A 121896-nucleotide genomic window follows, 5' to 3' on the forward strand; every position below is an offset into this window, starting at 1 on the left:
CAGTGAAAACACAACACATCATAAGTATGTGCTGAGTACTGCTAAAATCAAAGTTATTTAGTTTTACATAGACCAAACGGACCCAAAGTGCTATAAAACGAAGGGACACATAGTCTCGAAAATGGCCACGTTATTGCAGTTCTCTGTATGTAATTGGTCTCGAGCCTAGCAAGTATTGGACAGCCAAGCAAAGATAGCCAATGTTGTTCAAATGTGATTCAGCCGTTGAGTCAACCGGAATAGGTTGCGCTATACATAGTACACTAAAAGGAAATTGGACAATTACAAATCACGCATTATTGATAAATAATGCATGTGCCAGATGTTTCTATTTGGCGTACAAATAACTGAGGATAAAATATCAACTGCCGGCATCCTATGCATCTGCAATAGGCAGCATGGTGACAATGGGGCTGGGTTAAATACAATCCTGCTTTCATGCAAGTAGGCACTTCTTTCTCTCACGGCTAAACATCCTACAAGGCTTGTGTCATAAAATACCCACCATTTGGTATTCGTTGGGTGGATTGGTATGTTTCTTTTGAATAATTCGAACCAGATAATACTGGAAAAGAATTCTTAGGCCTTATGTTTTTGCAAAATGAAAAATAAAATGTTCATTGGACATGCAGGATGTCTTGATATATGAGTTGTGGCTTTGAAGACAACATGTAAATCCCTACACGTCCTCCAGTTCTAATATTGTTAATGGACGGGGCATTTGACAAATGTGAATAAAAAATAGACATGTTATGACATTTTGTTTTAGTTAGGTGAAACGATTTCTGTAATTATATACATTGCATGTGAGTTTGTCTGGGCCAGGCTCGATTTTTTAATTTGAAGGCCGCCGTGACGTAGTTGGAGTATTGCTGACAACATGCACTTACTCCCTCACTCACAACGGAAACCTTTTCTCGTCAAGTGCGCGAGTGTAGTTTAATGCAACCTTTGGCATTTTAAGCCATATTGCTGCACGGAGAAGGGACTTTGTAGTCGTGTAGTCGAACCCGGGTCATTGGTGTGTCGATCAAACACTGTAACCGCTAGGCTACGCAACCGCCCTGCAAGGGAACAAAATATTGTAAAAGTTATGATCATACCTCGTTTCAACACTTCTTTTCATAGTATTCGTATTCGTATGAATTTTCGCAAGTCGGTGACCCAAGATGAACGTTTTAGCATGAGTTTGTTATGTGTTTATGTACATTTATGAAAATCAACTATGTCAAAGACTAGCTCATGTTGAAATATTAGCAACAGTTCTTTCTAAAATTCACTATAATCAGCCTTTTTGACACAGTTTATCCTTTAATTACTTGTGTATTTAGCTTTGTTGTTGTTCTAGTTATCATTCACATTAACACATCCGAGAACTTTCATAACAATATATATCAGTTTTCTCAATTCATGAATTATGCAAAGCGCATGGGCCCCAAAACCGCCCCAAAACCTTTCTCGTCCTGTGTGAGTTTCTTTATCTTTTATCCTATTGTATCTTCTCTCCGAATGGATGACCATTGCTCATGTACATTCACGAGTGTACCTACTGATGGAGAAGCTTGGCACAAAGGTACTCCCATTGACCTTCACATGTACCACAAACCGACTGCCTGTACAACTTGTTCTAGTCAACAGTGGGTGCATATATGTACTTGAGACAGCTGTTCCCCGGGATGTCATTCGTGCAAATATGAACGTAGATAGTGATTTCGCTTCTAGCGGCGCTCTTTTATGTAAGTGCCTGATTGATTCAGTAGGCTTCAGATCGGGTTATAACCCTATTTGACGACGTCATAATGTTACTATTACTTATTCGTATAGCTGTAAGAGGGTGAGAGGGGAGGTCATACATGTGTACCATGAAAATAATCGAGCTTGATACTTGTACACACTAGGTACTCTTTTGAGAGGGGACGTAAGACAATAAAATACAGAAAGATGGTAAAGTAAACTTGTCCTTTGGACTGAAAGAAGCATCTTTGATCTGTAGATCAATGTACGTTTGTTTAGTTTGAGTGGCCTTATCTACAATTTTGATAGAAATGTTAAAAACAAAACATTATGTTCAGTTTGGGTGGAAGTTGTTAGGAAAACGTTTACATTTCGTAAAAGGGCTAACAGCTTTATCATATTAACTTTAATTTTATATGTGGTTATTGCATGTAGACTTATTTATTTTTGATGCGTTAACTACAAATCTTTCCACATAGTTGCTGGCATTAGGGTTAATGTACTGTCTAAATCTATGTACCAAACCCATTGGGATCCTCAGTAACAAAGTCAATAAACTGAAAAGGCTGATTTTTATTAACTAATAAAATACAAAACAATATACACTGACACAGTGTTCAGAAAATACAATCCTAATCATGGTTTATAGTTCATATTTAGGCCAAACATATTCATGCATTTTGGGATCTAAATCGCCATTTTGACAGAGGATTGTTGTAATTGTTTTATGAAAGACACTTTTCCAAACCCGGGGCTATTCCTGTGTAGAAATGGCCTCAATGCCATCAACTAATGTCTGTCATACGAGTCGACGTGATTGGATTCCGTTTACCGTCCTTCATCCGAGACTTCATGATCAAGTGGACCTCAGCTTATTGCTGACATGTGTAACTTGAAGTGGGTTTCTGTTTACTGTTAATATGTGTAGCTTCAAGAGCGCGTCAGTCTCTTGCTGATATGTGTAGCTTCAAGTGTGCGTCGGGGGCACGGGTGGCCCAGTCGTCTAAGGCGCCGCGATTCGCTGTGCAGAGTTGCGTCCCTTGGGCACGCCAGAAACCTATGATTGTGGGTTCGAATCCCGGTTCGCCCCGATTATGTTTCTAGGTTTGTCAGCACCATACCCGTGCTCGTGGGTTTCACCGAAGTGGTAAACGTCTGAGACCTGCATCACTTCGGGCTTTCCTCCCACATTAAGCTGACACGCCGTGATATAACTGTATTACTGTTAAAAGCGGCGTTAAACCCAACTCACTCGCTCAAGTGGGCGTCAGTCTATTGCTGATGTATGTACCCCCATGAGGGCTTCAGTTTACTGTTGATATGTGAAGCTTCAAGCAGCTTCTGTTTACTTTTGATAAGTTTATATGTGTAGCTACAAGATGGCTTCTGTTTTATGTTGATATGTGCAGCTTCAAGTGGGTTTCTGTTTACTGTTGATATGTGTAGATTCGAGAGGGTTTCTGTTTACTGTTGATATGTGTAGATTCGAGAGGGCTTCTGTTTACTGTTGATATACGTGGCTTCAAGAGGCTTTCTGTTTACTTTTGCTATGTGTAGCTTCAAGAAGGTTTCTGTTCACTGTTGATATGTGTAGCTTCAAGAGGGCATTTGTTTGCTGTTAATATGTGTATCTTCAAGAAGGTATTTTACTCTTGATAGATTCAAGAGGCTTTCTGTTTACTGTTATGTGTATATGTGTAGCTTCAAGGGGGCTTCTGTTTACTGTTGATATGTTTATATGTGTAGCTTCAAGTGGCTTTCTGTTCACTGTTGATATGTGTATATGTGTAGCCTCGAGGGGGCTTCTGTTTACTGTTGATATGTGTATATGTTTAGCATCAAGGGGGCTTCTGTTTACTGTTGATATGTGTATATGTGTAGCTTCAAGGGGGCTTCTGTTTACTGTTGATATGTGTGTATGGGTAACTTCAAGAGGGTTTTTGTTTTATGTTGATATGTGTAGCTTTTAAGTGGTCTACCTTTTACTGTTGACATGTGTAGCTTTAAGTGGGCGTTGGTTTACTGCTGACATGTATAGCTTTCAAGTAGGCTTCTGTTTACTGTTGATATATGTAGCTTCAAGAGCCTTTCTGTTTACTGTTGATGTGTGAAGCTTCAAGGGGGCTTCTGTTTTATGTTGATATTTGTAGCTTTTAAGTGATCTACATTTTACTGTTGGCATGTGTAGCTTTAAGTGGGCCTCGGTTTACTGCTGGCATGTTTTGATCTTCAAATGGGCTTCAGTTTACTGCAGATGTATGCAGCTTCAAGTGTGCTTCAGTTTCCTGCTGATATGTGTAGGTTCAGGTGGGCTTCAGTTTAATGCTGCCGTGTGTAGCTCTAAGTAGGTGTATGTTTGCTGCTGGCTTGTGAAGCTTCTAGTGGCCTTCACTTTCCCTCCCCGAATTATCACTTTGGTTAACTTTTTGGCTCTGTCTAGGTTGTCTTATAACAGTAGCTGCTTTAATGTCAGAGAGGATACTAATGTGACTATCTGGACAGACTTTCAGAAGGCATTAATCCATCGATGCAGATTAATCTTTGCTTAAAATGATACAATTATTGTAGCTTGCTTTTGAATTTGAAAATGAACTTTCGAATATCTATTCTGTAAGAGGTTCGGGAATTAGAATGTATGATGTGAGTATATATTACACTACAGCAATTACAGAATAAGAGTTTTTCTTACTTAATGTTTTTAAGTGTTCCAGCGTCCCAAGCGAGTATTAAAGATGGCGCGTGTGAATCCCAGAATTGAAATAATCTCAATATGCGGCTATAGGATATAAGATCAAATTGGCTAAAGAAAACCCGTCATCCGGGTTGGAATGTTGAAAGGCGCCTCGAGTCAACGCCTGATTGCCCATGATACCGCCGTCATTCTCAGGCGGAATTCAATATCAGTACAAAAGCAAAGTGATGCACATGGAGGACAAGTTATGTTTTGAGGGAAATTGTTGAAGCATTTCAAAAAACGTTCACTCCACTTTGACGTCGTCACGACGACACAAAACTTCTCTTGACGTTACAACGACGTCATTACGACTTCTTTTGATATCATGACAACGTTACTGGACCTCTACGGACAGATGTTGTTTTGCTGAAAAGTTTCGTGTATTCGCTTGCGTGTTACACGTTTTCATGTTGTGTGCCCGTGCCCCTTATTTACGAGGTTGTAGTTCAATTAAATCGATTTTCACGACTAGAGACGTTGGTATATATACTTCTGTATCTGTGATTTGGGGTGGGTGCTGCGTAATTAATTAATTAATCGACAGACGGCAGAATCAGGCTTTTTGCGACGTAAGGTTAATGATGGAATTACCCTTCAACCCAAATGTTATGCGTTGCGTCTGAGTCATGTGTGAAAAGTACTTTACTGTGAAACGTTAGCCACGGACGAGGTACGATACGGGCCCGTTTCCATTTTGGCTCACTGGAAAAGAGATTTTACAATTTAGGAACTTTGACAAATTTGCTGTGACAATTATCAGGCATTTTCAAGTGGCTGACATCTAGCATATCTGTTTTGTCTAACACTTTTTATCTTCTGGCATCATAAAATGCAATATGTCTGAAGTGATGCAGACCGATTTTCAGAGAGAAAGTCTAAGCATGAACAAATCTGTGTGACCTACGATGATGTTTCCATGTTTGTGCTGTATCTACATCTCCTGGGTCAAAGAATTGCTCATGTTCAAAATATTAGAAAAATACTTCCTTATAATTAAAACCTTAAAAATCAGCCTGTTGAAAACTGTTGCCGTACTTATGCACTGAATCTTTTGACATGCAATTGACATAAATATGAATCAAATCTGAATGAGTTTTCAGAATCGTTTCACTCATTTGCATATCCGGTTGACCCAAATTGGCAATACATCCCTTTTTGTCCTTCAGAATATGATGTGATCCGTTTTGTTGAACAAAGGGGGATGCACGGACTTTTTACGCATAAACTGTGAGGTCAAAGATGAAAACCACAGAACATTCTGTGTAAGACGTCATATTTTGCACGAGAAGTGAAGTCTTCCCCAGGTACACAATGTATGTGTCTCTTATGTAATTTCCTGTATATAATTGCACCATGCTAGTATGTTTCATTTTAAGATAAAAATATTGCATTTGTTTCAGTGTGTAAGTGTAAATACTATGCAACTTCGCCCATTCTATGTTCTGAAAAATCACAGTGCATTATGCATCGTGAAATAACGGTTGTTATGTGAATCAAATCGACGATCATTCAGTCGATGTTGCCTTTATGCAAATAGTCATGATGTTGTTTGTTGTTTAATGCCTCACTCAGCGATATTCCAGCTTTAAGACGGCTGTCTGTAAATAATCGAGTCTGGTCCAGACAATCAGGTGATTGATATGATGAGCATCGATCCTCGCAATTGTGATACGAGGACATGCATCAACCAAGTCAGCGAACCTGACAACCCTATCCAGTTAGTCGCCTCTTCCGACAAGTGTTGTCGTCTCCTACAGCAAGCATGGGTTGCTGAAGACCTACTCTCACCAGGATCTTCACAGGTCAGTCGTCATGTGTGTTATTGCATGATGTTGATCATCAAGGAGCAACCACACGCAGCGTATATAGTCAGTGATGTCAGAGATGCCTGATGACATGCCCAAAACATCACGACACATGACACCAACATTGTATTTTTCAAGTTTTCACATCTAGTGTGTGAGTCATGTGGTGTTTCATAGTCAAGCGGCTTAACCAAGTTATTGTTACAACACGAATAAAAGCACCACATTTGGCCGCCACATACAGCCACCCATACTGAGTTTTGAACAGAGCCACCTTGAAATATAATTTAAACTAAAATCCAATATGGCCGCCAAATCACTTTTTCGGCAATGTAAAAATAAGTAAAAATGTTAACTCACAACTATGACATGTTATATAGCAAATGAAAACTCTTTTCATACTTTGATAATGTGATTACAATGATAATTGGAAGAAAATAAAAATATCAAAAAAGACAAAATGTATTTAATTCTAAATGTACTGGAGACAGACGATGTCATTCAGTCAAGGGAGCACAAGCTTATGACAACTGTTCACAACATTTACATCTGCAAAGGTGTGCAGTACAAATGAGCTTTTAAACACATACAAATCACGCATTTTTATTTGCATGTATATTTGGTGAGTTCCATGGATGTCTTTGGACACCTCTGGGACTGCAATCCAAACTGGATTCCATGATGTATCAAATTTGGTCCACCCGAAACGTTCAGGGCTTGGAGATAAATTTTGTACATGTGTGCTGGCTGTCCAAATTCCTGCTTGATAAATGTCACGGCTGGTATGGTGTAGCAAGGCTTTCTAGAGTTGGAGTAAGCTTGTCCATCGGTCGATTTTTGTGGCGGAAGGGATCCATTCTCAGCTCATTGATTGATTGCAGAGGGCTTGTCTTGTCAAACATGACAACAGTAAAACGCTCAAGCATTTGGAAGTGACCAGAATCTATGTTCAGTACTTGCAATGGGTGGTGAGCTAGTTGCACAAAAGTTTCTTTGACGTCATCAAGAGCCTGCCAAGCTTGCCGGGCTGTCTTTTCACCTTTCCCAACAAATGCTGATGATGTGTCACAGCCCCAAAAGGCTTAAAAGACTGGTGAAGCACGAAAATGAAGCTTTCCCAAACGGTTACAAATGTTATTGATGTGAACATAGCCAAAGCTCTTTTTCATTCTGCTTGGAATCATGTCAAGATTTTTTTCCAGTAAGGAAGGCCAAAACATCTGTAGCCATTGTACGTGTCTGTAGTGAAGTCGCACCATTTGCCAAATCATGCAAAGTAAGAATGACCATCCTTGTATCTGCTTCCTCGTGTTTGCAACCTTTGAAGTAAGGAATTCAAATAATGCTTTCTTATTCTGAGCATTACGCAGGAACTCATTCACTGGACTGGCATCTATGCCTGATGGGATACCTTTCGACGCACACCTGTTCCTCTCTGAACAAGCTAAATGTAAGAATCCCACACAATGTTCAGTCTACTGGCAAACTGTTTCTGACCAGTGAGCTATGGAATGGAAACACTGTCACCAAAATCATCAAAGGTGCCAATTCCAATAGAAGGCAAAGGATGCAACTGATCCATCCAGAACATTGCAGTCATACGAAGCTGATGTTTCCTGTAGATTTGACTGTTCAAAGCATCGATGAAGGTCAGACTTTGCACCGGGTGAACGAAGTTTGCAAATCAGAGACGGAAAGTGGGAATACCCGGATAATTCCTTTATATTAAGTTCTTCTGACAATGTTTTTGACAATGTTTCATATAATTTTCATATGTTTCTTACTCAGACGAAATGTTATTAAAATGTACCAAAAACATATCAACCAGATAGTTGTGTTTCACATCAATTTGTGTTTCACGCTGTACAAATATCATCTATACGTAAAAGAACACAAAAGGAAGCTTTCATTTGATAAATCACATGATATAATACAATTAGATTTGAACATTTACACTTTGAACACAATCGGTTTGTCGCAATAAAAGATTTCGCGGCACAATACGTGCAGTGGAAAATATTTTGGATGGTGTTTTCCAAGATTCGTCCAAATAATAGTCATAGGTTTGTCAGCACTAAGCACTCTTTCTCCACCACCTTTCTATCCACCTTCTTTCTCCCCACCCTCTCTAAATCGCTTTCCACCACCTTTCTTTACACCCTCTTTCTCCCCACCCTTCTCTAAATCTCTTTCCGCCACCTTTCTTTTCACCCTCTTTCTCCCCACCCCCTTTCTAAATCTCTCTCCACCACCTTTCTATTCACCACCTTTCTATTCACCCTCTTTCTCCCCACCCCCTCTCTAAATCTCTCACCCCCACCTTTCTTTCCACCCTCTTTCTCCCCTCCCCTCTCTAAATCTCTCACCCCCCCCCCCACCTTTCTATCACCCCTCTTTCTCCTCTCTCCGCCACCTTTTCATTCACCCTCTTTCTCCCAACCCCCTCCCCCTACCACCTTTCTTTCCACCCTCTTTCTCCAAACCCCCTCTCAAAATCCCTCTCCACCACCTTTCTATCACCCCTTTAGTCCCGAACCCCTTTCTCCGCCACCTGTATTTCCACCCTCTTTCTCTCCACCCCCTCTCTAAATCTCTCTCCACCCTCTTTCTCCCCACTGCCTCTCTGAATCTCCCCATCCCATACCCCCACCACCTTTCTTTCCACCCTCTTTCTCCCCTTCCCTCTATAAATCTCTCTCCACCACCTTTCTATCACCCCTGTTTCTCCCCATCCCCTTTTTCCGCCACCTGTATTTCCACCCTCTTTCTCTCAACCCCCTCTCTAAATCTCTCTCCACCGTCTTTCTCCCCACTGCCTCACTGAATCTCCCCACCACCTTTCTTTCCACCCTCTTTCTCCCCTCCCCTCTTTAAATCCCTCTCCACCACCTTTCTTTCACCCCTGTTTCTCCCCACCATCTCTCTGAATCTCTCTCCACCCTCTTTCTCCCCACCGCCTCTCTGAATCTCTCCACCACCTTTCTAACCGCACTTTTTTCTGCATTCCTCTTTAAATCTCTCTCCACCTTACTATCCACCCTCCTTCTCTCCACCCTCTCTCTCAATGTCTCGACATGGCCTGTCTATCCACCCTCTTTCTCTCACCCTCTCTCTCAATCTCTCTCAACCTTACTATCAACCCTCTTTCTCTCCACCCGCTCTCTCAATCTCTCGCCATGGCCTGTCTGTCCATCATCTTTCTCTCCCTCCCTTTCCCTGAATCTCTCAGCCCCTTTTTTCTCAACAATCTTTCACTCCACCACCATCTACAAATGTCTCCCCCTCCACCTCTCTCTTCACTCCACCCATCTTTCCCATACGTTCTCTCTTGTCTCTTCTGTGGATGCCAGTATATCGTAACATTATAAAGAAGAGCAGTAAATTTCAGTCAGTTGTAACGTTTTATGATCACCAATACACACATTCGACTTCAGTGATGGCATATAATGAAGTGAATATAATAGTTTCTTGTAATCTTCGCCTCTTGCTTCATGGTTCCAGCCTACACCGTAGAGTTGCCCTGATAGCTAACCAAACACAGAAGACAACATCTCCAATCTGTTCGCCATGGCTAAGGAAGATAAATCTCAATGGGTCACCATGAATATTCGAATCCCCAGCCCTCTGATGTGAAAGCAATTGGCATGGACGGAATCTTATATGTCAGGGAAAACGATTTGTACCTGTTTTCAAAATCAATGGTCTTTATTCCCCAATTACGACTGGGGAAGAGACGGTCGTTTTGCTCTAAATCAGGCTCAGACAGTTTTTAGCTAAAAAGAACTGATATCAGGATGGGAGAGAACGCATTTTGAGAAAAACCTTAAACCCCTCACAGTCGAAATTGAAATTGATTTTCAGATTTTTTCAGCTGATTTAGTCGAAGACGATTACGCATAACATTAAATTCAAAACCGACCTACTAATGATGCGCTTTAAAGTGATTGTAAATATTGAAAGTATTGTTGGGATTTGGTCCAATCCTGCCTTTGATACTGTCTTTCCATTTTTGTTGAGTGAGTGAGTGAGTAAATAGGGGAAAATACAACAAAAGTGATGGGTGTTTACTTTACAACAAGCATGGGTATGAACCAAACTTGATCATAATGTTGAATTCGAAGCCACGACCAACGAACTGTGTACCTGTTATGGGACGCAACTCTACAGAGTGAATTGTGGCGCCATAGACCTATCAGTTAATCATGCTCAAGCCCTTTTTCCGGGCAATATTATTGAGTAGGTAATTTGGTTTTACGTCGCTTTTAGCAATATTCCAAAATCCAGGGGACACCAGAAATGGGCTTCACACATTGTACCAATATTGGGAATCGAACTCTGGTGTGACTTGGCCACGGCTTGTTAAACCTAGCCATCGTTGTAAGAGTTTAAAAAAGATTAAACATATTTACAAATCAATAGACAGCCAAACTATGTCCACTTTAAGGAGGGTTGGCGTGGCAGCCTAGTATTTACATTGTGCGAAGTCAATTCCTGGCTCATCTCTGCACTGACATAGTTGGAATATTGCTGCACCTAACTCACTCACTCACTCACTCACTCACTCACTCCGTAACTTTAAGCCTTTACTTGAGTGAAGGGTTTTTGAATATGAGTGTTTCAGTTTTATCACGGCGTGTCATTTAAATGTGGGAGGAAAGGCCAAAGTGATGCAGGTATTCGACGTTAACCACTTTAGTGGAACTCGCAGGTATGTTGCAGACAAACCTAGACACAACGAACCCGATTCTCAGTGTACAGCACATCCGCCCCCCTCACCTTAACTGAATGCATAGTGAAATGAAATAATCTCGCGATCAGTACCTGGCCATACGGTCAACTACATCGACCCATATTATGTTAATAGTCACGTCTTCTGTGGTAGGTAAAGGTATTAAGTGCATCACCGTGTAAATATAGAATTGAAAGAAGTGACAACATACTTCGAAGATCAAAAGGTGAATAGTTGTATCTAAAATCACCTATGATCACACAGCATTCACTATCAAATCCAAGTAAGGGAGAGAATGTTGTGATCAATATCACAGTTATTCAGCGACCTGTAAATGTTCAAGTCTGGACCAAGCACACCAGGATTAACCACGATCTCGGGGCATGAGTGAGTGAGTGAGTGAGTGAGTGAGTTGGGTTTAACGGCGCTTTTAACAGTATTCCAGTTATATCACGGCGTGTCAGCTTAATGTGGGAGGAAAGCCGGAAGTGATGCAGGTCGCAGACGTTTACCACTTCGGTTAAACCCACGAGCACGGGTATGGTGACTCGGTGCATGATTACACGCGCAATCAGGAATGTCCCAGAGCTTCATCCCACGATTCCAATTGTAGTCAGTTCTTATGACAAGCATGACCTATTCTCAAGTGAAACCCCTCAGTTCCATTGAATGAAAAGTAAATGAAGGGTCTAATCCTGCATATGCATCTATGCCAAATCCAATAGAGATGATGTCAATGTCAGTAATTAGGTACGTGTGCCTTTTCCTCATCTGTTAAGATGAAGGACCTGCCCTACTATTACAAATAAAAACAGCAATAATTATACCAGCTTTGGCAAAAGACCAGTGTTTTATTCCAAACCGTTGCACAGCTATTAAATCAATGACAAAGGACTGACAAAAGAAGCGATTTCAAGACAGTAATAAGTTTCTTTCAAATGGAGACAAAGCTTGCTGAAAATCACAGACATCATAATCCAATTACCAAAGGTTCGATTAAAAAGTGATGAATGGACATTGGTTCAAGTCTCTCTGATCACACTCTTGGGATGTATAAACCGCGAATGATTTATTTCTCATTTTGTTGCCTTTGCTATTAACACCTTTTCTGTTAGATTATTTTGTATTGAACAACTAACTGATTCGTGTATGTTTTATTTGGAATATGTTTCTAAACAGCCAGTCAAGGAGTGTCCCATTGCGATAGTGATGTGTCAATCGAGAACAGTGTCACAGACACATTTCATGTGGTTACATTATGGGTTTGTTTTACAGTTTGTCAAGTAGTGAAGACATAATGAAGAGGAAAATTAAATAAATCATCATAGGTTACTTCCGTCTGATTTCAAAAATGTTAATGCAATGTGCTGCTTCTTATGGAAAAATCAGATAAATCTCTAACGAGAACATCAAAACTTCAGTCTGAGCAACCCTGAGCAGTATGGTAGCCTTGTGGCTAAAGCGTTCATTCGTCACACCGAAGGCACGGAGTCGATTCCCAGTACACGCACAGTGGGTGAACACCATTGCTGGTGTTCCTCGCCGTGGTGTTTCTGGAATATGAATAAAAGCGGCGTAAAACCCACCTCACACACTCGAAGCAACCCTTAGTTATATTTATGGTCAAATGGTCACACTTTTTTTACCAGTGTTCTTATAATAAGGCACGAGATGACAAGGGCAACGCAATTTATATGATAGATTACAAAATAATTCACATTTCAAAATGTCTGCAATAATTACTCGACAACGTTGAACGCCACTCTCGCTGTCAGGCACTGATTTGAAGGCATGGGAATTGAACATTGAGTTTCTCTGTCTAAAACAAGAAGGAAATCTTTGCTTTGAAATGTGTATAGATCCTTCTCCTCCCGACCCGGAAAACGGACCAATTGTATCAAAGATGATGAAGTAGCTGAACGTGTACACGGGGCATCGTGGGCCGGCAATCAACATCATTTGCAATAGCCGGCGCTACAGTTGCACAACGATTTTGTCACTCGATATTTTGAGCTGAGACTTTCTGTACGGCTCTACACGTGTTCATGATTAAATCCCAATTAATAAATGTACGTGTCTTTAACAATGGAACTATATAAACTCATAACAATAGGGCAACTGGAACTTAATATAATAGGCTAGGGTTACCTAAAATTGATAAACTGCCGGGCAAACGAAAGTATACACCAATGCTAGATGGTGGCTTAAATGAAACAATCAATAAATGATGGTGGTGTATTTGATACGGGTATCGTAGTTGTGTTTTGGACCTTAGGTTTGCAGTGTTTTGGCGACGGTTCTCAACCGAGTGTCGTTATGATGACGTTTGTAACTTTTTGGTCAAATCCAATTTTCTGGTGTATGCTTTCTTTTGCCCGGCAGTTTATACACATACACGTACATGTACCTAAACAATAGCATATATGTGACAGACTAGATATACTTTGGTATTTTGCACGTAACACGTACAACATTCACCCGATATCCTGAGTGGTGGCAATTGGTTAAAATAATTGTAAAAGATGCGCTTTGATAATCTCAGCTTTTGGGTTAGAGACACTACAGTATGTTAAGGTAATGCGTATATGCACAAAATCGATTATTCTCCAAGATATAAAGGCCTTTGGCCCAAAGTACAAAATCTTTGGTGAAATATACAATATTGGTATAATTTGACTTAATTTGAGCAAGGTGAAGTTCATGTATATCTTAATAATTATTAATGTTCTAAGTTTAAAATCAAAGTAGATATATTTTGATAGGTCGGACAAACATTTAGTGTTTGTAGTAGACATGATAGATTCATACATTTCTAGACAGGGGTTGTTGTGATAAATCGGAACTATGCTCTGAGTATGCAGTGAAGAAATGCGAGAAGAAAGTGATATTCATTGTCAAAATAAATAATTCCATAACGTTCACAATAATTACAGATTCTGTTTTCAACATCTATCCCAGTGTTTCTCCCTCTTACTATTTCAAGATATTCCATTTAAGTTTGAGAGGAAAGGTAAAATATCAGAGGAATGATAATGTAATAAGAGTAATGTATTGACCTTGTTAAAAAGGGCCGACTACTTGATATATTTGGAGTGGGCTGCCAAAACGAGATAATTTTGTAATTAAAACTATAGGCCTAAATATTGTATATGAAAACCCCCCATCTCGCAACAATGTAAATTTTGTGGCAGACAATTTTTGTTTCAACAATATTAAGCAAATATGTTTATTTTGAAGAATTGTCAAGGACATATATATATTTTACACATATTATATTCACATCATGACTAGATGTAAAGGAATTGGTACAAATCACGACTCCCAAAGCCCGCCCCTAAACATATTTACAACAGTAACAAGATAGCCAAGTGCATGCTTGTACCTAGTTGTGCTTTGAGAAAAATACAATTTACATACTGCATAAGTGTGAATGAAATATATTCCGGTGACAAATAACACCGTAATCCTCTTGACGCATATGTGCCAAGTACGTTAATGATAGAATCAAACAGTACGGTAATTGAGTTGAGAGAATAGCTATAACTGATATAAAGACTCCAACGAACATACACATGAGAAATTACACTATCGGTATATTTTTCGGACAAGGGAACAAAGTAACACCTTCTTAGATACCCGTATGTACATAAAGACTGCTCGTGAAGTGTCTGTCGGTGAAACACATTATGCATGTTATTCGTGTTATTTGTGTTAAACAGGCTTTAGATCCTTGTTTTCGTGGTACATTTAGGTAAATTAGTCAATTCAAAACTATTCAAGTAATTTGTACACAGGTATTACAAAAACGATGATGACAAAATTGAAATTGTCTTTTCTATTGACACTTTAAGATTTAGTTATGTATATAAAATTAAAATATTGTTAATGTTGAGAAGTTCCATTGTGTATTTACATGATTGTGTATATTTATAAAATGCAAAGTAAGAGAGAGAGAGAGAGAGAGAGAGAGAGAGAGAGGGAGAGGGAGAGAGAGAGAGAGAGAGAGAGCGTCATCATATAACTGCTTACAGTGATGGTGCGAACTACACACAAAAAAGTTCTCCCAATTTTGCAATTGTAACAAACAAAACCCCAAAACACTTTCAGCGTAGGCGTGGATGTTTTGCGCATTTTCCTTATTAACCTATTTTTGTATTTAGAAACGAGACGATTCTTCACAGAAACACGGAGCATTAGACACAGATGCTCAGTTAACCCTCTGTTTTGCAAGAAACGTTGTAATCAAGATGTCGTGCTGCGGTCGGTTGCAGAATAGCAGTGTGACGTGTTTATACAGCTTGTTACAGCCTTCTAGTTTACCCGATGACAAATTCAGTTTGAAAATATTCTACAGTAGTATTTCAATAGATATGACCCAGTCGTCTAAGGGGCCACAACTCGCTGTGTATGATCGTGGGTGACCAGTTATGTTTCTAGCTTTGTCAATCTCATACTGGTTCTTGTCTGTTTCACGGCTTAAACGTCTGAGACCTGCATCACTTCGGCCTTTCCTCCATCAAGCTGACACACCGTGAGATGACTTGAATACTGGTCAAAGCGGCGTTAACACAATTAGCTCACTCACTAGCATTTTCATATTTTCACAAAATGACAATATTTTTATTTTCCTGAATATGTTTCGCTATAAATGTCATGACATACATTGTACGTTATAAGTTAGAATAGGTCTGTAGTAACCCATGCTTGCCCTAAAAGGAGACTATGCTTGGAAGAGGCGACTAACGGGATCGGGTGGTCAGGCTCGCTGAACTGGTTGATTGCATATCATCGTATCCAAATTGCATAGATCGTGATGTCAATCATTGGATTGTCTGGCCCAGACTCGATTAGTTACAGACCGCCGTCATTAAGCTGGGATATTGCTGAGTGCGGCGTTAAACAACAAACAAAACAAACCTATACTACACATAACTTGTTGCCTTACACATAATTGGCGAAAAACAATATTAAAATATTTTCATATATTCGGAAAGTTGAATTAATTTTAATGTTTAAACGGAGCGCCAGCTTGCCAGCTTGCCGGGACCTGGTTGACAATGATGAATACGCTTTAACATACATGAACATCGCGAAAAAACTCACAGCTGGGAGGAAAGTCATTATAACATATAGATGGATGGAGTAAAAAACTCACGTCTGTGAAATAAGGATTTACTCTGAAGGGAAAGTTGAAGGAAAAGAAACTGTTTCATAATTGTGTAATTGTTTGGAAAACCAGTCTATTTGAAATGGTGTTCTATAGCGCTTGACAGATGAAGGGTTTAAAACAGACAGGATTTTTAGAGTAATAATATTAGAAAATAGAAACGATTAACTACAGCGACCGGATAGGTTATAGATTTCAAGGACATTAATTCAAACCCATTAGCTTAAAGATCAGTGAATGAGTGAGTGAGGTTAGTTATACCAGAGTGGGTTTAGTAATTTTTTTTTTAATGGAACCAAAATTGCCTTCGTCGTAGGCGTTTACCACTCTGGTGATTCTCACAGCTGAGTTCCTGGCGAACTTAAGATAATAATCGGTAAATACCTGGCATTAGTTCCCGGGACGGCTAAGGGAAGTAACTCTGTGCAAGGAAATGCGGCGCCTTTGATCACGAGACCGCCAATGGATCCAGAAAATTGCAAAGATACATTGTAAGGATATTATCCACTCGCAGTAATTATAAAGTTACGGCCATAATTGTCCAAACCAGACTGATGGCTTGAACCGCGAAAGTACATGTAGGATACTTCACACGATTTCTGACAAACAAAATGTTTACATATATGCGTAATTGTCTTACCATTGACACACGTTATTTCAATGAGTGAGTGAATGGGGGAGTATAGTGTTACACCATTTGTAAGCAATATGTCAACAAAATACGAAAATTAGAAATAGGCTTTATCCAGTGCACCCATGTTGAGAATAGAACCCGGAACCTCGACGTGATCAACGTAACTCTTTGGCTACCTACACGCTATTTTAGACGAGAAGGGAGAGAGAATATATACCTTGATGCTGTGTCTGCGTGAGAGAGAGCTGTGCATATACGATTGACAGAAGATGCAACTAGAGCCGACGACTGGATCTGAGATTGCCGTATGTATTTGTATAACCTTGTTTGACACACTGGGAGGTGAGTGTTCTTTCTTAAATGATTGATTCAGCTAGTAACCCTAATCCTAGCTCAAATCATCAGAAAGATTGAATGCACGATGATTAGCCCTTATACAATGTTTCCCCCGGGTCCAGAAATTCAGCAGCGCTTCAACAGGGATGATTCACAACCAACCGTCCTCCATTCATAAAAGAGAATATTCAGTTCTACTGCATTCTTGGAGTCCTAAAGACAAAGATAGGTCACAGAGTTCAAATATTATCACTTGGTCCAGTGCGGCTAGACCATACTGACCACAAATCACAGCGGTAACTAATTGTTCCTTTGGACATTGGCTTTCTGCTTGACCGATCTAACTGATGGATTAATTCTCAAATCTGATAGGCCCAATGATCCATAGTTGATTAATATTCTTATTCTCCGTTGCGTACAGCAGGAACACATAATCCCAATGCTAAACACGTAAACACCAGAGCAATATCAATCACTGAGCCAGAGGAATGGGACCAAGCCTCACGTTGGGAACTTTTAGTCATAGGAAGTTGCAGCTAGGCAGTTCATGTACACGTCGTTTCAGATTGTGTATTGGTACCGTGAGATGAATACTGCCAACAAATGCGTTAACAAGTTTGGGAAAAAAGGCTAAATCTATAAAAACTCATAAAATATTTATCAATAAGATGACGGCTTGGCATTGAGACCCATCCCGCCAGTTGGAAGGACGTTGGAAATATTCCAGCGAAAGAATGGGACTAAAATGTCATATTACCTTGAGGCTGATCTTTGCCAAGCTGCAAACGGTTTCAAGGGATGAAAAAACGGTTTGGTTTTACGAGTATTAGTGAGTTCAAGACAAAACCAATTATAGCACTCTAGTATTTTATGACCGAGTAGATTTAGTTGTCTTATATCTAGGAGGCTTGGCTGCGTTCACCTGCGTCACACTGGTATCTTTCTAAATAAACCACTACCGCTATCAACGTCATGCGTTAATGATCATGAATTACTATCAAATAATAGCGACAGGTGTTTATGAAAAGGATAGGGTATGATGTTAGTTACAAACACATGCACAAAGTCACGAATGCTTGAATGAGAATGCCTCCAGAATATCCTAAGTGTCATGACATATGCAGGAAGAGGGAAGTAAACATATCTATTTTATATATTCATTTCCTCTATGTATGACACAGTTAGTTCTTTGGACAATGATAAAAATCGTATTTATTCCCGAACGAGACTTTATACAATACATCGTTTTATGTGATTCGTAGAATCTGATTTAAATTACAACACATGCACGTCAAAATGGAACAGACAGTGTATCCATGTATTTGCGATTAATAATACATATTCCATATCATTGTACATATATTCATAATTAGTCAGATGCATACACCTTCTACAGTTCTATCTAAACACGTATTCTGTTGTAAGTTTCCTTTGGCTGTTGGTAAGTCAATACATGATGTGGGATCGGCAGTCACTGCGGTGGCTCCAAAGGGAATATTACTGTTTCATTTGCCTGCGTTTAAAGCCATCATGAAACAGTGAGTTGTCGAAATGAATGAATTAGTCTCGAAGCATTAAGATCAAGCAGGATAGAAACAGCGCCGTAAATCTCGCAGAAAATGATATCCCTATTCAGCGCGCTGCGTTGAGTTTGGGCAGCGGAGGATTTTACCGAGACAAGCCATGGCTTGACGCTGTTAGGAGTTAGATGGAGACGTGACCGCCGATATCACCCGTTTTGTTCATTTCGGAAAATTCCGTTTTATATTGTTATGACTAATAGGGATTTTAAAGAAGAAACCAATTTGTTCGAAAGGCAAAGCAACAAATTTGTAAATAGAATGGTTTAGTGTGATTTCACCGGAAGTCAACACAATCTTACAACTGGAATCAGTTTCGTATTTTGAAAGCAGGTTATCGGTCATGAGCAATAGCTATGAGAATGAACTTCTGAATATTGGTATTTTTAAGAGCGAAATGAAACCAACAAAAATGCACGCAAACATCACGTAAAGGTCTAATCATTACTTTGATTTGTATTCTTTGATAAGAGGTGTTCCCTTCGAAGAAAACGATAAAGCTAGCTGCCCAGAGCGGAATATTTGGATTTATGCAGAATTATTATCAACAAAATATGAAAAGTATAAAATCCGTGATCACGTTTCTTTTAAGCATTAATTAATGACATATATAACTTCCAAGTGTGAATATTGCGTTTTTCCATTTTCAAAACTGCTGCAATGCCTTATAATCTCATTACCTATATTTACATGAACATTCCGAAATAAGTTCAATCCACGTGAGACATTTCAAGTAAGCCTTTCGCAGAAAAAGTAAAATAGTGATCGAAAACATACTATTTAAAAAAGTCGTAGAAACCAGTGTACTTTGCATTTTTAACGAGTTGGTTTATCCCAATCCGTTTGCAATACTTTTTAAATTGCCCCAGTCCTTTTTCAGATCCCAAAGTCAAGATTGTGATATTCCTCCATTTGCAATGATTACATTTTCTTGTTCTGCTGGCCGAACAATAGCCTTTGTGTTTGAGTGCGTCAGTAGCCAGCAATCTTTGGTCAATTTGAAAGAAGGCGCCAATTCCTGTCTCCGGTACCAGACATTAAAACTAGAAGCAGTAAAATCTCCCAGATAGAACCTGAGTCCACATGGTAGTTTTTTTCCCATGGTATTGCACATTTTGTTGAATTTCATCTAATTTTTCCGACATTCGATCTTTATATGCTTTAGATATTTGACAGGTTGGAACAAATTAGACCATATAATTCATCCCAACTGTTTGTGTCGCAGGAATCTGTCACTGGTTTTCTTTCGTCTTGTAACGGCTCGCGTTGTTATACGACCTATTATGCCTGTTAGCTGTCTGTTTTGGAATTAAGAACATTTCCCATCAACCTACTTAAATGAATACGTTGAAGAAGTCGGAGCTGAAATCATTGAATCAAAAGATGGCATAATCCTATAGGTTTTTCTCCTAATTTCGAACATTATTTGACAAGAGTACATTATGTACAAATAATATGTAACAAATAAATTGGAAATATATTTTGTTGGAGTATTATTATGATGTTAGGTACAACACTACTGAGGATTCCGGGTAAGAATGCCGGTCCCCAGAAGCCTATGCATGTTGTAAAAGGCGACAAGCTAGATACATGTTCATACGTAGTGACTTGGTTGATGGTATCTCAGACAGACAGACAGGCAGAAGGGTTTATCAGTATTATGGCCATATGACCTGAAGTACAATTGATTCTAACCCATAATATAATGTCACATGCATATACAGAAATTACATCTTCTTGAATCTGATAGAAAAAAAACATGCTTTATATAAATAGCCATGGAAAAGATAACAATTTTTGAAGATAACATGTTTATTTTGTGAGTTGGTAATATTGATCATTGACATTTCAGATTTATAGTCATGATTCAAGAAGGGGAGATATGAAGATCTTAACTTGGAATACTTGTTACACTTAGATAAGACATGGAATGCATCTTCAATTTCACCTCTATCACAACTGGTACAAACACTGTTAACAGCATCAATATCTTTCGATTTATGACACATATTTACATTAAATTACGAAATGAGATTCTAAATTTACAAAACGATCTTATTACTGACTTGTCTGGTAAGACAGATAAATACATTTCCTGTTGAAGATGTGTCTTTAGTTTACTATAAGTGCTAAGATAATGCGAAGACGAAACAGTTTAATTTCGTTCCAGTTTTGTGCAAATATATCTTTCACTCGCTGCTTAAATATTCCCATAAATATTTGAATGTTTCCAATATCCTGTGCAATCCACACAAAAGAAACATCACATGTAAATAATAGATTTCTTACTTCAGATACCCAGTTTTGTTTACCTTTATCATCCAACTGCTTTAATAATTTATAATATTGAAGAGGATATCTACATTCTTACATTATCAGTAACTTTATCCAGTATTTAACTACTCTTACTTCGCTATGCACAAACATATTGCAGCATCCAGTTTCACCAAGAATTGCTTAATTGAGGCATATTTACCAATACCCCAAAAACGTTTGAAGTATGAGGTATGTACTTTTTCGATGGCAGCATAATAACCAATAACGATGGTATCTCATCGTATCTCAATTACGTGGGACGATGCTCATGTTGTCAATCACTGGATTGTGTGGTCAAGGTTCGATTATTTACAAACGCCCTCATTTAAATGGATTGTAATGTATAATGTAGATGTATATACCTATCGACATACTTGTGATAGATTTTAAAGTATCTGCCGATTATTTATCGCACCATATATGGACAGGCTTTAGGAAAGATACTTTGTTTGAATGAATCCTTTTATAAGTAAAAGGATATAAAATGTTATCCCCATTGACACAAAGTCTATGTTATCATCCAACACCTATCGGTTCAACATCTTTGTCTTGCAAACATAGGTGGATAGAATCTGAAAGCATCTTGCTATAGATTAGAATCAGAACGTTTGAAAATTGTCAACTAAATCAACTGATTTGATTTGCACGTCGAACATATTGGTCCCTGCATCCCGTTCTCAGACTTCGCTGGAATTTTGCCCGGAGTCAAAATTTTAACCCTCAGCATCACAGACAAGAGCGGGAAATACCAATCTCTTGAAAACCCTTCATAATGAAAGTGTCCCAACAGTTGGTTTAAATTCACTTGGGAGTATTTGAACTAGGGGGCAACAAATCGCTTTATTGACCCCCTTGGCAGAATGTGGAGAGGGAGGGAAAACACAACGGGTCAACGCCAAAGAGAACAGGACGATATCAATCGATAAGCCCCCAAGCCTCGTCATCCCTACGACCAATTGAGTTGTGATCAAACCATACCCCTAATTTGTTCTCCTGTTTTATGTAGCCTCAGTCTCCGAATTCATGACATCAATGTGTTCGGCGGCGCCCTGGTAGTATCACGGGCACACCAGAAGGTAATAGTGGCCCGCGGACAAACAGGTTCAAAAAGGGAAAGGAAGAAGGAGCGTGCGAGATGAACGCGCTCTTGTCTGGAGTATATGTACTTATGGTGGCAACCCATGGAGAGTGTCCTCATCCTCAATCTGGTTTGACGTGCTCATTTTATGATTAAGCATGTCGTCTTATCTCGTAGCCAAATCATGCTAAATCAGTTGTCTAGGAAATCAATAATTCAGTTTCAAATATACTGTATAAGTAGCGGCGTATATGTTGATACTTTAAGCAGTCAGAAGCAATATGGTTTCCTTTGTCTCTGATTTAAAACGTGGATACAAATCACTTTCACCTCAGGAGCTTCTTACGCAACGGCGTGATTTTTTAAACAGATCCATACCAATATCTCATTGTCGTATCTATTGGCGTAAGGTTAATTTTCATCAGGACAAAACTTGTGAAACTAAATTTACCATTATCTGTTGGTTAAGAATGATAATGTTCCCTTGTTTGAGTAGTCCATTTCCACAACAGCTACAGTATATTTTAGGGACGGATCCACTTCAAACAGGTGAATTATCACAAAATGCGATGGACAAATTCGTATTGTTTGTGGATCAACAGTTAACATGTTGTGTATGGTTGTCATCAAGATGTACAGAACGACTAAATTGGATCATGAAGATCGATATCAACACTGCCAACACAAGTACACTCATGTCGGACGGTTTTCTTGGGCAAGGGTTGCCTCAAAATTGTGGCACCGTGTGTGCTTTCCAGAAATTATTTGTAGAATAGGATGATATTTTGTATCCTGGTGGTTCAGGAGTGACAGTATGCATAATAGGATCACGAGAGGTGGTGGGTGTGTAAGTTAAAAAGGAACATACAGACCCGAATTTGACAGTATTTACAACGGTCCACATCGCCAGGTCACACACATACTGTAATTATCTTATCTTATTTGACTATTAGCTCTCGGGGAGCTGATCTTTACTTAGAGGGAGATCCAGGAAGATAAAACTGTGAACACACTAACAAACAACGGATAACGTCTTGTAATAAATATCTTAGACATTCTAAATAATGATATAAACATCTTCGCCTCGCCTTGGCTACCAGCATAACTACTTTGACACATTGACATTTTTGTGTATTAAACTGCTTAACTAATGACGACAATTGTTTCCGTGCCTTGCACTGCCAGAAACCATCATAGGCTGTTCATAAATAGGTACCCATACAAACACCACCACGTAAGATAGAATGATAACATGCAAATGAAATCAAAGACAACCCAAATTGTCCAAAATGCCTATTATATGTTCAGCCAATGGCCTTCCTTCCGTGGCATAACAATGGAAACACGATCAAAGTGTCGCCTGTTAGGAAGCATCTGTGGTGCTCTAGTTCCCAATGGGGCTTTTTATTGCATTTCCAAAAAGAAATTGAATCTGGCTCTGTAATTTCTATATGTTACACTGAATGTTTGAATGCCACTGTTTTACAGCCTTTCGTGAAACGCTGCTTCTTTTACGGTTGGCCGTGTTCTGGTTACCGCAGTGTTGACGGAGTTTAGTGGCTAATCTCGTCTCCGCACGATTGCCACTTTTCAGTATCCTGGGTTTAAAGATTTGACGTTTGATAAAGATCGATGCATGGATTAGCAGATTCTGTGAAAGTTGTTCTAGGGAAAACAGTGAATGTTTTGTTCGTCTTGGGGCGCTGAAGAAAATCATCCTTTAACGTATTCAGAACTGGCGTAGACTTATTTTTCTTTACGACAGGGTAATTTATTTTTTAAGAAATATATATGCCACGACTGATTACATTTAAATTCTCATGAATTTCGAGTTTGTACATCGACTGAATTACACCTGGTACTGCTTTTGGGGAAAATACTGATTTTAAAACACATTTCCCTTCTGGCTCAACTGATGCCCTTGGTTTTTCTTTCGAATGACCTTAGTATTAACAATCCATTAAGTAAGTTTGACATATTGATTGGAAAGATAAATTTATACATATTTGATAGGTTCGTCATTTAAATGATTAAGATGGGTATTCGGTTTGAAAACGGTTGCAATCTTAATGTCATAGGATTTACGACAACAACACCCCCGTCCCACCCCCAGTGATCATTTAGTTAGGTAGTGACATATTTCGTTATTGCTATTTAAATATGCATGGTATGTATATGATAAACAAAAAAGATAGGGATCATGAATATTTTGGGGATATGTTTTGTAGTGAGGTCTGTGCACACAATTTCATAAAAAAATATCACAAAACATATTTACGGTTCCGAACCTTTTTTTCAGTATCGACACAAATAGTATATATATGAATATGTACGTGAACATCAATAGCTATTTCATTTGTGTTCGGAAATGATATAATTGTCAATGTGTATGCACAGCATCAATACACGTGGACCACATGTTAGGTGTTGCATTCACATTTACAGTTCAGCTAATGTTTGGTGTAATTTTATCACCAAGCGTCACTGTAATTGAGTCAAAAGGTTTAAACTCTTGTCGTTCAGACCATGTGGGAGTTGAAGTGGTAACAGGCGATACATTTATTTAGTGAATCATTCTAAGCGATCCTTAAACAAGTGGGAAATGTAATTATGACGGGGTCAAAGTTGAGGAAAGTGATAGAATTACATGGGTTGTTGTGACCATTCCGCCACGTCACGTGTCACCACCATGTGTGTAGGGTTGAAACTGCCGGTTTCGCAGAGACATTATTGAGTTGGCGAGATGAAGCAACCACTAGGCACTTTCTGCCCCACACTTGTCTGTCAAGTGCTTATAATATCGACTTCCTCGAGTTTGTGTAAAAGTGACCATGCTAGATGCTTGCGGCTATGTGGATCTCCTGAATGCGCATTCATCAACGTATTTATACTAAAGTGGGTACATTTCTTATGGTATACAATGGTTAGTAATATCGTCGCTGAGTTTTGAAGATAATGAAAAGCGGATTTGAGGGCAAATTAAGACTGACGTAATATAAACTCGTTGTGTCAATATACATACAGGTAAACCTATAACTGGCAACATAACAAAAATGGCTGAGTAGTTTTATAACGCATAAATTTTGTAAAATAATAATCGATCATAACGATGTTCAATATGAAAATAGATTACAATCAATGGACTCCCATTTCAATTGGAAACAAATGCTACTTATGATCAGATATGCCTTATTTTAATTTCATAATTCCAGTTTGCTTCAGTGGAGGAGTCAATCTATAGATTAATTGATGAGAAAGCATTGGTTCAAAAGGAAGCTAGAAGAATAAAACAATAGGTATAAATGTTATGATATGTATTAAAATGATATCAGTAGAAAAAGGTGAGTACATTGTAGTGGATGAAAATGATGTTTTAAATATGGTTGTTGTGATGGACATGTTTAAGTTTTGATCGGAATTATAACAGTGAGCAGAGATGTCTTGTCTGAAATCATATTCACAAAGTTTTAGCTTTGGCCCTGTCGATATTACCTTTTACATCATATTTCATAATTACACATGCAAATGTCAATGGGTAAAAGGCGAAATTGCATTCTTCAATGTTGAATATTCAACATAACGGTCCTGTCTATAATCTTATCCAAGGTTTGGGAGCAAGGTTGTTTTCAAGTGAATACAATAGACATGTTCATACAGCACATACTGACTGCATCTTAAGATATTTAGAGATACATTTATAAAAAGGAGACAACATTGTAGTTTGTAAAAAATGTCATTTTCAATTTAGCTGCCATGGAGATTCAGATCATATTTATAAAATCACATAGGATGTCTGTGACTGCTATTGTCGTAAGTGACATCAATGCAAAATGTTTAAATTGGGAAGTCCCTTTCGAAAAGTCGATATTATCTCATCAATACATGCAAAATATTGCTGTCATGTATAACGACCAACTCATAGAAACCACAATTGCTTCTGTGATAATCCATTCAATGTTGCGGCTACATACATGCACACGTGCGTCTTGTGGTGCCAGAGGTATGCTGACTACCTCTAGTCAAGTGAATAGGGCGTCGGTGAGCGGAAGGTTGGGAATATCAAACCAAAACATGTAATTGTACATGTTGTTTCCCATTAGAACAAGGACAGGTCGGCTCGGGGTATGCTTTGTCTGAGTGGGGCATCCGTGGTATTCAGTGGTCCGGACTAGTACAAGCAGACACACACGCAGACACACACGCACACGCACACACACACACACACACACACACACACACACAGAAGCATGCACGTGGATGATACAATCATGTTGTAATTGACAGATCTAGTAGTTGTCCAGAACACTTCTCTGAACGTTTGTCAACAAGAAGAACAATATCCAATCATTTAATGACAAATTATACGAAAAATTGTTCTCCACGTTTCAGTCAAATTTGGCAATGGTTGTGGCTCTATTTAGCTTTCATTTGATCAAATGTTCAGTGTTGCAACACTAGAAAACTCCATGTGTACTTCCTCACTAATTTCTTTAGGATTTATGTCTGGGTGTAATAATTCGTTACAATGTGCAGCCCACATCACATTCTACAGCCTAATGTCCTTATTGTGAAGAACAACACGGGTCGTGTCGTGATTCGTTTAAGATAAACATGAACAAAATTATGATTTCAACATTTTTTTGTGCCCTCGCGTTGAAAATGAATGATGAATGATCGACATTAGCACACCTCGCTTTTTCTCTTTCCTTTGGGACTGATTAGCGACATTGATCCGCTCTACTCTTGGCTTGTCAAGAAGTCGGTCACATTTTGGGAGTTATATGGGCATACCAAATCCATTCGAGATAAGGCCTCCGAAGAATGAAGGTAGAGTGGTAACAATGTGCGACCTTTCTTATTATGTGTCAACGTGGTAAAATGGTAAAGACTGGTCCAAACCAGTTTATTTACATGCTGCCCTGAAATAGTTTGATTATGACTGTATTCGGTGTTTCATAGTATTCACTCATTCACGAGGATGATTTCGACACAACTAAGAAGGTTATGGGACACCTCTTATTTGCGTGGTCCATGGGTGTCCAGACGTTACGAATTGCACTTGTGTTATGAGGCGATTTCCAAATCAAAACGCAAACGATGACCCAGTATTCGGTACATATAGAACAATATTGTATATTCGGAAAATGGTCATGCAAGAATAAATTATTAATCAATAAAATATATTGAAGCACAAAGTTGTAGGCTTACAATCACAAAATGTAATACAATGGGTCATATAATCGGAAACAGCAATAAGTAACAGGCCCAAGAATAATGTGAGCACATTCACGAATGTTGAAAATGTCGTTACTATTTGGATTGTCTTGAAACAGGCCTGTCTTCGAACTCGAATCTAGATTAGTGTTGGAAACTTGTAGGAAGTCAATGTTTCCGAATAGGTACTCTTGTATGCAACTCTCACTCTAATCGCCCTCTTAACGTTCATACACAGATACAATGAGCATATATAAAGAAACTGCATCATCCCGATACTTCTCGAACGATAATGTCTGCCATGTTTGAGTTGTTTTTACAAAGGCTGATAACTCCAGTGCCGCTGAAATCTGTCCGTGACAGCAGTCGACATTTTACTAGCCCTTCAATTACTTGCTGCCACTAACATTTACTACAAATATATTTACGACAGTCTCTACTGCCACATAAACCTTGTCATATCGAGAATCTGAGTTAGACCTTTCACGCGGCACAATTAAAGGTTGATTCTTGGTATTTTTGAAACATTTCTCCCTCATTCAGAAACATTTCTCCCTCATTCAGAATCTCCAATACAGACCCCAGAGCTTACATTTTACCGAATAATCATCCCATCTGAAAGTTATGCTCCTGTGACACTTGACGGTTCATTTGTAGACTTGTTTATTAAAACATTAATCTAATTAAAGTAGCCTATCTTACTCCCTAACTATTCGTGTAGACCTTGGTCGCGTTCCTCAATGCTATACCTATACCATTTCGCAGGACAATTCTGCACAAATAACCCTCTGTTAATTAACATCAGGTAACATGGTGTAGGTGGTGTTTTCTTTTCGACACAATATTTTCCAGTAGGTTTAAAACGGGAAATGGGTGAAATATACATTTTGTGATTAAGGAGTTTGTCGTCAGACCCTTTCACAAAAATATTTTACATAATTATAACAATTTCATTTGACTAACATCCGTTCTGATATGCAGATGGTGTACGCGTGTGGAAAGGGGTTTGTTGACGAACACTTAACCACAAGGGAGTAAGTCTCTTTCGGAATTGTGCCAGCCATGTTTGGGCACATGATACAACGGGTAGATTTCATTCAATTTTTGGTATCCTATTAGCTACCTTAACGTTCCAATGCAGACAGTATCATCTTCAAGCAAACGATGGTGTCATTATATCATATTCTGAAGTTATCATTTTAAGATCAATTCGTATTGAAAGCTGACGATTGTACATGTGGATGCTGTTTATCCTGACACAAAGACAAAATACAAATACCAATGACGTATATTTCAAGTTTATATCAGGTCGTGCATCAAATATCCTTTTCATAATTATGTCTGTTTTCACCAATACATGCAAGTTCAAATTTTCGACATGAATACTACATTTACGACTTTCAATGAATAAAAGCAAATTATTCAATAACATTATCATATTACCCTTTTTGAATCGGGATCAATTTCACAGAACACCAAGTCCACACTTTTGTGTCAACCGATGAAGTGTACATTTCAAGTCTTATTCCCGAACTTGTTCGCCAGGGGATCAAATTATCTCGCTTGATTTTGTGCCAAGAAAACATAAAGGAACTCTTCACACTGTTTGAAAGCACTAAAGCCCTTGGCTAAAATCTGCAAGTCTCTCGTCAGGTTTGTTGCGCAATTGCTAGAAACCTATGTAAATTGACCTTGGTATCACATTACACGAGTCAACGGTGGCCTCGAGGGTAAAGATTGATAAGCTAATTTCGATTTTCAATTATACCAATGGGGAAAATTGGTGAATCATTTAGAATGTGGTGCTGGAGTGGTGTTTCAGTTGTCACTACATGCTAGACGTTTCTACATTGAATGACGAAACAAGAGAGTCCGAATTAAATAAGATAAACGACAACGACGCATCGACGAGGTATAAGACTTTAAATACGCCAGGACGAATATGTATATTTTGCGACAAAATATTACCAATGTCCTACCTTCGCTGTAGCACAGCAAGACCTTCAGATATTGCATTGGCATTAAGTACTATTCACAAGTTCGAGATAACATGTACAATACATTATAGATCATACTGAACAGAACATACTCTGGTATAAACGGATTTGGGGGCGTTGGTTGCACTGGGGCATCCTCGACGCCTGTTCTGAGGCGTGCAAGAAAGCCATGATCAGCCCAGATCCCAGATGATGAATCCCAGATTTAATCTGACTGTGTTTCTGGGTTCGTCAGCACAATACCTTGTCCACCAAAGAGGTAACCCTCTAAGGCTGACACACTGAGACGCCGTGATATAACTGATATAGTTTAGCTTAATACCTCTTTGAACGCTAATTCAATCATTCTATAAACAAATTACTTATATCCTACGATAGGTACAAGTCTTGTAGTCGCTGTGTGGAAGTAAGTAATATTCACAAGTTAAAGTTTGAGAAAACATTATACTTTGGACATGTAGTAAGTGAGATTGGTTTCACGCCGTTTTTAGCAATTTTCCAGCAAAATCACTGTGGAGGACACCAGAAGTAGATCTTAGACAAACATACTCAGGCAAAGAACGAGTTTTACATATACAGTGAACCAATGGAAATAGGGGAAAGTACAATGTCCGTGAAATTGTGCCCCACCTTCCATATTATCATTGTAATTATATTTCTTACAAATCGTAAAAAAAATTAAAAAATCTGAAGACCTAAAAAGGTTGCGTTGGGATAATATTGAAAGAACAAGGACCTCTTCGGGCTCATGTGAAGTGACAGTGTTTGATATTCAGATTCAGATTTGTATTATTATACATAATGCAATCATATGCCTATTGTGCCGCAAAATTTAAAACAATCTGAATTCGGGAATATGAACTGACAATTGGATGTTGTTTACACAAGTGAGCAAGTAAACGAAGGCGAGAATACACCGACCCGAATTTTTGCATATAATTTAAGATTAAACAATTCATCTGTGAAATTGATGCGGGTAGGTACATTAAATGTACATGCAGCCACATAAGAACACTTGTACGTATTGAAAAGAAAACGCCAGAAGATCTGTAGCTCACCCTAAGGTTGAGTAATCAAGGTGTTTCATTAATATCACGAAGGGAATGAAAATGAGTCCCAAAGAAACATTCAAAAAGGGTAAGACAACGATCATGTTCTCTGTATGCTACATTACCCGTGTATTCTGAATGTTAGGACATTTGTAAAAGATTACCGTGGCAGAAAAGCTGCTCTGACGTCTGTGAACAATTTGAATGGTACAGTTGGGATCAGTAGACACATACAGTGTCAACATCTTCATGACAGTAGTGATAAGTGAGCTGCACCATATGAGCATTCGAGGGCAAATATTAGGACCGATAGTAATTATTGGAGTACAATGTATACACATTCATGTATTAATATTGATCTATGCCAAATATTGACAGCAAATAAAGGGAAGAGAATATATGTATGTCAACTTCTTTATTATGAGGAACACAACGTTTCCCAGTATATGCTTACTCCTTCATCAGGTGAATGAATGTCATGAGGCAGAGAGCATATATAGGTACAGGTAAGGACAACAGAATAATAAGATAACAAAAGGTAGAAAATAACAAAGGGGAGAAACTAACAAGGAAAGCCAATAGATGATTGGCGCTGATAGGCGATTAGTAATAGACAATATTCTCTTCCTTATGTGTATCACTTCTAAATGCCTTTCAAAGACCTGCAAATAAAAAGTTTAAAAGATAAAAAACAAGTACACGCAGAAAAACATGAGTGAAGTGTCGTACATGAAAACTGCATTTCCCATATGGTTGCCGTGGGGGACATTTTAAAAAACAAATCTGAGAAATTTGTAGATCTGTGAAGGCTATTCGGAGATTTCATAAATGAGATGCACACATTTTCAGTTGCAAAGGTCCCGTCTAGAATTTGATAGTAATCACATTTCTTAATAATACATGCAAAAACGCCATTTTCAATATTTCTGCCCTGCCAGCAATGTTAATGAAACATGTATATACTAGTATCCATTGTGGTTTGAGACATGTCAAATTGGAAAAGTTTTAGACGAAGGAACGACGGACATAAGCTCACTTACAATCACGTTCAATTACCTAAAGAAACTAGTTCAATCATAACGACAATTTCGATACATTTAACTACATTCAACTTGAAACACAGACTGTGTGCTCTAGCTTTCTATCAAATGTTGGATTTCTGGCACGTCGTTTACATTATGCTCGTAAATAAGGTGTTCATATTTGCAACAGTGTTACCTACATTTCGATTACATTTTGCGACGCTAATTGGTCAAAAGGAGCCACTATTACCGTTCCCTTTGACCAAAATGCTCAGTTTTTGTCAGCATAAGAACTACAAGAAAACTGGGGGGAAATATGAGTTTTCATGTCGTTGTATTGCTCCCCGACTTGACGATTTGTGTGTCAGCGTACCCAAATGGCTTTGGTCGTTGCCCATTTAGTCATCCATTAGATTGCCGGTTCCAAATTACTGGTAGACCGCCTTGAAACAGGTAGATTCTTGCTGACAGTGACGTTGAACTACATGCACTCACTCGACTCAAAATCATTTACAATATTTTCAATAAGGTGAGAATAACCAAAACTGTTCAGTATTTTATTACTTAAAATAATCAGCTTCAGTGATTGACTTTTCGTGGGGTGGCGCAAGGAAACACTCCTATGTGCTCCCTTCACTCTGTTTGCTTCACTGGACAACAGGGAGACAGAAGGGAGTCCAACAGGGAGAAATACAGCACTACGAATGACCTGGCCAGCAACACAGAGTTGAACAGCCTCCTCGGCTCAAATGGCTCCTCAAGGCTGAGAGACATACTGCAGGCGGTGTTGAGGGATGTAATACCGTCTTGCATACAGGTGACAAACCCCTTTATATACAATACTTTGTAACTAAGCCTAAAAGTGTTGTTGATGATAATGAAGATGCCCCAGATCTTTCAGGGTCAGGAGGCCACTCAGCACTCAGAAATTCACCACGCTCTAAACTTAAGCCAGAAGGGGTAACAGTAGTTCAGCGGGTCTCCGCCCACTCTTAGATCCTGAGTCAATTGATTAAGGATAAGAAATATGGTCAACCAGATTGATTACCTTAATTAACCCTCATACCTCGACGATTATTTGCTACGGCACACGATACCATCAGTCATGTTATTTGAGTATATATACAGGAGAAATCAAATAGATTGTTCTTAACTGGTCTGACATTGACAATTATACTATGCTCTTTTCTATGGTTACAACAACCCGTGATCAGAACAGGAGACCTATCCTTTCAACATATGGCGGAGAAGAGTGCTTATACTTTCAAAACCATGCAGGTTGTCGTTTTACAAAATGCAGATTTGCTTATGTGTGTATACATTGCCAATGAATCCATCCAAAACATGTTCATGACCATACAGCGACATCAGACCAACCCTACGGTTTGGTAGCCGCAAATAGCAACGATAGCCAAGCCCTCTGACCAATGCCATTCACAGGTGGTAGGCAGAGCTAGAGGGAAACTGTAATCGAGGCTTCATAATAACAGATATTACTAGCGGTTTCAGGATAACAGATCCTCGTGTTGAACTTAAAAAACATAGATTGCCAAAATTCCAAATCTCCTATATGTGTTGACAATGCTTCTAAGATGGCACAACAGATTGTCAGCGAACTTGGGGCTGAAAATGATCTAATCTACGAAAAGCCTACGATCGCCAGTAGCCTGGGAGCTGTGCCCAAGTCTAACTGTAACGATATACGTCTGATCCACGACTGCAGCAGGAATGCTGGAGAAAGTGTCATTGACTAAGTGTGTACCAATAACATGACTTTTGATAACACAGACAAGGCTGTAAAACTGCGTCCTAGAAACGGATATATGGCAAAGATTGACCTTAAACATGCCGCAGTTTCCCGGTCCACCCAAACTGCTATGATGCTCTCGGCTGAAAATGGAAGTTCGAGGAGCAGAATCGTGTAATGTATATGGTAGATACTAGGCTACAGCCCAGAAACATGTCAGAGATTTAACTCTTGTATAACCAATATACTGAATCGTAAGGGGCCTGGCTCTCGCTCTTGTGTATCTCGATGACCTCCTGATCATAGCTGCAACTTAATCGGAGTGTAAATAGCTGCATGGTGCATAAAAGAACTCACTCAAAAGTCTTGGGTTTATGATGAACAATGATAAGTATGTGCCCGTACTCAGATCATAGGTTTCCTTGGAAGCGAAATTTAACGCTTATATGATACTCTGATGTTTCCTCAAGACAGACTGATTGAATAACAGCATTGGTTACATTACATTGGAGACACGAAGACAACAAAGTGTCACTTGATCAGCCTGATTGGTAAACGTGCAACACGTGGCGGCGGGCGATCGTTCCTCAGGCGCTTGACTTACTTGTGTACTACTGTAAGACTACTGTAAGACGTAAACACCATCACGCGACTTTCGGATCTCAAGCGAGGGAAGATATTCGATGGTGGAGTTCTGTGGGGCCTTTAACGTGACTACCTTCGCAATTAAAGGGGAACCCATGTCATATTATACATTTTCAACTGATGCGTGCGAATCTAGCGGCAGCAGTGCGTTTCATGGCGATTGGTCCTTCCCGGCGTGGCGAAAAGATATCAACAATTTAAGCGATGTGCATATCAATAGAAAAGAATTGGCTACTGTTGGCGTCTCGGCGGAACGTTGGGCGTCGAGATGGGTTGATCGACACATTGTTGTATACACAGACAACACTACAACAACGTAATGAATGAATAAGGGTACCTCTTACAACACAATGATCATGTGTATACATCGTAGATTCTTCTGGTTGTCGGCGATGTACATAATTCAGCTGACACCTATTGCTACAGGACCAGTGGTCACATAATTCCAGCACCTAGACAGTGAGGTGGCGATTACAATATGTCAGCATATGTCATGTCCACTAAGAAGACCTAAACATCTTTGGTAAAGATCTACTTCCGATTCTGCTTGCGCTTGGCTCTTACACCGGTGCCAGTAAGTGGGTCAACGTTACTTCGGTACTGTCCTTTCCTCGCAAGGTCAATTAGTGCAAACAGTTTACCTGACTATCTCAACGTTGTGAAATTTCTCCATCTGGAGCCTGGGCTTGTCAACCCACTATGTGACTGGTCATTCGCCCTGGTCAAGAAAAGGGTTTTCCGATCGAAAGGAAAACCACCAATGCAGAAGCTCCCCATCACCCCGCAGATCCTAGTTGGAATATACGAGAGACTAGACATGATCTGTCACTTTCATGTAGCCTTTTGACCTGCATGTGTGACAGTGTTCTTCGCCTTCTTCAGAAAGTCAACCTTGCTTCAGCACAGTTTTGAAACAGATACGAATAGAAACTGGCTGTAGATAGGCTATGTAGAATGGTGCGCTAACTGTGAAGAGATAAATGTGTGTCACACAAAAAGACAAATTGAATTCAGTTCGGCCTGGGGACACTATCAGTACCCATGTTTGCATTACACGGATCGCTACTATGTCTAGTGTCCGCTCTCAAGAGGTTGTGTGATATGCAGAGCGACTTCATAATGTCATCACCAGTTCACTTATAGAGATGCAAATATAGAGGATAATAATAAAATAATTTAATTTTCAGGAAGACAACTTCACAAAAAGTATATAATAGATAGGACATTCCATGTGTCGAGTGAAGTATCATGTTTCTCTTACTGAGTGACTGTGGAAAGGAGCTATTTTCACGAGTCGGGTAGCCAGGAGATGATTGGAACGTGACATTTCACGAGACACATGGAATGTCCTATTTATCATATACCTTTTGTGAAGTTGTCTTCCTGAAAATTTAATTATTTCATTACAAATGCAAAACCTTGAAACCCAAATGCTCCCTACCTAACCCAGAGGGACGGTTCACCACCACCCCCAACCACCCCTGTATTTGCGACTTAAAAGGTAGTTTTGTGTTTGCAAAATCTTTAAAAATATAAACAAACGTATCCAAAAATATTTATCATATATTTAGATATGATTATATACAAAATCAACGTTAACAAACAAAATCTTGAAAAATAATGCTACACGCTGGTCAAGTAACAAAAAAAGCGCTTGGCGAAACGATTGATTGATTGATTGATTGAGTGAGTGAGGTTTTACGCCGCTTTTAGCAATATTCCAGCAATATCACGGCGGGGGACACCAGAAATGGGCTTTTGGCGAAACGAATAGTCTCGATTGATGAGTTAAAAAAAGCAATCTCCAGTTTATAACGAATTCAAACATTTTCGAAAGAATAACAAACGTCAAGAAGTGATATTGTCTCCATAAAAGACCATCTGTTCAATGTGGAACTAGCGTAAAAAGGACGTCAACGTTTTTGCGCTAGACACATACGATAAAGGGGACCACATAAGGGCAGGTAACGCTTTTATGACAATAGTTCCGTCAAAGTGTTAGGCTGACTGCAGTGAAATATTATGTGTACTGTTCTCTGCAGTGAAATATCAAGTGTTATGTTCACTGCAATGAAGACATAACTTTTCTTAACTTCGGAAAACTCAGTCTTTCACACTGAAGTATATAATAAAAGGTCAATCACTTAACCTATTTGTGAAGGCATTGAAGAGAGTGTTGAGTGTTTGTGGATATCACCCTTTTGATTATAGTGGACATCCGTTCAGGAGAGGCGGATGCACGTTCGCCTTCAGTCCAGGTGTGTCACCATGACTAATCAAATAACACGGCGGTTGGAAGTCCAATGCGTTTGATAGCTCCGTGGGTATCAGGAGTGAGCTGTGTCTGTGTGACCTTAGGTTTGCCAAGGGTATGGTTATGGCAGCGTGTGGGAGTTTGGAGGACATTTTATGTGGTGTATTTATTTTGTTTTATGCCAGTAATAAAACTAACCTATTCCCCCAACTGTTTCATTATTTACATACGCTTGGGATTGGTGGAGATGTTAAACTGAAAATAATCAGCGACATGGATTATATTGTCTTTACATGGAATGGCGCAAGGATACACTCCTGCGTGCGCTCATGGCTGACTCTCTCCACTCTGTGGCCTGCCATGGACGCGACCACCCACCCATCTCTTAAACTTAAGATTTAACATGTTTATTTTGAAGTGAGTTATTATTTACAGGGAGGAAAATTGATGTCATATATTTATCGTGCATTATGTCAGAACTCAAACTGACCTATTCCCCTAACACAGTGTTGTTTTATTTTTTAGATGTGCTTGAGATCGATAGAGATGTTGAAAAAGAAGTACTTTGTAATGCGGGCACTGCGTTTTAACGCCGCTTTGCTTAATAAATTATCCACATTATTGTATTGGCCGCGAACATTGGACTGTATTTTTGTGGAAATAGAAATCGTGTCTTTCGTGTAACAAGTTAACTACTCAATCTCTTTTTAGGTGAGTGAGTGGGTGGATGAGTGAGTGAGTAGGGGAGTATATGTACGTTACCATATCGACAGGGCCTTTGATGAATGAGTTTCACACATGTGTGCCCCGATGTAGGCTATGTCTTCTATAGCAAAAGACAGCGTCGTTGTTTCAGAAGCAGGAGTTCACATTGTAAGATCGATTCGAATTGAAAGATGACGGTTCTATACTGTCTCTCCTGACAAGAAGAAAAGATACAAAGACAAAGACCAAAGTCGTATTGTTCAAGATCAAATCAGGTCGTGCATCAAACGTCACTTTCATTTCGCAATGCCTTTATCACACACCTTGTTTAAATTTCATTAAGTTGCCATGAATAATATCTGTACGATTTTCACTGAATAAAAACAAATTCTCCGATAACATTATTATGTTACCCTTTTTGATTCGGGATCAATTTCACAGGACACTAAGTTCACAGTTTTGTAAGTGTACATTTCAAGTCTTATTCCCGAACTTGTTCGCAAGGAAATCAAATTATCCCGCTTGATTTTGTTTCCAAGAAAACATTAGGGAACTCTTCACACTGTTTGAAAGCACTAAAGCCTTTGGCTAAAATCTGCAAGTCTCTCGTCAGGTTTGCTGTGCAATTACTAGAAACTTATGTAGGTTGACACTGGTATCAGATAACGTGAGACATGTCCTCGAGGGTAGAGATTGATAAGCTAATTTCGATTTTCAATTATACAATGTGGAAAATGGGAGAGTCATTTAGAATGTGGTGCTGGATAGGTGATTTAGTTGCCACTACATGCTACACGTTTCTGCCTTGAATGATTGAATTGAATAGGCGGATAAACATTAAATATTTTCGTAATGCAGATGAAATCTATTTGAATTGTTATGCAAATGTATTCTACAGTGATCGTAATGCAAGATGTATTCTATAGTAGTCATTCTGCAAGGTGTATTCTGTAGTGACAGAGATGTATTATATTGGCTTCCTTATGCAGATGTATCCCACAGTGATCGTAATGCGGATATATTCTATTTGGATTGTAATGCAGATGTATTCTACAGTAATCGTCATTCCAGATGTATTCTGCAGAGTTCGTAATGCAAGATCTATTCTATAGCGTTCGTATTACAAATGTATTCTATTTGGATTGTAAATTAATGTAGATGTATCCTACAGTGATCGTAATGCACATCTTCTATAGCGATCGAAATGCACATATCTTCTATAGCGATTGTAATGCACATATCTTCTATAGTGATCGTAATGCACATATCTTCCATAGCGATCGTAATGAAACATATCTTCTATAGTGATCGTAATGCACATATCTTTTATAGCGATCGTTATGCACATATCTTCCATAGCAATCGCAATGCACATATCTTCTATGGCGATCGAAATGCAAATATCTTCTATAGCGATCGAAATGCACATATCTTCCATAGCGATCGTAATGCACATATCTTCCATAGCGATCGTAATGTACATATCTTCTATAGTGATCGTAATGCATAACTTATATCTTCTGTAGCGATCCAAATGCACATATCTTCTATAGTGATCGTAATGCACATATCTTCTATAGTGATCGAAATGCACATATCTTCTATAGCGTTCGTATTGCACATATCTTCCATAGCAATCATAATGCACATATCTTTCATAGCGATCGAAATGCACATATCTTCCATAGCGATCGTAATGAACATATCTTCTATAGCGATCGTAATGCACATATCTTCCATAGCGATCGTAATGCACATATCTTCTATAGCGATCGTGATGCACATATCTTCTATAGTGATCGTAATGCACATATGTTCTATAGCGATCCAAATGCACATATCTTCTATAGTGATCGTAATGCACACATCTTCTATAGTGATCGTAGTGCTAGATGTCTTCTATAGTATTCGTAATGGACGATATGTTCATATCTGTCACTGAAGTAAAGTAACTGTAAAGTTTCGGTTGGACAGACATAAGGTTTGGTTCCCAAAACAGATGTAGAACAATGCATAGATGAACAACTTCGTGCCAAGATTCCTGTCACCTGTGGTTTCGACCATGGTAATGAATCATCCCTCCTCCGATCATTATGTGCCTTGAAGTCAGCTTCAACAGAGATCCGATATTATTCAAAAATACGGGCGAGCTGTAAAGTCATCAAAATCACACCCTGAGGATTCCCATGCAAGTTGGGCCTCAGTATATCACTCTTGTCGTAAAAACGGCTAATATATATCGGGTAGTTACAATGTATGGCCTGGCTGATTGCGTGTTTACCGACGGTGTGGATTGTTGGTTATACTGTCAAACACTGGTGCAGCAGGCCTAGACTATATCAATAACAGGCCGACATAATACAACTGACGACGTGCTGAGTCGTAAAACAACATTCCCTCTAAATCTGAAATCCTACTTTACTATATCACCTTAATCCCAACAAGCAAGCAAGCACCCACAAGTTGCAAGACATTGTCTCAGGTACACGTTCTGTATGTACTGACAATCCTTTTCTTTTTCATCAGTAATGGTTGAAAGCGCATGAGATATTTCCTTTTTGATCAATATCAAACTGCAAAGTATATCAAAGAATAATGCATACAATTTAGTTATCTTTCAGATAACTCATGCATCATTATAACCAAACAACACGAGTTCCCCAGGGCAGCGCAGTGCTCTGTACTGTCGATAAATCCCCCAGAGATATTGCTGCAATGGCGATGAAATTCAAGTATTATTTCACTAGGGATGTAGTATCTGCATACAAATGTGGAGACCGAAGAACTGAAAGTTATTTAAAAAGGTTCTAGTTTATTATGTTTATTTTCAATAGTCAAAACAATGCAAAATTGCACATATCAAAGATGATAGTTGAAAGTGTACATATGACCTCACAATGTCGAACGCAGAACACTTAAAACAGGGTTTCAACAGAGACCATATTCTCAGTGTTACAGCAAAGGCCGTATACAATGTTACCGTAGATAACACATACGGTGTTACAACATAGACCACATACATGGTTACATCAGGGATCACACACATTGTTACAACAGAGACTACATTCGGTGTTACAGCAGTGACCACACACAGTGTTAAAACAGAGACCACATACAGTGTTACAGCAGATATCACATTCAGTGTTATAGCAGAGACAACATACAGTGTTAGAACAGAGACTACATAAAGTGTTACAACAGAGATCACATAAAGTGTTAGAACGGATACCAGATTCAGTCTTAGGACGGAGACCACAAACAGTGTTAGAACGAAGAGCACATCCAGTGTTACAACAGAGATCACATATGATGTTAGAACGGAGATCACACACAGTGTTAGAACGGAGATAACATACAGTGTTAGAACGAAGAGCACATCCAGTGTTACAACAGAGATCACATATGGTGTTAGAACGGAGACCACAAACAGTGTTAGAACGAAGAGCACATCCAGTGTTACCATAGAGATCACATATGGTGTTAGAACGGAGATAACATACAGTGTTAGAACGAAGAGCACATCCAGTGTTACAACGGAGACCACATACAGTGTTACAACAAAGACCACATACACTGTTTCAGCAGAGACCACATACAGTATCACAACAGAGATCACATTCGGTGTTACAACAAATATCGCATACAGTGTTACAACAGGGTCACATTCGGTGTTACAACAGATACCACATACAGTGTTACAACAGAAACCATTGTTTGCAGTAGTTGTTGGTTCCTTTATATTCAATGTATCATCAGACGCGTTTCTGGCTACAGTGTATCCATGGATACCCCATAAGTAAACGATGCTATCACGGACATGTATGCATCCTCGATTCCAACCAGTGTATCTTATCTCCTTTCAATCACATTTTTAGTTTTTCGAAAACAAAGCTTCGTTTCGTACATGTGTGCGTACCATCGTTTAAAAATTCTTCTGTCTATAATTAGTAAGTAATGTCGTATGAACAAAACCCTGAACGTACTTCTATCATCGTCATCCGTCTATATAATTTGATAGTTGTTCTTTTCAACTTCTTCACGGAGACAATGACAATTGGAATAATCCACGCCACCTTAAATTCCTTTTGTTTTTGTGTCTTTTAATCACTGGATTGACTTGAATAACGCGAGCACCTGATTGCCACTAAAAGAAACACTGTGTGTCTATCAATAGCATTTGGCTATTGTAACTTATCACGTATGCGTTCATATTTAATAACGCTAAACTGAACAATATCTGTTATTCAAAAGTGCCATTTTCCCACAAAGGTTTTGCTAAAATATTCGAATTGATTACTATTCCCCTAAGAGTAATACTTTGTATTATTTATTGTATCCTTGATTAGATGATATTCAATAACAGCTGCCAGTTTGCCTAAGCTAGGTGTCAGTAAAGAGGAATACAAATCATCACTGAGAGAAATGTCAAAAAGGAAATTTCTCTGGCGTTGAAGTGTAAGTAATAAAAGGCAAAACTAGTTGACAATATTCATATCCCCATGGCCTCATTCACGCCGCTTTGCGAGGGTGAGATTTCTTCACAAGACGCACATAAACCCTAATCCCTTGCTACTATATCAACTGTGAGTCCATCCTAACCATCCGCCTCGGGTTATGACCATTGCTAACCGGCATTCCGGCCCGGAGTCGCTTGATGCCCGACAAAATACAGAGAATGCGCTCTTTGCCATTCACTGCATTGCCCGATTACCGTGATAATGATTGTTTATAGGGCGGCCATTGGAGAGGAGAGTGCCAATTGGGGGAGATAACTCGGGTATTATCTATTTTTGCATGTCACTAAACAAAAAGGCTAGGGATGAGTTATGGGAAAAGCGAACGTAAGGGAAAAGCGTATGAATGCAGGATTCTTCCAGCGAATTTAATTTAATCGTAATCTAGGATATTGGTAGTCGGAATTTTCATTAGTTTGGAGTAAGAGGATCGCCATGTTTTTGTCAGTCGGTTTAGAACCGTGGAATGAAATGTACCAGTGTGGTTGAGCGTGCCACCGCCACGCGAATTCAATCAAGGACGTCTACAATTGTATTTGTAACTGATTCCATCGACTTTTCTCTTAGTTTTTCCTTCGTCTGACATGTTTTACTTCTAGTCTAATTGTTATCTGCTCTCTTACCGTTGTACATATCATTGGTAATCAATAAAAACAGTCTTGTCAACGTTCCTGTTAATTTTTCAAAAACCCTTTGCGCTAAAATCAATTTCAGTGAATTGTCCGGAATAGAACCAAATACAATTAACCAGTATCGTTTCCACATAAACCATTTCCGTATAAAATATATATTTTTGATGTACGGATATTTTTTCTGTATGTTCAATATTTTCTCATGTTCATCACTCATTGATCTTAAATAAGAGCAGTGATTCACAACACGCATCACCCTTCACATTATATTTTCAGGATAACTCAGCAATACCTCAGCATCATCACTACACTGTGAGCAGTCGGAGGCAGTGATAACTTTATCAGTGGCGTAGTTAAAGACGGTCCTTTCTCAGTGAGCCCAGAGAAGCCCTGTCTGAATATACTATTACATGTACATATCCAATGCCTCGTGTTTGTTGACATAAACGTCGATACATGGCGTTCGTGTGCTAGAAATGATCAAATCGATTTTTTATTGATTCATGGCTAGTTACATTACAACTTGCTGATTATGCCATCGTACCGTTAAGGCGTGGATCGTTATTCAAACTATCAACCACTGTATGGTCTGGTCAACGTTTTACGGATTGATAGTACGTCATGAACCCCCTTCCACACACTCAACAATGAACTACTGCTCACAGTTAAATTTTCACTCATGAAACATTACCCTTGAGCCCTTGAAAGGGGAATGTTCCTTTAAACATGCAGGCAAACAAATACAACCTCTGGTGTACCCCTGCATGCCAGGGAAAACTCCAGTATGATATTTGAAATTGTCTGAAGCGGAAAAGATTAATTCCTGTTCCTTTTGAAATATCTGATCTGAAACGATGACGATGCTGCTTCGTTTGATATATAAACAAAAGTGAATAACACAGGACTTAAAGTGTGACCGCTATAACTGTACATTCTCCTATTCCTTATTATCATTAGCATATATCAACATATATAAATATCTGCCAACAATCTGAAATAGATGATGTAAAAAAATACAATACAGACAGAAACGAAAAACAAGTATTCCTGACGAAAGTTTAAGTTGTCCATCATGTATGATTCATAACTTTCTAACGTGTTGCTAACTTGAATTGATATATCCTTAAAATGCTATGATGTCTAGTACCTGAATGATGTGTAATTTAAAATGCTCTTGGTGTGAACCGCAAGGAAAACAACTGTCCACTGTTCACGTCATAGGTTAGATGAAGTTTTTCCAGTTCACCGTTGACAGACGCCTTTCAAAAGTGCGATAACGTCATCTTTTGTGCAACATGCTAGAAATCAATCTACCAAGAAGGTATATAATCGATGCCCTCTACTGACATTTCCGAGCGCTTAAAATATCAGAATAGAAGTAAATACAAAAATATTATACAACAATAGATATGCCCCGTACACTACATTTGGTCTGTCAATTTGATGACATCCTATGGCGGCTCCTTAGCTTATCTATAGGAGTCCCTGGCCCCGCAATGGCCTCCCTGGCCCTGCCTTGAGACGATTCTTATTCCGCAGACCTCCTTTCTATTTCATCATCAGAGTTATGGCACTCCCGACCAACCCAACCATGGTATTTGGCAGCTTTAATCAAACTGGCAAGGAAAGTGTAGCTTTTCATATTGTATCAATTCAAGTGCTTTCGCCACCGATCAATATTAGAGAAATGTTTTTGATCAGCTAATTTCGGGCTGTCAAAGACCCTTGACTTAATTTCCTAAGCCACGAAGCTGTAATGTTTGGATTCAAAGCAAGCAAAAGGGATATTTGTTCGGGCAGTCCGCTTGACTTCTTAATTATTTCATATCATCAGCTGATGAGAGTCTACGTTAAACATTTGATTTGTACATCAAAGCACCAATTTCAATATATATGTGGTCATTTCTCGCCCCTGGACATGATTGAAACCCATGAATCAACATACATAACCAATATCTGATCTGGCCTACCCCTGACGGCTGTGATGGAAGTGTTAAAACGATTAGGCAACCGCTGGCCTAAAATACACACTCACACATCTCCTTCATCATCGGTCTTATTGACGTTTTGTTGGAGACGTTCGTCATTCATCTCTCAGTGTTCTCAATAGAATGCAGACATGAAATGCTTGATTAAATCAAATCAAATTATTTCTAAGATTATTCTTGGTGTTGCGATTTGTGTTCAAAGGTCATGAACGATGAATATTGTGTCAGCGTTTTCTCTCGGGAGGCAGAACCCTTGTTCTATGCTGTATGAGCTGCACTCATTCTGTGAAGGGTAAGAGACGTGCAGTGTTAACTAATCGTCCCAATGTTTGTGTGAACCATCTTATCTTGACTGCTAATCATGTTCATTCGTGATCAGCAGTTATGGTATGAACCATGGAGTTTATATTGGTGGCATCCATGATTATAAATTTTGCCTTGACCACAGAAGACCACAGCAATGTCGGATCAAACAAAGTTTCAAACATTGCCGAACACTAAAACTAAAAGTTATTATGCATGGACGTGTATCCTGAAATGTCTTCAGTTTATAGCAAAATGATTGAGTTCGTTGGTCGAGAGGAGGCAGTTCAATCCTGACATCTCAAACCACTTTGGGCGCTTGGACTGACAATAATACTGAAGGGTGGCACCGCAAAATCAATGAGCTCGCAGGAAGACTCACCCTAACGTATACGAGGAGGTCTATCTATTTCAAAGGGAGCAGTCTAACGCAAATGCCAGCATCCTGAGATTGTATGGCCATCCTTCTGTTCCTCCCTGTGAGCGACGTTACCGCCAGTACGACGCCCGCCGTGACTCACTGAAGGACGACCTCATTAACCACGATCTGACATAGACTACACTGACCATGTGTCCGACCTTCTTCGCACGGATTAAACCCACTGAACATTGATATGAGCTTACAGTAAACTATGTTTATAACGAACACGCTTATAACGAACAGACGGATATAACGAACTGGTTTTTCCCCGGCCATTTGCTGTATATGTGCTGTATATTCTTTTTACGAACTACGCCGCGATATAACTGGCATACTGTTAAAAGCGGCGTCAAACCCAACTCAGTCACTATCACAAACTACGGTTATAACGAACTAAATTGAGTGGTCCCTTTGAGTTTTTTATAACCGTAGTTTACAGTATATGTATTGATATGTTCAATCTGTTATGTATGAACATTTTAAGTTGACGTATGAACCATCTCAACATGCATGTAAATTCTTATTATGTTTATGCTTGGTTAACTACGGTATTGAAATTGATGACCGACACTCCTTTGTTCTCTTTTTTTTGTCTTGAACATGTATCTGGAAAACCACATCCCGTGTCAATGTTCGTGTCTTTTCCCACTCTTGTCTATGGAGCTTCATCGTGATGTTTCCTCATAATTCGCAGATGCGCTGCTCAGAGGCCGTGACCTAATTCGGTTAACCTTTACATAGAACACATCTTCATAATGAATAAAAGAACGCAATAGTTCTCGTTACCCTTCGATACTGTTCGGAAAGTAGATACGGGTTCCCTGCGCGACATAATGTAAGAAAAATCAGATGGATCGATGCTCAGACAATACATGCTGTTCCATCGTCCTATTGTCTAACGCACGGTTTAATCATCACTCTCATATTTTGGAGATTTTGTAATCATATCACACCGATAAAAAAAACAAACGCAATTAACAAAATTGCTAATATGACGATGAGTCTTCTTCAAATGGTCTCAAAACGACAATTATCAGAGAAGAATTAATGTGTCACCTGGTGTGTACATGGACAATACATTGAATGCGTTTTGCTGCAAAGTGGTCGGCTGCAAAATGTTAATCGCCTTTCAATTGATCCCAAGCAGAGAGGTCAGTAAATTACTGGCAATGCAATAATGTAAAATGTAATATTCTACCTAAAAAGAGCTTCTATTGAACTATTACATGTCGTTACACTTAGCGATTGGTTGGTTATTCAGCTTCTCGTATCTGTAATGAGTCTTCAAGAACCATTCGTGTGAAGAGAAGTACATTGTTTGTGTATCCTGTCTATTATTTGTTATGCTCACAAAGTGTGTACATATCATGTGCAAATGTACATCCTTTGTACCCACACCAACGATTCAGCCGACCTGCGCAGACCTGAGGTTATACAGTGTCTTATGTGTCTCTGATGTACATATTTTAATGTCATATTTTTAATAATCAACTGTGCAATATAAATTTCCTTTGAGATAATAAAGTCTTATCTTATCTTATGCACTGTTATTGGTTTCACGTTTGCTCCATTGTTCAGAGATCACACAGACCGCCGTCGGACATAAAAACAGTAATGTCGCATATCCCAGTCAGTCATCAAAGCGTTGGAACACGTCAAAGCAGTTAGTAATAACTTAATGACAGGTGTATTATTTTACCTATAAATATTAAAAAGTCGTCAACACAGAAACATACAACTTGTGTGTACACAAAATTAAAACGGACTGAATCATTAAGAGTATTTTTTGTTCAAACATCGCAAGGGTATTCGCTACAAATGTAATAATACTTCAATTGGTAATATATAATATCATAAATATTTTCCTTGAATGATTTCTTAGGCAAACCCTGTACGTATGGATTTCTGCATAGAATAGGCTCCCATTACCAACAGCAAATGCAAGTCTTGAGAGCCGACTGTTGACGAATTCATACTTATAGGATACATATTTAAAATATTGATATATAACAGGCAGCAACAACACCCAAAGCGCAACAAGGCCGTTTTGTTGGCAGTATCATCACAATTTCACAGTACGGACACCTCGTATTTGGTTACTGTATTTTCAAGATGCTCGAATCAAATTATCATATATTCCAAGCAATCACTTCGACAATAAGATTATTTACTAGTATGGACATTTACTCGAGACAATTGTATTTACTATTTTTTTCAATCTTTTGCAACTGCGCTGTAGATGATTGTCTATCAGTGGACTTGTAAGGAGGAATTACGTATGTTTGGTATTACTGTGCATGAGCGGTAACCAAACTAGATTACAAATCGCTGCGAGTGGCCAATGCTTTCCTCCTACCGTTGCTTTCATAACACTAGCTCTTTGAAACCAAGTTACATGAAACTTAATTTAATGCTTCATATAATTCAGAAAAAGTCATGTCCCGAAACGTGGTATCGTTAGATGTTTTTCTGCATCGAATTCCTAATTAATTTGAAATCAAACTGTCAACTCTGCGTTTCTCCATAAATTGACGATCGACGTTTTTCGGCGCTGGAAGCTACTATTTAGAACAGAGATCTTAATACCACCGCGAACCAACGTGCGAAACTGAGATCCAAACAAATGAACGTTATTGGCAAGTAAAATGGCTCAAAATACCGTGCATGCTAGTTTAATCTGGGTGATTGATCCCCAAACTTTCTTTCCTTCTTCTCTGACAATACCGCAGTTATTCATCCACAAAGAAAATTTGGCGAAGGGAAACTTAGTTTTCTAACACATAATTCTGAATACAGATGTCAAGACAGCCCAGTAGATCAATATTCTGCTAAAACATTTCAAATCCATGGTTTCTGCTTCACACATCACCAGATAACGCTATAAAGTCCGCTATCCAATGCCTTATGTTATTGCATGCGTTGCAATTGAAATATGTTTACTATCAGCTTTTGTAAACGAGTAATCTATATAATGAAACATTTGTAAGATTTTAGTTTCATCGGTCAAGAACAGAGCAGTAACATGGATTTTACTGCAAAACTTGAGATTGAGGCAAAATGACGTGCTTTTTTAGAAATCAATATCACTCGCGCAAACAAAGTCGTTTTATAAAATGCCTCATTTTACATGCAAAATTGGATCCAAATTTCAGTTTGTCATATTTGAAAAATACAATTTGGATGATGTGATTTGTGTTCATGTTTTTTTTTTCAAATTACGTTTACGCATTGTCATATCAGCTTCAAGTCTAATTATCCTATAAAATCAGAATGAAAGGAAAAGTTGGTAGTGCTATTTACCATTGATCGTATGCACACAACTGTACTTGCTTGTCAGGTATAGAATTTATCATAATCGACAAACACGTGTTCGGGCGGATACACACACTCTGTTACAGATTCAAGAAACGGACACACCTAGAATGGAGACGTAAAAATGACTTACCTAACATCACAGGGTAAGTCATTTCACACGCCCACCCATTTATGTCTGCCCCACCCTGGATGAGAAATGTGTGGGACAGAAATGAATATGACCTGTGAATGAGAAAAAAACCGAAGACCATATCCAAAGCACCATGACATACCGAGAAGACCCTTCTTAATCAGTTCAGATCAATAACGACCGACCTTATCTATAAAGACAACAGGCCAGAAATAACATACAAAAACATCTAATCATGTATCGATTGTGATCACACATACAGTTTAACGCATAGTCTTCATCAAACAGCAATTAGTGGCTACTGCACAGGAGTGTCTTGGCTAAAATCATTTTTGAGATGGGTTTTGCACCGTTTGACTCTAATGATTTGTGTTCTTACTTGGGTCAGCGACAGTTGGGGTTACAAGCACGTCATAAGCTAAGACATCTGCCACTCACATCACACAGTTTGCATGAAAAAGTAAGTGTTGGTTTGTTGCCTAACGCTGCACGGCAGTACATTGTACTACCATATGACGGCGGACTGTAAACAATCAATGGACCAGACAATCCATGATCCAGTGATCAGGCAATAGCACGTTTTCTGATTTTGTTGAAACTAAAAGCGATATGTTTATTTTGAATTTGTAGGTAAAGAGTAACACTTAAGAAATATGTTCGTTTTGCAACACAATGGGGGTCAATTTACATACATCAGCGAAGCACGAATTTGATGTAATTTGGAAGAACAACAATAACACTTTTGTACATGTCGTCAAATGCCAGATAGTTATCAAGCTCATATTTCATGTAAAGTTGAGAGAAATATTAAATGTTTCAAATACATGTACCTCCAAGGAAGTAATTTTGAAAGCGATTATGACCCAAGGCGTTTAGCGATTAATTTGCGACGTGTTATGAAAGGAAATGCATGAATTTACCTAAGTAACTTTAAAGGTGTTTGTTTTCATACAAATAAGGCTATTGTGTAGACGATATTGTTGCCATTATAAGTACTGGGTAATTTAATGCCACATGAAGCAAAAGGTTTCGGGCAAGTTTCCGAACTGTCGTACCGAACAGTGTTACCATGTATTGTAACCGCGAAGACCAGGAAAGAATAGGTCTTCAGCAACCTATTCTTGCCGTAAAAGGCGACTATGCTTGTCGTAAGAGGCGACTAACGGGATCGGGTGGTCGGGCTCGCTGACTTGGTTGAAGCATGTCATCAATCCCAATTGCGTAGATTGATGCTCATGATATCAATCACTGGATTATCTGGTCCAGACTCGATTGTGTACAGACCACCGTCATATAGCTAGGATATTGCTGAGTGCGACGTAAAATAACAAACCAAACAAAAAAACAACGACCATTTGTTGCCTCAGCATCGTGTGTCAATACGAACATCATTACATCGGATGGCGAATTATTACTCAACACGCTCATGATCAGTATCACATAAAACAACATCGTCATCATTTAACACGACCAGTATCGTATCGTATATTTCGACGGATCATTGTTCAACTCTTCACGAAAAATATAATTTGGGATAATTGTTGTATTGTTGCCTTTCAACGAGGACGTGTAGCACTGAATGAAACAACATTATAGCAATTGGAATTGTTACAACTGAACACGGGCTGTTCTACATGAAACTACGTTGTGGCGCTAGGGAAAGCCATCATTGGTAGTCCTATATGACATTATAATACTTGGGAAGATCACCGTTAAGATTGGCAGTCCTGCATGACATTACCATATACCACTTGGAAGGCTCACCATTGAACACGAGCAGCCCTATATGAAACTACGTTATTCCACTTGGGAATGTCACAATTAAACATGGGCAACCCTACATGAAATTACGTTATTTCCACTAGGGAATGTTACCATTGAACACAGGCAGCCCTACATGAGACAACATAATTCCACCTGGTAATGTCACCATTGAACATGGGAAGTTCTACATGAAACTATAATATTCCACTTATGAATGTCACCATTGAACACAGGCAGGCCTACAGGAAACTACTTTACACCACCTGGGAATGTCACCACTGAACGAGGGCAGCCCTCCATGAAACTACGTTATACCACCTGGGAATGTCACCATTGAACACGGGCAGCCCTACATAAAACTACATTACACCACCTGGGAATGTCGCCACTCAACACGAACAGCCCTACATGAAACTACATTATACCTCTTCGGAAAGCCATCACGAAACACAGGCAGCCCTACATGAAACAACATTACACCACCTGGGAATGTCACCATTGAACACGGGCAGCCCCACATGAAACAACATTACACCACCTGGGAATGTCACCAATGAACACGGGCAGCCCTACGTGAAACTACATTACACCACCTGGGATTGTCACCACTGAACGCGGGCAGTCCTACATGGAACTACATTATACCACATAGGAATGTCACCACTGAACACGGGCAGCCCTACATGAAACTACATTACACCACCTGGGAATGTCACCATTGAACACAGGCAGTCCTACATGAAACTACATTGTACCACTTGGGAAAGCCATCGGGAAACACGGGCAGTACTACATGACACTAAATTATACCACTTAGGAAAGTCACCATTGAACACAGGCAGCCCTACATGAAACCACGTTATTCCACCTGGGAAAGCCACCATTGAACACAGGCAACCCTACATGAAACAACGTTATTCCACCTGGTAATGTCAACATTGAACACGGGCACCCCTACATGAAACCACATTTTCCCACTTGGGGAGGGCACTGTGCAACACAGACAGCAGTATATGTAACTATATCTTAATACTGGTTAACGAGTTTTGTACAACACCATACTTCATAAAAGCATAAATGACAACGCGGACTCCGTCGCAGAATTTAACATCAAAGCTGCCTTCTGAACCTCATTTCTACATTTTCTTCATTGCAGGGGGGCATAAAGATTCGAAGTAGTGAATTCAATATTTCTAAACTTAAATCTAACATATTACAGTCCAATGTGGAATGAAGAAGTCAATGATTTATCATTTCGTTCGTTCCACATGCAACGTCTACAACCAAAACAATATATCTGTGAACCTGTCATAAGTATATACCTTGTCATAATGAGGGCACTTCTGAATTATCTTAAGTTGTACTTCACCGTGTCAAATATTGATTTGTTTGAACCGCTTTTAGTGTTAGGGATTTTATCACGGATGCACGTTTTATGTCTATTTATGCAGATACACATCAGGTATGTCTGTTGACAAACGCTCCCTCAGTTGTGAACATCCACTGGTTTGAGTTCATATCCTTGAGTTTACCGAACAGGGTTCCTTGTTTGTCAAGACCATATCAACGAAAGTGGGTTTTATCAATGCTAAACATGACATGTTGGGAACTGCAAGAATGGCTCCAAAACCCTAACTCGTTTACTCAGTGATATTTAGGAGATAAACATACTGTGTTTTCAATGTAGAGCTAGGTTGCCTGTAGATTTAACCGCGCTAAATGTATGTTTATCTGTGATGTCATATCCGTTTGTGAGAGTAAGATGATTTGTATACAAATCGCAAATTTCTTTCCACCGGGTAACCATTCATTGCGTCTGGACAGGTGCAAACAGTAAAATTTCAGTGTAAGACAGGACTGGGATTCTTAAAGGTCAAACTTGTCGAAAGACGGCATCCATCCACTGACTTTGTCGCGTTGTCCGGCTATATTTGTGACCTTTGCGACATGCACAGAATCACAAACCCTTATATCTATATGTTTAAGTTGGTTGTTCAGTGATTGATAAATGCATTTGTTTCTCTGTATGTGTTGAATAAGGTCATTATCCAAACAAATGTCATTCCACGAACGGAGGTGATTAAAATTAAATATTCATGGACGCAGTGAAGCCATTTACGTTTATTCATACGCTGTTCAAGTCCGGCTACTTATTTTTTTGGACTCATACGCGGATGACTTAAAGAGAACAACAAAAACTGTTGCATATTTTACATTTTTCACGGACTTTGACTAAGAGTTTTATAACCAAATTAGAAGGTAAGATCGATAAATATCATGTGAACATTAATCGGCCATAACATAAATAATATTTCTTCAAGCATGTAAAACTGGACGAAATTTCATTAAAATAGCTATGACAAACACTTCATTGATGGGAATGGTATTACCAAAAACTCAGCCCACCCACCTTCCAATCTGTGTGGGGATCCTGCGAATGGTACATTGCGTGTCATCATAGCCCGAAGGCGTGGAATGTTGCCTATATTATCGGTCTTCTGATTTCCTGGTCCAAACGCGATGAAGTACAGGCTGCCCTGATATAGTTGGAATACAAACAAACTCAAATCCAATGCAATGAAAACTCGTCATCTCCACAAGCACATGTTATGTCATGTAAGGCTGTCTGTGTTCAATGATGGCCTTTCCAAGTACTATAATGTATTGTTCAGGAAGAATTCTTATTGGTTTTATGCTCTAATTCCGACACGCCGCTTGTCGAATACGGATAACTCGACATAAACTTATACTGAAGTATTAACGTTCATTTCATACCTTCCTCAGCTTCATTAACAGGTTGCACCGACAAACGTAATTGTTCATTGTGAACAAGCTTAGGTCAATTTGTTCTTAATTGTCAGAGTGAATGAGCGTAATGACACATTCATATTATTCATATGAAACGGGGCCAATAGTTTTGAAAAAGCAAACGTACATTTTAATATCAACATCGACATCGACGACCCAGAACAATATCGACGTGCAGATAAAGCAACGGGACAAATGCCTCATATTTAAGATGACCTTTTCTTTCGAGGCCCTAGGTTGAAATAAACTGATACTTATTTTTCCTGATAATATTGATCAAATATAACTGGTTTCCAGGAGGTAATTTATTCATTAAATGTTATCTCCCAGAAAATTGATTCCGAGAATGAAGGTTTGTTGTTGAAAGAAGGGAGGAAACAAGACACCTGGTTTTGTGCAATATGGTATGCTGGTATGCATAGGTTTGTTCTGGATCAGACACTTATGTAATTTGTACTGAGATTTAAAAGAACCCTTTAGCTCCCCAACAGATTATATTATTTGTTTCATCCGAACTAACGCAAAATATAATCTTTGATTTAAGATATAATTTCAGTGTATGACAATAAAAGCGACAAAACCCCTTCCATAATAATAAGAAATCTGTGCTAAGATCAAAGTCCAGTGTACGATTCAGACTGTGAATCACTTTAAATACCGCACCCTGTCCCACCGTTGGCACCAGTCGCAAATACATGCAAAGGCAAATTAATTGTACACCTGAGAAAAGGTGTAAGTTACGTTCGAAGAATGAAGTTTTTCCGTGTGACAGAGCTGTACAAAGTTTAAATATCAAATGGTTTGACAGAATTGAACATGGTTCTTTTCTGCGATTAAAAAACTTCGAGCAAATTCTTTGAATTATTGAGAATCCACATGGTATCAATACCACTTGTCTCAAATACTTTCTGTGAACAAAGAAAGGCATCCTTGATTGTATTTAGGAATATGGTTATTTTTTAAGACAAGGCTTTTGTGGTACATTTGTTTGTCCCTTTGCACAGATTTTTTGGGAGTTTCCTCAGTTAACACACTGGCCTTACATGAAGGAACATTTGATATGTCATGAATACCAAATTCTTTGATCAAACAATTAATGTAGTGAAGGTTACATAGTTAAAATTGGTACTTTTGTTAGGTCTTATTGGGAACAATTGTATTCTGATATGCATAAGTATGTATATAGATTTTCGAAACACAAAATTTAACATTATCAATAATTGAATACTCTATAGTTTCAAAGATGAAACAGTTCGATATTTGGACAAACTCGCAGAAAATGAAACTTAATTCTCTATGTTTCTATGTCTGTCTAAAGTGTATGGGACCTGAATCTAATTTGTGCTAGGGCTATTCTAAATCTAATATAACTGATATCAAACAAATGTTGATCTGGGGAAATATTTGTCTTTAAAAGCTTGCACTAACTGCATTTTTTCTGAACTTAAAACGTGCGATGACCATTTTGTAAGTAGATTTATTTAAGTCCTTGGATAGATACTAAACACGAATCTGGATTGTTATGTTCACGTTTATTATGCCAAACATACCCATAGCCCCATTCATTTAATATTGATTCTGCATCATATCCATAATTACGACCCCCGACCCCTAATCCATATAAAAGAAAAAGATTAACCGTTTTTGTATCAACTATTTTAAAGAAGGCTTTATTTGAAAGATCAGTGTAAGTATCAAAAATATATAAGCTACCCATCAGTATCGTTTTGCCTTTACTGTTGTGACAATTCAACCTGTGCCTGTGAAAGTACACAAGTTACCACTGGGACTTGACAAACGCAATCAAATAAGCCTTAAAAAAATTCATCCCTGAAGTTGCCTCCGTTTCTTCTAGCCTAGTGGTTAAAGCGTTCGCTCGTCACGCCGAAGACCCGGGTTCGATTCCCGACATTGGTACAATGTGTGAAGCCCATTTGTGGTGTCCCCCGCCGTGATATTGCTGGAATATTGCTAAAAGCGGCGTAAAACCAAACTCACTCACTCACTCACTCTAACCACATCGCTAGGTAAGCATATTGTGGGACCCACAAACCACAGAACTCTGACCGATGAGGTTGAGCTTAAAATATAGATGAATTGATATAATCTGTTCACGAAAGTGCAGGGCTTAACGATCAGATTGTTCCAATAAATTCCTTTTTTGCATAAGTATCTCACGTTAATGGAATAAATGATTTATTCTAAGAATACTCATTGTCCGTTATTGTGTCTTTCGTCGGGGATTTAGTTCTCATTATTGTTATCTCACTGAATTAACGCTTCTTGAAATCTCATTCAAATTCATATTTGATAAAAATAGGATGCTTGACATTCCCGCTTATAAGGATGTATCGTTTATCTGGCAACATAATGTATTATCATTGACACAAATGATTCCAAAAGCCTGTAGAGGGACCATTTGTTGTGTGTCAACAGATGACCCACCTAAGATCTTAAACGTCAAGTACCCAAAGTTCCATTCCTAAGTGATTATAAAGACTTTTCTATCTGAATATGTTATGATGAATATTATGATTGTGGACGAAGAAAGATCAAAGAAATATTTCCAATTCCTATAAAGGTTATACGATTCTTTGATAACTAATTACGAAGCTCAATTTGATAATATATACAACATTAAATAGAAAAAACACACCGCTATAACAGAAACCAACCACGTTCATTAATTAGTATGTACCTGTGTGGGAGCAAGACTCTTGTGTCGCCTATTTGGGGTTGGGGTAGCCTTGTGGTTAAAACGTGATTCGAGAAGCATATAGCATTTTATAAATATAAAACGTCAAAACACCATCCTTGCTTATCCAACAAAACAGGTTACATTAGCGGCAAAGGGGAAATAGCCGTGAATATGAATTGGTCACTGAAAATCAAGTCTTTGCGAAAAGGGTAAACATGACCTGCCCAACCGGTAGCACCAGTCATTCACACAGTTTGCATATTAAATTAATGTGAGCACGCAGTAATCCTGTCATGCGTTTGTCGCATGTGAGCAAACCAGATAATGAAGTGATGGACTAGAAACCCAGTCACACGAAAGCGCACTAACGGATTTAGTTAAAACTAAAAACGTTATGTCAATTCTGAATTACGCCTGTGTGTACAAGAGCAGAGATTCTACTGCTTATAAGTAAAGAAAAAAACGTTAAGAAATATATTCGTTTTGCAACACAGAGGAGGCAGTTTAATGCCTGATGATTTATGTGTACTCCGCTGTGGTTGAGGCTTGGGTATTGCTCAGTGAATCATGACGAGTCATGACTAATAATTTCTGTGTCAAACTATACCGTTACGGATATCGCATGAACAATAATAATGGAACTGACAGATATAGTCGACTGTTTGCTCATGACAAGCATGGGTTGCGGAAGACCAATTCTAACCCGTATCGTCCTGGGAACAAAATTGGTGAAACTCATAATAACAGGTATGGTGCTGATAAAGCAATGATCTAATCAGGGCCACGCTGGGATTCGAACCCATGACGACCATAAGTTCCTGGTACGCAAAACTGGACAACGGGGAGGCGCGGGGCCCGAGCTGAATGTACATATAGAATATTAATGGCAAAGCATTATGTAGATGAATATTTACCATGTAGCCAAACTCTTTATGTCCTTAGTTACCTGTAACATAATGCTGGCAATAAATAATTCAGTGAGTGTGTGAGTGCTGTGCAAAGTTATGCCACTTAGCTGTCAGAATCCGCTAATGATGGTTTCGAATGTAAACCATACTTCAGTGATCTTTGGTACAAGGAATGGCTGAAAAGTTCTGAGTGAGTGTGATCAACGCCGCTGTCAATATTATTCCAGTCATATCACGGCGTGTCAGCTTAGTGTGTGAGGAAAGCCCCAAGTGATGCAGGTCTCGGACGTTTACCACTTCGGTGAAACCAACGAGCACGGGTATGGTGCTGATAAACCCAGAAACATAATCGGGGCGAACCGGAATTCGAATCCACAATCATAGGTTTCTGGCGTGCCCATGGGACATAACTCTGCACAGCGAATCGCGGCGCCTTAGACGACTCAGAATATGGTTCCCCGATTCAGAATATGGTTCTTGTTTGAACCTGGTTACAGCATTTAAAGTCTTGGTGGTGATGTTGTTAATTTGCTGTGCAGAGACGCCAGAGGCCTGTGATTGTCTGTTCGCCCCGATTGTTTCTAGGTTTGTCAGCATCTTACCCGTGCTCGTGGGTTTCACCCAAGTGGTGAACGTCTAAGACCTGCATCATAATTACTTTCCTCCCACATTAAACTGAGACCCTGTGATATAACTTGATCAATGATCAATGATCCTCATGTTGAGTACAATAGTGTCCGTGTTGTTTTTCAGATGAACATTGACTTTCCTTTGCATGTGTTTGTGATGGATGCCACCATTGGGGTTGGACACGCTCACCTTTCGCGAACACCTGGTATAATCTCTTTGGGATAGTGATTCATAACACATGCTCATGATACAGTCGGAATTGTAGAGTTGACACTTCATTGTACAGTGGGGGTGGTCGGGTAGCCTAGTGATTAAAGCGTACGCTCGTCACGCCGAAGAGCCGGGTTCGATTCCCGACATGGGTAAATGTGTGAAACCAATTTCTGGTGTCCCCAGCCTTGATATCGCTGGAATATTGCTAAACACTGCGTGAAACCACGCTCACTCACACATTGTACAGTGGATCTTGATTTGAATTGAAATAGTGCTTGGTAATTACTGAACTGGTGGACACCGCCTCGATGCTCGTAGAGCGTCCGGGGAGCCGGAGGTCCGGGGTTCGATCCCCGACTGCGTCAGTCCAAAAGACGTTAAAAGATGGTACTTGTTGTTACCCTGCCTGTATCTCGGCATCAAATCGCTCCAACAAGGACTGGCCGGCTGGGGGTTAATATACTGAGTGTGAGTATTCGTGTTAAACTGCGGTATGGTATTTCAGTGGGCTGTCACATTAACATCTTCATTTTGTCCAGACTGGTACGAGAGCCACATGAACGCACGCACGCACGCACATGCAAAGTGAACCGGATTAGAAAGTGTTCGGTTTGTCATTTCAAATATAAATACGTCAAACGCTATGAATATACGATGAGTATAAAGTAATGTGGCAGCCCTTTTTTTAAAATAAACCACCTTTTTGAGACTTTCAAAATTAAACTCCAAAAGGTGAGTTTCCGGTCTAACGGGGTCATGTATGTATGAATAAACCACTTTAATGATATTGGGACGACACATTTACAAGCTCTGGGCTGCAGACCTTTACAGATACAATCTTGGCGTTTCATATGCAAACATGTAATGCAAACATGCTTCCCAAGGAAATCGGTTATAGTGGTTCTGTTCCGTAGACGGGACGAGAATACAAGGATCTGCCTAATCAGATATATGGGACTAACTTAATGAACTGTGTTTGGATTCCGGGCCGTTAGTGGAGGGCTCTGGCACTTTCTGAGACAAACCATTGGCGATGTGAGCCGTGGACCCCGACACTATCAGTGAGGCTGCCACCAATCTAGGCTACATCCAGATACAGGCATACCGAGTACTGGCTATTGTTCTTACAACTTGTAACATATCACGAAGATCTCTCAAAGGGACGAGACATCACAATGAGGTGGAATCAATGCTGGTAGACAGACACTGGGGTAGCCTTACTATTGTATTGCTACAGCTTGTGCTTGCATCAAGCATACGGCTTTACAAATCATATGCCACAAGACGAGACTTCGGTAATAAGGGTCATGACTTTTTATTTCCCTTTGCTTTCATCAATCATTTATTGTAACAGAATAAGAAAATTAGCCCAAGATATTTGATGAAGCGAGTGACAGTTCCCAGGGATGGAAATTGAAATAGGCGCACGAGGAAATGCATAAGGCGCGATTGTTCGCCAAAGAAAGGATAAATCTGCTCCTCCTTGCTACCGTAGTGCAATATACTATTTCGCGTCCGCGCAACATTAGATGGCATTTTGTCAATAAGTCACTACTGATATATAAGGTTGAGGAACGAGCGCAAGTCTCCACAGATCAATGCTGGAGAACTAACAAGAAGTCATTTCTCATTCTCTTAATCTTGACTTCGTCGCCCTTGCTGCCAGAAATCATGTGCTGAACTCCGAGGCGGGAGGCCCTAAACGCGAGCGGGCTTTTATTAGAAGCCTCGGTCACCTCCAATTACAAAGTTGCCAGACCTAACCTGTTGGAACTTCTAACACGGCTACCAGCTAAGCCACTAGACCCAGAGCACTGCAGACAGAACCATTTACAACTATTGATTATGTTTCTTGAAAAGCAAATTAATCTTTGTAATTTTTGCTGAATCTATCATGAATCTGGTAAAAGATTATCCCCTCCAAACCGGGTTTTGATGACATGATTATATAATTCAGATTTATAAATACAATTTGTCCAACAACTGTCTGAATGGTATAATACCATGCTAAGGAGGATAGAAAGCCTCAGCCTTCCCAAGAGTCGGTCTATCGCTGTACTCTTGAAGGCCCTTTCACAACTCAGTCAATACTCTGGAGTTTCCGTGAAATTGACACGCGCTGATTGGATGTTTGTTTCCGGTGTGGTGGAGAAGAGGCGCGCGTGCGCTCGTGCGAATAGCAGACGATAGTTCCTCGTGGAGTTAAAAGGGCGGGAACAAAGCTAACACCCGACTCATATGTAATTTTATTTCTGTTACTCCCGTGTTGAGGGCACGGAACTATTTCGCTGGACTGCATCATGCTTTGGGACACCAATTTGCTTGTAGTGATAGGTGCACGTGCAACTGTGTCCCCCTGAATCAGTTTATTCTATCGACCAAGTTGACGGACATAAAGCAAGTCATAATGTTCCCATGGTTGTTGCTCAATTTGGATATAACTGGTAGTCTCCTGTTGATTATCAACTTCTTGGGGCTAGGTAAGTATATTTAATGTGTTGATTCAAACGACCATCGATACCATTTCCGAGGCTAAAGGGTTGTGTAAACGGTACCCAGACTTGCTATAATATGCTTAATATCATGTTTGCCGGTGTCTGAAGCTCAATTGAACTTTCGTTTTTTGTAATTGTTTCATCGGGCCGCCCTGTTGTTTCAATTTCCTATTGGGAATATAACAGGAGAATAGTAATAAATATTAATGGCACCCGTGACGGAATGAGAGGGGTGACAATTTTTATAAATGTTAATTTAAAATTATTTTGTAGATAGATAATTATGTACACACTTGAAAAGTCAACAAAACATCATACAGTTTTACATTTCCAACAAGGAGAATGTTGAAAAAACCCTCGTTCATTTCCTATATATCACATTTCCTTTACTGCACTAAGTGAGCTATACTGCGGTCGTTTTGTGAGCAGTGTCATCATACCGCGATTATATATTTATGATTTATCAGCTGCCATTTTAATAAAGACCTGTTTCATTTACACAGAGGAATATTGTATTCCATCATGTACAATCATTTATACCTGAACAACATCTGCAGACATAATATCTAAGCAGGTGATTAAAAAATGTGCGTTTGGAAAGATGCAGATATTCACAGGACATAAGTCGTTTAGACTTTCAAACACCAGATTATGTTTGGGATAATAATATAATGATAACCGTAACAGATCCGCCAGAACCAAACACTCTTTTATTTATTCACCAAATGTTCCATCGGGGATAATTGAGAATATTGCTATGATTTTAAACACAAAGCACCTCTCAACGGTGTTCTATAATTAATCTGTTTACACCTGTCCGTCCGGTGTCACAGTTAGCCTTTTGTAAATATTAACACACTTGTGTGCGTCTAAAAGGCATATTTGTTCTTATAAAGGCTGGACGATAATCGAATGGTTCTATCTTCTGCCAATGCCAGTGTTTATTAATGGGGAATACTCCAAACCCATGTCAACAATGTAATCTGGGTTACATGCCACCTGGGAGCTGTGTCACCTGTTAGGAAAATAATAGGCGTCAAGTTTAGATTAATTAAGTCTTTGTTGAAAGTTCTTATTTCGTACTAGAAAGACTCAAATTTTGTTACTATTGGCTTTCACTTGTTAACGAGTCTCAGACAGATAGGAACGAGGAATATATATATGTGATACGATATGATTCAATTTCAATTGAACTACTTAACATCGTGTGATAACGCATTGATTATGCGCAGTATGACAGTATGGCAATGATGTTTTTTAGGAAATAGGCGATCGATGTTATGTGTATTATGACTGTTATCCTGTAAATGCACAAGCAACAAGTAATCCATTAGATAACAGAATAAGCCAAATGTAACAGAATATGTGTGGAATTGTTTGCCACTTGAAGAATACGGATTCTAAATATATCACAACATATGTTTGATGCGTCTTGAACCACGTAGAACTTGAAATGATATATTTTGTACGTCACTTTAGCAATTCCATGATCATCTACGTACGTGTACACGACACAGCTGAGAGTATTTTGAACGGTTTTATGAAATGAGCTTCATTAGTATGTAAAGATTATTCATGTTGCTACAAAACAATAAAGTGTTGACAAAACACAAGAGTTTCGATAAATACAAATTAAGAACGAGTGTGCGTGTAATTTCCAAAGTGTAATTTGATAAATGCCATCATAACGGTTTGGACGGGAAGTAAGGGTTGGCCTTCCAGCATCGAAAAGCATGAAAGGTCGACTTGTTGATTGCGAGTCATCGTACCTCTACGCGATGGATTGTTGCTCACAATATCAATCTCTAGGTTATCTGGTCCTGAAACTCGCATAATGCTATTTCGACTTGAGAGTCCGGCAAGTTGATGAAATGCTTTATTGTCGTAAATAAATGAAGTTACGATTGTATAGTTTACATGTGATATTCAATAGGGAACTGTTTTTTTGGCGATGTCGTCTTTACACAAAAGAACATTATGCCGATTGAGGTGATATAATTGCCACAAAAGCAGCGACACCCAACAGTGTAATGACATATGTGTTAAATAGAAACTTTCCATGGCATAATTGATATATGATACTAATCTTCCACATTGCTAATAACAAATGGTAAAATATACCTTGTCAAAAATGCCACTGCAACATGATAGCGACATTGTATAAAATAGATTGTTCTGAATCTGTGGAAGATAACATTTTACGTGAATACCCAATGTAGTGAAAACGATTACAATTCCACGCCATCGACACAAATCATCTATCAACTTGCGAAACAATACACTCATAATGATTTTGAAATTTGATGTTGATGTTGAAGGTTATGATAAATAATGTATATGTACATTTTCAGAAATGGATACACAGTAATAATGAACACAGGATATACATATAGTGTATCAAACACGAAGCTGATCGGTAGTAATCACTCTCAATTGAATAACCTCATGTAGTCAAACACGTAGTTTGACTGAGCATGTTAGGAGCACGTATTTCTGTTACACCCAGAATCGAAAATCCAAAGAGATGTCATTGCTCCAACATAATTCAAACAATACGTTCTGATCTTCTTGAACGTTTCACAATAAGAACGAACTCGCTACATTTAGCATACTAAATTTAGAAATTCTTTAGTCTTAAAAAATGAATCTTAAGAAAGATCAGAAGGAAATGTATCTTGACAGTAAAGTGAATATAACATTTACCCCCACTTTTCTGAATGATATATGTAGTAATAACTTTTTTCTACTGATGTTGGTTTGTTTCTCTAATGAGACGTTCTGCATATGTGGTCTTGGCCTTTTGGAAGAGAAATATTCATGTTGCTAACAAACTTACCTTATTTGCCATGGGGTCGATATTATTCTTATTACTGTATTTTTTTCTCGGCCATCTATTGATCGACTTGAACATATACATTACGGTTAAGACTCCAGAGCACCTTTTACTACTCTCACAAAGCTAATTTGAAAAAGAAATCTATCATACAAACCTCATTAAGGCCATGGTTTGATGTTCGGTCATATTTTAATGTTACTTATCCTGTCATTCAACCTGCCGTTGTCTTACGTTGATGCCCTCATGCTCTACCTCAGCGCGTGTTTCGTTTTGGGCGTTAGACGAGGTATGTTATGACCACGTGTTTTATTAAGACATCACCTGAATCTGTCATTAAGTTAATAAATACCACATGCATTCACATATAGCGTTTACGGTTAAAAGCCTCCATAACCCCCCCACATGGGTAACATGACCTTGAAAGGGGCATTCATCCAATAATTGTTCTGTAAAGTAAGGCTATGTGTTGTTAGTTTCTTACATTTCATGTGACCAAAATGGTGTATAAGGAATGTGTGTATCTATTATTGTCGGAATTTACGATGGACATTTCTTCTTACACAAATTAGATAAAATAAGTAAATGCAGAAAGAGGGTTTGGGTGATCTTGGTACAGTCAGGCTGGTTAGGCTCAGCATCATCGCAGAGCTCTTTGTCCCCTCAACACGCAGCTGATGGGACTTCTAGGAAGCACTGCCTAGACGAATCCACCAACCACTTTTCTGAGATTGTGACGACTCCCCAGTGCAGCCTTCTGCATTACCCAATGTGTCAGAAGGGTTGTATTCCTGGCCGCGAACCCGGGTACTCTCCCAGTGTCGGTCAACAGATTGGGAGGTACCAAACCTAAGGCACTGGGAGATGTACTTATGTAGCGACATGCATTCACGTGTGTCACGATGATCGTCGATAAAAAAATCACATCTCCGTGAATCTCGCACATCGAGAACGTTCATATTTAGGGTTCAAGTTAGACCCTATGGAAGTTTTGCTACCTAGTAGTTGCAATCTAATTATTGCCGTCGTCGCTATGCAAACCTGGACTATTAACCAAAGTCTAGGTGTTTATTGATATAATTCACTTCACCTAATCCGTTAGTGCAAATTACCTCGCCCCTGAGTCCTCCCTGTTAATACAGAATGCTGTGAAAAACATTGTTTAACACTTGTAGTCTCACTTGGAGGAATATCTAATTAATGGATTTCCTTTATTAGGGAAATTCACGGTTCTAAAGACGTTGCCTGTTCATGCAGACACACAGACACGAGGGAAATTATAGCACAGTGCGAATTGTACGCTAACGGCCATTGGGCAGTATTATTATGGGCCTAAGCTCCTTGACCACCTGCGGCCAGCCGCTTACCCTTGTAATGAATGACATTACTGGACACTGAACATTGACATTACAAACATGGGACTTGGCAGAGATGTCGAGCATTGATCGTACAAACCATACTGTCGATGTGACATCATGGTGCCATTTTCAGTGTCACCTAGTACAAACGTTGATCTTTTCAATGGTATGGAGTCTGGGCCTTTGAATACACTTGTACCCCTTGATCCTGCGTATATTAAATCGTCCAAGTATCTGTTCCGTCCAGTATAGTGTACCACACATGGATATTTAATCTCAGTAGTATACGCTGTTTTCATTGGCACTGACGTTCGTAAGACTGATCAGGAGTCAGCAAGTGAATTACCATGATACGTTTTGCCGATTCCGTTCTTCTGTCCCAATTGTGTGCAATGTGCAGAGATTCTCAAGGAAGCGTGTACAGTGAAACCACATTAATCAGGACAGTCCCGTTCGCAATGAAGTTGTACATGCATATCTGGATTAACGAATCGTGGCGTACAGCCTCACTGTACACACAGACAAGTACCTTTGGCTGGTGGCTGTAGAAGCAATCATTTTGAGTCTCATATCACAGATCACACATGCACATGTACGCAAAATAAAGAACGCAATCATTCACCAGTCGCTATGTTTTGCATTGCGCACTCTTGTACATAAAATATTATTCTATGAAAGATAAGGATCATGAATACCTCTGGGGATATTTTTTATGTTGTGTGCTCAGTCTTCACGTAAAAAAAACCTGAAATAGATTAATGAACTTATTCGATGAGTATGTAATATAACCATCCATTCAAGAGTTCTCATAGCTTCTGCAAAGAAAAACTACAGATACTCTGACAATATATATACATGTACATGCAAAGGAAGGTAGCGATCGGAGGAAGGGAATGTAACACACAGATTACGAAGATGAGTCATCAGGTGCGAATGTTGGACATGTCCTATGGTATACATATCTCGGAAAGTTGACTGCTCAGCTAGTGTTGGTCACATGTCTGTAGTTGTATTTCTGTAGCTCAGATAATGTTAGGCTGTCAAAGTATTTCGGTATTTATACTAACTAAGAGCATGATCATTCAGTTAGTTTCGTCGGGAGGGTACGGGTGGCTCAGTCATCTAAGGCGCCGTAATTCGCTGTACAGAATTGTAACTCTTGGGCATGCCAGAAATATGACCGTGGGTTCGAATCTTGGTTCGCCCTGGTTATGTGTCTAGGATTGTTAGCACCGAACCCATGCTCGTGGGTTCTACCAAAGTGGTAAACCTCTTGGACCTGAAATAACCTCAGGCGCCAAACTGACATGCCGTGATATAACTGAAATACTGTTCCAAGCCGGGTGACCTTAAACTCCCTCACTCATGCTCATCATCAAACTTATTACGATTTATAAATAAATACCACGTCACAGACAACAGAAGCGTATTGTCCGAATATCTCTTCTGAAGAAACACAAAAGCTGAATATTAGCCCTGAATGGATTGTATTTAGGTTGTCAACGTTATCAGCACTGCACCAACGCATAGCAGAATAGCCCATTTCTTCAACTGAACAAAGCATTTGATAGGGATAGAGGATGATATAAACTTTAGTTTAAATCAATCTTTCACCACTTTCAAATGGTTAAAATGTCTTTGATGCCAAGATATATATTTTATGCTCCAGTGTATGTTCATGTCAATGCTTTTTATTTATTTCAAGGAAGTTCTGACGATGCTGATGTAATACTGTTCTCTTTTAAATGTTGTTTGAGCTCACGTACAGCATCCGGTTACGTACGGAAGCTTAAACAGGTTAACGGTGCATCGACAGGAAGGACCATTTCAAAATATGACATGTCGTCGACTTACATCACGTCAGATGAATTTCCTTATTGTGACTAATATTTTCTTTTGCAAGTCAGTATGAAAGAATGAAATACCAGCACTAATGAGACAGGATACATTGTCGGTCATATTCAAAAGTGTTGGCAATGCAGAGTTATTTGTACATATGTTCAGCGAAAGAGTTATAGATTGTTCGTTTCAAGATTGGCATACATCTCTTGGCAGCAAGACCATCTCATTCTATAAACTGCATAAATCTTATATCGTTTGTGAGAAACATTTTTCACATATTAAGCATTGTGAATATAGAAGGCCAATAACCAAATTTAGATGTGGACAGAATACTCTTGGTATTTAACTTATTCGTGGGGGTGTTGCTAATATTGAGGATGATGCCGTCTTATGTAAACACTGTCATGTAATTGAGGATGAACTTCATGTTATATATAACTGTCCTCTTTATGCAAGTCGGCGGGAAATGTATATCCAAAAGACTGTTAACCATAATTATTTTTATTTTGAAAGACTCCTTCAACTATCCAACAACGACACAATGATAAATTTTGCAAAATTTCTAATGTACGTGTTCTCAACACAAAAAAAGTATCAATTAGGTAACTCTTAGATATATATAATATAAATGTATTTTGTACAATGGGTCAAATGGCCTTATACAAATAAATCTGTCTGTCTGTCTGTGTGTCCTGACCCTATTATTTTTTTATTATGCATATTCCTAGTCCTATATCTTTTACAATTCAACTGATGTATAATTAATTTATCTTTGTGCAAGTTGATAAGATAGATTGGAATACACAAATCAGGCAAGATTCCTTGTCGGTCATCTTCAAATGTTACATACCCCCAATCATTACCCTTAATATAAGCGACAAAACCCTTTCCATACTGATAAGAAGTATCTGCTGAAATACTGTCATTTCATCATTTCTCGATTCAACTTATATATCATAATGATTACGTTTTTATATGCGCTATAGACACTATGCATGTTATATGATATTATTTATTGAACACAGATATATCTATAGTAATAAGTATTCATATTGTCATATATGACAACGTATACACTTCATGTTTACACGAAAAAAACCATAGGATACATGTTATCTGTGCATAACACAATCATGTTCTACTCCAAACATGGGTCTAACCAATATGTTTACTTTACTACAAGACTCTATCCTATACCCTATGAATATTGATAACCTTTGCATACACACATATAACAAAAGTTTTCTCAGCGGTTATTATGGCATATATGTACCGTGGACTTTCGGAATCCAGTAATTTACAGGAACATTTATTTGTCAACTTGCTTATGTTAAATCCTCTCCATGGCAATACAAAACTTATTATTATATTAGTACACAGAAACATTCCTATTCATTACACACATACACTGCAAGGTTTACAGCTAGAAGTGTCGGGTTTCATCAGTGGTTGATCAAACTGTCTAAATTTTGTCTATTTCGTTAGGTCAGAAAATCTAACAGACAACAAAATGGAAGAACTGATCATATTAAACTAATATTTGTTTCAGATCATGCCAATGAAAATATATTAAAGGCAAACTCTGCTGGTAGTGCTATTCTTTATGGAGCTTCTGATGTTGCTGTAATTAATAATTGAAGAAAAGAAGTGCATTGTATCTTCGTCATTGGGATCGCTAAAACCATCTACGATAAACACTGCTGTTGATAGTGCACACATATATAACGATTACATATACAATGTATACACATGTACAACATAAATTGTCTGCCATATAAATTACTTCCTTGCAAAGTATATTTCTTAAAAAATAAAATGAGGATCATAGTCCTTATTTAAAAATATCTGGTTTCGCAGCAGGTAAACACCTGATTTTACTTTGTATGCATGTGTTTGAGACTCGTGCCACGGGTGGGCAGGATACGCTCATCGTTTCGCGAACACCTGGTGTCACCACTAATGGTCGTATAACGGACTCGTTTGAGGTGCTTTTTGATTTAGGCAATGGTTTTGTTGCTTTTATTTCATTGTATACACAGAGCTAACTATTCCAGTGATAATTATGAGATACACAAAGATAACGATAGTATATACAGAAATATATATGGTGTCTACGTATATACGATAATATACGCTGAGTTTACACAAATATCCGACCATGAACAAAGAGTATTATGAAGTTCAACAATGTCAGCACATTGACCCTATGTGACGTCATATCTGCCTCGTCACAATGATTGTACTTCTTATCTGTAGAACATTATAATTGTGGTGTTGTTTCATCGCTTCACTTTCTCAAGGGAAAACAGAATAATACCAACACTGTATCAGGCTCGATATAAGGCAACTTGGTTGTTGTTGGTTGTTTGTTTGTTAACGCCGCATTCAGCAATATTCAAGCTATATGACGGCGTTCTGTAAATAATCGAGCGAGCCTGACCACCTGATCCCGCCAGTCGCCTTTTACGACAAGCATAGTCGCCATTTACGGCAAGCATGGGTTGAAGAAGACCTATTCTACTCCGGATCTTCACGGGTCTAATGTTGAAGTAAGATATGTAGTTGTAGGTGACAAATATGGGCTGACGATGTGACATTAATGCTAACATTAAAACTGATCATCACTGATCCTTGAATTCGATCATCCTCCCTCATGAAATTCGACTCCATCTCCGCTTCAGTATTCAACACTGAGGCACTATTATCAAAGAATACGCGTTGTTTGGTTGTTGATGGCAGAATGGAGAGATAAATATAACCAGTTGTTTGATCAAGGTTTACAACATTGAAAGCCTCAGTAAAACGTTTTATGGTAGACATTTCTTTTTTTTGACGTATCAGTGACAAAAATGATGTCCGATGCTATTCCCTATTTTGACTTGTACCATATGTTCCCATGTTTTGTCAGGTGAAGAATTGGCGTGCATTTGCATGTGTTTGTAACGGACGCCGGTGGGGCAAGAATACGCTAACCTCTTCACGAACACCTGGTATCCTCACTTTTTGATAGTGATTTATAAACACATGCTCATGGTATAGGCGGAATCTTAGTATCGACTCTGCTTTTGGCAGATATTTATTATGATTATGGAATCCTTTTAGGGCTTTTATTTATTGGAATTACATTTATTGTAATTTACGTTCGAAACTTATACAGTTAAAAATACACATATATATGTTTACATGTATCTGGTATAGAAACTGGCGTGCACATTCAAAGCCTATATGTTATACGAGATGCAACGTTGATATACTGATTAATTAGATACATGTAAGACCGTAATTTTAAACTCTCCAGACCTTGTTTATGGGTCATTCTTGGAAACATCTGCACAGAATCCGGGGATTTGTTAAATAACAAAGGTCACATTAGAGACGGGTCTCTTGGGAAATGTAACAGACAGACAGGTTTCTTTAATTTTACGCTTTTCATCCTTGTCAATAGAGATGATTATATGCAGGCTGGTTTCATTATCAATGAAAATATAACGAAATCATTTTTCCGCCTTGTGTACTTTGTAAATAAACTATTTTTTTGTATGTAAAGGTTATTCATTAGATTTTTGTATTTCAACATTATGAATCACAGTGCCTTCGGTATTTAGGCATTAATGTAGGTCCGAGGCATCAATAACCGAATAATCCTTTATTCATGCTTTAGGGTGAAATAGCTGAGACTGTTGTAACAGATCTAGTGAAACGTATATCACATTTTGTGACTAGGAATTATCAATGTATCCACTAGTAGAGACTAGACACCATACTGATATGAGAGTATTGAGTATATATATACGTGTACATCAAGTAAGGCACTCAACGCGTGAATCAATGGTCCGACGTAGAAAATAAAATACATGACGCAAGGCGGCGTTTTACGTCAATTGTCTTCTATAAGCATACTATTTTAGCCGAACATAAAATCCCCATGACACACTGATATAGTCCAGGGCGTCTTCGCATCATGTCTTATTGTAAGCCGCCATGCTATATATTTCCCTGTCCTTCATTATTTTCATTCCGAATTAGTAACGGATACGTCAATGAAACTAACAGAGAAACACGTAGGCGTAATGAGTACGCAAGTGACGACGTCAATGACATTTAAGTGTGATGCAAGGTAAAGTATCCTTAACATACTCTTCCACCAGTTATTCCAATAAATCCGTTATGGTTGTAGTTCAGAAGTAGTATTGATCACAAGTGACGTGGGTAGGATCGCCACTCATGAGCATATTTTCTCTACGACGTCTTCGTATTGATCAGTTAGCCTAGTGGTAAAAGCGTTCGCTCGTCACGCCGAAGACCTGGGTTCGATTCCCGACATGGGTGCAATGTGTGAAGCCCATTATTGGTGCCTCCGCCGTGATATTGCTGGAATCTTGCTAAAAGCAGCGTAAAACCATACTCACTGACTCACTGACTCACTGACTAACTCGTATTGATCAACCTCACATACTTCAAACAAAATGGTCTATGTACATAATAATAATTATAATATGTTTCCACATATGTTAGAAAATACACATTTACGATCCGTCCTTAATATTGAATGTTTTTATGGCCTATGGAAGGATCCCTCACTTAAATATTAACACTTTTAAGAAAAAACTTTCCACTCGTGGAGAGTGTGAGTTAAGCGCCGCTTTAAACAGTATTTCAGTTATAGCACAACGTTTGGGAGGAAAGCACGAAGTGTTACAAGACTAAGACGTTTACGACTTTGCAGAACCCACGAGCGCGGGTATCGTGCAAGAAACATAATTGGGGTGAACCGGGATTCGAACCCACAATCATAGGCACAGCGAATTGTGGTGCCCTGTGAAAACAATGCTAGCTGCTGAATTCCAAATGCATTTTTATAATTACAATGTCAAGAGTGTTCTTTTTTTACATCTGTTTGTAGTAGCTGGCCATAAAGCATACCTGTCCTCTCAGGCCTCGTACGCCGTATTCATGTTATCGACTGAAATGGTGGTACAGAAGCATTTACAATGTACTTGACAGTAATATAGCTTAATATATAAGCGTAATAACTGACCCTAATTTCGCAGTGTGTCGATGTGCCACCTTGCCTACATTTGATGTGGTTGGCTCTGCAGATATTACTATTTCAATATATCAGCAAAAAATGTATGACGTCATGTGATTGGATAGTTTCGAGTTTTCAGGTGAATTTTCATATCTGAAAAAACAACGCAGTTGTTCAAAACATGACTCATTCTCTCAATGAAATGCACATGGCATTTGATAACACATTATATGAATATGCACTTCAGTGCTCTTCTTTCTTCCCGGAAAATGGCATTTCAAATGTCATGTGGTATTTGTCATAGGTCACAAACGTTACACAACATTTACCATAATATAATATTAGATAGTTTGATTAAGATGCCAATAATACTGTAATGTTCACGTTTCTTCTAAGTTGTAGTAATCAGATTTATGACAATATTTCCCTCATCAAGAAGATGTGAAGTGATGGGGACCAATTTTGTCGCACGTGTTTTAATGATTTGGAGGAAAACAGAAGCTCTCAGCTCATATCGACCTTCATGTAGTCATCATGCCCAACAATTTGTCATTTAAAACAAAAAATAAATACCAGTGATTCAGAATGTTTCTTTAGAAGTATCAAATTTACAATGGAACGAAACACCGAGGTGTTGCATTATGTGATTGTGTTTTCAAGGTCTGGCGTATATTTGAAAAAGCAAAAAGGAATATATTTTTTGTAAATACAGTCGGCGCATCGATGAGACACATGGAAATTAACAAAACAAGTTTGAAGTGAATCATAGACTTAGAAGATGGCTCAAAGGTTTTATGATGGACTGGAGTTAGTTGTGCAACAGATTCCCCTCCGAGGTCGACCCGCTTCTGTCAACTCTGTTGTACACAGTCTTTGCCGTACAGTACTTTGTTGGGAAGTTTGGGAACAGGTGGAAATCTGTAGGTGCCAAATCTGGTGAATGCTGAGGATGTTCAATGCTTTCAAAGCCATACCACAGTCATGCATTGCAGCCATGGCGATAACAGACGTGTGCACTGATGCATTGTCTCGGTGGAACAAGACACCTTTAGTGAGGTTTTTTCAGGACTGCTTTAGCAGATTAGCATAATAATCGCCTTTTAAGGTCTGACCTTTCTGGAGGTAATCCACCAGTAGAATTCCCTTGGAATCCAAGACAAACGAAGCCATCACCTTGCCAATTGCTGGAACATACTTTGCCGTTTTCTTTGGAGGATACGTTTGTGGTTTCTACTGCGTTGACTGTTGTATAGTTTCAGGTTGACAGCAGTGAACCTAAGAGTCCGACATGGTTACAAATCGCCCAACAAATTCAGCTGTCTCTGTTTCAAAACGGCGTAAATTCTCACGTTGAGATGTTGGAACTGGGTTGTCAAACCTTTGTCGTGCCCGATTATGTTCTCCGAATGCTCTCAAGTCTCCCATGTGAGATACATATGTATTGGCTATGTGACGCGTGGTCATTTTCCTTAGCGGTGGCAATTCAAGATTTTCCGGATCTTAGATCATCTTCGAGGCTACATCTTTTGAACCCCGCTGCCCACCCCTCAACAGTGGCAAAGGAAGGAACATGATCCCCTAAACCTGACACCATGTCCACACGGAAGGCTGTTTCAGTTCGAAATAATTGATGACAGTAGTTAAATTGTCCATTTCCATCAAAAGGAAATATCCTCTCACGTTGATGCCTGCAGAAATATGCTGCCTGGTTGTGTATTTGTTTCAAATGCAGCGTGATAAGCATTATACTTAATACAAAAAGTCATGCGAACTGATAAAGGTGAACTACTAAACATCCTTCATAGTTCGTCTCATAAATTTTCGGGGGGCACGGGTGGCCCAGTAGTCTAGGGCGCCGCTATTCGCTGTGCAGAGTTGCGTCTCTGGGGCACACCAGAAACTTATGGTTGTGGGTTCGAATCCCGGTTCGTCCCAATTATGTTTCTATGTGTTTCTTGTCAGCACCATACCCGTGCTCGTGGGTTTCACGGAAGTGGAAAACGTCTAAGACCTGTATCACTTGGGGCTTTCCTCCCACATTAAGCTGACACGCCGTGATACAACTGGAATACTGTTAAAAGCGGCGTTGAACACACTCACTCAGAACTTTTCAGCCACCCCTTGTACCAAAGATCACTAAAGTATGTTTAACATTCGAAACCATCATTAGCGGATTCTGACAGCTAAATGGCATAACTTTGCACAGCGGATACAAAACTATCCATACACGATTCATTCATCACGCTGTGCAACTACACATATCCATGTACACTTCAAGGAAAATCAATCCACGACATGTGTAACAATATGCAGACACTATATACATTATGGAGATGTAGTCAGTGGATGTCTCCCATGGTGAACCTAATCAATTCACCTGCTTTGTGTTGTGTGCAGAATCTTCACGACAAAAGCTCCAATGTAGCCTCATACTGACGTTAATACGAATGTGAAAGAAATCTGCTCGATCTAATATGACAGAAACCTCCACCTCGGGAGAAGCACGTTTCCACGAATTGTATATGAGACGATAATATGTTTTGCGTGTTGATACCTACAGATGCTAGTGCTTCTTCATTTAAGGTTTCGATATATTTTTGTACACTAGGCACATATTATCAATACCACGATTCTAACAGACTTGATTGGATGTACATGGAAAACAAACGAAGTACCCATACAGCAATGAAATTAATTATATATATTATTGATAAATATCTACTAAGTTCAGGTTCTAATTAGTGAAATGAATAGCATGCTGTGCAGTTAATGAAGTGGGAGTTCTTTAATTTGATCTTGTAATTGCTTGGCTATTATGGTACATATGACATGGTATTATGGCAAATACGGTATGTGCCAAGTAACCCATTACATCACTATATTACTCTATTCAAGGATGAGCCTGAAGAAAATGAGTATCGCTATTCATTTTATTCCTCAAATGTACCCAGAGCTACCATATAATTGAATCTTAACGTCACTACTTTTCAACAATGGGCTGCATGTTTGCCAGGCATGTGGTGCTGAAAGACGATTTGACCAAATCGATTGTTTAGGAGCACCATATTAATTTGCATATACGAATTTCACACCCGAGACCAAAAGATGAAATACCTATATCGATTTTTCTCATCACACTAAGTGCAAGCGATTTCCCATGAGCGAGAACATTTTATGGATGTGTGTCGACAAAACATTTTGCGTAATTGTATACCGATTATCTTATTGAAATGTCATCGGAACTAAGTGTCAGTGGATTTGTTGAAATGTCTGACGCTGTGTCCACATACGTGTAGCTGCCGACACATTTTCTGAAATTGTCACTGAAAGAAGGATAAGTTTTTCTCGTATTTACTGTTAAAAACATATAACACAGCTGTTCGTACAATACACATTTTACACTGTATTTGTTTTATTTTTCAGTTTTTGTCTGTTTGTTAATGCTCCACTCAGCATTATTCGAGCTATATGACGGCTGTTGGTTGATGTACGTCATCGTATCCCTATTGCGTAGATTGATGTTCATGATGTCAATCACTGGATTGTCTTGTCCAGACTCGATTATTTACAGACCGCCGTCATGTAGAATATTGCTGACAGCGGCGTTAACCAACAAACAAATAATCATGGTTATCTTAAGGGCATATGTAGGTTCCGAAGGGCATGCTTCTATTTCACCCTCAGTTTCGATATGTATATTACCTAGGTAAGACACTACAATTTAGATATTTGAGATAGCCTACCAGGTCACGGGGCTTGATGAGTGGTATGGGTACTTTCAACAATTGGACACACTGTGGATTTGGGGATGGATATCAGCACAGGAAGTAACCTCGACAAATGCCATCTGAAGAGGTCGTTTCTCAACAGCCCCACCCTGTCATGAAGAACGACCGATGCACCTGACCTCAGACGTATGCCTCCTTTGTATTGAAGTATGCCTCCACTATAACTAATCCCTTTATCAGCTAGGGCATGGCCACATGGCCGGTGGATAGAAGTTGGCTCTGTCAGATGTCAGAGGGCAACCCCTTGTTACTAACTCGTAGTGTGTGTGTGTGTTTCGTTAAGTAGTAATGCAGATAATGGTCACTCACAGGTTGATGGCGATGCTATTTAGAATTCTACGTATGTTATTGTAGGGTTGGACAGTGACATTTGGGTACTTATCAGGTGTCAATGCCACAACACAATTTATGTGTTAACACAGGAAATACGAACTACATTGTAGGAACTTCACGCAAACGAGCTATGTGCCATTATCCTATTGTTGTCACCAATATACGTATCTTTCTTCTAAGGCCTTGGGGAACTGCAAGTCAAGTACCTTCTTCTGCAGGAGTTCTGACTGAGATTATTCCCGGTCTTACTGAAGGGGAAATGCCGATCTTCCGGCCTCAGCAAGACCTCTCTCCAGGTCTTTCCTCGGTACACAGACGTCACGCCGTGTGTGTGCTCCACAAATAGTCCATGCTAATTTTCATTAACATCGAAAAAACCTAATGAATTTCGACTGCAGTGAAACACCATTTGTTCTCACCCCGTTCGTCCGAAAACCCTGCTTTGCGAACCATTTCTGTTTAATATACACAAAGGACGCTACCCTGTACCCAATATGTGATAGTCTTGTTTTGTAATACTTGTCAATGACTTTAATGACTTTAATGAGTTTTGCGACTTGGAAAAAACCCGCATGTCAATCTACAGTTGGGAATATTCTCTAGACATGATCTTGACGCTCTGGACCTTTCCGCCTTCGTGTTATTATTATTATTTTTATTATAATTATTATTATTACACACATTTAAATACCGCAGGTATCCAGGTACTTGTATCTGCTGAAAGGCGGTTTTATTTGTTCCCCGACCAGTGGATCCGTTTGCATTCAAGGTATCATTCTCAACTCCCTGGGGAGTATACAACCCAAGCTGCCCAGAGGCACTAGAAGGTTTTCACATCCACCTCACATATCGAGTACCCATTCCCTACTGGGTGAACAGAGGCACATTTGAACTAAGTCACTTGCCCAGGGTGACACCACGCGTGTTTACACTTGTGTTTCGGGTGTATGTACGTATTCGTGTTTCCACCATCTGGTCATCGCGTTCATTCATTGTTTCAAAGGTTATCTTTTCACCCCTGAATTCAAGGACAGCCATTCCAGCGTGGGTGGGGTGCAGTAAAGTATATCTACAATGTACGATATTTGATAGGTAACAGTGTCGATCTTGACAAGGGTTGATGTGTTGGCAAGTAATATGAGTCCTCGGGCGTCGTCCACAGTCTGTCCAGTCACCCGCCTGCCCCTTATCATTTATACAGTCATTACGACCGAATCTCAGTACATCAATAACTACACGTCCTAATTACTGTATAAACTTGCTTATTGCAGTGAGTATGGTTTTAGGCCGCTTTTAGCAATATTCGAGCAATATCACGGTACGGGTGATTTCGACGTGACAAGCAAACGCTTTAACCACTAGGCTACCCAACGCCCCAACTCGAAATGGTATCAGTGAATAACTGAATTTCATCGCCGCTTTGAACGGTATGTAAGTCGTCTCACAGCGAAGCACCTTTTGGTGAAAAATAATTAATACGAACAAATGTAAATCTTATTGTTACATAGAAGCCCCAAAATACACTGTACGTGCATGGTTCTAACAGGCTAATGGTCATATTCATAATGTTTGGTGTCCCGAGCCCAATATTGGCGGTACTTGCACATCTATGCAAAGTCATTCTGCAAGAGATTCACAACGCCGGAGCCTACTGACCCACCCGTTCTTCCGAAATCATGTAAGTCGGCTCACACACGGTAGGTACACATATGATGAGGTAAGAGTATGCACTGTAATAATCAGGATATCATAGGATATATCCCGCAAATCCTCCTCCGCCTGTCTTATACTTTATCCCTCAACACTGGGGGAACACCGACGTCTACAACTACTGGTAATCACGCTTATGGAATTCAAGAAAATTGATATTTGGTCAAAGATATTTGTTGGTTGGATTTAATCCGTGAAAATATGTGTCCATGCCAATGAGTCGTTTTTTGCTCGTGCATAAATTGTCAAAATACAGGCTCTATACCTAACAGTGATAGCAGCACGGAACCGAACTTCTTTTACAGTAGCATATTGTACTGGTTACTCTCTACATAGAAGTTCGTATCTATAGCCTTGGCACACATCATTCATCAATCAGCCACATAACAAATTACACCAGTCTCCTCGTGTTCCTCCCGATTATATTTTATTTTAAGCAGGTGACGTTATAATGATGATCGAGTAATACGATAAGTCGTCTTTTTGTTATATATATATTATATGTTGTCAGAAGGTTCCACGATCAACGTGAAATTCAAGTTAATTGGAAATTCGAGAGAGTCTCCACAGTTCGGCTGCATGGGATTACTTCCGATTGCCCTTGTTATAAGATACAATCAGAAATAGCGCTTTGGCAAATTATAATTTCATAGATCATTAATAAACTCCATGTTCCAATTCAGATGGCAGTGCTTTTGGTGATGCTGCAGTTGAATGTATTAACATCTTTACACATACTGCATCCTATATTTGATACATTACAGATTGAATTGATACCTTTATTTTTTAAGGCGTGCCACTAATATATTGGTTTCACTTTCAAGGTGATATGAAATGATAACTGAGTCAAATAATAATAGTGTCTCGTGGTAAGTACTTACACATGGCTGAGTGAGGCGTTAAACAACAAACAAACAAACAAACGTACACATGGGATATTACTTAGTATAATTGCTTCATGATAAGAACATAAATGTAGAAATGTTTTCATTTTCAAGCCAGAGAGAAGTTTTTCAAAATTTAATGTAATATACGGGGAAAGAATATAACTGTCTTGTGATAAGAACATAAATGTAAAATGACTTCACATTCAAGTCAGTGCGAAGTGCTACATATGCAATATAAGATAAAAGATCACTTAGTGCAACTGCCTGGTGATAAGAGCATATATGTTGAAATGTTTTCACTTTCAAGATAGTGCGAAGTGCTGCACAAATTATGTAAAAACATAGCAGATAACTTGCTTCGCGATAAGAACAATGCTTTTGGAAATGTTTTCACTTTCAAGCCAGTGAGAAGTGCTTCCCCTATGGGTACAATATGTGACACCCATTTCTGATGTCCCCCCTCCTGATGTTGCTGGAACATTGCTAACAGCGGCGTAAAACTATACTCACCCACTATTCTTCTACCACGATACTATGTTAGAGACAATGAGGACAAATAATTTAGTTGAGTTACATCATTTTGTGCTCTTTGTTGATGGTTGACGCCCCATTTGAACACCTCTGATTCTGTTTGTTTGTTTTCAACGCCGCACTCAGCCATATTCCAGCTATATGACGGGGGTCTGTAAATAATCGAGTCTGGACAAAACAATCCAGTGATTGACATCATGACCATCGATTTACGCAATTGATGAACGATCCCGTTAGTTGCCTCTTACAACAAACAATGTCAACAAAAAGGGTTGCTCAAGACATATTCAAACCAGGATCTTCACGAGTTTGGACGCTTATGAAATGTTAATAGTAATGGGTGGTTATGTGTGATATAACCCAGCGTTTATATCTCAAATGAGTAGTCCTTGGCGTCATGATCAGTACTTTCATCAGATACCCATTTGGTATCACATAATAATATGATTCATGATGGTCATACTATATCCCTGCTGAAACCAAATTAGGTTATTGATCTGTAATAAAGAATGCCTACCTAAACATTTTTTCTTCGGGATTGGCAAATCTCTAACCCCCTTGACAACTGTTTGATTCCTAATAGAGCAATTCATGGCTTGTACGACATCACAACTGCTCATTTATTCCACTTGACCAATTAAGCGAACTGAGCTCATTGGTTTACTGTTGTTAGCCATTTCTGGTCAAGACGCAATTACAGCAAGTCAGCTGCCGCAATTCACATTGCTCAATTACGTGTAAATAGGAGTATAATTACCTGATTATCTAGTTCTCCGTGTTGACCTTCCATATCACCCCCTGACTGTCGGTTACCTCGCCCAGGGATAGACGGCTCATCACTGATAACACGGCAGTTTTCAATAAACCAATCATAAGTTACATTTGTGATTGGCACGGGGTGACAAATCTACGTACACTGGTCGCTTTATTCACCATGTAATTGCCGCTTGTTCCGCCATGTGTGATTAGCGGTTAATATCTGAATTTAGCAGTCAGTGTTTGTGATAAATTCAATTGTTTCGAAATGTCGCTAGTCCGGTGATTTATGCCTTTTCTATGAGCAATAAATTGCTATCTTGAACGTGTGCGTCACACGGTTGCAAACATTGGTGTTGGGGTGCAGGAAATCTGGAAGATTCTCAGTTGCCCATGTGCAATATATCTACATCCTGATTTATACAGAACATTGTGTAATTGTATATTGGAAACTAACGGATGCCTTGGTACACGTTTTCACTAAGGCTTTATGCATGATTTATGCATGCTACGTGCGTCTTGCCTTTAATTGAGAAATATAATAGATGTCAAGTTAATACCTAAGTGCTAACGAATAGAATAATACCAGTAGTTTTCGATTAAACTGGCGATGGAGTGGAATTGTTTCTGTTGAGGCACTGCTCACGTAACATTAGTTTGCAAGAGGATGTGTATGCGCTATTATTATTCAAAGTCTTTGCATCACATCCTCCAATTTCTGGTCCATTTTCGTGTTTATGTTTTTATTATTACTAAGATCATATGAGATTCCGATGGTGCGATTGGTATCCTTATTGTGTTCATTACAAGAGCCGTAACCAAAAGCAACTATTACTTGGGACTTCCTGGCGGATTAATGACATGGAAACCGCTAGATAATCACAGCATCTGATGACACTGTAAGGGAATACATCTAATTTTCTCCGACATTGTGCCCAGGGCACGATGAGAGGTCACTGGATAGAGGCCCCAGATTGGCCAGAGCACGTTTTTCTCTCTCAGGGGCCCGACAAGCCACTGTCAAGAGGGCGCTCTAAACATATGGGAAACCCGCGTATCGATCCCAGTCAGATTAACGAAATTACAGTTGCCTTTCACAAAACAGACGTCCAGTTACCGATTTATATTACCAATGTCAGTCCCTCGGTCGCAACCAAGATTAGCCAAAGTAGATGCCTATTGATTTGTGGAATTTGGCACCGAGTCTGTCATTTCCTTCCACGAGGAATTTAGAATATTGAGAAGGAAGACTTGTTTCCATTACTTCTACAATCTCCTTCCACCGTTGTACTGCTCGTCTCCATTATTTCCTTGGACGGTGAACCCTCGACGTTGGTAATAGGTTCTTGAAACTTATAACGTTTTGCTTTTTAAGTGATCCGTGTTGAAGTGGAGTGAGTGAGATCGCCGTGACTCACCCTATATCCAAACACCGGCTCAATGGACGGATACACGTTATTCCTCCCTCTAGATTTGGTTTTGGGGAAATATAACATTTACTTGGCATGAAATAATCAATTTGTGCCTTCGATACGCAAACTGGAATAACATAGAATGTTTACCAATTATAGACCAATATTTCATGAGAAACTGAACCTGTAAGGATTGTAATTCAACACATTGTACATAATTCAGTAAACTACGGTTATAACGAAATCAAAGGGACAACTAATTTTTGTTCGGTATAATCGTAGTTCGTTATAGGCATATATACAACATATACATATAAACAGCAAATAGCAGGGGCAAAATACCAGTTCGTTATAAGCGTGTTCGTTATGAACGTAGTCTACTGTATATGAGCAATTGAATTTTAAGTTTTCTAAAGATATAAAATGTCAAGGAGGTTTTATACATTGTTTGACACTACAATGTGATGACAATAGAATGCACACTTATCCGCTTCCTATTTGTATCGGACAGTTCGATTAAATCATCCAGATATTTTTTTAAAATGGCTATCTTGTGAAAAGTTTCATAATCTCAAAACAGACCCGTGCATATGCTTAATGTGTATTACAGTGATATTTCGAAATGAGTTAATTATCAAAACATAATATGATAAATGTACAATGTCGGTGACACGATAACGGTAAATGACACGATAACGGTATATGTAGGCATCCTTGTATGTACGCCATGAAGCCATTGTTACTTGTTGCATGCCAAAATGGACACGGCAGTCATTAATTATTGCATCGTAAAGAGGCTTTAACACATAAAACAGTTCATAACGTGAGTCTATTTACATCACTCAATTACTTTTCGTCCTATCTGCGTTAGTGGGCGACATGCTAATGAATGGAATGTAACCCTCTGTGAGTCATACTTGATTAAATTACATGTGAGCACTGCTCCTGATATGAGCGATATTTTGTACATGGGATTCTGATTTCACTTCATTTCTATTTCACTGTCCAGTTTTCATCGTCCGTGCGTGCTTGTTTGACCAGAAGCTATATCAAGTTAATTGCGAGTGGAACCATTCGTCCGCACCAATCATTTTATGATATCGAGAGATGATCCGGCAGTCTTACAGGCAGACAAAGCAGCTGAAGTTGTGAATTTCAGTCACGCTGCTGTGCTAATGCCACAAACTGAACTTAGGAAATTCACCACGTCGTGGTGATATTCGCTGTAATGCGCAAACTTTGAAATCGTCAGAGATGAGGAATTCCTTAGTACTATAGTGGTCTTTATTGTGTGAGCTACATGTATGGTGTAAGCAGATTTTGAATATTATGTGACAGTGTAATGAATATTCACAAATACAACTCTGAAACGAAGATATTTACTAAATGGGGTGAATGAGTTTGAAGCAGTCAGTATTTCAGTTACACTACCAGGTGTCAGCATGATGTGGAAGCAAAGACTGAAGTGGTGGATTTTAGATATTCACCTCTTTGGTGAGCATGGATATGGTGTCGACAAACATAGAAATATTAACTGGAATTCGAACCAACGACCATAGTCTGTTTACATGTCTGTAGGACGCACGCATTTTGCAAAGGCTTGTTATCCCTTCACATCAACCGAAATTATGCCACGGCTAGTAATATTTTACGCGTGATGAAAAAGTAATTATTTACGTCTTGCTTCTTCTATTTCATTTAATGATCAAATACGTTTGTGCATATCTGAATCTTGCGCTCATGTTCATTCTCCATACTGTTTTGTCACGACATTGACATTTCTCTGGTATTAAAAAGCACATCTGACAATGACGGAGTCCGGTCACAAACATCGAATTGCCAAGATATAAATTAATTTTACCAGTAAGTGCCAGCTTTGTGTGAGAGTCACTTCGACATATAGATCTATATCATGTACAATTACTAACATTACCCTCGGCACTTGTACATGTTTTTCCATACGGTCTCAAGGAACGATGTTCAATAATAAAGTTCAACTATGAACAGAACAATTTAATTATGAAAACAAGCAATTGCATAGACGACAACTGTTTCTAATTTGTTGCGAATCTGCACTGGAACATGCAGGATAAAGTTGCTAGTGTCTGCTTGATAAATGTGGTAGTACTCACACCGGGCATGCTTGACATATAGATGTTCTACTAACCACACCGGTAAATACACGTATCTGCACCGTAAGATGTCCGATAAAGGTGCTAGTATGTGAACCGGACATGTATGATAAAGGTGCTATAAAGCTAGCATTTGTAACAGAACATACTTGATTAATCTGCAAGAACCCACCCCGGAACATGCCTGACAAAGATGCTCGATTAAATCGGGACATGCCTGACAAAGATGCTCAGTTTACATCGGGACATGCCTGATAAAGATGCTCAGCTTACATCGGGACATGCATGATAAAGAAGCTAGTATTTGCATCAGGTCATGCCTGATAAAGATGCTCGATTTAAATCGGGACATGCCTGATAAAGATGCTGAGTTTACATTGGGACATGCCTGACAACGATGCTCAGTTTACATCTGGACACGCCCGATAAAGATGCTAGTATTTGCATCGGGACATGCCCGATAAAGACGCTCAGTTTACATTGGGACATGCCCGACAAAGATGCTCAGTTTACATCGGGACATGCCTGATAAAGATGCTCAGTTTACATCGGGACATGCCAGATTAAGGTGCTAGTATTTGCCTCGGGACATGCCTGATAAAGATGCTCGATTTACATCGTTACATGCTTGATTAAGGTGCCGATATTTGCATCGGGACACGCCCGATAAAGATGCTAGTATTTGCATCAGGACATGCCTGATAAAGATGCTCGATTTACATCGGGACATGCCTGATAAAGATGCTCGATTTACATCTGGACATGCCTGATAAAGATGCTGAGTTTACATCGGAACATACCTGATAAAGATGCTGAGTTTACATCTGGATATGCCTGACAAAGATGCTGAGTTTACATCGGGACATGCCTGATAAAAATGCTCAGCTTACATCGGGACATACATGATAAAGAAGCTAGTATTTGCATCGGGACATGCCTGATAAAGATGCTCGATTTACATCGGGACATGCCTGATAAAGATGCTCAGTTTACATCGGGGCATGCCTGACAAAGATGCTCAGTTTACATCGGGACACGCCCGATAAAGATGCTAGTATTTGCATCGGGACATGCCCGATAAAGACGCTCAGTTTACATTGGGACATGCCCGACAAAGATGCTCAGTTTACATCGGGACATGCCTGATAAAAATGCTCAGCTTACATCGGGACATGCATGATAAAGAAGCTAGTATTTGCATCGGGACATGCCTGATAAAGATGCTCGATTTACATCGGGACATGCGTGATAAAGATGCTGAGTTTACATCGGGGCATGCCTGACAAAGATGCTCAGTTTACATCTGGACAAGCCTGATAAAAATGCTCAGCTTACATCGGGACATGCATGATAAAGAAGCTAGTATTTGCATCGGGACATGCCTGATAAAGATGCTCGATTTACATCGGGACATGCCTGATAAAGATGCTCAGTTTACATCGGGGCATGCCTGACAAAGATGCTCAGTTTACATCTGGACACGCCCGATAAAGATGCTAGTATTTGCATCGGGACATGCCCGATAAAGACGCTCAGTTTACATCGGGGCATGCCCGACAAAGATGTTCAGTTTACATCGGGACATGCCTGATAAAAATGCTCAGCTTACATCGGGACATGCATGATAAAGAAGCTAGTATTTGCATCGGGACATGCCTGATAAAGATGCTCGATTTACATCGGGACATGCCTGATAAAGATGCTCAGTTTACATCGGGGCATGCCTGACAAAGATGCTCAGTTTACATCTGGACACGCCCAATAAAGAAGCTAGTATTTGCATCGGGACATGCCCGATAAAGACGCTCAGTTTACATTGGGACATGCCCGAAAAAGATGTTCAGTTTACATCGGGACATGCCTGATAAAGATGCTCAGTTTACATCGGGACATGCCAGATTAAGGTGCTAGTATTTGCCTCAGGACATGCCTGATAAAGATGCTCGATTTACATCGTTACATGCTTGATTAAGGTGCCGATATTTGCATCGGGACACGCCCGATAAAGATGCTAGTATTTGCATCAGGACATGCCTGATAAAGATGCTCGATTTACATCGGGACATGCCTGATAAAGATGCTGAGTTTACATCGGGACATACCTGATAAAGATGCTCGATTTACATCGGGACATGCCTGATAAAGATGCTCAGTTAACATCGGGACATACCTGATAAAGATGCTGAGTTTACATCGGGGCATGCCCGATAAAGATGCTCAGTTTACATCGGGACATGCCTGATTAAGGTGCTAGTATTTGCATCGGGACACATCTGATGAAAATGTTAGGATCTGCACCGGACATGCATAAAATGTGGTGTGTGTGGTCATTCTGATTTTTTGTTATGGGATTTCACGTTGCAGTCTGTTGAACCATTTTGTCATGTTGCAGTTTTCATATTGTCATATCGGGAAATGATTACAGTTTCATTTGAAAAGTTATAACAATTCCTCTTGTGTGATTCTTGATCGACAGAAATCAAGATCAGCTAAGTGGTTGTAGAGTTCGTTCGTCACACCGAAGACCGTAAAACCCATTCTTTTTGGTCACCGCCGTCCTATTACAAGGACATTTGGTTAAGAGAAGTGTGTACAATGACACTCACTCTTCCAGGTGTTCATGCCAAGATCAAAGTGACAGTTCGAAAACAGGTGTTCACGGCATGCGTCCTACAAAGAAATGATATAATCAATCCTGTACCCGTGGCGTTACTGCCATGCATCCTTCGTCATCGAAAGATTCACATGATAGAGGTATTTCACGTCAACAGGAATTGCTACTAATTGGCAACAGAAACGCTGTTTCTTACACCGCACCGAATTACAAGAGTGACACTGTCTATTTAAAGTATATGCGTGTGCACGTTGTGTTGCCAATCCTACATTTAATTCATGTACACAAATTGTCATTTGTAATTGTTTTTGATCATTGCTTTCGAAATGCATTTCAATTTGTTATCGAATACCGGTGTTGTGTTGATCTGTCTAGCTCTCCGAACCTCATAATCTCCAATGTCAGGATACCGCTAGGTACGAGATACCGGGGAAAACTGTAAAGTTTGTTGTGGATAACACAAAGCAGTTGTGTAATGCCACTTAACACAACGATTTTCTGCGAGTTACCACATTGGCTTATTGAGTGACATTTCATTTGAAATTTGAAACTCCTAGTTGTCATTATTCATTTCTTATGCCCCATGCCATATCTTTAAGATGGCAATCAGTATTCAAGCAATCAACAACGTTATGCTGTGTATGTTCTTACGTCTTCGTAATTCCTCATAGCTCATAATCTGAACATGCAGCTATAAAAGTTTATATTTCCGAACGACCCGATCCGGAAAAAAATAGGTCCGTAAAAGGCGACTATTCTTGTCGTAAGAGGCGACTAACGGGATCGGGTGGTTAGGCTCGCTGACTTGGTTGATGCATGTCATCAATCCCAATTAGATGGATCGATGCTCATGATTTCAATCACTGGATTGTCTAGTCCAGACTCGATTGTTTACAGACCGACGTCATATAGCTTATGGCGTTAAACACCAAACAAACAAACAAACAGAAAAAACAGTACGCATGGAGTTTCACATAGATGGAAGGACCTGTTAAACCTATTCGCGAACTTCTGGTTGTGTGTAATCGCTGTAATGAATCATTTGTGATGGTATTTTCCTTTGCATCGAATACTGTTGCAGTTGTCATGTTAATATTCTATGGACGGCATATGCGTTTCAATGTATTGAGTGCGTGAGCAGATCTTGCTTTACGCTACAGACAGCAATGTACAGAGATATAACTGTAGGAAATTGATCATGACCCCGGGGAAGAGAAACGAATCGTCAACAGTACGTAAGAGCAACGGACCACATGTCAGAACTGAAGGCCTCCACGTCAGATAGCTACACGGTTACCCGTTGCGGCCTCTCGCAATGTTTTGTTGACTCTTACAATACACGGAAAGTACACATTGTGCATGTGAAACACGGATATATGTGGAATACTGTGATATACAAATCATAACATGTAACGGTAATGCCCTAATATATGCTTCTGAAATAGATCAATATTATAACACTGGAATAATGACATGTTCAATTTACACTTACGAAATAAAAATAAGATGACAGTATGTTGAAACTAAAGACTCAACATGTTCAGTTTTAATGTACACGTGTATATTCACATGTCCTAATCAAATTCCAAATTTTTTTCAGTGTGTGTGTGTGGTTTCTATTGAAGGTTTCTCACGTTAACCACTGGTTGATTTATTGTGAACATTTATCCTCCGGTGCAAGTACAGTGAACGAACAATTAGCTAATTCCTTTAATACCTCACTTGGGAGGGTATGGGCTCGTGACTTTGTATACGTTAACCTTTAATATGTATCCTGGGAATGATGATGGAACCGTCATGCCTGTTTGTGCCTAATACCTAGTCACTTGCAGAAATGTTGTCTGGTTGTGTATTTGGTTCAAACACGTAAGCATGGAAAGTATTGTACTTAACACACGCGATTCGTTAGAATGTGTATTAGACATCCTTTGTAGTTGGGATCAGTTCTTTTCAGTAACCGCTCGTACGTTATGCAGATGCCTTCCACTGAACATACCAAGTGTTACGACAAAGTGAGGCTTGAACCGTTTTGAACCTTATCTAGTTGTATCAAGTGAGTGCGGTCTTACGCCGCTTTTATCAATATTCCAGCAATATCACGGCGGGGAACACCAGAAATGGGCTTCACACATTGTACCCATGTCGAACCTAAGCGAACGCTGTTACCACTAGGCTACCCGACCGCCCGACTGACAGGTTAGTATTCACGGAAAACCAGAAAGTCCAGAAGCTGACAGACCACGGATAATAACCACCTTGCCAGACGATGGGCAGCATTCTGGCCAGTGAATTGTGATACCTTCGATACAGGATCACGAAAGGATTCATAAATAGATAAATAAGAAATGTATGTTAGTAAATATGGAATATATTATTGTTGGTCATAACGCATCTTTCGGCCCTCATTAAAAGTGCCCCTGTAAAACTAATTGGTTACGTGAGGAGAGAAGACATGGCCCAACATTTACAAACTTCTCTTATCATTTTCATAGTCAAGGGTCGAATCTCGATAATATTTCAGTCGCATTGAAATACGAAAGCAATTAACGTATACAATTTTTTTTAAAGTGATAAAGTCTATTCTAACACTTATTCGTTCATTTCCAGAGGCTAGCTTAGTGGTAGTAGCGTAAGTTCGGCACACTGAAGATCCGGTTACGTTGATGATGTTTCCTCACTCTTCCGGGTCTTGATGCTCCGATGGTTTGTGACAGTTCTAAAACAGGCGAACTATACACCTACATGAACCATGCAACCACCTTGTACCTGTGCCGTTACTATCAGATATCCTTCGTCGTCGCAAGATGAAATGATTCACCACTACATGATTTCCCGTCAGCAGGAATTGAGACTAATTGATAACATATTTCACAAAGGAATCCCTCATCGATCTACAAGGATGTCTAAATAAAATCAACGTCATTAACTCTCTACCGTGAGATGTGTGTGCTTAATGTGATTTGTAAGTCAAGAACGTAATACTATTCAAGAGTCATAATAACGATATATTACCAATTTGAATTCATATGTTCAAGGAATATCCTTCGAGTGACATCAAACGAAAACTTCTTAAAATGCTACAAGTCAGATGAGTGTGTTAGACTGACTTCAGTGACTGCAGCTGTAGTTGTTCAACAGGTAGTTGTATTCATCCATCAATGATCTATCATCAACCCAAGCGAAAACAGCGATAATCTGAAAGGAGTCTGCAGTGCTGCCAGTCCTCTAACGTTACATTGACGTATGGATTCTTGACTGTTTTTCTATGGGCAAATCCCCTGCCCCCTCCTTAGCCTCTGTCCAGATGATCACGTTACAAGTCCAGGAACATTCGTAAGGCATCAATTGATATTTGAGGCAGATCAGCGACATGATTTGAAGTTGGTCGAGTGAAAAATGATTTTTCCAAACGGATTCGTTCTAATATCAATCTTCAAGACATCGCTGGTGTTTGGAAAGACAGCCCCGTAAGCGATGACTTTCTTTATCTGGCAATCCAATGTTTTCTGTAATTCAAGTCAGTGAAAAGTTCTTTTTAGCCTTCTGGCCATCTTGGAAAATGATTAATGGCAACCATTATTATAAACCCATATGCGTCGCTCATTTGCCCAATCAAATGACATATGCTTCAGTGTTTATAACAGGTTCAAAGGAAGAGATTTGTGTTTCTCTTGAATAATTTCACAATTCCATTTATTTTATATTTATACATCGTTTAATGCATGATGCAGTTTGCTGGTAGGGTGTCATAGTCTGTAAAGGTTTTATGACCAAGTCACTGAGACATCAGGGAATCAGGAGACATGTGACGACGATGAGAGAATGTATGGACAGAGTAATACGATTGTAACTGCTGTCTAGTTTCACACCATGGTGTATCGTTGTAGCAGGCAATCGTATTTATGGAGAAATTGATAACAAGGAATCTAAGAAGTTCGTGATGATTGAAATTAGGGGTAGGGTGTTTTTTTATGTATATAAGACCTCGATAAATAAGATACCAGTTAACGACAATGAACTTATAATTACCAACACATTAATGAATCAAAAGTAATTATTAATTATGATCTTCACATGCTAAATATTCACATGTCAAAACCATATGTGATGTATAGATTACGAGTTTAGAACCACATTGAATTCAACATTTTATAAATGTCAAAAGTAATATTAAGGAAACCGCCTTCAGAAAGACGAAGGAAACGTCTTTTTCTCCGGAACATTGCGACAAGCAAATTTATACAGATATATGTACAAGTATATAAAATTACCTCCAATTCATGGGCAAGGCCGAACAAAGATTTAAACCAATGTGACAATGCTCCCTGGTATATAATAGTTACGCTGGGCATAATGACAAGTATAAATTGTGAATCCCGACCTCCGCGAGATTGTAGGTATTCACATTCCTTTAATCAATTCCTCACATTCATTTAATCAATTCAAGAAAAAAACATAACCTAATCAGAACTACCGTGCCTGTTTATTTCTTTATCAATCCAGGAAAGAGACATGGCTGTTGGTTGAAGATTATTGGTGCCAAATCGTGATAAAATACGCCGATGCCCTTAAAAGAATAAAAAATACATTGATGAATAACTCTCAGTGAACACAGGGGTCTATTCGTTTTTTTTTCCTGGATTGCATTTTACACTGTCACAAAACCACCATGTAACTTAGAATAATGTTATGTATAGCACAGGATCTCTATTTTATTTAGCATAATACTTCTATCTATTAGATCTACAAAACCAGGCAGCATCCACAGACGTGTAGAATATGATTCTGTATGAGTAAAACGTTGAAACCAACAAGAGTATAAGGGACGAGAAACTGTTGTATGAATATCGATACGTAGTTTGTCAGTAATGTAAACCTAACTTTCAATTTCCTCATGGGACACAATCAAATCTTGTGTTTTTCAATTACCAGAGAAACGGATCACTGTTTTCGTCTGCAGTTGTACATAACTTTTGATGTATCGTTTGAGGTTGGTCGATCATAGTTACTGCTATTGGTATTAACATTTCACTCTGGACATGTGTATGAGCACGACTCATAAATTTCACGACTGAAGAGACAACCATTTATCAATTTTGACTGGTTATGATTCTCTGTACAGCTAAAAGAGTAACGTCTCAGAGATACAGATCATTATTTTCAGAGAGAAGAAAAACTGCGATTGTTAATCCGCGTGGAAACGTGATCGTGTTCTGTCAAAACGATCATATTGAGATCAGATAATAGTTTTCTTCATGCGATGAAATATATTATATATGCCTTATTGCAATATCGTTCTATTACAACAACCTTTGGAAATCGATTTTTAAAACGAATGGGAGTTAAACTGAAGTATTTATAACGTTTCAAATGATGTTCTTTAGAACTCATAAAGGGTGATGATGACCTGGCGGTCTACATCTGTATGTTGCCACAACTGCATATAGCCGAGCACCCAAGACATGCCCCTCATATGAACCGCGGTCTGTCTCCAACATACTTGCTTTCATGGGTTTCCATAACGTTTGAAAAAAGTTTGGAAAAAGGTTTCACTTTCAAAAGGTTTCATGATAGACATGTGGAGGAAATTTCCAAACCTATAATATAACTGGTTTATGAAGTTGAAGTGGCGAAACTATCTTCATCAACTCACGGTGCATGTACTCTGCTTATCCTGTGTACTGAATCACTCAACTGTTTTTGTAAAGGGAAACAATTACACTATATACGGTTGACTTCACGATTATAGAACGAAATAAAAACCTCGTGCTTTTTCCACCTGCTATAAACATGAAGTACCCGTGCCACAAAGTGTAGAGTAGGATTGGCTACACCCACAACCTTTCCCAAGAAGGGTGTGCGCATGGAAACTGAAAGAGTCACATAAATTCCCCTTCGGACATCTCGATCTGGCATCAACGCACTGGTACTGCCGAAACCAACTGTGATGATCCACTGCTCTTAGGGCTTATTTGCTTGATGTGGCAAGGTGTTGTATTGATTGGTGTCAAATGTGGTATGTAGTTTATCGGATGCAAGTAGCCGTTAAGTACTGAAATCTAATTACGTAGAATTAAACATTCATTGGTCTACACATGTTTTGTGGTTTCACTCACTTTGTGAACATGCAACAATACAAGTGATTTAACGGCATTTCTCGTGTAGCACAAAGAGCAATAGATACATTTATGCCAGTGAGAGGTTTGGTGTGTCACAATTTTTCAACTATGTCAGTGCTTGTCAGCAGAATGCGAGATGAAAACCCAAGGTGACGTGGGTTGTAGACGTTTAACACTGTGATGAAACGTAGATGCGTGGATGTAGTGCTGATAAGCCAGAGACCGTCCTCGGAACAAACATCGTATTCAAACCCGCGACTACCAGATCCTGGCAATAACATAAAATGTCAACGCCATAGAACAACCAGTTTAAATTACCCGCCGAAAAGGATTCCATTGGTCTGAAAAGGCAAAACAGCGGTGACAATTATGTGAATGTACCAATGAAAACCAGTCCTGACACCAGGTACCTGCGAAAAGGACAAGCAATACCCGCCCCGTTAAAGAACGCAACCCTGTCGAATGTGACCGCTGGTCCACCAGTGTTACTCACAGTTAGGTGGGTATATTCAGTTGAACTGTGCATATGCTTGTACAGACGTTAACGTTCACAACACAAGAACTTATTAAAACGTAAAAACGCCGATTGGCTTGAACGATGTCCATTTGGTGTGTTTGTATCTATTCTCTGGACATGAAAAATTCATTTAAAAAGGATCTAAGATAACCCTATGGCTCAGTCAAAGTATTCGTAGGATTACCACGTCCAAGTATTCACTCCAGGGGGTCAAGTTGAGTGTGAGCGTTAATGTATATTGATCCGATGGTCCAGTACAAGGCTTGTCTCTTCTTGACCACTGACTACTGTCTACTAATGATACATGAGATAACCAGTGCATGTCTATCACTGTTATCAGTCAATTAGAACGGCGGATGTCTTAAAGATAATTCATGTTACCCTGATGGGGAATTCCAGTGTAAATGTGATCACGATGGCATGCGATGGCTGGTATTAGCATGGGGTTAATTTGACCTTTGGCTAATCAGAAACTGAAAGTGACTGAAGGGTTTAGTTGCACCCTCGGCAATAAAGATGCTGATATTATCAACAAATGTGTGTCCCTGACAATTCGGACCATCATTTCAAGTGTTATTGGCGTAATTGTGTATTCTGATACTATTGCACATATATTAACAATGTTTTATGACCTAAATAGCTCATCCTTAAGCACCATAAATCAGTCTACAATAGTCTGCAAACAATGTATAGATACATTATCTCAAATCCTTGTTCATACTTACGCAATCTTCCTAATAGTGTTTTAAACATCAGACCATACCGAAAGTGCATGACGATCTTTAATATCTGGAGAGGTTATGACATGTACCATCAAACAAAATGGACATATTTATCCTATAATGCGTAGACTATTGGCCTCAGTCCGCTTCGTAAGATGTGCGATACTGTTTCACAGGAACATGTCTACCATGGCGGCAAGCCTTTCACCTCGCGTCCCTTGTCTGGTGCTTACGGAGACAAATTAGTGTTTTCCCGCCCTAGACTACCAGCGATTGTGCCAAACCCATGTCTGAGAGATATGAAAATAAGTCAATATGGTATGCTACATTTGGGCTCTATTGTGTTCATCATGTTCCATATACGTTGTAACGTGAGATAGCTAACTTTGTTCTCAATCGGACCATGATCGGTTTATAAAACATGCACATATGAATGCTAAAGTGTTGGCTTCTGTGGGTCGTATATCCAAAGCAGACTGGGACGTAAGGGTAGGCGTTGGGGTGGAAGACGCGGAAGAACAATTAGAATACTCTGTACTCCACGTGTCCATATAATGTCTGTATTGAGTCTGTAATGTCAGTTCGTGCTGGTTTAGTACAAGCTCTGGAGAAATCCAAAAATACCACCATAAGAATCTCTCACAAAGGTGAATAGTGAAGACTGAACGATTGTTGTTATGTGTACTATCAATGTTTTAATAATTGGTTTACCAATTTCATCAATTCTTTTCGAAGAAATAATTGAATACGACTAAAATAATATCGTTAATACAATGGCCATGAAAAAAACCCTTGAAATGGTAAAATAAAATTATTATACCATGAATGCAGTGTAATGCTGTCTGTATATATTTTAAAAATCAAATTCAGAAATTGTATTTCTGTAATTTGTTTTCAACCCATTGATTGCATAATAAATCACACTGAAACACATTTGTTTTAAAATATATAGTTAAACCATTAACCAGGTAAGTGAAATACTACACTGTGTTTAGTCACTGCGAGTGTCAATGCGATGTCTGCACATAAGGTGGCTACAGAAACGCTTGTGTCAATTTGATTGTGTATGTGCTGCAGAGACATTGCGAGATATCAACACTAGAATATTATGCGTGAAAGACCATCATTCACAAACTGCGTAAGAATACTGGCTTTCTCCTTGATAATATCCGTACCATTAAACGATAACTCAATAACGACTCAACACATATGAATTATGCATACAAGTCCCAAACATAGTAATACAGATAATCGATAGTGACATCATCGTTTCATAGATATGTGTCGCCAAGAATAAATGAAATAATATCAGAACATCTAATAACATCATGTAAATATCGTAACGTAAAACCCTTTTCTATTATTCTATGAATAATAGATTATATAACATTATCGTGGCTGAAGTTAGGAGTCCCAAAACCATGCATGAATAACTCTCTAGAACCCTAGCCAGAGATTGTGTCAGGCAGAGATGTATATCATATATTTGTCATGGGAAGAGAAGATGCAATTTTAGCTTATGAATTATTTCGTAACACTACAATCAATACAGATATGGAATATAGTGAACATACGTCCTTAACAAAAGACATATCTACCATGAATGATTGTGTATGTAATAGATTTATTTATCATTTCTAAATGCTTTGTCTTTAATTCTTAATGCGATTGTTCACTTCAGTATTGCATTATCATATTAATGTCTCCTGTACAAGTCTGAGATTGAAAGAGCAAATATTGTTAGTATTTTTATGGTGCCGTGTTCTTCAGTGTGTTCGCTAACGAACGGTAAACGTCAGTGGATGGCTACAAGCACAGGATAATGAGTATTCGCGTTGCTTTGGGGTTCTACATAATCGGGATTCTGATCAGACTTAGCCATTGCTAACAGTGGCACGAGCAAGGATCGGGGGATTGTGACAACGGGCTCAGAGTTAAGGCAGCAGAGATACAGTAAGCACGTTTGCGGAAATCACAGAGTGTCTTGTAAATACCAGTCTCGATAGTCTTTGTTGTTGTGAAGACATCAGCACTTAATTACTTTTGCTGATCCCAAATATAGACAGAGCCTATCCGATGTATCAAAAACACTGAATTTACTTGCCTTTTTGTCACGAATCCGACACGATCGTAAAGCTTCTTTCGAAATTAATTGTATTGGACTCTACAAGTGATGTCATACTTAGCTATTTTGTTTTGTCTGCCCGGGTATTCACGTGGCGTCGTGTTGTCCTTGTAAAGTCTCCCTATCGATATAACAAATGAGACCTCCCATTCGCGTTTTTCTTGTACTCGGGGTCTTATCAAAATGTGTATGCCTATAAATGGCTAATAAGAGACAATGGAAAAATGTGAGATGTCAATACTTCATCTCACATTATTAGATATAAAGGCAGTTGGTCTAAAGAAGGGAATTAGATTCTGACATGAAATATTTATATTGCGACAGTGAAAAATAACACCATAACACTATTGAATTTCTTATTACAAACTACACTAAACAATCAATTATCTTGATGATAAACTATTATGTACGGATTTCGATTAATTGCTGGCTTTCAAAATGTGAATGGCAGTATACAGAGAAACTAACATAAATGTTTTAAATGTAACAAACTAACTGTTAGTAACAAATCGGCGCCTGAGGCAATACGTTTTGAGCATTCAAATTTATATTGCTCTCACATTTTGTGACAATATTTAACACTCAAAATATCAACACAAAAAATCCAGAACAATTTTGTAACCTGACTTTGATGTAAGAGACAAGTCAGATATGGGTGAATGTTTAAATAAAAAAAACACGTTTTAACTCTTATATTTATGTGTGCTGATAATATGAGGCACAGTTTCTATCAACAACGCCAACGTTCTTTCATAGCTACTGTAACACTACATGTACCATCAGTCATGTTAACAGTGATTTAAGCTTCTGTACCGTAACATACATCACACCTGACATAAAGTATAAATCTGCTGCACAATCCCTATCTCGGTTCTAAAGAAAATGCACTGAACCGATGTGCATTTTCTGCATTGAGAAAATGGTCCAGTATCGACATTGACAACCAGTGAAAGGATTGAAATACATACAGTTGAATTAATAGCTAAATCAAATATCATATATCCAACATGTGAGACCGAACCAGTCTGACACTCCATCTCTCCTTACATATACATATCGCCAGGATGCAAATAATAACACCAAGTACATCATACCAACAATTCAAGCTTCCTCTCCAATGTCCTTCTACAACGCTTCTTCCTTATAGTGAAAGGACATTGGTTCTTTCAAGTATTTTATACAAACGCAAATACTCCATACTATCGGTCATGTTTTTGTTCACTGAGGCCGAATTTATTTATTGTGTCTCTCCGAGTATAACGGAAAGTCAATAATAACGTTAACTATTTGATATGCATGTGTATGAGTCATGCTCGTAGCTCTAGAAATGCCTACAATCCATTATTCATATATATAATCTGAGTCAGTGAAGTCCACAACTCTATACCATGTTTATTGTAAAACTAGTGATGAGTTGCGATGATGCATACTAAACAGTCGCAACCGAACAGATTCAACAGTGATGTCATTTCTGTTTTTATGTTGAATTGCTGATCAAAGCCTAAAATTCATCCCTATTGAGTTTAGGTTTTGCCTTATTACCACAACATTCAATAAATATTCTCATATTTCTCTTTACAATAGATATTTGAAACTAATTGGACAGTAATGATTTTTAATAGAATATTTTTAGATATTTAGAAAGAAGAGGTATGACATCCTCGGTGTTTGAGATCCACAACCATCACATTGCAGAAGCAAAGTGTTTAACTACATGAACAGGAATATGAATGCAAGGACATTTTTATACATTTTGAAATGATATACTTCGGTTGCATACCTGCAAAGACATCAACATGGTTCATGTTAGTACATTTGATGCAAATGTCATGTTACTCATACTTCGTCAATATCATTTGACAAAGTATCACAGTGAGAACGTTGGCCCACGTCAGACAAGACAATCCGACTGAATTAGGTATAAACCAACTTGTCACCAACGCTGACTTGATTACCAAGTGCCTTAAGACGCTTTCTCGAAATGTGTTCATTTCAATAAAACAGTGAAATTGTGAGCCATTTATCAACGCGCTATTAGACAGAAAGCTGTGCTTTTTGCAGAAGGAATTATTTCGAATGACAGTTTATTGACACAAAATCAACAAAATTGAGAGTAATCCTTTTCTTTGGCCTTTTCTGACAGTAAAGGCAGATGGTTTATATCTGGGATAGAACAGTCGCAAGCAGCTTTTCACAGAGTAAATGGGAATATATTTTAAAAGATAAAGCAACCTTTTTTACTCCTTATTACAAAATGCATTGAACGATATTAAACTCTGTCAACGACGTAATTGTACACATGGTGGCTTAATCTACATCTAATGGTCGAAAGATGCAACATACTAATGGTGTTCTCTGCCAAAACCAAATGTGTAATTTGAATGATAAAAATCTCGTCAAGTCTCTCTCGTCATCTCTCACGTCATTTTGTGAAGCTTTGGAGTATCCATCAACAACTGCAGGCGTAAACACAAAAATGTTATTGCTGCCAACGAAAACTGTTTAAACAGGATATATGGATACTTGTATTTCATTGATCACAGACACAATTCAATGTGGTGATGTTGTTGTTTATTGATACAAACAGAACAGCATTTCATTAGCAGACCTTCACCTCCGATGATCAAATTGTAAATGATTTCATTTAACAATAATGAATTTTTTTACCACTGAGCGATTGATGTTACAATATTGATTGGTGATGCCACACAAGAGATAACATTTGTACCTAACATTCAGAAATAGACCAAACATGCACAACCGTCCATGGGACCAGTTGTTAACAACAATCCATCCAAAGATCTTATACTGTGAAATTTACATGTTTACATATGACATCAATGTTCCAATGTCACTCAGAAAGTATTTCTTTCAATGAATCAGCAGCGAGCTGAAGGGAAAATATTTCAAATCATACCCAAATACAAATGTACTATAAATGTTAAACATTGCCAGACTTAATCCAGAACCGAGCGAACTAGTATTTTATTGTATTACTTACGATTCCCATGATACAGGCTAAGAAAACGCAGACCCGTAGTCCACGCTTAGAAGCTTTAAGCATTCCTCTAGCTCTCCATCACAACCTACTCACGGTATTTGAAATGTATTAAAGGGTGAATCTGATTACTATCATAGGTTATTGCAAATGACGTGACTGCCAAAGAAAAAATGAGAATTGAAATGTATTACTGACATTGATTGAAGGTTGTACATATGTCCCATGTCGATTTCCCTTCACATAAACACACGCGTTGCTCCCAAAGGAATACCGCCTATTACTAAATACCCACTTAAGGAAATCCGCTAATCGATTACAAAAGTAGTTCTTTCCCCAATTATTGTCTGTAGGTATAAATTAATTGTTTTCTTATCGTGAACTGTCCTCGTAAAAGCCATTGATGACTGTGGGTTTCAGACACAATCATTCATAATTACAGGCAAAGCGCAGTGGAATGCCTGCATACTGCCCCTCCCTTCTACCTTCGTTCAGCGTGATGGCTCAACGTTTCACATACTTCACAAAAGAAACTTTGGGATTCCTTGTGTTTTCGGTATAGGTCTAAAACACTGAATTAAAACATTGAGTCTCATACAAGTAACAACCTTTTCCATGCCGTTCAGAAAATGTTGTTAACTATAACTACGATTATTCTGAAAACGTCAGGGGGCACGGGTGGCCCAGTCGTCTAAGGCGCCGCGATTCGCTGTGCAGAGTTGCGTCTCTTGGGCACACCAGAAACCTACGATTGTGGGTTAGAATCCTGGTACGCCCGAATTATGTTTCTAGGTTTGTCAGCACCATACCCGTGCTCGTGGGTTTCACCGAAGAGGTAAACGTCTGAGAACTTCATCAGTTGGGGCTTTCCTCCCACATCAAGGTACATTAGGTATCTGTTATTCGAGAGTATCTCTTAAGGCTTAACGCCTCACATGCTTCTCGTGAGTGAGTATGGTTTTACGCCTCTTTTAGCAATATTCCAGCAATATCACGGCGGGGGACACCAGAAATGGGCTTCACACGTTGTATCCATGTCGGGAATCGAACCCGGTCTACGGCGTGACGAGCGAACGCTTTAACCACAAGGATACCCCACTGCCCCTTGCTTCTCCTGAACCGTGAAATGTGGTTTTACGTCGCTTTTTTTAGCAATATTCCAGCAATATCACGGCGGGTTACACCAGAAATGGGCTTCACACGTTGTATCCATGTCGGGAATCGGGATTAGTTCCCTTGTCCTTCAGTAAATGCGGTTTGGTAATTTGATCCTACCTCACCAGTCATGACCTAACAATTATTTACAAAATTCGAACGTCACTATGTATGATCATCATCATTCATTAATATTCTTATCTGTGACGTTATGCTGAGTGGATGTCGTGTTAGAGGTACACCGCGATCAAGGTTTAGACAACAAGTTAGGCGAGAAAAGTCATATGTCTTCTATTTATGGACACTTTATCATCACGAATGGCTTATAATATTTAGCACCTACTTTGACAAAAGAATGTTCGAAAAAAATATATATGACTATAATAAAGGTCAGTGAGGGAAAAATCTATAATAAGTATATTTTATTTTTTTACGATCCGTTTATTAACTATTAACATGAGCTCAGAGAAAATATCAAACGTTTTAACATTATAAAGAAATATAAAGAGTTATTGCAAAACACAAATAAACAAAGTGAGCAGAGCAACTTTATCGTGCAAATGATGCTATATAAACTTAATACTGTTTATTTTCAAAACTGCTTTCCAACAATAAGTAATAAGTTAGCGGGTTGTAAATCGATACATTTGGCAGCCATATGTCACTGATCAAAACACTGAAATTTGAAAAGGAATTGTTCCGCCTTTCACTTGCATGCGATTATCAAACCACTGCAATGTGCAAAATCTGAACTCCCCCTCTCCAAATATGCTTGGAAATTGTCTTGAATAAAGATGACATTTTTTTTAATCAAGCTTTATTTCGATATTCGCATAATCGTCCACAAATGTATTTATACCTCAATATAACTGACATGTATTATTGCAACCAACGACTCTAATCTAAAACAGATCATTACGTTATTCTTTATTATCTAATTCTATTTATGACCACGGTCTTTATACAATTCAATTACCAATTTCATACTGAATATTGAAAAGGTTAGTCCAATGTTATTGAAATTTACATCAGGATATTAGAACAGCTGTGAAACAACAGCACAAAAAAATGTCAACATGTGTTACATCGCTTCATATGTTCCTTTTTACAGACGCCGTGACCTTTGAGCCAAGCTTTGACGTTCCAATGGTGAACGTCACCGTCAAGCAGGGTACTACTGCCATTTTGCCTTGTTCTGTAAAATTTCTGGGTCAACATCAGGTATGTCTCACGTTTTATTAGATTGATTTCATGTAGCAATTGTGATTATATTTTAGTTAGAACGTCGCCACCAGTGTTTGAGTGAGATGGGTTTTCTCCCCGTTGATAAGTATATAGCACATCGTCTCAGTTCATTGTTGGAGGAACAACCAATGTGACGCCGATTGTAGATAGATTACCACTTACCTTATAAACCAAGGGTCATAATCATTACGAATCTCGGTTTCGAAGCTGCTGCCATGTCTAAGAAACGTCAGACTTCCGGCTCCTTGGACAGCTGGGGACCCCGTGACCCCAAGTATTTGTATTGTGGAATAACTGGAACGTCCTGGAATGTCAATATCCCACGCGGAACTGTTATTACAACGTCTAGAACTGCACTTAAATTCGGCCTGAGTCCCTTTAAGGATTATCTTTGTTGATGTTCATTATTCGACAGTGGCTCACGCCAGAAAATTCTATAATTTGTGGGAAATAGGGCCACCGTCAGCCATATTGTGTTGACAGTTATTAAAACACACACACCTACACTAAACATCTTGCGAAACAACGCATTTAATTTTGATAAGTGTGAATATGGAACTCCACGCTAACGGGTAAATCAGGATCTAGCAGTGACGTGCCCCTAGCCTTCTATCCATAGAGACCTACCTCTTATTAATGTTCGCACGTTAGACCGTATGACCGTCTTATGGAATAAAGGTCACCGCCTGTGAAATTAGAGTTTGGCGCCAAGCAAGGACTCATGGGTAACGGAAAGCAATCAAGTTGGAACCGCAGGTGCAATGCTGTGTCAACAAAGCACCTTTTCTGTTAAGAGAGGCTCGGAGGAGATATGAGATCAAGGCGACATCGTCCATGGCGACGTCGACATGGAGGTCTCGTAAAGTGCACCGTGACCGGTCACGTTTCTTTTCTCTTCATACATGTACACGTAAGCATAATCTCTTTTACCTCGAATCCTACATTCATATTTGGGTGTCGATTGGTCACTTACCGCATCACTCACTTTTATGTGTTTTGCTGCACATCAAATTTTGCAGCACACCGTCCGCCTGCAAGGTGAAGATCAAGCTACTCTAACCTCTGTCTATCTTTATGCATGGGCCGCCTCCGTGGTCTAGTGGTGGAGTGTTCGCCCGGAGAGCGGAAGGTTCGATCCCCGACCGCGTCATATACCAAAATACGTTAAAAGATGATACTTGTTGTTACCCTGTCTGGCGCTCGGCATTAAGGGGCTAAATCAAGGACTGGTCGGCTCGGAGTCAGTATACTGTGTCTGAGTGGGGTATTCATGTTAAACTGCGGCATTGTATCTCAGTGAGCTAGCACTATAAATCGGCATCAGTCCGGACTAGTACAAGCAGCCACACAAACACGAACACGTACATGCACGTCGCTATATAAGTGAAATAATCTTGGACGCGACGTTAAACCCCATTTCACCTCACCTCACCTTCTTTATGCTTGCTGAAGAGTCTTCAAAGAAGAATCTTTGCTGAAATTTTATGTAGGTTATACCCGAAGTTGGGACTGATACTTGTAACTATGGATTATTTTCTGTAGTGACGTTCGATATTGCTCTGAAGAACATGTACATGTGCTGTTTCCAAGGCTGTCCGAGAGTGGCTGGCGTCTTCGGGAAATGAACATTAGTTTCGTTGCCTCAGTAACGTTCATACAAGGCGCCATAAACCGCTGAATTTAAACGTAGTATCCTTAGGGTTAACATTTTAATATTCGAGAAGGGGGAAAGAAGTTCTTTGGAAAAAATAATGTGTTCCAGTAAATGATGAAATATATCAATCTCGTCTCAGGTCTTACATTAAAGAATAAACGTGGACGCTGGATGTGGATATAAGGAATGGTCTGAATAAAAAGTGGGGGTGAACCACTGTTTGAACGGTTTGCAGGATGACCCATATCGGTGCCTCACATCATGTGCAAGTCGTGAATGACTAGTGCCACCGATGGGGCTTGATACGATTTCCCGTTTTGGAGAATACCTGGTGTCATCACTATAAGTGATTCAGAAAACACATGCTCATGAAAAAGTCGGAATCGTACAGTGGACTGTCGCCTTTTTTCCAATTTGAACGATCGATTGTATATCTCGAACGTTCACACACGCACTATTTCATAAATATACAGCACTCCCTCTCCCTCTCCTCATTATAATCAAGAAATCAAGACATTATGTTGTGCGTTGGTTACGATGACCTGACGAAAACTAATATCCGTCGTTCGACAAACAACTTATCTCTTTGATACATACAACCCCGAAGGTAACCTAAAACACAAAACGATTTTTCTCCAATATCAACTGAGATACATCTATACAAAAACAACGCCTTGAAGGATATTGCAAGTTTATCATCTTTATCGGGCATTGATTCTGTAACTATGGATGGAGTTTTCTTTTGTCATTTCAGGTTGTGTGGACTGACCAGTGGTCAACGCTTCTGACCTTTGAAGATCGAAGGATCATTGACGATGAACGTTTAAGCGTAGAGAGGCCCTATACTACAGACTGGAATTTGCATATCAGGACTGTGAGACACAACGATCAGGGGATTTACAACTGTCAGGTCAATACAAGCCCAGTGAAAATTAAGACTGTGAATCTTAAAGTACAAGGTGAGATGAAGTGATATGTTGTACTTCATGGTACATGCTTATATTAACTCGGTGAGTGGAAGATCGATGGTTCGATCCCTGGCCGCGTCATACAAAAAGGCATTAAAAGTTGGGGTTTGTTGCTACCCTGCCTGGTGCTTAGTGTTAATTGGATAAAACAAGGACTGGTCGGCTCTTCCGGTATTTCAGTTTTTCAGTGGGCACTATAACGCCAGCAATAGTCCGGAATAGTACAAGCAGCCGACATACACGAACACAAACACACACACACACACACACACACACACCCGTGTCATGTATACTGGCGAATGTTTAAAAACAACTCATTTTATGTCCTATATAAAGGATGACTGAATAATGAAAATGTGTTTGACCTGCTGAAAGGCTAATTTGTAAAGCTTACAATGTCTATATCTAGCCTTATTTCTTTCTACTTTCCAGTGGCGACTAAATCAAACTCACAAGAATGGTTTTATCTGTTGAAAAAAGTACAGTTACCTTCAACATCTGTCCATTGTGAAATTTCATTTCCAAAGTAAATCAGTGTGGGTCAGAGACAAGCTCCAGTCAACACCATAAGCGAAACTGTTGGTGAAAACGTCAAATATAGGCATATTCTAATACCTTTTAGCCTTACCTTGTTGGAATAGGTATAACTAAGTATGAATACGGTGTAAGTAATAAAAGGGATATAGTCTAATTGTCATTCATTTGAAAATTTATGTATGTAGTTGATAGCAAACTTTTATAACGATTTCTAACTGCAACATCCTAATGACAAGCTCACTTGAATACTAGTATTACATAAAAGGTTAAACCCCAGGGTATGTGTTAAAGGAAATATTTGTCATGTTTAGTCAGACAGATATTCGACTCTATCGATAACCGTTACCTGACTTTAATGATCCTAGTCTTTGGGTAACCTAAAATAACTGGAACCACGGGTAATACTGACAGCTTCGCTCTTTCACACATTCGTAACTATATGAAAGTCATTATTGATAAATCAAAATAATGAAAAAATGCCCATAATCTGGATTTTATAAGGAAATATGATTTCTGTAGTGAACTTCACATCAAGGGAAGACCCGTGAAGATCCGGGGTAAAATAGGTCTTCAGCAACCCATGCTTGCCATAAAAGGCGACTATATGCATGTCGTAAGAGGCGACTAAATGGATCGGCTGGTCAGGCTCGCTGGCTTTGTTTGATGCATGTCATCAATCCCAATTGCGTGGATCGATGCTCATGATGTCAGTCACTGGATTGTCTGGTCCAGACTCGATGATTTACAGGCCGCAATCATATGGCTGGAATATTGCTGAGTGCGGCGTTAAACAACAAACAAACAACATCAAGAGCGGTAGCTTAGTCATTTTGACTATTTGACCTGCACTTATACAACCATGAAGGGTCGACTTGCTCGCCTCTGTGGCATGACAGTGTCCCCAGCACAGAATGGTAAGTACTGACCGGGCGTTGATCACTTTCTTTGTTGATGTCGTGTACGTGCAAGATTCAATTAGGGTTCTTATCAATAATTAAACTGATGTTTAGTAACACGACAGCAGATTTAATCTCGACCTTCTATTGATAGCATGGGAGTGTGAACAGCTCTTGACAAAAACGACGTACGTAATGAAGTTAGTAGTGGGCGCTGCAGCCAGGGACTGATTGGTCCTTGGGCTAGAGATCATTCCTTCGCGAACGTTCCTTTTTTTGTTATACTATGAGTGAGGGACTGAGTTGGGTTTAACGCCGATTTAAACTATTACATTATTTCAGTTATATCATGGCATGGCAGCTTTGTGTGGTAGGAAAGACGAAGTGATGCAGGTTTCAGCCGTTTACCGCTTCGTTGAAACATGCGAGCATGGGTATGGTGCTGACAATCATAAAAATATATTCTGAGCGAAACGGGATTCGACCCCACAATCATAGGTTTTTGGCCTACCCAAGAGACGCAACTCTGCAATAGGGAAATGGGGCGCCTTAGACGACTGGGCCACCCTTGTCCCCTGAAATACTATGAGTGAGTTCGAGTTACTTTTCACTAACGTCGATTTGTTGAAGAAGTGAAGCACACAGTGACGCAGGTCGCACACGTTTACTACATTTGTGAAACCAACACGCAACGGTATAGTGCTTCCAGGCCAAGCATATATCTTGGTCGGAATCATGCTTGAATTCGATCCAACGATCATGACACAGCCACGGGACGCAAAGCTTATGGTATGAACTGTTAAAATGCATACCTCTAAATTGCAATGGATACTTTGCATGTTTGATTCGATAAGTCGTTATTATCCTTTCTTTTCAACAGATACATTGTGGTATGGCCATTAATTAATTCTTTTGCAATAGGAAGACAGACAGTCAAACAGATTGTTTATTCTCATCCAATTACAAAAAAACGATAAACAGGATATGGAAAGCAGATGGGATTAACATGCGTTTATACTATGTACACACTTTACAATTTGTTTTTTCATATAAGCAATACGAGTTTCTCATGCTTATTATGTTAAAAACGATTATACAGGACAGACGTCCTCTGTTCAGAAATGGCACAGAAGGGTCTGGCAGTTACACTTTACATGTGATGCTGATGAAGTAAAAGAAACCCCTTCGAATGTCACAGAGAGCATTAAAACATTTACTATTTACCTATTTACTATATGAGAAGGTCACATGTGATATGGAGATAACAACTGATATGCCTGAGTGGCATATCATATAGTTGACTTTGTCCATTTGGGATTGATATGCTTTTCGCAAAACTTCAACAGTTTATCATAAACGCAGTAGGTGAGAGTGACCTGATAGTCATTGTAGGGACGGTGGGATAGCCGAGTGGTTAAAGCGTTGGCTCATCACGCTGAAGACCCGGGTTCGATTTCCTACAGGGGCACAATGTGTGAAACCCATTTCTGGTGTCCCCGCCTTGATATTGCTTGAATACTGCTAAAAGCGGCGTAAAACCACAATCACTCCCTCACTGATAGTCATTGTAAATTATCCAATATTGTCTATGGTGCTGGGTGGTAACTCTATTCAGAAGTAGTTCTCGAAAAGCGTTTAAGGTCTTAAGTGGTAACATGTCACACGAAGTGCAGTGACTGAAATGTAGTTCCTGCCGTACCCAGACGCTGTACCCACTGTCAAGTCTCCCGACCTACTCTGAATAGTAGGTGATTGGAAAAGCTTTCAGATCCTGGTTAGACTTTTATTGTACATGCACTGAGGCGATGGGTGAGGTGAAGGCTTCAACAACCACGTGAGTAAGTGGGTGAATAGTTTGGGGAAACACCACTCCGGACTAAATATCATCATATATCACAGTGTGTAAGCTTAATAGTGTGTGCATGTGGTGTGTCTCTGTGTGTGCAATGGGCGGGAGAGGAACTCAAAGTGACACAGATTGTAGACGTTTCACTTTGGTAAAACAAACGCCTAACTTTAAAGGACTGACATAATACAGGCGAATTTGAGATTCTGAAGCAAAGATAAAATAATCCTGACAGAGCTAAGGTATGCAACTCTGAACGGCTAGCAGAGGCGCCATGGAACGTAAGCATATAAGCAGTAAAAGCCAAATCGACTTCAATATAAAGCTTATTAACATGACACCCTCACTACATTAAGCGCGCGTGACGGATGACATTTCTTAAATGGCCCAAGACTGTCGAAGATTGATACAGCATGTCATGCAAAGCTGATCGCAGGATATGTCGCCCGTCTTGTCTTCTCCGAATTTGATAACGTTAATGCCGTGTTGTCTAGTCATTAAGAGTGAGCTTATTAGTTTCCTTTGAGCTGTTCAAGGGTATTTAAGTGTTGACAAAGGATTCGAAAGGATACCAGTGCTTGCAATCAATGTATACACTCTATCCCTGAACATACCTGTCTATCCACATGCATCAGTATATACATCCCAGGGAGGAATCTCATTCAGATCTGAGAAGTTGTAAGTTAATTCCAGTCACTATTATTCCATACTTAAAGATTCAACGAGACGGGATTAATGAAGCACGACCCTCAAGCATGGTCATTGTACGAATTCGAGCCGATCAACGAAATTTATTTTGACTACTGTGGCCTATGAATAGCTGATGGGGAGAAGGTTGCCATTCCAAGCCAATTTCATTAACTTGTCATTTACATTTGAGTCTTGTGTAGGCTTCCCTGTCCGTTAGGGTTAACCCTAGGTTGGTGATTACCTTGCACTCTGGACATTTTGAGAGGGCGCGAGTGGTGTCAATCAGTTTTAATTGCTAATCATCATCGACCATGTGTCAGTTCCACTATGGGTATACACAGAAAACACCGACAATCAATATTTTGGATTTATAACGGCTATGTTTTCATGTGGCAGTAGTAGGAATTAAGTTCAGCTTAAATACTGTCGAGGGTTCCGTGCCTGACAACGGTGGTATTTAGAGTCACATCGTCTGTTCATTTTCTTGTCACTACACGAAAACAGCTTTTTTTCGCTTGAAAATGAAAGCACGGTACACATAATAGCTGTACAAAATATAATGTTTTCCCAAGGCCAGCACGGTCACATTTGTGATACAGAAGAAGAATCTTAACGTCAAGTATATTTACAAAACAACATTGCCGACAATTGTTCAAAAGTCTTATGAACAATTTTAAATATGAATGGTCCTTATGCGCTTAAATGATACACCTGGAAAACAAGTTAAACACCACCCCCTACTTTATTGTCATAACCCGAGTCTCTATGTATCTACACATATACATGTTCATTAATCTGAGATACCACAGATACATGATGTTTGTACAAGAACTTTGCATGTTTCTCCAAATGGTCGCAAGTATTAAACAAGAAATAACTTTTGGCAAGGAAACAGTAACAAATCTTGCCATTAGATAATCGCTTTCGGTATCTATATTTCAATCTGAGTATTTTAATTCGAAACAAATGTGTTTCATCTAAAAGAATTAATAATGGAATTGATTTTTAAAAAGTGGCTGTCTCTTACGGAAATATATTAGGAAGAGGTGCTGATATTTTCCTGGTGTATGTTTCTATACACCTCAGTTGTGTGTCACCTAAACAGATTCCAAAGCTGTTACTTTTAATAATTACTTTACAATGGCTCATCAGTACCTAGATCCATGGCACATTTTACTTATTTTATTTATCTACTACAAGGTGCTTTTGGAACACCACCTGCGTGTGGTATGTCGATGCCATTTTCAGGCACCTATGCTCGTAGGTCTGTAGTCTGTAACTCGTATCATTCTAATTTCAGTACCAGCCGAAATTATTAACAAGTTGTCTTCCGATGACGTCACGGCCCGGGAGGGAGATACAGTGACGTTGGTATGTAACGTGACAGGTATCCCTATGCCAACGGTCACGTGGCACCGTCACAAGTCGTTAGAGAAAGATGACGTTGAGAAAGAGAGTGAGTTCTGCCCTGGCACTAATAGTAAGATATCTTGCGTTGCGTTTTCTCATCAAGTCATTTTATTATTTCTGCATCCATATCAAGTTACATTTCTATACATAAAAAATGCCGATGGCATCAATATGCAAGAATTCGGAATTTAGACAAACAATACAATAATGGTAATAGCAATTATAATGAGCAATGAACATTCTTTTCACAATTTCGTAGATGGAGGTTGAAAATCTGAGTTAAGGGGTTTTAGTTTAACTGATTGTTCGATATTCGATACGGCAATGGACAACTGAGTTTTCGGCAAACATCGGCACTTTTTATGTTTAGGCTTAGTAAGTAGTGCAGTGCAGAATATGGCATTAAGGGACTAAGGACAATTTAATATATCTCCATTATAATTATGTAAGTTAAAATATAGCCCCTGAATAATTTAATTTTGTTTTGTGGTTATGTCAGAATGTTCAGGGCTTTGATACTATTGCACACTAACATGTTGAAATATATTGCTGAGCCTCACAGCCTTGAATTTCCTTGTAAATTATTTCCAACTTCTGAAACTAGTTCTAAGCCATATACGCTGAAACTTTTACGAAAAGAAACTTCAAAGTTATAATTGGATGTATTCTATATAGATCGTTTTGTGTGAAACATTTTTATTTAAATACCATAATTTACTTTGCACATGTGAACCGAGAGCCTATTATTCCGGAAAGGCTTTACGAATCTTTTAATCCATAAACTTCAAACGTTGAGATGTGAGTTATTTTCCGATGTTTCAGGAATCGGCGTAAGCGGAGAAGTGCTCATCATCCATAACGTCAGTCGATACTGTGGCGGCACCTACGAATGTGTAGCGTTCAATGGCGTCCCCCCTGCCGTAAATCGCCACATCAACGTAGCAGTGGAATGTAAGTAGTTTTGCTCAGGTGTCGTAATGGTAGTATTGATTTTTTAGCGTGCTTTTAACTTATAACTGTCAGGTATATGTGTAATATATAATTTACTAAAACTTCAATCTCTTTAGTGTATAAATCATACCCCTTTTATGTCAGACGATCTGTCATTTTGGCCACATGTGTTTCTGAAGAGATGAAAAACAAGCGAGTGGATATTACATGCTTGGCGTATATCAAACGTGATGAAGCATTGTCGTAGTTTAGTACATGGACAACAGACTAATGTGATTCCGTGGTCGAGAAAACCAGTCAGGAGGTCTTCGAGATAACCGCTGCGGCAGTTTGATCTTCGACGGTAAAATTACTCAATAAAGGATCATAATTGATAGCACTGTGCTGGTCGAAGATTCAGCAACACAGTTTATGACTCTAGTTAACTAGAGATACACATGGAGATTACAGAAATTGCAAACGTATTCACAATTAATCCCGAGGAGTTCCCAAGAACTCACAGCACTTGCCGCATTTCGTTGAGAAGATCAACAGGAGAATCATCAGTCGTTGTTTCGTCAGTGAGTGAGTGAGTATGGTTTTACGCCGCTTTTACCAATATTCCAGCAATATCACGGCGGGGGACACCAGAAATGGGCTTCACACAATGTGCACATGTCGGGAATCGAACCCGGGTCTTCAGCGTGACGAGCGAACGCTTTAACCACTAGGCTACCCGACCGCCCTGGTTCGTCAGAAGCATCAAGATCAGAATTAAAGATAGTCCCTGAGCCGTACTAAAAAACTGGAAGTCCTTCAGTAACACATGGCCCAAAATACACAATTCTCAGTACACGTCAGCACTGCAACATCAGGATCAGACATATGTCTCAAAACAAAGATTTGTTTCAGTCAATCTCATTAAAATCAGCTCACAGTTCTCGCTATCGCTGAACAAAGATCTGAGGACATCCCATTAAGGGTCACGTCAGAACGACCTTTCATCCAACCAATCAGATCGTCGCTTACCAGATCATGAAAGTGACTGTCGGAATGTATTTTCTAATCATGCAACCACGAAATATTTAAAACGGGGTATTCCGAACGACAGTTACGGGTTTTATGATTATATCCATACAATCTAGGCCATCTAAAAGCCATTCCAGAATGTTCTTCTTATCAGTTTTAATTTTTTTAATCGAGAATACGTCAAAATATGTTTCGAAGTCGCCAGTTTGAAACTAGTGTCGTAAAGCTCGAGAAAGCTGCCTTCTGATTGGCTTATGTCGATTTCTCGTCAGTCACTTCATTGGTCGGTCAAAATTCGCGAAAGGTCGTTCTGACTTGACCCGTCATGGTATGTCCTTAGATCTTTGTTTAGCGGTAGCGAAAACTAAGATCTGATTTTAATGACATTATATTTCAGTAAACATTGTACAGTGCCGTCTGTTATTGCAACACACACCCCAACCGTTTGTGAAATGACTGGATGGTTACCTTTAACGGCATTTGCTTGAAAGCGGTTGACACTTTTGTTTCTTACTTTACCAGGCTCATGTGAATTTCATATATTGTGCGATAAAAGAAGAGAATGCAATTCGTAGCAGGGTTCAAATTCGTATTTTATTGATTTGATTAATTTTGTATAACTTATGCATATCAACAATTCACTGTTGGAGGCACCATTCTAAAACACCCAATTCATTCGGCATATGCATATGCAGCTATAATAACTGATTACAACTAGTCCCAGACAATTCGTTCATTTTATGTTTATTGATTTCAGGGATTAGAATGAAGGGAAATTAATGCTGTTTGTTTTGTTTATTGTTTGTTTGTTGCTTAACGCCGCACTCAGCAATATTCCAGCTTTTTGACGGCGGTCTGTTCATAAACGAGTCTGGACCATACAAACCAGTGATTGATATCGATCGATCCAAGCATCTGGGATACGATGACATGCATCAACCAAGTCAGCGAGCCTGACCACCCGATCCCATTAGTCGCCTCTTACGACAAGCATGGGTTGCTGAAAACCAATTCTAACCCGGATCTTCACGGGTCACAAATCTATGCATTAGCTGCACATACGAGTACAAAGTTGAACTTAAATGTAAGCATGATCAATCCGTATATATGTAGTGTTGTAGAAATAATGAGTTAGTGAGTGAATGTTGTTTTACACCACATTCAGCAATATTACAAGAATGCCGTGACGACGATTTGCAACTCAGATGTTGGTAGCATCAGCAACAATACACATTACCCGGGAATGAGGGCAAACACCCATCAAGGTTATCCATTTCAAACACCATAACAATATTATACGGGTCTTACAGTAAGCATGCATGGCGTACTGGGGACCTATCTTGATTCACATGTGGATAATGTGACAATGAGTAGCATGATAATATGCATGAAGTTAAGCTAAAACTCACAAAGTATTAGAAACCTTTAAGAGACAATGTGCACATGTTCGGGAGCAAAACTTACCTTTTATTTCTCTGTTGTGAATAATCAATGGAAACGCTCTTAATTTCCATCACCTTATCTTGTTATGATTCATAAGACATGCAGGATTTTCGTGAGAGCAAAAATTGTAATGGAATCAGTTATGTTGATCAGGTGGCTCTTGGAGAAATTTTCGCTAAACTATGAACTTCTTCATTTCATACTTTCCATGCAGCTGGATAGTTTGGTCGTATTTTTTATGATTTCCCACAAAGATGGTGTGTGACAGCTGTTTTCAAGAGCCATTGAATGCCCGTTCTTGCCAACGAGATGGGAAACCTAGTTAGTGCCCTTTATTCCGCGAACTTGCTGAACGTCTTTTTGCGCTAGGCAATTATACTTCCACGTGCAGCTTGCTATCGAGAAGTTACCTAACCTGCGAAAACGTAAGGCGCGTTACTTTTTGGTGTTGATTGCACTTTGTTGGTGTTAGTCCAGGTGACACGATAATGCTTTCAAAATATAAAAGTGTTAATTAATTAAACTCATGCATGACCACACAGCGAGCTGTCAGCGTAACGTATGGTGGGAATAACGTTAAACCTCTCCAAAGCAGCTTCAAGAATATGCATGGATGGCACATTCCTTACTTTACTATGACAGCCCTAGCAGTAACAACTGCAGGCGCGATTCGCTATGATAAGTTGTGCATTCAATTTCACCTTGGGAGAATGTGTGAATTGTTTTACTGTCGTGCTCAACCTTTTCGCGAACACCTGGCGTCATAACTGATTTTCACTGGTCCATTAAAATAACTTTCACGGCTATGTTGCACTTTACGCCAAATGGAATCTGTTTCGGCGGATATTCTAGACTAGTTATTATCCTGCTCTGAGAATTTATATTTTCCTTTTATCGCTTTTTCAGTAATATCAGAACTGGACAACAATACATTAGTAACGTTTCCTATCTACTACTGCTTCATTTCAAGCCGTAATTACTGTGGACACCAGTTAGAACCAAATGTATGTAGTAAGAGAGATTAATATGGAAATAGATTCACAATGCAATATCTGTTGAATAGCAACAGTACTTCGATGGGTGAGCGCATAGGGAAAACCATCCCTGTTCTTGACTTGTATTTCTTTCCATTACCAGTCGTAGCACTTGACTCAATATTTCGTACAAGGCGCCTAGCACAGGCTGTGAGCAAACATCCCTTAACTTCGATACTTGTTGCTCGTACTATCAACCACTCGTTTGTCTAGCCAAGGCTCCTTAATGTACATGTCGGTCTGATATAGTTGTATTATTGCTCAGTCACAAATCACTCACACAAAGCCAGTTTCATGATTGACCTTATACCTACAGCAGCGAAACATAGCTTTGTAGTAATGGTCAAATCCTATTTGAACATATTTTCAGTTCCCCCTGAAATCAGATTACCCAACAAAAGAATTGGCCAAGCGCTGCGCAAGGAGACGATCCTGGAATGTATAGTAACAGCATTCCCACAGGAGATAACTATATGGACTAGAGAAGGTGTGCAGATAACTAATAGTTTCAAATATCGCGTGGAAATATATGCCGAAGAAGATCACACGATTATCCTCAGTTTAAGGATACGGGACTTGGATTACAGGGATTTCGGAGACTACACCTGCAAAGCATCGAATAGACTCGGGCAAGATGAAGAAAGAATGAACTTATATGGTAAGTAAGGAAAGACTTGTAAGCTGAAACATGAATGCAAAACACGACTCACATCAGATTTCGTTGACATGAGAATAGTATGTATTTAATGTATTGTCTAAGACATCTGACATTTGCTTATTCTAGAATATCCTATTTGTGACAAATGTCACCAGACCAGATCTTACTTAATACTGCATGAAAATGTTATTTCAGTAATGGAAACGAAGTGTGGGCCGATTTAATTTCAGTTCGATATTGTCTATCTGTACATGCAGGTGATTTGTGTCAAACGCATTCACAATGGAGGGTATGCAAGGAATTCAATTTGCAAATTCTAAACAAACCGAGTATTCATGCATCTTTATGGGTGAGCCTTTGAAAAAGAATGTCCAAAATTGAAATAGCTTTATACTCTATCAATGAAATATCCTGTAGTTTTCATACTGTGAGTACAGCATGTAAGCAAAAAACCAAACCTTGTTCTCAAAGACGTTTTTCAACATGCATGATGAATAAAAGCGACAAAACCCTTTCCATATAGAATTTTTTTTGTAAGATCGACCATTGTACGATTTCGGCTGTATCATGAGCATGTGTTTTATGAATCACTGTGAAAAGGTGATGATAAAAGATGTTAGCGAAAAGGTGAGCGTATCCTGCCCACAGCTCGCACCAGTCACATTTTCTCAAAGGTAAAATAACTGTCGTCATTTTATGTATAATGTTGTTGACACTTTATTAGATATAGGGCGCACTGGCGGAGGGATTCTATAGGCTTATCTTATATATGTTGTTAAACGTGATTCAAATTAATGTTAAGTTAAACAAAATAAAGATTTCTCCAAATAGTTTATTGTGTTTTTTAGATCTGTGAAACCATTTTGGACATGTCCTCAAAATTATTATTGACTTAGACTTATCAAAACATGTCAATACATCCCTTTTCTGTCTTGTGGGTTTGAGGTAGGTTAGTGGTTTAAAAGAAAGTTGGGGTTTCTTTCTCCTCCTGACACAGTAACAGCGTAATACCAACTTCTCTCACTCTCAGAAACAGAAATATATGTAATCCGAAGGTGGATGACTTACAAGAGTTGGTAACATACAGATACATACGCGGATTTGTATGTTTCAGAGTATCTAGATCCCAAGAAGCCCACTACAACACTGGCACCGTCAACCACACCCTCGATGTCAGACGTTACAACGGTCAGCTGGAAGTTCACGAGAACCTATCCCCCTGAGGTTGACTCCAACCCAGGGAATACTGTCATCATTCAGCCCGATAGCCTTCCTCGACCCACGCAGATCCAGACAGACCAAATACCCACGGGTAATCAGCATTCAGACCCCCTTATACCCCAGCAACACAGCAGTGTCTCCAACGGCTTGTGCACGGGCAGTTTCCTGCCTGTTTGTAGGTGTTTTGCTGTTGTCTTGTTCCAAACTATCAGCCGTCACGTAGTTCCATGCCTAGTAGTAGCTGGTAGCCCTACACTAGTCTGTACACTTTATTGCAATTTCGCTATTTCGTGAAAGAGTCGTCCGTGTGATAATTTTCCAGTCGTAGAACATATGGCCAAGGTTTATTCCCAGAGGGAACTCCTTCAAATTAGCCTAAAAATATCGAACTGCAACTGTAATCTTAAAAGAAGCGGTCATAAAATTTGGTTTCTTTTCGTACCTTCAAAATCTCTTTTAAGTTTCAAATTCGCTTTGTCCAATCATTGTTGCAAGAAGTCCGATTCAAGGAGAATTATTATCAACATCTGCTCACTCTGATGTATTTGTTAAAGAATCCACAGATCATGTTAGTGATATTGGCTTGTGTCTTTGTTGGTTTACTCTTTGTGAAACAGAAGACGTGGATACATATGTGTTCTTTGTCGATCAAAGAATAATTTGTCGATAGTTATTGGCATAAATGGTTACTTTTTGATGTTACTAAGTATTTAATAATTATTCATATAATCACCTGCATAGTATTATGGTTCATGTTAATTCATCGAGGCTCCTCTTTGACCGTTAGTAATCATGCATTTGTTTTGGTGAATGATGACTATATTTAAACCATAAAGATTCCAAGAACACAATAACCTTGTATCATCGGCGACGTTTGACTTTAAGAGGATTGGGTGGTCAGAGTCAGTGGGGTGTTAAAAATTCCCTTAAGTTTGGTTTGGGGGTTAACGTGATTGCATGTTCGACATCCGGAAGACCCATCCACATCTGATCGTGGGATACTAGGCTAAAGCTAACCATTCTGACTGTTTCAGGCACTTCCGGTCATACCTTGGCGTCGAAAAATGCTGGATCCTGCTGCCAGTTCTTTATTTCATTCCTTGTGATAACCAACATCTTGACATTTTTGTATCACATGGGAGTCGTTGTTTCATGATGTTTCATTGGAATGTATTTGACTACACACAACTGTCAATGCTAACGAAATGATGCATAATGGAAGAAAGACGCTATCGCTCAACCGAATGTGTTATCAAAATGAAATCATTCGTTCATGTGACTTTCGCATTACAAAGGATAGTGTATTACAACGCATGTCTCCGAAGACGTAACAACTGCAAAATAGTGCGAACACGTTGAACAAGACACGACATAACATCATCATCTAAGACAGGGTCGTACATTAAATCGGCATCTCACAGGAACAAAACCGACATCAGCTCATTCAAATGTCTGTAACCTCATCCAAAAACAAAGTGTTTGATGATGTGTCAGCCGTGGATCATTCATATTTCATGCATGATGCAAGAGACGAACGGTTTTCACGCTGCATAAGCAGTACAGAACAGCTATTCATATTTTTGAATTTAACTTGTGAACCTTATTTAAATATACGATAACATATCGCTAAACAGTTCAACCTGATCGACTTCCAGCACCCATTTGAACAACTGATATCCTGCTCCGTGTTTACTGCTTCACCACCAACAGAACGACGTATTTGCTGATATGTGTCCAGGACTGTACAAATATGTATCAAGCATATGACAATATTGTAGAGATACGTGCATTACTTGGAACCAGCACCAGAATACACCGAAACGTCGTTCGTTCCACGTCTACAATATGTAGGCCTATAACAATATGCTCATTGTGTCACGTGCGCCGTGTACATGTGTCAGGAGGACAAACACTTGTGTCGAAGACTACTTTCTGTTTGACCTCTGATAGAAATGCATTATGAACTGTACTGAATCAGTGGTGTGGCAGTCACTGCACCTATCATGCTCTGTGAAATATGTGACATAACAAACGTGTGTTAAAACTGTTAAAGTTGTATAAATGTTACATGTTTGTGTTGACGGAAACCGGTAGTTGTTTATGCATATAATAATCATGTACATCTGATATCAGAACAGGTTGTCGGTGCTTCATGTCACATAGACACAATGTAAGTATATAATAATGTTATTTTTATGCATATATATCTGGCAAATCTGTAGATAATTGCTTTGCTCCTTTCATGTCATATTGCCTATAAGTCATTGTTTTAGAGCAACAAAAATGGTTTAATCTGCAAAGTAGTTGTCGTTTCATCTTTATATCAATAGTAGACTTAATACCCTAGAGATTTAGAAAAATTCAAGAAACTGTTTAAACGTGTGTTCCTGCGTGTATGTCACAACAATATCTCTACTGCTTTATATATTACACATTGATGTGGGTACTTTCGTCTGTCATTGTGTCGAACAGTTTCTAACTTACTAAGTTGGCGTCACATGTGTTTACTCAAAAACTGTTGTTACCCACGAGAGTAAAATAATCAATTTTCGATGTTAGATTATGATATTTATTCTAATATTGAAGCGTAGACAACATTTTGGTGAGTATCTATATGTACAAAAAACCTATTCAAACAAAGCAATGGTGAGCTGTATCTGTATCGCATGAGACGGGTGCTGCGAGTTGAACGGGACATGCTTGTCCGTTTCGCGAATACATGATGTCATTGCATTGTAATTCTATTTGTGAGTTAGGTTTTCGGATATGTCTCGTCTGTTTGGTTACATTTGTTTCCTGTAATTGAATTATGAATATGAATATATTATCAATTGTGTTATCACGCATGTTAACTTAAGTTGTAAATACTGAATAATCACACCACGCAAGGGATTACAGCATATTTGATAATTTACTGCTTGAAGCAATGTGCATATCGTTTTCGTATACTAAATATGTTAACAATAAGACGACTGTATATTTTATGTTCATCATTGTGTTTGAAAACATTTTACTGACAATAAACTGCAAAACAAGTGTAGATCGTGGAAAAGGTTGCATATTACATGTACATATAATTGTAATCAATTGTGAATGTTGTATGTCTTCCTAGAAGAACCTACAACATCCCTTGTGAAAACAGTGGTGACTGCTCACTGCTAATGGCTGTTATTGACAGATATATGTAATGGGTCATCTGTGTTTACTTATGTCAAATGTGCTGATCTTTAAGTGGACATAAGAATTTTGTTCCAATCAAGAAAGGTACATCCACATCCACCTGTCTCAATGTAATTATTGTCAATTCCATGCTGTTCGACAGCTATTACGATTAGTATACTTCGCGAAACATGTTGTTTACACTGAAATGCTATGGGTGACGTTTGTGTGGTTAATGCGTGCTGTTCTTGTGCAGTGCTTCCTGTTAATTTAAATAATAAAATATATTAGTAGGAAAACTACACTGTGCAATACGTACTTGTAGGACAGTGAAATTGTGTTATGCTTATAGCGAAAATTGTTTGAAAACATTCTCTTGGTACAAAAACGCTTAACCTTTTATACACACTGGTAGGGTTAAACTTACATGATGACTTTGATCAGGTGCATTATGTGTCCGCATTTCACCTCTTACTTTCTCAAGTATTAAATAGCCATTGTGTTCCCCTATGTCAAGATGTACATATCTACCATAACTGAATTAACATCGTATACCAATGTAATTAAGAATAAAAGTTATCATTTACTAGAGTGGCATGCTTGTAAATCGGCACCGCCTCTGTGGTCTAGTGGTAGAGCGTTCGCCCTGAGAGCGGAAGGTCCGAGGTTCGATCCCCGGACACGTCATACATAAAGACGTTAAAAGTTGGTACTTGTTACCCTGCCTGGTGCTCGGCATTAAGGGTCTAAAACAAGGACTGGTCGGCTCGGTGTCAGTATACTGTGTCTGAGTGGGTATTCAAGTTAAACTGCGGCATGGTATCTCAGTGGGCTAGCACTATAAAATCGGCATCAGTCCGGACTAGTACAAACAGCCACAAACACACACCTACATGCACGTCGCTATATAAGTGCGATTATCTTGAACGCGACGTTAAACCCAATTTCACTACCTCCCCTGTAAATCGGGACGTGTTTGATATTTTCTCCGTTTTCCAAGCCCCTGACACAAAGCGAGTGTAGCACAACAACTACGGAACTTAACACACGTACATAATTGTGTTAAATGGGTTTGTGAAGCGGAGTTCTAGTTTTAGTTATGCTTTATGTGAGCCATTTTAGGATGATGACAATCAGTACATATGTATACTGTTACGCAACCACGACGCATGCACATACATAATACAGACGGTTGGACACTCGCAAACAGTACAGTAGTGATCATATATTATCCATGTGCCGATGGGAATATCTTAAAACTACTGGAACCAGTTTGAGAGCTTTACCGAACTTGAAAACAACCATCCCTGTGCTTGTGATATCTACACATGGCTATTCATCGTTGTGAATCTTTGCAATCAAGGACTGAAAAGTGCATCTGAAGTTTGAGATGTTTGTAATTTAGCTATTTTAACATCCATACCATATACAAGAATTCTCTGTAGATAACACATACAGCCAACTCCAGATCCGTATACAATGAGTGAGTGAGTGAGTTGGGTTTAACGCTGCTATTCCCGTGTCAGCTTAATCTGTGAGGAAAGCCCGAAGTGATGCAGGTCTCAGACGTTTACCACTTCGGTGAAACCCTCTAGCACTGGTATGGTGCTGACAAACCTAGAAACATAATCGGGGAGAACCGGGAATCGAACCCACAATCACAGGTTTCTAGCGTACCAAAGTGACGCAACTCTGCACAGCGAATTGCGGCGTCTTAGACGACTGGGCCATCCGTGCCCCATGTAACGATTATGACCAAGCTGTCATGATATGATATAACTAAAATACAGTTCTAACAGGGTCAAACAAACTTTATTCTGTCATCCATTTCGGGCGAGTAGGTGGACCATTGATCCGAGGCGCCTCAAGTTGATGCACTGAGCCTTAGACGTGCCAGGATACGCTGATGGAGGGTTCGAATCCCAAGTTCGCTCCAATTATGATCTTTGGGTTTCATCAAAACGGTAATGAGCTTCATCTTATGGTTCGGTCGTTCCTCTAACATTAAACTGACGCATGGTGATGTAACTACAATACAGTTCTGAACGACGTTAACTCTACATCAGTCACGCGTGATACGTGCCAACATACGTAAATATCAGTCACGTTTGTCTGCTGGTTGTTTAATGCCACACTCAGCAATATGTCAAAGTCTGGACGAAACAAGCCAGTGTTTGATCGCATGAGCAACGCCGCCTGGGTACAATCACGATCATGCTAGCCACCAACTGTACGCCACCGAGTCTGACCCTGATCTACCAGTCGCGTCTTATGACACGCATATGTTGTTGATGATCACTTTAAACCCTTATTCCCCACTGAGGCCCATTCAAGTAATTATCAAAGTAAGGAACCACACAATAAACTAGAGATGGATGCTGAAAAACGGGACATTTTATTTTTCCATCTGCATCATCCGGAAATGTTGTAATAAAAAAATTAAATATCAGCCAATGTAAATGTTATGCGACCGCACGTAAATTACTACATCCCAAGTAGAAGCAAAATATTTTAAAAGGCGCAAGTCTATTGGCGGAATAACGAGCCTATTACAAAATATGCCCCATCACAAGGTTGCCAGAGTGTCACACCGCTCAAATCATCTATTTCCAGTTGGATAATCTACCACGCAATATTGACCACATAAATGTTACTTTTAAAATAATGTGAGAGACGACGTAGCTGACTAGGGAAGCTATTTACTTTCATCACGTAGACAATAGCAGGGTAAGATGAAACAGATGGGTTGACGTCACAGAAGAATCACGATTATTTCCATCCGTTAATCTGTCTCTTTGTGTACTTCATGGGGTCACTTCTCAGCTTGCCCTGTGCCAGACAATACAAGGCTGGACTGCAGAAGCTCCTCACAGGGTTACCGTGAAGAGACGAACAGTCTGATGCCTCTATCGATCGGGGATCAAACCACAACTCACACAAACATCGTCAGAAAGATGGACTAAACTTTCAGACATGATTTACTATTATGTTCACAGGAGTGCCCTGCATCCGCCGAAATCAGACATTATTCAAAGCCTTGGATTAGGCAAATCTGAGAAGTGATCAAAGCTTCCTTGACATTCCTGACAATGGGTTATTCCAGCCGACATAAAACCAAGTACAGAGGATGGACAAGGCTAAGGCAATGGTCACGAAGGGTAGTTAGTATAGATGTAATGTTCTCTCGGTTAATTACCCCCTGTACCCCGTATCTAATCGTCTTGAAGTAACTGACGAGCATGAGAAACTGCAAATGCCCTCTATTGATTTTGGCCTATAAGTAGAGAATTTACGGGGTTGTAAATCAGCAATTGTGAACTCCTTGAAATTCTGTCAATAACACTTGATACTGAAGATTTCACACCCTTAGGTAATTGACTGAACATGCGACTTTTCGAATCAGTTAATATTGACTCGTAATTGGTACATTATGCAAGAAATCCCCACTATCAGTGGAGCATGGGCTATAGTCTGTGCCCTTAAAGCCACGCGATCACAACAACGGTCTATTCAATGATTGATCTGTCTTCATGCATGTGTTTATAAATCATGTGATTGTGACTGCACTTTGGGCCAATGGAGAGGCAGATAACAGCCTAGCTGTCGTCACATGGTGCATTCGTCAACCAACAGTGTACACATTTCATCTCATATGAGTCACATAAGAATGAGATAGCGGGTGCAAATTGCAGTAATTAAATATGCGGAATAGAGTCGTGGGGTGATAAATAGAATTACGATTTGGGGAGATGGAGAAGAATACGAGTCGATGCTAGACGATAATGTGATACCATTTAACATCTAACATGTCGGTAGATTTCTTTAAAAGATTCACTGTATGTATGGAATGAATTTGTGTGTCATGTTATCATGTTTGCAACAACGGTCAGTGTGTCCAGCTAGGTCAGAGTGTGTAATCTGCATGTGGAACAGCGACCTGAAGTGTCTTGGGTCATTCCGTGACCCACGTTGTCGGCAGTCACAAGAACAAATCAAAGGTTCGCCATTATTCTATGTGTAATATTCAAACGATAGGCCAAAAACTTTAAATGATATGCTACTTGTTTCGACCCATCACTTCGGACTTTCCTCCCACATCGAGCCAACAGGCCTTAGTGTTTAAAGCGGCGTTAACCCAAACTCACTCAATAACTCACTCTTCTTTCTGCCAGCCGCAAACATTTGGTAGGGTTTTTGTCCTGAGTTTCGTAGACGTCAGGGGTATAAACCTGAACATAGTTCATACAAATATGAAGAGTTCTTTAACCGCGCTCAACGCTCAAAGCATACGTGAGTTTCACTGACGTATGGCCCAGGAGCATGTCAAATAAAGAGAATTACCACTTGCTGTGTTTCAACCGGACTAATGCCATTTATAAAATAGTACTGCGTACGCTGTTCTAATTTTTCAACTTGTGTGTGGCAACGGTTCGAATGTCTAACATGCTGATTTTACAAACTTCAGAAATACAAAGTTGTGAATATGATATTATAGTGTTCTATGTTTATTAATTTGAGAAACATATGTCGAAACAACTCATTATTAATGACTATCGCCGCTGGCTTCTGTTATTTATTTGATACAGAGGACGAAGTTGTCTTGCTTGTCACATTTCAACCCCCATGGGTAAATAAGCTATTGGAGACTGGAACGGTCGGGAATAACAAATCTCTTACCCAAAACCCATAACTCCTGGACGTCTACCTTATCCCCGAGTATCTAACTATAACCGTCTGTCTTATTTATATA

At 39.1% G+C, this 121896-nt stretch overlaps 1 protein-coding gene across 2 annotated transcripts; it reads left to right on the forward strand.

The window, feature by feature from the left end:
- Positions 1 to 59202: 59202 nt before the first annotated feature.
- Positions 59203 to 117669, forward strand: LOC139465115 (lachesin-like). Of its 2 annotated transcripts, none has more exons than XM_071246807.1 (8): positions 59203 to 59550; positions 99538 to 99647; positions 102080 to 102284; positions 107563 to 107742; positions 108495 to 108623; positions 112479 to 112766; positions 113881 to 114078; positions 115022 to 117669. In XM_071246807.1, exons 1-8 carry the CDS (start codon positions 59478 to 59480, stop codon positions 115141 to 115143), a joined length of 1305 nt encoding a protein of 434 aa, XP_071102908.1. In that variant the 5' UTR covers positions 59203 to 59477; the 3' UTR covers positions 115144 to 117669. The 2 variants fall into 2 exon arrangements, with proteins under 2 accessions (XP_071102908.1, XP_071102915.1); XM_071246814.1 differs by having other exon boundaries at positions 107563 to 107718.
- The last annotated feature ends 4227 nt before the right edge of the window (positions 117670 to 121896 follow it).

This window comes from Haliotis cracherodii, unplaced genomic scaffold, assembly GCF_022045235.1.
Source record: "Haliotis cracherodii isolate W230 unplaced genomic scaffold, xgHalCrac1.p SCAF_1, whole genome shotgun sequence".
NCBI classification, from domain to species: domain Eukaryota; kingdom Metazoa; phylum Mollusca; class Gastropoda; order Lepetellida; family Haliotidae; genus Haliotis; species Haliotis cracherodii.

Bases quoted from the DNA above. Each gene is read 5' to 3' on its own strand.
- LOC139465115 (XM_071246807.1), top strand. From the start codon at position 59,478: ATGTTCCCATGGTTGTTGCTCAATTTGGATATAACTGGTAGTCTCCTG. The intron at 59,551-99,537 runs GTAAGTATATTT...TCCTTTTTACAG, and splicing joins TATCAACTTCTTGGGGCTAG to ACGCCGTGACCTTTGAGCCA. The intron at 112,767-113,880 runs GTAAGTAAGGAA...TGTATGTTTCAG, and splicing joins AGAAAGAATGAACTTATATG to AGTATCTAGATCCCAAGAAG.